This window comes from Aquarana catesbeiana, linkage group LG06 (genome assembly GCF_042186555.1).
Source record: "Aquarana catesbeiana isolate 2022-GZ linkage group LG06, ASM4218655v1, whole genome shotgun sequence".
NCBI classification, from domain to species: Eukaryota; Metazoa; Chordata; class Amphibia; order Anura; family Ranidae; genus Aquarana; species Aquarana catesbeiana.
In genome coordinates, this window is record NC_133329.1 from 49,734,771 (window position 1) to 49,871,717 (window position 136,947).

The 136,947-nt window shown below is 42.5% G+C and overlaps 2 protein-coding genes across 2 annotated transcripts; both read left to right on the plus strand.

The window, feature by feature from the left end:
• Nucleotides 1-3,890: 3,890 nt before the first annotated feature.
• LOC141147558 (up-regulator of cell proliferation-like) lies at nt 3,891-8,632 on the plus strand. The gene has a single exon (XM_073634781.1). The coding sequence runs from the start codon at nt 3,906-3,908 to the stop codon at nt 8,583-8,585; it is 4,680 nt and encodes a 1,559-aa protein (XP_073490882.1). The 5' UTR covers nt 3,891-3,905; the 3' UTR covers nt 8,586-8,632.
• A 43,125-nt stretch (nt 8,633-51,757) lies between these two features.
• LOC141148387 (interferon-induced very large GTPase 1-like) lies at nt 51,758-111,967 on the plus strand. Its single transcript, XM_073635833.1, has 3 exons — nt 51,758-51,896; nt 69,669-71,802; nt 103,778-111,967. Exons 2-3 carry the CDS (start codon nt 69,819-69,821, stop codon nt 108,502-108,504), a joined length of 6,711 nt encoding a protein of 2,236 aa, XP_073491934.1. The 5' UTR covers nt 51,758-51,896; nt 69,669-69,818; the 3' UTR covers nt 108,505-111,967.
• Nucleotides 111,968-136,947: the final 24,980 nt, after the last annotated feature.

The following is a 136,947-nucleotide window of genomic DNA, read 5'->3' on the forward strand; positions in this document are numbered from 1 at the left end:
CCTGGCCAGCTCCCTAACAACCAACTATTCTTCACACAGAATTTGAATTGGTCAATCAATTTTTGACCAATTCAAATTCCAATGGTTCTGAAAATTTGGAATTTGTTAGAAAATAAAGAAACCTAATGATTTTTTTAGTTTTGTACAAGTTGCACTCATCCAAATTCGCATCAAAACCGCATCTATTTGATGCAGGTGCGACTTTCATGTGACTTATGAGGGATTACATTGAGGTCTATGGACCTCACGTCACATGAAAGTTGGACCAAAGCAGTGCAGGAACTACTTTGAAGTCGCTGGGACTTGAAGACGCACAGATATAAATGGTACTCCTAGGGAAACATGGGATGCAACGTATCATGTGACTTTGGGGTACAAAGTCGCATGACAAGTCGCACAAGTGTGAATGGGGCCTAGTGCTATGTTTAGGGGCATAAGTCAGGGTGACCAGACATCCCCGGTTTTTGGGGACAGTCCCCCGATTGAGGACACTGTCCCCGGACCAAGTCTATCCCAGGTTTTGTCCCCGGATTGGATTTGAACAGAGGCCTAGGCAATTTCAAAGACAGTCAGTGCAGAGTTAAAAATAAAAAAATTCTGAGATACACAGCCCCGCCCCACCGCACCTACTAGCTTAATGTAGGGGGGGTGTATTTTTTCCATTATCTGTGCCCCTTTCTGATGATCATATGCTGGTCGGAGCGGAGGGACTATTTCTTCAGTTTTGGGCGCATGCCCATTCCGCTCCTGCTCCGCATGTTCTTCTGCCTTGGCTCAAGTCCCGGCCAGACGCCTGCTTGTTTATCTCCTTGCATTCCCTGGTGGAGTGATCTTCCTCGGCTCCAGGGCCCAGAGAGTGAGACTTGAGAGGCTGTTAGGCAGGCGGCGGCGGTGACGGGCAGAGAGAGGGAACTGAGCTCAGCTGACAGTGTTCCAGCAGCAGGAACAGAGAGGAAGAGGATCCGATGGTGGGGCTGCCAGTGCCTTCAAGGCTTCAACACAGGTGTACTTTGGGGGTTTCTGTGAATAGACCACATTGCACTGTGTCTGTCTCTCCGGCTGCTGGGTGCTGATTTTGTTAACTTATTGGTCATAATATGTTATGTGACACACTATGACAGAGTCAGCTAGAGCCATGATAGAGTGCCTGCTGCCTGTGTGTTATCATAATGCTGATGATGTTAACCAGTTGATAATCGCCTGATAGCAGATTTATTGCTACAGGGCGGTGGCGCTGCGCAGGATCACGTGTATACGTGATCCTGAATTTCTGGGTATAGGAGCCAATCAGCGGCTCCAGCGGACTCGATGTCCACCGGTACTCGCTGATCATTATGTACATAGGCAGAACGGCGGTCTGCCTATGTAAACAAGGCAGATCGCCGTTCTGTCAGTATAGAAGACATTGATCCTGTGTTCCTGCAAAGCAGGTACAGGGATCTTGGCCTTCCCTTAGTAAAAGCACCTCCCCCACAGAAAGAAAACACTTGTTAGGCACACATTTAACCCTTTGATTGCCCTGATTGCCCTAGATGCTATCCCCTTCCCAGCCAGTGTCATTAGTACAGTGACAGTGCATATTTTTAGCACTGATCACTGTAATGCCCCGTACACACGGTCGGACTTTGTTCGGACATTCCGACAACAAAATCCTAGGATTTTTTCTGACGGATGCTGGCTCAAACTTGTCTTGCATACACACGGTCACACAAAGTTGTCGGAAAATCCGATCATTCTGAACGCGGTGGCGTAAATCACGTAGGTCGGGACTATAAACGGGGCAGTGGCCAATAGCTTTCATATCTTTATTTATTCTGAGAATGCGTGGCATTTTGTCCGTTGGATTTGTGTACACACGATCGGAATTTCCGACAACGGATTTTGTTGTCAGAAAATTTTATCTCCTGCTCTCCAACTTTGTGTGTCGGAAAATCAGATGGAAAATGTCCGATGGAGTACACACACGGTCGGAATTTCCGACAACACGCTCCGATCGAACATTTTCCATCTGAAAATCCGACCGTGTGTACGGGGCATATTAGTGTCACTGGTTCCCACAAAGTGTCACTTAGTGTCCGATTTGTCCGCTGCAATATCGCAGTCCAGCTATGAGTCGCTGATTGCCGCCATTACTAGTAAAAAAAAAAATGTTCCCAAATTTCATTTTAAAAATCTGGTCACCTTAGCATAAGTAGAAATCACAGTACCCTTTATGTACAGTAAATATTAATGGCCATTCATTAGCAGGTGGTCTATATTGAATCCCTATTATAATTTGTTAAATGCACTCATATAGGTCCCTAATTATAGCCTGAATCATATGTGACTTTGAATTTGAACACAAGGTTGCAGACCGCCCATCATACATTTACTGCAGCAGGGCAGGGCTCTGTGCCAGATCATGTACCTTATCACACACAACAGGAGCAAAGTGGTGGGTACCACTGACTTGATGTCCGCCGCCACCTGCCTATTGTTTGTTACACAGTCAGAATGGTCAGAATATCTGCCTATGTAAACAAGGCAAATTGCTGTTCTGTTAGCGGGGAAGGTTTGGCTCCTGTGTCTCTGCAAAGTAGGAACAAAGATCCATACCCTCCCCTAGTAAAATCACCTCCCCACAGTATTCAAGCACTAGCTAAGGACACAGTCAACCATTTGATATCCCCTGATGTTTAACCCCTCCTTAGCAAGTGTCATTAGTACAGTGACAGTGCATATTTTTAACACTGATCACTGTATTAGTGTCACTGGTCCCCAAAAGTGTCAAAATTGCCAGTTAGTGTCCCTGCTGTCCGCCAAAATATTGCAGTCCTGCTATAAGTCGCTGATTGCTGCCATTACTAGCAAAAAACAATAACTGAAAAAATAAAAATATCCCATAGTTTGTAGACGCTATAACTTTTGCAAACAAATCAATAAACGTTTATTGGAATTTTTTTTACCAAAAATATGTAGCAGAAAACATATTGGCCTAAACTGATATAGAAATTAGATTTATTTTTTTTTTAATTATTGGATATGTTCTATAGTAGAAAGGAAAAAATATTGTTTTGTTTTTTTTCAAAATTGTCGCTCTTTTTTTGTTTATAGCGCAAAAAATAAAAACAGCCGAGGTGATCAAATACCATCAAAAGAAAGCTCTATTTGTGGGGGAAAAAGGACATAAAGTTTATTTGGGTACAGCAGTGCACGACCGTGCAATTGTCAGTTAACCGCTTCCCGACCGGCTCTTGTATATATACGGTGGCAGAATGGCTCTGCTGCGCAAATCGCCATATATATACTGCGGCTGCTTTAAGAGCCGCCATTACTAGTAAAAAAGAAAAAAAAAGCCTAAAATCTTTCCCCTATTTTGTAGACGCTATAACTTTTGCGCAAACCCCTCAATATACGCTTATTGCGATTTTTTTTAACAAAAATATGTAGAAGAATACATATCGGCCTAAACTGAGGAAAAATTTTTTTTTTTTAAATTGGGGATATTTATTATAGAAAAAAGTAAAAAATATTGTGTTTTCTTCAAAATTCTCGCTCTTCTTTTGTTTATAGCACAAAAAATTAAAAAACCGCAGAGGTGATCAAATACCACCAAAAGAAAGCTTTATTTGTGTACAGCGTCGCACGACTGCGCAATTGTCAGTTAAAGCGACACAGTGCCATATCACAAAAAATGGCCTGGTCAGGAAGGGGGTAAATTCTTCCGGGGCTGAAGTGGTTAAAGTAATGAACTGCCGTATTGCAAAAAATGGCCTTGTCATGAAGGGGGGTAAATCTTCCGGAGGACAAGTGGTTAAACTTTGCATGTGGACTGAATGGTAATGTAGAAACATATAAAATTAAAAATGTATTTTCTTACAGAGCTTCATACCAGAAAAACTACCTTACTTCATCTAGCAGAAAAAATGAACATGGGACCATATCTGACTACAAAATTGACTCTGAGGGATATCCTGACTATTGGCTCGGAGAACATGAATGACAAACCACCAAAAAATGTAGAGGATCTTCCCTGGAATTACTTAAGGAAACTCATGGCCCTAAACAGGAGTGCAAGAGACATTCTCCTTGAGAAAGATCAGTCTACTGATGTTGATTTATACAATAGTGATGATGATGATGACAACCTATTGAATGCTTCTTTGGTTCCAGGTGATAATTTATCTGCCTCCATTCACCCCCTGGATGTCCTGTGTGTCCTCCTGCATTGCTCAGACAGTTTTCTCCAACAAGAGATTGTAACCAAATTGTCCATGTGTCAGTTTGCTGTCCCTCTGCTGCTCCCTGCTGGTGATGGGTCACACTGCACCCTCATGTTGGGGGCAATGAGGGACATAGTGAAGAAGTGGAGACCTCAGTCATTAGCGGACACTAAAGGGTTTAGAGAAGAAAATGTGGTGAATACTTCCATGCCAATCTTCTCTTATGTCAGATTGGGAGAAAACAAATTATCCAAATCTAAAACCCTGAACCAAGTTCTTAATCCATCTCAGCAACATAATAACTTTTTCATACATGAAGGTATGGATGGAGGAAACATTGAGAGGGAAATATCTGATGGACTGGTAGAAGTTTCCTGGTATTTTCCCTGTGGTAAGTCTGATGTTTTCCCAGAACCCATCACAGTCACCAACCTACGAGGAGATCTGGAGGCCAACTGGGACCAGTTCACATTCCTGACAAGAATTTCATCAGCTGTGTTTATATTCATTGAGGATATTTCTGAGAGGAAATTTAGACTTTTATCATCCTTCCCTACCACTGACACCCAGTATTACTTCATTGTTACTCCCGGTCCTGGCAAAACTGTGAGTACACAGACACTGAAGACCCTTCAAGACTTAATGTCAGTGCTGAAGTTTAAAAAATCAAATGTGATAATACATGCAGGCACCGCAAATGAGGCAGCATTTGTTAAAAAACTACAAAGTATTATTATTCATTTCTTAAACAGTAATAAAAAAGAAAATAATATGAGAGATCTTGAGAAAGAAATTCATGGATTGGACATCCAAGTGGATGAGAATATTCCCGAATTTCAGAAAGCTGGGGACCATGCTAGGAAAATTACAGAAGAAATAACAAACATGTCTGAGTACAAAAAGAACACTATGAAGTTACAGGGAGATCTCTGGAGACAGTTATCTAAAGTGGAAAAGGAACTTTGCAGAATGACAAAGCAAGGTGGTAAAGATACACAACAATATCAAGATGAACTGATAAAGAAACGCATTTCACTGCATGAGGAACAATATAACCATGATCTGCCCAATGGTTTAAAGCTCTTTATTGATGCAATCACTCTTTTATCTGAGACTGAGAAACAATATTTTCTGAAATGGATGAAATTTGAACTTGATTCAATTGCTAGAAATCATCTTTCTAATCTTCAAGCTGAATACAAAGAAAAATGTAACAATATATCAAGTAATAAAGAAGAACTCAAACAGATAGACCAGAAAATCTCTGACAGTTCTTTAGGAATTGAGCATTTCCTACGTGAGATGGGACAGTTTTATGAAGCAGAATGTTCCATGGTTCAAGAAAATAAAATAAAAAAAATACAAAGACAATTTACTAGATTGCCAGGAATTGCTGCTGATCTTTTGTTGGATGGTTTCCCATTGGAACTGATAGATGGAGATGCCTCCAACATTCCCCTACGGTGGGTAACTGATGTTCTAAATGATCTGGACACCAAAACCGGTACAAAATGCAGAATGAGAGTGATCACTGTGCTGGGAGTGCAGAGTACAGGAAAATCCACTCTTCTCAACACCATGTTTGGTCTGCAGTTCCCGGTGGCCAGTGGACGATGCACACGAGGAGCCTTTATGACTCTTCTTAATGTGAAAAAGAACTTCCAGGAGGAGCTGGGCTGTGACTTCATTCTGGTGATTGACACTGAGGGTCTGAAAGCTCCAGAGTTGGCTTCCTTGGAGGACAGTTATGAACATGACAATGAACTGGCCACATTAGTGGTTGGGTTGAGTGATATCACCATCATCAATATGGCCATGGAAAATACAACAGAAATGAAGGATATTTTACAGATTGTGGTCCATGCTTTTCTTAGAATGAAAGAAATAGGAAAGAAACCCAACTGCCAGTTTGTACACCAAAATGTGAGTGATGTGTCCGCTCATGACAAGAACATGAGAGACAGAAAGAAACTTCTGGAACAGCTGAATGAAATGACAAAAGTAGCTGCAGAGATGGAAAAGAAAAGTGAAATCAAAACTTTCAGTGATGTGATGGATTACAATCTGGAGAAAGACAACTGGTACATTCCTGGACTCTGGCTCGGGGTCCCTCCAATGGCTCCAGTAAATTCTGGGTACAGTGAACATGTGTCTGAACTGAAAGAGTATTTATTAGAATTAGTAACAAGAAAGGAATCTCTGCACAGGCCTTTAACTATTCCAGAATTTAAAACATGGATAGAAAGTTTATGGAAAGCTGTAAAACATGAGAAATTCATCTTTAATTTCAGGAACAGTTTGGTGGCAGAAGCTTATAATAACCTGTCTATAGAATACTCACAGTGGGAATGGGAGTTCCGAAAAGCTGTCCATAATTGGCTGATCCGTACAGAGACAAACATTAAGAATCAGACTGCAGAGAGTCTAAGTGATGAACTTTGCTCCAAATTTAATAATGAGCTCAACAATTTGTTGATTGATAGAGAAAGTGAAATGTTGAAATTGCTGGAAAATTATTTTGACAATAAAAATGAAAATGTTCATCTAATAGAACGATACAAACAAGATTTTATTCTGAGCACAAAATTCCTGAAGGAGGAATTGAAAATGAATTCTGTTTTGAAGTTGGGTGAGGCTGTTTCAATTCAAAAAGGAAAATTCAAGATTCAGAATATGCTAAATAATTCCCAGAAATTGATTGAAGACAAAATCACAGATCTCTTTAATAGATGCCAAGAGAAGAAAAAAAAGCTGAACGATGAAGAGTTAAAGAGAGAATTTGAGGAGATGTGGGAGAGGACACTGACTGATCTACAGATAGAGGAATTAAAAACACACATTGTCAGTAGATCTATGTTTAATAAGCTAATGAATGACATGAGCAATAAAGGATCAGCTGTAAATCAACACTTACTGGGTGTGAAGGACTTTGCAAATATCACACAGACTGATTTCAAGATGGATGAGAAATATATTGGGAAGGGTTGGTTTACAAAACTGACAGATAAATTTAGGTCCGGAAATGAGCATTATGAAAAAATAAATGGTTTTGCTCGTTCTCTTATAGATAACTGTAACAAATATATCAGAGAGAAGGTGGGAACTGGAGAGGACTATTGTGACAACTACTGCCTAGAATTACTTCATATGATTACAACAGAGATTTCTAAACAGTCCGGAAATCTTCATTTGTCCACATGGTTTGAAGTGGATATCAAGCTTCACATTCTTGGAAAAGCCTCCAGAGATTTTCAGAAGATGCATGAGAAATTCATTAGAGAGAACGATCCAAAAGTGCGTTTGGAGAAACTAAAGCCTGGATATTTAGAAACATTTATCAGCATATTTCAAGAGAAAGATATTCGTCAGACTAAAGCCAAAGCATTCTGTGAGCGATGTCTAAAACCAGCAATGATGGATCATGTTTTCCACCATCTTGGGCAGAAAATAATAGATGGCATAGTAAGTTCAGACAAGAAATTCAGCAGTAGAACATTCTTTCAAGAGTTTTTACTGAAAGAGCTGCTGGAGATGTCTTTCCAGGAATATGTAAAGTATATACTGTCATATGAGGAATATACAAAAGCCCAGATACTAAATTACACTGAAACATATACAATGCCTCAAATCCTAAAACCATTACAAGAAAACCTGCTCTCTTCACTGAAAGAAAACATAAGAAAAGCTCTTACTGAAGACAACTCTGTTAAAAGATCTACAGTCTCAGATTTTCTGAAAAGAGTATGTGAGATACTAAAGGAAGAATTAGTGATCCCACAGAATGAGATGCAAGCGGTCACTTTCCAGAACACGGCTGATGTTGGACAATTTTCATCTGACATTCAGCTCTTCCTCCGAGATACAGAAACAGAAGTCTTATCAGAGCTGCAATCTATGGATATAAAGTCTGTACTCTCCAGGGTGACGGTGAAGCCTCAGGATGAATTGTTCAGGAAGGTTGTTGGCTGTGGGAAGCAATGTCCATTCTGTGGTGTCCCCTGTGAGGCCGGAGGTGATGAACACAAGGAGCACTTTTCTACCATCCACAGACCGCAAGGACTGAGGAGATACAGATGGAGTGATACTCAAATCTTAGCCACTGATATATGTAGTACATCTGTTGTATCTGATGTTACATTTCAAAATATAGACACAGCTATGAAAATTCACCCATACAAAGAGTATCGAACCATTTATCCAGATTGGGCCATCCAGCCAGATCCCAGCATTGAGTCATCAGATTACTGGAAATATATTTTTATGATGTTTAATGAGAAGTTTGCTGAAGAATACAAAGCAAAACCAGCAGAAATACCAGATGGGTGGAAATCCATCACAAAAGAAAAAGTTCTGCAAAGCTTAAAGAAAATGTTCAATAGCTAAAAAGAGAATTTACTATCATTAGAAATAACCTTTTTATTGATTTTCTCTAATTGGAAAAACATTTGAAATATGTTTCTCACAACCATGGTCACAGTAATCTGGGTGTGAACAGAATGTCTGAGAATCCTCATTCCTCATATAATATAATGGACTTTTTGTTTCTCTCAGAAGGTTCCAGAACTCTCAGGTTTATATTATCCATTGACAATGGCATTCTGGAAATGGTATTGTTGTTTTACATATTTGATATAGCTCTAGTAATTAATATCTGATCATATGTTTTTTTGTATTATAAATTAAAATATAATATGACAAAACTTCCCTTTAGCACTCATGTTGGTAAATTTCATAATTTGACCATCTCAGCCATGAATGGAATGAACAGAATGGAAGTAAGTAATTTTTTTATAAGAAAATCTGTAAACATTTTAGTAATGTATGGGAATGTATTGGAGAGGATTTCTTTTCCTGACAACATTGGTGTTTCACATACAGAGGGGAATTTATCAAAACCGGAGCAGACAGACTCTGGAGAAGCTGTGCATGCCAACCAATCAGCTTCTATCTTTCATTGTCAAAGCTTAACTGAACAAACTAAAGAGAGAAGCTGATTGTTTGTAATGCAAAGCTTCTCAAAAATTCTGTCTGCTCCAGTTTTGGTAAACCCCCCCATAGTGTTTAGGTATATACAGTATGTGTGTGTTACTGTATGATTACATTCAAAGACCTAAACAGCCCATCCATTATAACATACAGAAATTATTTAGCTTACTCTATGGGCTGTGTTTATAAAAAAATGTGCATAGCAATTTTCCCAGGAAAGTACATGTACATTCGTACTGTGTGTATGGGACACATTAACAAACGTCATTAGACTATTTCCTGTGCTGATGGATGTCTTTCATTGATCTTAAAGAAGTTGTAAACTTAAAAAAAAAAAACCTGCAGGACAAAGGCATAATGAGCTAGTATGCATCGCATACTAGCTCATTATGAAATACTTACCTGAGATTGAAGCTGTTGCAGCGGTCCCCACACACTGCTGTGACCGGCGACATGTCTTCCGGATTTTTTTCCAGGTTCACAGGCCGTGATTGGCCATAGCCACGATGACATCACTCCAACGGGAGCCACCGGTCACGGCACGGGCCCTGAAGAAATGCCACAAGCGGCCCGTTTCTTCAGTGCACATGAGCCAATGAGGTCGGCACATGCGGATACAGTGAATATCTCCTAAAAGTTTCGAAGATATTCACGGTATCTACAGGTAAGCCTTATTATAGGCTTACCTGTAGGTAAAAGTGGTGTAACAGGGTTTACAACCACTTTAACTACTTGCCCTCCTGAAGCTTTTACCCCCTTCATGACCAGGCCATTGTTTGCTATACAGCACTGCGCTACTTTAACTGACAACTGACCATTGCGTGGTCATGCAATGCTGTACCCAAATAAAATTTATATAATTTATTTCTTTTGGTGGTATTTGATCACCACTGAGTTTTTTTTTTAATATATAATCAAAAAAAGACAGAAAATTTTGAGAAAAAAAAAAAAAACAATATTTTTGCTACAAAACATATCCCCTCAAATTTAAAAAAAAAAATGAATTTCTTCATAAATTTAGGCCAAAATGTATTCTGCTACATGTCCTTGGTAAAAAAAAATCCTAATAAGTGTAAATTAATTGGTTTGCGTGAAAGTTATAGCATCTACAAATGATGGTATATATACTGGAATTTTTGTTTGTTTATTTTTTTATAAAAGACTTTCTGTAATGGTGGCGATCAGCGACTTATAGCAGGACTGTGATAGTGGGGTGAGCAATCTGACACTAACTAACACTGACATCATCAGTGACATTAATATGGTGATCAGTGCTGATACTATACACTGTCACTGTACTAATGACACTGGGTAGGAAGGAGTTAACATATGGGATAATCAAAGGGTTAACTGTGTGCCTAGGAAATGTTAATATGTGCACTGTGTGCTCAATTTACTATGGGATTGTATTGTTTATTTCCCTGCTTAGCAGGGAATGAAAAAACAACAAGATTGCCTGTCACTATACAGAGCTCTGTCTGTGAATAACTGAGATGATCAGCGGGTCCTCGCAGTCAATCATTGGCCGGGACCTGCTGACTGGCTTGTGCTATAATGAATCACAGCACAGTCGGGTAGGCGGGTGCGGTTGCAAGTCCTACCCGGAAGTGCTGGTCACAGACTAGGTACATGATCCAGCACCAAAAAGCTGCTCTACTGCCATATAAGTAATGCGGTTGGCAAACAGTTTAACAAAAAATACTGCATTTGTCCACTAGAAGGCATTAAATGTGATAGGAATTTTGCCATATTTAGCACCATCTAGTGTGCAAATGCAGTATTTTCCTTTTTAAATTAATGAAATACATTCATCCAGTACAAGAAATAGCCTAATAACATTACTTTCACAACACTTCTTACCAATTTTTTCAAATAAAAATGCATTTATGTGTATATTCCATGTATAACCATGTTGCATAATCATGTTAATCTCAGTAATGTTTTTATTTTTCTATTTTTACTTTATATATAATTTGGATAAATGAATCCTTTCTCATTATCTTCCTTTTGCTGTACCTAAGATAACTGATATGTTATATTTTAGAATGATTATATGGGTGTGAGAAGTGCTGTTCATGGGGTAAAGCAACGGTCTCCAAAGTACAGCCCGCGGGCCATATCCGGACCACTAGGTTGTTTTTACCGGCCCACAGCTAGAGTCATCAGACGTGCACACAAATGAGTGGGGAGGGCTCCGATGGGCACACAAATGAGTGGGGAGGACTTCGATGGGCACACAAATGAGTGGGGAGGGCTACGATGGGCACAAAAATGTGCGGAGGGCTCTGATGGGAACACAAATGTGCAGGGGGCTCCGATAGGCACACAAATGTGCGGGGGCTCTCATGGGCACACAAATATGCGGGGGTGCTCCAATAGGCACACAAATGTGCAGGGGGCTCCAATGGGCACACAAATATGTGGGGGGCTCCGATGGGCACACAAATATGCGGGGGGCTCTTATGGGCACACAAATGTGTGGGGGGGGGTTTTGATGGGCGCACAAATGTGTGAGGAGGGCTCCGATGGGCACACAAATGTGCAGAGGGGCTCTAAAGGAAAAGCCTATTTGCAGGGATCCTCTGATGGGGACACAAATGTGTGGGGGGCTACAATGGTGACACCAATTTTCAGGCAAACACTGATAAGTGATGGGGACATCAATGTGCAGGGAGGCAGAGGGGGACACAGATGACTAATGCACAATGGAATTGTAACCAGCTGCACGAGGCTGCAGCATTTAGCTGCAAGAGGAGGATACAGGTGCCCCATCTAGCCCCGCTTCCAGCAGCCTGGCAAATTTTATTCTATTTCGCTGCTGCAGATTTATTTATAAATATTTTTTTTTTGGCCCGCGGGTATGTGTAAAATATACGATGTGGCCCTCAAAGGTTTGGAGACTCCTGGGTTAAAGGGTTAGGGGTGGGTAAGTGTAAGTAAGTCATTAGATTAGATCATATTATCTGTTTAAAGCTGACCTATCATCAGATATACCGTATATACTCGAATATAAGTCGATTTTTTCAGCACATTTTTTGTGCTGAAAGTGCCCCCCTCGACTTATACTTGAGTCAAGCACTTTTCTGCAGCAAAAAATGTCATTTTCCAAACCGATTTTGAGGCCCCGTATCTCAGGGCCACTTGGTACTAGGAACCCCAAATTTGGTGTGCAAACCCAGTGGATCTAGTACCATAACATATCCAAAGCGGGGGTTCCTAGCACCAAGTGGCCCTGAGATACGGAGCCCCAAATCTGGTTCAGAAAATGTCATTTTCTGCTGCAGAAAAGTGCTTGACATTTTCTGAACCGACTTTGAGGCCCCGTATCTCAGGGCCACCTGGTACTAGGAACCCCAAATTTGGTGTGCAAACCCAGTGGATCTAGTACCATAACATATCCAAAGCGGGGGTTCCTAGCTCCAAGTGGCCCTGAGATACGGAGCCCCAAATCTGGTTCGGAAAATGTCATTTTCTGCTGCAGAAAAGTGCTTGACATTTTCTGAACTGATTTTTGGGGCCCTGTATCTCGGGGCCACTTGGTGCTAGAAACCCCAGCTTTGGAAATATTATGTTGCTCGTTCCACTGGGTTTGCACACCAAATTTGGGGTTCTTAGCACTAAGTGGCCCCGAGATACGGGGCCGCAAATTCAGTCAACTGTGTCCATCTGCAGCAATGTCATTTGGGGACCCTTTGGGTTCAGCTAGGGGGCATCTAGGAACCCTTAACTACCGAGTTTGAAGTTCAGGGGACCTATGGCTGCAAATGGGCACAGTGAGGCTGCAAATGGGCACAGTGAGGCTGCAAATGGGCATTGTTGACCCTCTTTTCCACTTACAGTAGCTGTGCATTTCTCACCCTGGTCTTATACTCGGGTCAAGAAGTTTTTCCCATTTTTTTTGTGATAAATTAGGGCCTCGACTTATACTCGGAACGACTTATACTCGAGTATATACGGTACTTTTTATGTTAACTCCGAGATTGGGAATGTTTAACTCTTCCAGGTATTCATTATACTCCCCCTGACAATACCTTCATCTGTGGGGGTTTTCTTTCTCCAGAAGGACTGAGCTATTTTTGTTCAGCTATTATTCAGGGTCACCATCCACTGCCTGGACTGAGATGCTGTCAAGCAAATCTCGGTGCCTGTGCAATTCCTGGCAGTGTTCATTAATGTCTGACACAGATCAGCCTCTCCCGCAGCCTCTCACCTTCTACAAGGTTACAGTGTTGCAGTCTGATCACTGGGGGAGGGGCGACTGAGGAAATGCTTCCTCCTGCCTGCAACAGAGTGATGACATCATCTCAGCCTAGGCAAAGTTACAAATTGGAGCTCAAGGATCAGTTTTTAATGATAGAAGTTTAAAAAATAACGATGGTGTTGTTTACTGTGACATGTCTGTAATTCCATCATGCAGTCTTGTAAAGTTACTGAAAGGTCTACATTAGGGATCGGGTTTAGGAATTAGATTACAGTCTCTGGTTTTGGTGTGATAATCATTTAATGTAAATTGGTTGTAAACTTCACTGATCAAAAGAACATCTAACAGAGGCGATGAGAACAAAAATAAAAACACTTTCTATATACAACTTGTGGTCTTGTTATCTTTTAACCTTTTGCGAGCCAGCCATTGTACATGAACGGCTGGTCCACTCCACTATTGTTGTACCAGTACATCCTCAGGGAGCTGAGCTCCAAGCAGTCCTGTGAACGTGCTGTGACTAGACAAAGCAGATCACAGGCAAAAGAGTGTTTCTGTACCACGTGATCACTGTAACCAATCACAGTAAAAACAGACTGCAGCTAGCAGCCATTTGACCAGTGATCAGGAATTACTTGAACACCAATCAGATAGAAGCCTCCTGACCACCAGCTAGCACCAGTGCAATTTAGTAACAGTGCCAACAGTATAAAAATCCACCCTCTTCTATCATTCACTCCTCTACAGTATATGTCAGTATAATAACCTGACCTCACCTCACTTATCCTGCACATCTCTAAATTTACCGCTCCATCTTCATTCCACGCTGTATGTGACCTGTACATTAACCCCTTCACCTCCTCCTCCCTCTGTGTATTTATGTATCTAGTGCCCCATTACCAAGCACAATTTTTTGTGTAGATGGGAGACTATCTGCAGGCACAAGTCAAAGTCCCTCTATATGCTGATCAGACATACAGAGAGACAAGAGCGTACATCCTTCCACAAAAGGGCAGATAGGTATCAAACCAATAATGTCTTTGCAGAGTGAACAGATTCCCCCCAGACGAACGTCTGCACATTGCACAGGGGCCCTTCGCTGGCGGACATATCCCCACTCTGCAAACACTTCTCCGCATCTTCAGGAAGCTTTTCACTACCAATAGGTCTCAAACGGTGTCAGTCTGCAAGAGCGGGCCACAGCAGAGCTAAAACTGGGAGACAATACAAACTGAATACATCTTAACCACTTGCCGACCGCCTCACGCCTATATATGTGAGCAGAGCGGCACGGGCAGGCAAAATCACGTACCTGGTACGTGATTGCCTTCCCGCGGGCGGGGGGTCCGATCGGACCCCCCCGGTGCCATCGGCGGTCGGCGTTTGGTTGGGAGCGATGAGAGACGAGGGGGAGACCATCCAATCGTGGCCCCCCCCTCGCGATCGCTCCCAGCCAATGAGAAACATCCCCTGCCTCTGTATAGTACACAGAGGCAGAGGATGTGATGTCATCTCTCCTCAGCTGGCCGAGGAGAGAAGGCATGTAAGTGCACCAACACTCACACACAACACAGTAGAACATGCCAGGCACACTAAACACCCCCGATCTCCCCCCGATCGCCCCCCCCCCGATCCCCCCCAATTACCCCCCCGTCACAAACTGACACCAAGCAGGTTTTTTTTTTTTCCTGATTACTGCATGGTGTCAGTTTGTGACAGTTACTGTGGTAGGACAGTGAGTGTTAGCCCCCTGTAGGTCTAGGGTACCCCCCTAACCCCCCCTAATAAAGTTTTAACCCCTTGATCACCCCCTGTCGCCAGTGTCGCTAGGCGATCGTTTTTCTGATCGTTGTATTAGTGTCGCTGGTGACGCTAGTTAGGGAGGTAAATATTTAGGTTTGCTGTCAGCGTTTTATAGCGACAGGGACCCCCATATACTACCGAATAAATGTTTTAACCCCTTGATTGCCCCCTAGTTAACCCTTTCACCACTGATCACCGTATAACTGTTACGGGTGACGCTGGTTAGTTCGTTTATTTTTTATAGTGTCAGGGCACCCGCCGTTTATTACCGAATAAAGGTTTAGCCCCCTGATTGCCCGGCGGTGATATGCGTCGCCCCAGGCAGCGTCAGATTAGCGCCAGTACCGCTAACACCCACGCACGCACCGTACACCTCCCTTAATGGTATAGTATCTGATCGCATCAATATCTGATCCGATCAGATCTATACTAGCGTCCCCAGCAGTTTAGGGTTCCCAAAAACGCAGTGTTAGTGGGATCAGCCCAGATACCTGCTAGCACCTGCGTTTTGCCCCTCCGCCCGGCCCAGCCCAGCCCACCCAAGTGCAGTATCGATCAATCACCGTCACTTTTTATTGTAGCGTTTTGGTGAACTGGCAAGCACCAGCGGCCTAGTACACCCCGGTCATAGTCAAACCAGCACTGCAGTAACACTTGGTGACGTGGCGAGTCCCATAAGTGCAGTTCAAGCTGGTGAGGTGGCAAGCACAAGTAGTGTCCCGCTGCCACCAAAAAGACAAACACAGGCCCGTCGTGCCCATAATGCCCCTCCTGCTGCATTCGCCAATCCTAATTGGGAACCCACCACTTCTGCAGCGCCCGTACTTCCCCCATTCACATCCCCAACCAAATGCAGTCGGCTGCATGAGAGGCATTTTCTTTATGTCCTCCCGAGTACCCCTACCCAACGAACCCCCCCAAAAAAGATGTTGTGTCTGCAGCAAGCGCGGATATAGGTGTGACACCCGCTATTATTGTCCCTCCTGTCCTGACAATCCTGGTCTTTGCATTGGTGAATGTTTTGAACGCTACCATTCACTAGTTGAGTATTAGCGTAGGGTACAGCATTGCACAGACTAGGCACACTTTCACAGGGTCTCCCAAGATGCCATCGCATTTTGAGAGACCCGAACCTGGAACCGGTTACAGTTATAAAAGTTACAGTTACAAAAAAAAAGTGTAAAAAAAAAAAAAAAAACACAAACAAAAATAAAAAAAAATAGTTGTCGTTTTATTGTCCTCTCTCTCTCTATTCTCTCTCTATTGTTCTGCTCTTTTTTACTGTATTCTATTCTGCAATGTTTTATTGTTATTATGTTTTATCATGTTTGCTTTTCAGGTATGCAATTTTTTATACTTTACCGTTTACTGTGCTTTATTGTTAACCATTTTTTTGTCTTCAGGTGCGCCATTCACGACTTTGAGTGGTTATACCAGAATGATGCCTGCAGGTTTAGGTATCATCTTGGTATCATTCTTTTTAGCCAGCGGTCGGCTTTCATGTAAAAGCAATCCTAGCGGCTAATTAGCCTCTAGACTGCTTTTACAAGCAGTGGGAGGGAATGCACCCCCCCCACCGTCTTCCGTGTTTTTCTCTGGCTCTCCTGTCTCAACAGGGAACCTGAGAATGCAGCCGGTGATTCAGCCAGCTGACCATAGAGCTGATCAGAGACCAGAGTGGCTCCAATCATCTCTATGGCCTAAGAAACCGGAAGCTACGAGCATTTTATGACTTAGATTTCGCCAGATGTAAACAGCGCCATTGGGAAATTGGGGAAGCATTTTATCACACCGATCTTGGTGTGGTCAGATGCTTTGAGGGCAGAGGAGAGATCTAGGGTCTAATAGACCCCAATTTTTTCAAAAAAAGAGTACCTGTTACTACCTATTGCTATCATAGGGGATATTTACATTCCCTGAGATAACAATAAAAATGATTTAAAAAAAAAAAAATGAAAGGAACAGTTTAAAAATAAGATAAAAAAGCAAAAAAATAATAAATAAAAAAAAAAAAAAGAAGCACCCCTGTCCCCCCTGCTCTCGCGCTAAGGCGAACGCAAGCGTCGGTCTGGCGTCAAATGTAAACAGCAATTGCACCATGCATGTGAGGTATCACCGCGAAGGTCAGATCGAGGGCAGTAATTTTTGCAGTAGACCTCCTCTGTAAATCTAAAGTGGTAACCTGTAAAGGCTTTTAAAGGCTTTTAAAAATGTATTAATTTTGTTGCCACTGCACGTTTATGCGCAATTTTAAAGCATGTCATGTTTGGTATCCATGTACTCGGCCTAAGATCATCTTTTTTATTTCATCAAACATTTGGGCAATATAGTGTGTTTTAGTGCATTAAAATTTAAAAAAGTGTGTTTTTTCCACAAAAAATGCGTTTGAAAAATCGCTGCGCAATTACTGTGTGAAAAAAAAAAATGAAACACCCACCATTTTAATCTGTAGGGCATTTGCTTTAAAATAATATATAATGTTTGGGGGTTCAAAGTAATTTTTTTGGAAAAAAAAATAATTTTTTCATGTAATCAAAAAGTGTCAGAAAGGGCTTTGTCTTCAAGTGGTTAGAAGAGTGGGTGATGTGTGACATAAGCTTCTAAATGTTGTGCATAAAATGCCAGGACAGTTCAAACCCCCCCAAATGACCCCATTTTGGAAAGTAGACACCCCAAGCTATTTGCTGAGAGGCATGTCGAGTCCATGGAATATTTTATATTGTGACACAAGTTGCGGGAAAGAGACAAATTTTTTTTTTTTGCACAAAGTTGTCACTAAATGTTATATTGCTCAAACATGCCATGGGGATTTGTGAAATTACACCCCAAAATAAATTCTGTTGCTTCTCCTGAGTACGGGGATACCACATGTGTGGGACTTTTTGGGAGCCTAGCCGCGCACGGGACCCCGAAATCCAAGCACCGCCTTCAGGCTTTCTAAGGCCGTAAATTTTTGATTTCACTCTTCACTGCCTATCACAGTTTCAGAGGCCATGGAATGCCCAGGTGGCACAAACCCCCCCCAAATGACACAATTTTGGAAAGTAGACACCCCAAGATATTTGCTGAGAGGTATAGTGAGTATTTTGCAGACCTCACTTTTTGTCACAAAGTTTTGAAAATTGAAAAAAAAAAAATTTTTTCTGGTCTTTCTTCATTTTCAAAAACAAATGAGAGCTGCAAAATACTCACCATGCCTCTCAGCAAATAGCTTGGGGTGTCTACTTTCCAAAATGGGGTCATTTGGGGGGGGGGTTGTGCCATTTGGGCATTTTATGGCCTCCGAAACTGTGATAGGTAGTGAGGAGTGAAATCAAAAATGTATGCCCTTAGAAATCCTGAAGGTGGTGCTGGGTTTTTGGGGCCCCGTACGCGGCTAGGCTCCCAAAAAGTGCCACACATGTGGTATCCCCGTACTCAGGAGAAGCAGCTGAATGTATTTTGGGGTGCAATTCCACATATGCCCATGGCCTGTGTGAGCAATATATCATTTAGTGACAACTTTTTGTAAATTTTTTTTTTTTTGTCATTATTCAATCACTTGGGACAAAAAAATAAATATTCAATGGGCTCAACATGCCTCTCAGCAATTTCCTTGGGGTGTCTACTTTCCAAAATGGGGTCATTTGGGGGGGGTTTGTACTGCCCTGCCATTTTAGCACCTCAAGAAATGACAGAGGCAGTCATAAACTAAAAGCTGTGTAAATTCCAGAAAATGTACCCTAGTTTGTAGACGCTATAACTTTTGCGCAAACCAATAAATATACGCTTATTGACATTTTTTTTACCAAAGACATGTGGCCGAATACATTTTGGCCTAAATGTATGACTAAAATTTAGTTTATTGGATTTTTTTTATAACAAAAAGTAGAAAATATCATTTTTTTTCAAAATTTTCAGTCTGTTTCCGTTTATAGCGCAAAAAATAAAAACTGCAGAGGTGATCAAATACCATCAAAAGAAAGCTCTATTTGTGGGAAGAAAAGGACGCAAATTTCGTTTGGGTACAGCATTGCATGACCGCGCAATTAGCAGTTAAAGCGACGCAGTGCCGAATTGTAAAAAGTGCTCTGGTCAGGAAGGGGGTAAATCCTTCCGGGGCTGAAGTGGTTAATAAAATTTCCACAACAGAATGGAGATGGATTAGAATACCTGTTAGTTTTGTTTTTTTCTGTCTGTGTCCCCGTTAGGGAGACTCACCCTCTCTATTTGTCTGGTTTACTATTAAACACAAAGCATATGAGTACGGGTGTTAATGGAAACAGTATGCCCAACCTACTCGTACCAGTGTGGTTCTGTTACTAAAGTCTGAAAGCATACAAAGAAAAAGGCGTATAATAAATTCACCAAGTCTATCAAGGTGGTGCTGCCGTGTATCAGCCCCTTGGAGGCTTGAGCAGGGGGGGGGGGTCCAGATGAAGCTATGCAATTGTATAGTGAAGCGCGTTGCTGTCATCAAATGCCCGAGACGCCATCCCCTGCAGTGTTGGCGAGCAATGGGGAGATCCCTTCGACCACAGAGTTTATGCAGCGCCAAACCACGTGTATGCTGGCAAGACTGGCCCCCTGAGGCAGTGACTTCAACCCAGAGAGAACGTGGTGACCGGCCCGGGGGACAGCTCTTACATATAGCAACCCGGATAGCAGCAATCGTTGGGACCTGTTGATGGAGATTGGCTGTCATGCTCTGCACAAGTGGTTTAGGTGTACCCTACCTGGGTGTTAATGTATACAAAGACCTATGTTTTTAGATGGTACATTTTTGATAATCAATAAATGATTCATACTTTTTTGCATAACAGATGTCCACACTCTTTGTCACTATCCTAGCCTACTTGGTTCCCCACCTTGGGGGATCTTTCTTTCTTTCTTTCTTTCTTTCTTTCTTTCTTTCTTTCTTTCTTTCTTTCTTTCTTTCTTTCTTTCTTTCTTTCTTTCTTTCTTTCTTTCTTTCTTTCTTTCTTTCTTTCTTTCTTTCTTTCTTTCTTTCTCCAGAAAAGTATTGGAGGGGAAATCTTCCAATGGAGACACTAGTTTAGGTGACTGGAGGGGCTTAAAGTGATTCCCTCAATTTTCATGGATTTCCTCTCACTTCCTATTTTGGCTATGGGACAGGAAGTGAAAGTAAATCTCCACAATGGGATGCAGATGGTAACAAAAAAACAGACAGGGGTTATAACCCTCCCTTGCGCTAACCAAAATGAAAAAGAAATGTTGCCTATAGTTCTGCTTTAGGGCAAATAGACCGTGCACGTTGCTCCAGAGCTTAGTAAATGAGGTCAACCTTCACTTTATAAAGAATATCCAATCACATGCAAGGACAATTTTTTTTTAAAAATGCATTTTTGCTTGCACATTATTGGATGATGGAAGTAAGCAGAGCTCCCCCTCATTTACTAAACCCTATACTAAAAGTATTATTCCTTTTTTTTCACCTATTTAGGTAATTGAAGTTTGGTTGAGCATATGCTTGACTAATCCAATCAACATTGGCAGTTCAGTTTTGGAGTGGAGCGAATTCTAACTGCAGTATACATTTGTTTCGCTTTTAAAACAAGGGAGATACATATATTGTCATATCTCACAAAACTGACTTCAAAGTCTTATGCCCTGTACACACGGTCGGACTTTCCGACGGAATATGTGCGATCGGAGCTTGTTGTCAGAAATTCCGACCGTGTGTAGGCTCCATCAGGCTTTTTCCATCGGAATTTCCGACACACAAAGTTTGAGAGCAGGCTATAAAATTTTCCGACAACAAAATCCGTTTGCGTAAATTCCGATCGTGTGTGGACAATTCCGACGGACAAAGTGCCACGCATGCAGAATAAATTAAGAAATGAAAGCTATTGGCTACTGCCCTGTTTATAGTCCCGACGTACGTGTTTTACGTCACCGCGTTCAGAATGATCGGATTTTATGACAACTTTGTGTGACTGTGTGTATGCAAGACAAGTTTGAGCCAACATCCGTTGGAAAAAATCCATGGATTTTGTTGTCGGAATGTCCGATCGTGTGTACGGGGCAAAGAATTGGATTGGTTATAGTATGTAATGAACCATTGATTCATTCTAAATTTAAAGTACCAAATTATCATTCAAGTATTGAAATATGGTATTTTGTAATAAGAGCTTGCATAGAAATGTGATTATCATTTGTATTCCCATATATATTTGATATTTGAAAGTATATCCATTTTTTTTGTATTATCACGAAATATACCTGATATTATTTTACATTGTATTGTTAGTTAATAAAATATATATTTTAAGCATATCATTATTGTCACTTGTCTTCAAAAAAGCACAGATAAACAAACTTGAATTACTTGGTTGTAACTGTGGAAAAATGTAAAATCTCCCAAAACAAAGATTTGCATAATTTCATAAATACAATACTGTTTTAATATTTCAGTATACACATTCTGACATATTATGAAGGCACTGCTGAGTTCTGTCAAAGTTTGAAACAAGTGATATATTTGTGCAAAATTATATATAGTTTATTGTCTTTTTTTTTTTTGAAAAAAAAAAAACAAAACAAAAATTATTAAAAATTAATATTAATTAATATATATATATATATATATATATATATATATATATATATATATATATATATATATATATTTTTTTTTTTTATTTTTTTTTTATATTGCTATTGTTAGTTGCAATATTGAAAAATGACTGACACTAAAGTTATTTCTAGTGTAGCCGGCCCTGCTTGTGCAGAAAATGAAATTGGTCTGCATCACAGAAAAACCGGAGAATTTGTAAAATATCAGGTGATATCTTCTATCAGAGAAGTATGGGAAATGAAGACAGAACTTGGTCCCTATAAGTCTGCTATTGCTGCCAGAAGGACCATGTATACTTTGAAATGTAGGCCGAATCAAAGTCCCAGAGAGTTTTTAAAAGTTCTCAAGAAGGCCTATAGCTTGGCTGAGAAAAACCCAGATTTTGAGAACCATGAATTTTTCTGTTTTATGAGGCTTTGCCGAATAAAATAACAGTTGTTATGTTGTTACCATCCCTAAAATGGTTTGGATCAGCTAATAGAGAGCACCATTATCTGTTGCTGTTCTACAGAACAGTGGGAAGCCTCAGGATGAATTTAACAGCTTCCCGACCGCCTTACGCAGATATACTGCGGCAGAAGGACACGTACAGGCAGAAACACGTACCTGTACGTTGCCCTTTAAGAGGTGGCTTGTGGGCGCGCGCCCGCCAGGGGGCTCCATAAGTGTGATCGGGGGTCCCGCGGACTTAATGTCCGCGAGAATACCTGCGATCGTCTCACAGAGAGGAAGAAGGGGGAAATGCTGATGTGGGTCCTGCATATTGCATGGACCCTTCATTCTTCTACATATTTTTGGTAAAAAAATCGCAATAAGCGTTTATTAATTGGTTTGCACAAAAGTTATAGCATTTACTAAATAGGGGATAGTTTTATGGAATTTTTATTAATATTTTTTTTTATTAGTAAAGGCAGCGATCAGCAATTTTTATCGTGACTGCGACATTATGGCGGACACATCAGACACTTTTGGTGCGATTTTGGGACCATTCACATTTATACAGCGATCAGTGCAATTAAAAATAATTACTGTGTAAATGTGACTGGCAGTGAAGGGGTTAACCACTAGGTGGCGCTGTAGGGGTTAAGTGTGTCCTAGGGAGTGATTCTAACTGTGGGGGGGGGGGGCTGTGTGTGACACAACACTGATCACCGCTCCCGATTACAGGGAGAGGTGATCAGTGTCCTGTCACTAGGCAGAACGGGGAAATGCTGATTTTCCCCGTTCTGCCTAGTGACAGGACACTGATCACCTCTCCCTGTAATCGGGAGCGGTGATCAGTGTTGTGTCACACACAGCCCCCCCCCCCCACAGTTAGAATCACTCCCTAGGACACACTTAACCCCTACAGCGCCACCTAGTGGTTAACCCCTTCACTGCCAGTCACATTTACACAGTAATTATTTTTAATTGCACTGATCGCTGTATAAATGTGAATGGTCCCAAAATCGCACCAAAAGTGTCTGATGTGTCCGCCATAATGTCGCAGTCACGATAAAAATTGCTGATCGCTGCCTTTACTAATAAAAAAAAATATTAATAAAAATTCCATAAAACTATCCCCTATTTAGTAAATGCTATAACTTTTGTGCAAACCAATTAATAAACGCTTATTGCGATTTTTTTACCAAAAATATGTAGAAGAATGAAGGGTCCATGCAATATGCAGGACCCACATGGGAGAGCCAAAGGGGAATGCATGTTTCCCTGTTTCTGTGTTTCAGGATGACCATTGGTTAAAAGCAGCCTCCGCAGGGTAGCAACAAGCAGCTGATTGGTGTAATTTGGCGGGCCCCTAAGCCCGCGAATTTCAGAGGAGATAAAAGAGGGCTGTCCGGCCATTACCAGCAGACCGTGTGGAGCAGGACCGGGACTCACACCGCAGACCGTCGGAAGGATGGAGAACCGTTCGCCCGTAGGAAGAGAGAGCCTGCTTCGTCGCCTGATTGAGAAGGCGGAGGTGAGGAGTGGCTCCTTCACTGCCTGGAGGCTGGCCATTCCGAAGCTCCGCCCGAGCCGTCTGTTAGCACAGCCCCAGAGAAAATGGAGGAGTCTGCAGCAGACATGCGCAGTCCGCACCGACAGCCGAGGAGGGCGAAGAAGAAAGCCAGGGAAGAGGCTTCACCATGCCCTGCTGGCAAGGGGCGAGCCCGCAGTGTTCCCTATATGAAGACCCCCCCACGCCAGGATAGTGCTACTCAGCCAGCTGTTGCGGCCATCAGTGAGCATACCAGGAGTTTGCCTATGAGTGAGACACGCGCTCTTAGTAATGTCTCTGATTTAAATATTTTGGTTGACACTTTATCTAGTATTGTGAGAGAAATTAAAGGGGCACACACAGTTGGTGCTAATGTTAGTACAGCCTTGGGTGCACAGTGCTCTGGTGCTTTCCATGTCACTGATAATAATCCTGTTTTACAAGGGGCACAGCTAACTGGTGCTATTAATCAGACCAATGATGGTATGTCACAGCATAGTTTGCATGATGTCAGCCCTATATGGCGCAATTTGTCAGAGGTGCCCTTTGTTACCAATGTGACGGGCAATGCTAGTGCACCAGCACAGAAACCTTTTCAAATACCCCATTCTCTTAACCCCTCTCCGCGCACCATTTAACCTGTAGTGGCGGAGTCCTCCTTTAAGATTCCTATGCCGTGTGAAATTTCACCGTTAGGTTTCCATTTGCCTGACGCTGTTAAAGGGAAAATTTGGAGGGGGGGATTTGTAGATTTATTGTCACTATTGCCTGCTTCCAAAGATTTCCTACCTAAATTTGAAAGGAAGGCCGAGGACCGCTCTGAGGAAGATAGGAGATGATCTGTCCCCAAAACTTTTCAAAATTAGTTGCAAGCTTTCTGCATTTATGCAGCGGTGCTGGGTGAGCAATCCCCGGATAAATGTTCAGGCATATTTCAACACATGGACATAATTGCGGAAGCTTTTTGTCATTTCGGTGGTACCTCATGGTTCACCTATGATGAAAATTTCAGACAGAAATTGGTGGTTCATCCATCTTTAAAATAGGGTTGTAAGGATGTGGGTTTATGTTTGAATCTCATGCTGCCGCAGAAACCCCCATTTGCTCCTCGAACGGTTGCCCCACAGAATGCCTTTCGCAAAGGGTTCTGTTTTGCATTTAATGAGGGGCAGTGTAAATTCCTGTCAAACTGTAGGTATAAGCATGAGTGCTCCTACTGCAATGGGGCCCATCCAGCGAGTAGGTGCTTTCGGAAGTCATCAGCAACTTCCCTCCCATCCTTATCCAGGGACACTGGTGGCAAAAGCCATGACTCCAGTGAGTTTGTCAAGAATGCAACCGTGGTTAGATCTCTACCCAGATCGCACAATGGCACGGCTCCTAATTGACGGTTTTCAGGATGGTTTCTTGGTTCCCTCATTTTCTGGGCCGGGTTGTGTTTTTGTAAAAAACTTACCGTCAGCTAGGAGGCGTCCTGATATTGTTCAGGAAAAAAATATCTAAAGAGGTTAATGAAGGCCGTGTAGCTGGCCCTTTCCACAGTCCGCCTTTTTCTAATTTCCGTCTTTCTCCTTTGGGCATTGTCCCCAAGAAGGAACATGGTAGTTTCAGACTTATCCATCATTTGTCCTTCCCAGCTGACAATTCACTTAATGACGAGGTTTCAGAAATCTTAGCCCCTGTCTCTTACTTCTCTTTTGATGAAGCTCTAGTGCTGTTGAGGCGTTTTGGGCAGGGGGCGTTGTTAGCGAAGGCAGACATTAAATCTGCTTTCCGTCTGCCACCCGTGCACCCGCAGGGTTTCAATTCCCTGGGTTTCCATTTCCAAGACAAATTTTATTTTGATAGATGTTTGCCCATGGGCTTCTCCTTATCATGTTTTTATTTTGAGGCTTTCGCAAAATTTTTGCATTGGGTTTTGTCGGAATGTTCCCCTACTGGGGGTTTACTACATTACTTGGATGATTTCCTGTTTATTGGCTCAAAGGACTCACAATTATGTTTTGAATCACTGAACTCATTCTTGCATATTTGTGATTCCTTTGGAATTCCCATTGCGCATGAAAAACTTTATTTCCATCACCTACTATTGAATTCTTGGGGATTATTATTGACTCCTCATTGATGGAGTTTAGGCTGCCCAAAGAGAAGTTGATCCATATGAGGTCAATGATCTCATTGTTTTTTATCCAAACGCAAAGTTTTGTTGAAGGAGGCCCAATCCCTATTAGGTCTTTTTGCGTACACAGCTCGGGTCATCCCTATTGCCAGAATTTTTTCTAGGCGCTTTGCTTTAGCTATGAGAGGTTTGAAGAATCCTTACTCTCATGTTTGCATCTCTGCAAACGTCAAAGAAGACTTGAAAATATGGGATTTTAATGGGTCCACGGCCTGGCAACATCCTTTTACGGATAATTTTAAGCTGAACTTCTTTACAGATGCCGCTGGCTCATCCGGCTTTGGTGCCTTCTTGGATGGTCGTTGGTGTGCCTCTGAAAGGCATTCCAGTTTGCGGCATCCGGATATTTCGCATAATATAGTCCTCCTCGAATTGTTTCCTGTGGTAGTTTCTGTGGTAATCTGGAAAGATATGTTCATGAATCGCAGGGTACTGGTTCATACAGATAACAAAGGCATACTTTTTGCTATCAACACACTGTCATCCAAGTCAGAGCTGGTTATTAAACTTTTACGTTTTTTAGTTTTGCACTGCATGCGATTCAATATCTGGTTGAAAGCAAGTCACATTTCAGGGATCGATAATACAATAGCTGACGCTCTATCTCGTTTGCAGTTTCACAGATTCCGGGAATTGGTTCCATCAGCGGATCGGCACGGCACCCCTTGCCCAGATTGCCTCTGGGGCTTGATTTGGGACTAATAACTGCTCATCTCCAGAATTCGGTAGCACAGACGACATGGCGAGACTATAACCTAGCCTGGTCCAAATGGTGTTCTTTTTGCTCTAACATGTTGGTGGATGTATTAGATGTGAATGATTATATCGCATTGGCTTTTGTGTCCTCCCTGATGAAGGCCCAGCTCAGCCCTGCTTCGGTTAGTAAGATTTTGGCCGGGGTTTCCTTTTTTTCTGGCAGGCCTGCTTTGACCTCTTTTTTCTCGGTCAGTCAAATCCTTAAAGGATTTCGGAAGTCCTCTCCTACAAAGGATGCTAGGCGCCCTATTTCAGTCTCTTTACTGATCAAACTAATGTCGGTTTTAGAAGATGTACGTTTTTCTAGTTTTGAACTCCTGCTCTTCAGGGCAGCATTTTCGGTTACCATTTTCGGCGCCCTGCGTGTGGGTGAGTTTACAGCTCAAAACAAATCATCTTCTTCTTTTCTGTTGTTCTCTCATGTGTCAATGGAGCCAGACGGTTTACGTCTTTTTCTTTGCAGGTCTAAAACGTTTGGGTTGGGTAACGGTAAGTGGATATCTCTGGCCTCCTCTCCCAACCTGTTGTTATGCCCCATATCCCACACGGCCAATTATATCGCGGTTAGACCCTCCTTTGACGGTTCCTTCTTTATCCATCAGGACTTGTCTCCTCTGACCAGATACCAATTTTCTGCTGTACTTTCTTCATGCCTTAAGCACCTTAACCTCTCAGGTTTGAAATTCTCATCACACTCCTTTAGAATTGGGGCTGCCACCATGGCTAACCTATTGGGTTTTCCCCCTGAAGGTCAAAAGAGGGTTGGCAGATGGGTTAGTAGTAGGTATAAGCTTTATGTTCGCCCTGAATTGTTAATTGTCTGATTTTTATCTTTCAGATCCTCCTAAATACATTATTTGGATAGTAGGCCACTCCTACGTCTATTGGGCTGAAAGGCTGGCTGCATCCAGGAGCTATTCCAGCAATTTAGGTCTGGACTTTAACGAATTTAAAGTTTTTTCTGGTCTGGTATTAGGGATCTGAGATGGCGTAATCTTAGAGACCATTTACTACATTTATCTTCTATTTGGCCCTCTCCTGTAGTTTTAGTTATTTATTTGGGAGCGAACGATATTGGCAAAATTAGGACGTGGGAATTGCTTTGCGAAATGAAGAACGATTTTTGTGCCATCAAGCTGCTGTTTCCACGCACTATTTTGGCCTTTTCTGAAATGGTCCCTAGGCTCCTTTGGTCCCGCTGGGGGAAATTCTTTTATGTGGATAAAATCAGGAGACGTTTAAATAGGACCATACATAATTTCCTTGCATCATCCGGGGGTTTGTCTTTCCGCCACTTAGAGTTAGAGGGCTTTATTCCAGGTTTATTTAGAGAGGATTTGGTTCACTTATCAGACATTGGTATTGATATTTTCAATATGGGTCTGCAGAGTTTGATTGAGCATGCCATGGTGTTGGGGGGACCTCAGCCAGCAGCTGCTCTCCTGGCCTCGGTCGGTGGGGAATAGTCGTCCAGCATTGTCTGGATGGACACCGTATAAATTTTGAGTTGTGGTTATATAGCCAAGGTGGCTTCATATTTATTTGTATTTTCATTTAAACATTAACAGTTTACCCTTGAACAACACCATGGCCAAAATGTATTTACCAAAATAATAAATGGTTTAAAGAAAGAATTGTTGTTGTCTCTTTGTTTAATGACTCCTTTGTGCTAGCCCATGAAGGGTCCATGCAATATGCAGGACCCACATGGGAGAGCCAAAGGGGAATGCATGTTTCCCTGTGTCTGTGTTTCAGGATGACCATTGGTTAAAAGCAGCCTCCGCAGGGTAGCAACAAGCAGCTGATTGGTGTAATTTGGCGGGCCCCTAAGCCCACGAATTTCAGAGGTGATAAAAGAGGGCTGTGCTAGCCCATGCGTATCAGCCTAAACTGAGGTAAAAAAAAAAATGTATATATTTTTTGGGGATAGTAATTATAGCAAAAAGTAAGAAATAATGTGTTTTTTTTCAAAATTGTCGCAATTTTTTTGTTTATAGGGCAGAAAATAAAAAACGCAGAAAATAAAAACCACAGAGGTGATCAAATACCACCAAAATAAAGCTCTATTTGTGGGAAAAAAAGGACGTCAATTTTTTTTGGGAGCCATGTCGCACGACCGCGCAATTGTCAGTTAAAGCGACGCAGTGCCGAATCGCAAAAAGTGCTCTCGTCTTTGGCCAGCCAAATGGTCCGGGGCTGAAATGGTTAAAAAGCCAGCTTAGATAATTGCTGAGGCTCAGTTTAAAAAGAGGCAGGGACAAATTGAGGCTCCAAAAAGTAATTATGCTGGAATTTTTAAAAACTCCAGTCCTACCAATCAGAGGGAAGTTACATCCAGTTCTAGAACTCTGTCTAAGGCTGGCCATACACTATTCAATTTTCCTGTTCAACTTTCCTTTAGATTTACCAAAACCATATAATAGGAGGTCAAACCTAAATACTTTCAATTTGGATGCAATCAGGCAGGCCCTTGTACTACATAGTTGAAGGTAAATCTAAAGAAAATTGAACAGGAAAATTGTATGGTGTATGGCCAGCTTAAAACTAAAAAGTGAAAAGCTAGCTGAGGTGTTAAATCGTGTAAATGTCTGTGATTTACCAGTCATCAAGAATGAGCAAACTTAGCTCAAATATTTAAATGTCTGTAATTGACCAGTAAAGAAAGAGAACACATGAGAAAAGCAACTCTAATGTTTATATATATTTTTTTCTTTCTTTCTTTTTTAAATGAGCTCTACCCCTCCTTTGCAAAAGGGTCGGAAAGGGGGGAGGAGACTGATTTCATCTCGCAGCCAAAACTTTGTTGTGCAGAATCTGACAGTCTTTAGGAATTTGTGTCTGTGTAAAAAAATCTGGGGGCCATCTCCTCCTTACACACAGCAGGCAAAAGTGAAGCAACTGTTACATGTCATTCCAGGTTTTTATATTTTTGTTCCTTATAGGTATTTTATAAAAGCAGGATGCCATAATAAGTTATTGGACAAATATCCAAGCAACTATTTTGTTTCAGAAATATCCAAGAATTATTTTCTGAAAAATATCAGCTGAAATTATTTTTAAAGCTGACCTTGTCAATATTTTAGGCACTGTCTTGAAGTCATAGGAAAGACCTAGTTGAACTTCAATTTAGGGGAATAAAGTAATTTACATTCCTGCATTTATAGTTAATGTGCCCTACGATCGATTAAGTATTGGTATCAATCTCCTTAAAAGATTAAATCCTATTGTGATTTTTTTTTTAAAGAAGGTTATATGGTCTCAAGTAATAAGGCCATTAAATATGAACTTTCCCAGTTCTCTCACAAGCGGCACAAATGCCCTGTGATAAGGAAAAACTGGAATATAGTTGAGATCCATCTCATTGAATAATTTAATTCTAGATGGCATCTTTTTACAGGCTTCTCCAACAACATCCCTAGAAGGGTTGGACAGGAGGATAATACCAGACGTATGTCCCCTGAAAAAGGTTGGGAGGTTTGCTTGGAAGGTGATGTTCTCAATATTCCCCTCCATCCAGTATATACTGACTCTAATGGGTTCAGTAATTATACTCAATTCCTACCGGGATTGTATGGTAAGGTGTTCTTTTCCCTAAAGTTTAATAATCTTGGAAATGTTAAAAAGGTTCAAATGGATTTATGCCAGGTATATAATTACATTAGTAGAAAGTTACTAGAATAGTTGGCCAATCTTAAAGTATTTAGGTGCTCAAACCCTCAGGATCACTGGATCCACGATCTGCATAATGACTCTAATAGTCATAATAATTGCTAAATGCATATATACATTTCTATGGAGGGAAAAAACAGCTAATCATTTATTCCTGGTAATCTATGACCCAAAATACCATGTGTACATTAGCAACGATATAGTACATCGCTTTGCTATACAAATGGATCTGGTAAATTCCACATTGTGGTCCAGAATAAAAGAAAACCCATGTAGTTTCATAAATGAACATGAATCATATTAGTTACTGCCATATGCAGTAAACATATTAGTATCACATGAGGTTATTATTTCTACAGGTACTAATAATAAAAAAAATGTATTACCCAGCCAGGTATAAAAAGGCCAGAAATGTATAGAATCATTGCTGCATTAAAATGCCTCGCAGACAGGATGTTATATAAAAAGGATTTAGGTAAATCCCACACCCATGGTAAAAAGAAGTTCACATGGAGTTCAAAAATATGTTTGCTAAAAGATTCCTGGGATTGTGGTCTAACAGACATACACATTGCCAGGATTCAGTCTGATCCAGACGCCTCTCATGTTTATATCAAACATTACTGTCTTTCCCTAGCTTGCTATGCTTCGCTAGTGAAAATCATTAAGAAATTCTTAAACCAAATGGTCCATGCGTTTATATGCAGAGGCGGCTCTCTAATTAGGCAAAATAGGCGGTGGCCTCAGGCCTCGCAGTCATAGGGGCCTCGCACAGCTGGCTAGTTTACCTAGTTAGAGAGCCGCCTCATTCAGCAGCAGAGATCTCCGTCCTGAGTCCCCTCACTCTGCTACAGGGAGAGATAACAGACAGGCAGGGCGAGATGTGTGATCGGAGCTCCGGATCACAGACAGGGAGAGCCGCTCAGTGAGCCTGTTCTGACAGATCTCCCCCCTCCCCCTGCTGCCCGCACAGCCAAACAGAAGAGGAGAGAGAGCTTCTGCTCCTCCTCCTCCCGCCCTCTCCTCCTGTGTCTGCCCCGCCCACTCTCCTCGGCAGTGTTCTCTGTTCTGCCTCAGAGAAGGGGATGTGTGGGCGGGAAGATTCATGCTGAAGCCCAGCAAAAGGGGAGTCTGATCCATCCATCCATCCATCCCTCCAGTCCCTCCTGCCTCCCAGTGAGTACACTGATGTAGGGGATGTTCTTCCCTCCCTTATTCCTCCACCCCCCTCTCTTTCTTTCTTTCCATTCTTTTTGTCTCTTTCTTTCTCTTTCCTTCATTCTTTCCCTACCCCCTCTCTTTCCTTTCTTTCTTTCTTTCCATTATTTTGACATTCTTTCTTTTTCTTCCTCCATCCCCCTCTCTTTCTTTCTTTCCATCTTTCTTTCTCCTTTCTTTCCATCTTTCTTTCTTTCTTTCTTTCTTTCTTTCTTTCCATCTTTCTTTCTTTCTTTCTTTCTTTCCATCTTTCTTTCTTTCCATCTTTCTTTCTTTCTTTCTTTCTTTCTTTCCATCTTTCTTTCTCCTTTCTTTCCATTTTTCTTTCTCCTTTCTTTCCATCTTTCTTTCTTTCTTTCTTTCTTTCTTTCTTTCTTTCTTTCTTTCTTTCTTTCTTTCTTTCTTTCTTTCTTTCTTTCCATCTTTCTTTCTCCTTTCTTTCCATCTTTCTTTCTTTCTTTCCATCTTTCTTTCTCCTTTCCTTCTTTCTTTCTTTCTTTCCATCTTTCTTTCTTTCTTTCTTTCCATCTTTCTTTCTTCCTTTCTTTCCATCTTTCTTTCTTCCTTTCTTTCCATCTTTCTTTCTCCTTTCTTTCCATCTTTCTTTCTCCTTTCTTTCCATCTTTCTTTCTCCTTTCTTTCTCCTTTCTTTCTTTCTTTCTTTCTTTCTTTCTTTCTTTCTTTCTTTCTTTCTTTCTTTCTTTCTTTCCATCTTTCTTTCTTTCTTTCCATCTTTCTTTCTTTCTTTCTTTCCATCTTTCTTTCTTTCTTTCTTTCTTTCCATCTTTCTTTCTTTCTTTCTTTCCATCTTTCTTTCTTTCTTTCTTTCTTTCCATCTTTCTTTCTCCTTTCTTTCCATCTTTCTTTCTCCTTTCTTTCCATCTTTCTTTCTCCTTTCTTTCCATCTTTCTTTCTTTCCATCTTTCTTTCTCCTTTCTTTCCATCTTTCTTTCTCCTTTCTTTCTTTCTTTCTTTCTTTCTTTCTTTCTTTCTTTCTTTCTTTCTTTCTTTCCATCTTTCTTTCTTTCTTTCTTTCTTTCCATTATTTTGACATTCTTTCTTTTTCTCTTTCCTTCCTTCTTCCTCCATCCCCCTCTCTTTCTTTCTTTCTTTCTTTCTTTCCATCTTTCTTTCTCCTTTCTTTCCATCTTTCTTTCTTTCTTTCTTTCCATCTTTCTTTCTCCTTTCTTTCCATCTTTCTTTCTCCTTTCTTTCCATCTTTCTTTCTTTCTTTCTTTCTTTCTTTCTTTCTTTCTTTCTTTCTTTCTTTCTTTCTTTCCATCTTTCTTTCTTTCTTTCTTTCCATTATTTTGACATTCTTTCTTTTTCTCTTTCCTTCCTTCTTCCTCCATCCCCCTCTCTTTCTTTCTTTCTTTCTTTCTTTCTTTCTTTCTTTCTTTCTTTCTTTCTTTCTTTCTTTCTTTCTTTCTTTCTTTCTTTCTTTCCATCTTTCTTTCTTTCTTTCTTTCCATCTTTCTTTCTCCTTTCTTTCCATCTTTCTTTCTCCTTTCTTTCCATCTTTCTTTCTCCTTTCTTTCCATCTTTCCATCTTTCTTTCCATCTTTCTTTCCTTCTTTCTTTCTTTCTTTCTTTCTTTCTTTCTTTCTTTCTTTCTTTCTTTCTTTTTCTCTTTCCTTCCTTCTTCCTCCATCCCCCTTTCTTTCTTTCTTTCTTTCTTTCTTTCTTTCTTTCTTTTTCTCTTTCTTTCTTTCTTTCTTTCTTTCTTTCTTTCTTTCTTTCTTTCTTTCTTTCTTTCTTTCTTTCTTTCTTTCTTTCTTTCTTTCTTTCTTTCTTTCTTTCTTTCTCCACCCATCCCCTTTTATTTCTCTCTTTGTGACAGCCTACCAGAATAGGTAGGATCTGTGCAGTGCTGTGCAGCTCTGCTTGAGGAAAATATATCTTTATTATGCCCACTTACCTACCCCCTGTACTGTCCACTCCCCTATACTGTACCCTCTTAATACAGTTCATAATACAGTGGGGCCTCATGTCTAAGTTTTGCCTAAGGCCTCACAAAGTCTAGAGCCGCCTCTGTTTATATGCAGATATTAGGCAGCTAAATAAACAAGTATATATGTACGGCTGGCCCATGCTCTTGGCAGACATGGGGGGCAAAACCTGAACATTGATATCCCTGATGGGATTCTAGACTGTAAAAATATTGGGATTAAGACCTAAATCCAAAGCAGTATCACTGCTTGATATAAAAATACAAAGCGCTAAGTACTTTACTACACTAGATTATGCTCAATGATGGTGGAACATTCAGGAAGTCCTGAAGACCCATACAAGCTGGCATTTAAATGTGGAAAGGAATAGTACAACTGGAACAGAATGCTATTTGGTTATATAAATTTAGGTTTTGAACTCACCTGAGCCCTGTAATTCCCACACCCGAGATGCGCTCTTCCCCTCTGCACATTGTCTCGGCTCTTGATTGGATAGATTGATAGCAGCTCAGCTATTGGCTCCCGCTGCTGTAAATCAAATCCAATGACACGGGGACCGGGGGGGCGCGGCCGAGTCCAGCATTCTGCGTCTATGGATGCAAATGCTAGACTCGGGAGCACGCCCGCAAGGTAACCCCCCGGGAGAGCGCTTCTCCTAGGGGGTTATACGATGCGGGGAGGAGCTACCAGCGCCGCGGGAGACCCCAGAAGTTGAGGATCAGGGCCACTTTGTGCAAAGCGAACTGCACAGTGGAGGTAAGTATGACATGTTTGTTATTTGAAAAAAAAACGAAGCTTTACAATCACTTTAATACCGGGTACTTTTGCTTCCCGCCCAGGCCAATTTTCAGCTTTTAGCGCTGTCACACTTTTGAATGACAATTGTGCGGTCATTTAATCCTGTACCCAGATGAAAATTGTTATTATTTTGTTCACACAAATGGAGCTTTCTTTAAGTGGTATTTAATCACCACTGGGTTTTTTATTTTTTGGTAAATAAACAAAAGACCAAAAATGTTGAAAAAACAAAAGCATTTTTCTTTGTTTCTAAAATAACATTTTGCCAATAAATGTTCTTACTTAATAAATTTAGGCCAAAATGTATTCTGATACATTTCTTTGGTAAAAATAACCCAAATGGGTGTATATTAAATGGTTTGTGTGAATGTCATAGTGTCTATGTGATATATATTATGTGACTATGTGACTATGTGATATATATTTGAAAATGTATCAATCCTGAAGGACTGATGACCTTTTGAGGGCCTAAAATATCAGGACAGTAAAAAAATCCTCCCAAATGACCCCTTTTTGGAAAGTAGACAGTCCAAGGTAAGGAGGCTTTAGAAAGAGGCATGGTGAGTTTTTTGAAGTTGTCATATTTTGTCAAAATGGGAACATTTTTGGGAAAATGAAAAAATTAGAAAAAAATAGTTTTTTGCATACTGTCACCAGTGCAGTACAGCGTCACCATATAACTGGTGTGGGGGTGATCAGGGACACTGACTGGTGACAGTATGTAAAAAATAAATACATAAATAATTTAAAAAAACATTTTTATATTTTGAATAGAGGTTAATCCTTCTGCCCAAAAGTCATTTGCATAAATTTCTACTTGATCATGCTTTATATAGATTGTTTTGGAACATTAGGTGGAAGGTACATTTTATACATAAAGGAAGTCTGAACATTCAGCAGCATGTAAGCCTCTATCTGAGTACATAGAAGTTAGAAGATTATAGGGGTACCATTATCCTAAGTTGGATAAAGGGTAAGAGTTACTAGGGGTGACCCCTGCAAAACCCCCAGTAGGGAGAACAATGGACTATCTTGGTACTCAATTATTAAACAAAAGTATTACAAATATTTACATTTTATTTGTACAAAATTGTTTATAAAGACATAGATGCACAATATATGGTAAAACAACAGACATTAAGTTATACAAACATGTCTAACTGGTGACATAGTATATTCATGGTGTACTGTATATCCTCTATATCCTCTACATCAGTGGTCATCAACCCTGTCCTCAGGGCCCACTAACAGGCCAGGTTTGCAAGATAACTGAAATACATCACAGGTGATATCATTTGCTGCTCAGTAATTGCGGTATTCTAGTCTGCATCTCCCCAACGTAATATATAAAACCTAGCCTGTTAGTGGGCCCTGAGGACAGGGTTAATGACCACTGCTCTACATGTTTTGCGGCTAAAGCCGCTTCTTCAGGAGGTGTTGTACATTGTATCATCTACAACAAAGCAAAAATTCAATTATACCAAAATGTCAATAAATTGTAGTAAGGGGAAAAAGGTCACTAATTGCTTACCCAGGAAAGACCAGAGCCCAGATGACAATCAAGGTAGGGACGCCACAAGGGCTCCCTCACGATGGACATGGGGGGCAAAACTTGAACATTGATATCCCTGATGGTATTCTAGACAGTAAAAAATTGGGATTAAAAACTAAATCCAAAGCAGTATCGCCCACCACATATGCACCTGTTGATACTTTTGTCAGGGAAGTACTAAGAGATGTTACATAGATATATTACAACATGTACTTTGAATCTTCAACTTTCCACTCTTGCGGGAGCTTTTACATAACTTTTATTAATAGTAATTATAATAAAAACATTCATTCTTCCCCTTAAACCCTTGTGTTGATGGTGTGGTTTGTTGTCCCCCTTCACTTTATTATCCAACATCTTATTACTTTCTTTCTTATTATTCCAGCTGTTCACTCTTTATGTTTCCCAAAGGCCATTGCAGGTTCTACTATACAGCTTGCCCAGCTTGTAATCCAAATAATAATTGTGCTCTTTTTTAGGATATTAATTAAGAACAGGATCTTAATTATTGAAACTTGAAGGCTTATTCCTGTATGATGGTTTACCACTTATTTGCACATGATTTGAATAATTTACTTATGTTGTAAATGGAGTAATGTTTTAGGACAGCACTGTGGATTGAATAAGGTACTGCCATGTACTGGCTGAAAACCATATCTCCACTGAATACTGATGTAGTTGTTGCACAACATACATGAACACTGTATTCCAACACATGTGAACCGTGATAAAGTTCTGTTTTACTGTACTTTTTCGTGCAATGTGTAGTGAGTCAGCAGGCTGCCCAAGGGTTAAGTCTGCCCCCTCTTGGGAAGCCATAAACACAAAAAGTTGAAGGCTCAAGGCCTCTATCTCTTCTACATGGGAATACAGAGGAAGGACTGCTGCACCATGCAGTCCTGCTGGAGCACATGGCCCTCGTTTGGGTCACCCTGTTGGGATTCTTCCAAAAAAAAAAAGGACTGTATCAGTAATAGACCTTTGCTGAATGGACTTTTCTGGAAGGGATGACATGGGCAACCTGAATTAGCTAATGTTAGGACTGTGCATGAAGAACTGTGAGAGACTGCGCTTATGTAGCGCACCCCCTTAAGGGCCACAGATGAACAGGGATGCCCCACCCGGCACAGCCAGGCACACCGGATTTTCACAGGCACTTCAGAGACAGAGAACAGTCCGTGACTTTGGTTTTGTTATTTATTGAGGGATAATAACTTGGATAGGGATGGGAGGTTATGGGATGCCCACTTCAGCAAAACTTCACGGACATTCTTCCTATATACAGTCTCTATATACAACTTCAAATTCTTCCTTTAACACACACTTGCTTGTTGAACCTAGCTGCATCACTGTATGAAGATCTGACTTAGATTAAAAACAATGGACTATTATAGGCCGGAAACCAAGGCCCTTGGTTGTGTAGCAAAGATTACAGTTTATCACAGATTATCAGCTTGGATTACTTTTCCTGTGGCTACTGATCCCAGCACCACCTCTTCAGGCACTGCCAACCCACCTGGCTGCAGCTGCCCCTTACACTAGCCCTCCAGGCAAACTTCTCCACCACAGTCCTCCAGACTGACACTCACCAGCCCACCTGGCTGACTCTCAGGAGATCTCCCAGACGTGCTGATCTGCTCCTGCTGTCCTCTCTCCTTGCTCCTGTGCCTGCAGGAAGGGCTTCCTCTGTGTGTTATGGCAGTATTCTTCCAGCACCTGAGCCCTGGCTCAAGGTCACCCCCCAGACTAGGGGGCACCCCTGAGGGCCACCGCCAGCCACCTCAGTACTCCATTTCCATCTTCCACCCGACTCCCCTGCTGGCATCACTCATGCCTATTTATGAGATGGCCTGCCCCCTGCCAGCCCTTTATTGGGGATTGGCCGAGGCCCTCAGAAATATTCCAAACAGCCCCTCCTAACATCCACCCACCATCTCTAGAAGTTTCTACAACCATCTAGACCATGGGGAGGCACCAGAGGAGTTGTAAGGATGTCATCCAACCCTGAACTCCCACTGAACCCTGACCCAGATTCAACAGTTCAAGCTTACCCCCGAGCTGAATAAATGTCCCTACACTACCAAACTATATTACATCTAGCATTCTAGAGGATGCTACACTTTATTAACTAGTACTGTCAAAGAAGCTTCAGTAAAGTTCCGTTAACTGTTAAATGCCTCTTCTGAAGTCCATTCGAAGGGGTGCATTAAGGTACATGGCATATCTAAAGAACTGGGCTTGTAACACACAAGGGGATGAAGAGAAGAAGTTAGAGTGCCACCATGTAAAGATTAACCATATAGAGGAGTTGGCGGGATGGGTAACCAGGATTGGTAAGAATGGTATAGAAGCTAGACAACAGAAGAGTGATACAAAGCATGGGTGATGGTTTCCTTTGGTTAGCGAGGGGATTGGTGATCTGGATCCATCCCTAGCGGTCAGTCCCCCTAAAGCATTTGGGACCAAATCCGCAGCACAGAGAACCCATGGACCTTGCTAAAAGTACTTGGAGAGAGAATGAAGAAGCAGAATCATTAAAGAGTTAACATGTGCACACACAGAGGTCCGCAACCTCAATATTGGCATTGGGAGGGAGGTGGCAATTATGGCTGAGCTGGTGGAGCAGGACACTAGAGCAGGGGTATTGAATTAAATACATGAAGGTCCAGTCAGTAAAATTTTCTTCCAGCCAAGGACGGAATCACATGTTTGACTCTCAATGGAACCTCTGCACAATGGCAAACATGGCACATTTTTTGCGAGTGCCACACCGCATAGTGCCACAGTACCACGCAGCTTGGTACGGCACAATAAAAAAAAAGGATCAGGCACTTATTTTTCTGCGTTTATGCTTATAAGGCAGCCCACTGAAATAAATGTGCCACCTACATGCATTACCCAACAATGTGAACCTAGCCTGAGATCCTTCATATCACAATCCTTTTTATTACATCAGTGTTCTTAGTCCGGCTGCTCATCACCCCCCTTCACATTACATTCCTCAGCCCCCCTTTTCCATTCTTGTTTGTGACCCCCTTTTATATCACCCCCTACTTCAAATTGCAGTTGCCAGTCCCCTTCATATCACCCCCCCTTTACATTCATGTCCTCACACCCTTTATAGTACCCCTCCTTCACATTGCAGTCCCCAGCCCTCCTTCACATACCTGTCCTCACCCCCTTTATAGCACCCTCCTTAACATTCCTGTCCTCACCCCCCTTAACATCCCTGTCCTCACCCTCTTCGCATAACTGTCCTCACGCATTTTATAGCACCCCTTTTCATACTGCAGTCCCCAGCCCCCCTTAACATTCCTGTCCTCACCCCCTTTGTAGAACACCATCACCTTCATATCACTCCCTTCACATCCCTGCCCTGCCTCTTTTATATTACCCTCCTCCATCATATTACAGTTTGTGATCCTTTCCCCCTTTACATCAGCTTCCTCCGTCCTTCATGACAATAACAGTGCCCTCTTCCCTGTCTTACCTTACACAGGGCACAGCAGCTGACATTGGAGGCACAGCATTAGGAGTAGGAGGCACAGCAGCTGACATCAGAAGCGCAGCAAAGGGATAGGCGGAGGACGGGACCTGCCCCGGTTAACTGATTGGTTGTTAGAATGCTAGGCGGATCTAGAAACCAATCAGTTAACTGGGCCAGCCCCTGCTCTCCGTGCATTGCTGTACTGCTCTTCCAATGTCAGCTCTGTAAAGACAACAGAGCCAGTGCGGCGGCTGAGGGAAAAAAAGCAGATCCTAAATGGCGTGACCGCGGTGGGGCCGGACGGAAGATTGGCTCTGTCCGGACTTGGCCTGCCATTTAGTGGTGCCTGATCTAAACAAAGTACCCAGGGTAAAAGTAGTCTCTAAGTGCAGCATAAAAGCAAGAATGTTTATTAACCACTTGACCTCAGGAAGATTTTACCCCCTTCATAACCAGGTCATTTTTTGCTATTAGGCACTGTGCTACTTTAACTAACAAATGCACAGTCATGCAACGGTACTAGATATGAGGAGGGTAACCCAAGGTCAGGTTATGGGTATATGGGTATCTCAGCCAATAGGCAGGGGTTTTCTTGAATCCCTTGGCCTGCTGGAAGAACCTATATATTCAGGTGAGGTCAGGTGATCTGTGTTCTGTGCCACCTGGACTGCTGCCTGGGTGGATGTGTGTCATCTGCCCTGGTCTGCTAGGCTGGAGATTGGGCCTATCCCATGGGGCATGTTACTGCCAGGCTATGTGAGGGCCTATCCAGAAGTAAGAGGGAAGCGCAGGGTTGGGATTGGGGCTTGCAGTCCAACCAGAAGTGATAGTTCTGCTGGCCAGAGAAACTGTCAGTGGTCAGAGGTAGAAGGGAAGCTTTAGTCACAAAGGGACCAATCACCATTACCAGGGACCACAGTGAGTAACTGAAGCAAGTACCGGAATCATATTCTCACTGAAGGGCATGGTGGAGAATTGGAAAACTTCAGGTAGTAGTAGAGCTGAAAGAACTGTTACGTTTGAGTTAGGAAGTGTTAAAGGACTGTTACCATAGGAGACAGCATTCCTGCATGTGCAGATGTGGCTTCTTGCTGGGGCCTTTCCCTCCACGGCTGTCCTCCTATTGAAGTCTCGGAGTCTGCCAATTGAGTTTGCTACTATCTAAGGGTGTCCTGGTCCTAACCCTCTTTCCCCCAAAATATATAAAAAGGACTGTCAACGAAATAAAACCTCTTTTACATCCAAGAATTGCCTGGCGCCCAATGACATTCACCCTCTTTGAACCCACTACGCCTCACAACCCACCACATACAGAAGGATGTCAGCTATCTTTGGCCTTGGAGGTTGCAATTAGACCAAAAGAGGTAAAACTACACATATTAGATACGTGATCCGTTGCAGGAGAGGCACTCTGCCGCCGTACTCCTATGTGAGGTGGTCAGCAAGCGGGTTAAAGCAAAAACTAAATGCACTCAGAAAAGGAGAAACGATCAAGCATTAACCAAAGGTGTGCAGCAAATGAAACCCTGCACTGGGATCACAGCCTGAATCGGGAGGAGAGTCAGCTGCTGTCAAACAAGGTCCCACCTCCTGGATCATCTCCTATGATGGATGGCACACTGGTCCAGTGGCGAGAAATTGGACCAGTGTTGACATCCATCATAGGAGCCATTCCAGGAGGTGGGACTTTGTTTAACAGTGGTCGGTGTCTCATCTCCAAGTGATGTGAGTCACAGCATGAGATCCCCTGACTGTATGCTCTGGCCCCCGCTCTCCTACCGATTCAGGCTCTGATCCTGGAGGTGTGTTATCTTCTGCCCAGCTTTGTTAACCCCTGGTGCAGGCACTTCCTGGCCGACCTTTAAGGGGTTTAGGAGAGGGGTTTAGGATCATGTGACCACCATGACTGGCTGTCACGGTGGTCACATGATTGAAAAGCTTTTCGTTACCAACCGGGAGCGCGCCCTCGGCACAGCTGTATTTGCAGCAATTCACGCAAATATGCGGCTGCTCGGCACCAAGGCCCACTTTGTGAGTGTATTTAGATCTTGTTTTGCATATAAATTCTTTGTTTTTTCACTTGCAGGTTCCTTTTTGTCCTGGCTTCTTTGTTTTTCACAGTTTGATGGCCCAATGTGCATTCCTGTGCAATTATCATGCAATCCGGGTGCAGTGCAGTACAGTGTGATTTATGGCCCATTCATTTAAAATTGGATGGAAATTTACTGCACGGTGCCAAAAGTAGTGCATGCACTACTGGAAACACATTGCAACTGGGTCACATGGCACTTCTATACCATGCAATCTGGTGAAAGCAAACACACTGCATTTGCAACCTGCATTTGGGGGTGTCATTAACATTGCACCCACACCGGCTGCAAATTGCAAGGGTTGTGCATTTGCAATGCAGTGCAAGAAACGTGCAGGAAAAGCGGGTTTCCCCACACCGTGTTCTGGGTCCTAAGAGAGTTCCCTGCTCCACCATCCAGGCTGCATAGGACTGCTTCACATTTTCAGCCCTAGTTCACACATATGCGGTGCGGGAAAGGAAGGAATCCCTGTTCGTTTCCCCACCGCATTACAATCTCATTGTGTTTTGCGATTTGCTGTGAGCGTCAATTCAAAGTTAACAACACCCCAAAAGCAGGTCGTGAATGCAGTACGATCCAATTCCAGTGCGGCTCAATAAAGGTGCATTTTTTTTGCGCTATGCGGTGCAATTTGAGAATGGGTTCACATTTCACCACACAGAATCACATGTGAATTGCGCAGGAATGCGGTGGGGTTCCTGTGCGATTTATAAGCGAGCTATAGTGTACACCCAGGATTACTCACTGTGGTTCTCTGCTGGGGATAGAAAAGAAAGAGGGCGCACCAACCTAGTGCATTACCACTGGTAAACTTTAATGCAGCATAAAAACAGTAAAAATTATACTCACAAACGAGCTAGTATAAATAGCTTTCAAAAGGGCACAAAAGCGCTGTTTCTGTGGATCGACACCCCAGGACCTGTTGCCGAGAGGATAGGACCAGCGCATATGGCTGATGGCTTATGTGTTTCGGGGGAGCACCCCTTTCTTCAGAGCCTAAGCGGGCAATGGTTGGTCTCTCGAATTACTCTCTCTATAAATGTATGTATGTGCCTGTGTCTACCCCACCCAATTAGTGGTGACGCCCCCTCTCACAGATATTAGGCACCACCCACCCATTCGGGTTAACCCTCTCTATCCCATCCCTCTGAGTGTGATTCCCCATTTGTAGCCAAAATATAGAGGGCAAACATCACTCTATGTAATCTGCTAAAAAGATAGTGGTAGTAGTAATACTAGTACAAAAAGAAATTGATTAATTGAAAAAATGAATAGATATAAATAAAAATATATATATATAAAAATATAGAGACACTGGACCAGTAGATCAATTTCACTCTTACCATATGCTCTGTGCAACAGGGCAGGGGAAGGGGGATTGGGTGTGCCAAAACAAAGACACCTCACCTCCTTCATGCAGCTCTACTTGTGTCCCCATGCCTCCGATCTACTGGGGTGGATGATGCCGGGCTCCTCCGGCTCCCAGGAGCCATAATAGTGCCGCATGCCATGTGTGGAACACACGCCATTCAAAAGGCCAGGAAGTGCGGACATACCTGCGTTCCACCCGCAACTTCCGGCCGATCGTGACGTCATTTCCCCCTCCTCCACAGGCGTCAGAGGTCACTGTGCGCCAGGAACACGGTCCGGAAGCGCGGGTGTGTTTGTGTTTCACCCACTGCTTCCGACCGTCAACCTGTGGTGAATAATGCGCGCGCATCTCAATACGGCCGCGCGCTCTCTACCAATCGCTCCACTCCCAACATTATCATTGGCAGAGGCTCGATCTGGCTAAGCAGGACAGGCAGCATTCTGGCGGGGGCTACTAGCAGTGCTCAACCCACTTTTCTCTAAAGAAACATTGATGAGAAATGGAGGGGAAAAGGAATGTATAATTTAAAAACTTAATTAATTATTTAATTTAAAAAAAAAAAAATTAATAAAAATAAAATTGAAAATATTATAATGTAAATCTCGATTCCTAAATAAGGAAGTGGAAAAAAGGGGTTAATGGAAAATGGAATCCAAACCTATATGTTGATCATAATGTAAAATTGTTAAATTGTTAGAAGGAGTCCGCAGAAGTATCCCTCCAAGGTACAGTAGATCATACCATATCCATAAAATCCATAGATTGAAATATAACATATAATATACTTAATGTTAAAAGAACAACGCATGGGAGTCCATAACAATTAGTCGTCATGATATCAGCAGGACAGGCAGCATTCTGGCGGGGGCTACTAGCAGTGCTCAACCCACTTTTCTCTAAAGAAACATTGATGAAAAATGGAGGGGAGAATGTATAATTTAAAAACTTAATTAATTATTTAATTAAAAAAAAAAAATTAAAAATTAATAAAAATAAAATTGAAAATATTATAATGTAATATTAGTCAGTGAGGGGAAGTGGGTAATACATTGGAGTGCAAATAAAGTGTATGCCATACAGGGGTGGGGGGGAGTGGTGGCAGGACAGTGTTGGGGGGGTGGGGAGAGAAAACTGCACCCCCGCCTGAGTAGACACAAATACTTGCACCAGCCCTGCCTGTCACACAGAAAATCTGTATTAGTGTTGAAAATTTAACAACCACATTAAATATCGTGCATATCACAAATCAATTATATCTCAGAACCAGAGTCAGCTCTAGACTTTGTGAGGCCTTAGACAAAACCTAGTCATGAGGCCCCACCCACGCCCATAATGGGAAAAATATAGGTGATAAAAAATAACTGTATAAATGCATATATTAACAGCCTTAATTCCTATCAACTATGAATTCACAGTTTCTATACATTTCTCTGACCAATTCTTTAATTAAATATCGTTAAACATAGGATATATATATTACATGCACACACATATAGATCAAATTGTGCAGCTGCCTACTCATTATCCTCGCTGTCTCCTAAATGTGAAATAAATTTGACTACAAAGTATAAAACAAAAAAAAAGTTATTTTACAACATAATCTTGCACATAACCTGTTTAATGTAACAACAAGCATGCAACAAGTGATTTTTTTTTACAAAAATGTAAAACATAAAAACAGATAAATATGTCACTTTGCATATTTGCTCAGTAGTGCATGGAACATAAGAGGTATAAAGTGCAATATTTTTCAAGTAACATAAAATAAGTTTATTGCATTCTTCAGAAAAACTTCAATAAAAAAAATTAAATTGGAACTTTAGTCAGAAAATTAAGTCCTGCTAGATCCCTTGAGGCCCCTTTTGCAGGTATAGCTATGATTTTTTTTTTTTACAAATAAGTGTCTAGACTGTTTAAAATTTTAAAATTTTTAAAATTTGCACATGTTTAGTTGCTCTCCATTTTTAGACACTGCCGAGTTTGTAGAGGCCAATCTGCTGACAGCCTTAAAGTGAAATTAAACTCTTCTATCCATTACAGCCAAGGAAGCTGCTTCTGATTGATCTGCAACTACCATTGTGCTGCTCCAACAAATGCCTGTCAATTCTGAACAGGTGTCTGTTTAGGGTGCCTGCAGAAAAACAGCCTGGTGTAAGGGTGTCCTATTAGCGACTTATGCCAGGGTCCTTTCTGATGCACTTACTGAAAGCCAACCAAAACCAAAAAAAACAAACCCTTTGTTTCAAAATACAATAATATTTATACAATACCACAATAGATGTGCTAACTATAGTTGAGGCTCATACACAAACCTCCTGGGAGGTTTTAACAGTAGTAAACTTTTTTAATGTTTCAGTATCAGAACAGCACATAAGTTTAATTCAGCAAAAGTTGGAGTTTCAAAACATTCTCCTACATTTTGCAGTAAATTCATCTATCACAGATGAATAATTTCATTTTGAATCCAGATCACGTTCAATGGACAAAACTGCTAAGGCAGATAATCTCTCTTGGCTCATAGTTGATCTTAAGTATGTTTTTATTCATTTTAGTTTTGAAAAGCTCCTCTCAGCTGATGCAACAGTAACTGGAATTGTTAAGATGACTCTTAATGCAACATAGATGTTTGGATAAATGTCAGTTAAATTGTTATCAATGAGGTATTTCAAGGAACCGGACATATCCAATTTTGGAGGTACAGTACACATACACATTCATAGCTCTTCATACAATTCCAGACCTCTTATGTCAGAATCAGAAGAATTGGGTAAAGTAAGTAGGGCTTCAAGTTCTTTGCAGTTTTGTAATAGGTCTTTTTAAGATTTCATGTATAAAGAGGAGATATCAGATAAATATCCAAAATTACTGACATGCAGGGGCAGACTGACCATTCGGGCTCTCGGGCACTGCCCGAGGGCCCCATGCCACTAAGGGGCCCCATCAGGGTTGCCAGTCTCAATAAAACCAGGGACAGTATGTAAAAATCTGTGTTTTTTAAAAAAAAATCCCAAGATTATAGCTGCCCCACCTCTCCAGTTTCTTTTCAGTGTGTGTGTGTGTGTGGGTGTGTGTATTCTGTGTGTGTATATTGTATGTGTGTGTGTGTATACTGTGTGTGTATATTGTGTGTCTGTGTGTGTATACTGTATGTGTGTGTATACTGTGGGGCCCCATAATCTATTGCCCGGGGGCCCCATAATCTCCTATTGCCCGGGGGCCCCATAATCTTCTCCTATTGCCCGGGGGCCCCATAAGTTGTCAGTCCACCCCTGCTAACATGGCTTTTTAAACCTTCAAAGCGAAGCTCAGCACTAGCATGAATCTTGTCGGCAATAACATTGAAATATTCTGCTCTAAACCTGTCTGCAGGGTTTACAATTCCTTCATCTGGACACTCATAATCAAACATTCTTTTGGTCCTGCGTATCCTGAACTGTCGAAATTCCCTTGGAATGTCCATTTCTTCAGCAATTTCCCTGGCAGGAACACTGGCAGAATTAAAGCCGTTTTGTCGATATTCCTTCAGCCAGCACAGGAATGCCTCCAAGAAAAAACTTTGGTGGTTTTTCCGACGGAATTCCGCTCAAGCTTGCCTTGCATACACACGGGTCACACAAAAGTTCTCTGAACTTTCGACCGTGAAGAACGCGGTGAGATACAACACTACGATGAGCCGAGAAAATTAAGTTCAATGCTTTTGTGCATGCGTCGAATTGTTTCCGAGCATGCGCGATTCTTTGCGCATCCGAATTGCATACAGACGAACGCATTTCCGGATAGAAACTTTTTCCGACCGAAAAATAGTGAACCTGCTTTCAATCTTTTGCTGGCTGGAATTCTGCCAGCAAAAGTCCGATGGAGCATACACACGGTCGGAATTTCTGACCAAAAGCCCACATCCGACTTTTGCTGGCAGAATTTCTGATCGTGTGTATGGGGCATTACTGGTCCTTTCTGAATATAACAGATTCTATCTTTATCTTCCACTGGGAAAGTCCATTCTCCAGGATCATAACTTAGAGGCTGATATGTAGACTCTGGTTGCTCAGAACCTGAAACAATAGGCTTTTCTCGAATTACTTCTTCTGTGCTACACAAAATGGTACGATTCAGATTCAGCAGAAGTGCTTGGCTGTGAATGATCTTCTCTTTCAGTCAAAACTGATTCCATCGTCTCATGTTCACACTCAGGCACCTCTTCGCTTGTACTTATCTTACTATTAAAAAGCGTATGCATAGAGCCACGCAATTCTTGTTTGCATTCCTCAAAAGCAATATTCTTTTTTCTTTTTTGGTGACCAGATTCAAATTTTCACCCTCTGTCACGTTCTCTTCCACGTTTATGCATATTTGTTTTAAAATCATGGAAAACTAATGTAAATTCTGCTAATCTAGTAATTATACACAGTGTATTAACACACACAATTTTAGAACAAAATAAACAAAATGATAAAAAGACCAATGCAGGAACAGAATTGAATTGATCGAAGTGGTTTCTTCTTCTGGTCTCTCAATTGGTCAGACTGTTTTCATGCTAAATCATTTCCCTGCTGTTGTTACGCCTTTTATAAGCAAACAAATACACTGATTAACAAGTGTACTTGTATAATGAGTTTTTCAGTGTATATCTGACAAAAAGCTAAGTGGCATTCCAATCCAGTTAGGAGGTAGTCCAATCTGTGGGACAGTCAAACCCAGCTGAGGAACAGTCCAATCCAGCTATGGGAGTGTGACAGTTCAATCCAGTTATAGGACTGTGACAATCCAATCCACCAAAGAGACAGTCCCAGATAAGGGATAGTCCAAGATAAAGGACAGTCCCACATAAAGGACAGTCCGACCCAGCTGAGGGACGGTCCAACCCAGCTGAGGGACAGACCAACCCAGCTGAGGGATAGTCCCAGATAAGAGACAGCCCAGCTAAGGAACAGTCCAATCCAGCTGAGGGACAGGCCGATCCAGCTGAGGGACAGTCCGATCCAGCTGAGGGACAGGCTGAACCAGCTGAGGAACAGGCCAACCCAGCTGAGGGACAGGCCAAATTAGCTGAGGGACAGCGCAACCCAGCTGAGGGACAGCGCAACCCAGCAAAGGGACAGCCCAAGCCACCTGAGGGACAGTCCAATTCAGCTAAGAAACACAGTCACAGACCTCACATCCATGAAACAAGAGATGATCAGATACTGCCTGGCCATGATACAGGAGATGGTCAGAGACTGTGTGCAGACAATGATACAGGCAATGGTCAGAGAATGTGCGACCATGAAACAGGAGATGGTCAGAGACTGTGTGCGGACAATGATACAGGCAATGGTCAGAGACTGTGTGGGACCATGAAACAGGAGATGGTCAGAGACTGTGTGCGGACAATGATACAGGAGATGGTCAGAGACTGTGTGCGGACAATGATACAAGAGACGGTCAGAGACTGTGTGCGGACAACGATACAGGCAATGGTCAGAGACTGTGCGACCATGAAACAGGAGATGGTCAGAGACTGTGTGCAGACAATGATACAGGAGATGGTCAGAGACTGTGTGCGGACAATGATACAGGAGATGGTCAGAGACTGTGTGCAGACAATGATACAGGCGATGGTCAGAGACTGTGCAGACAATAATACAGGAGACGGTCAGAGCCTGTGTGTGGACAATGATACAGGAGATGGTCAGATACTGTGTGTGGACAATGATACAGGCGATGGTCAGAGACTGTGCAGACAATAATACAGGAGACGGTCAGAGACTGTACTCGGACAATGATACAGGAGTTGGTCAGAGACTGTGTGTGGACAATGATACAGGAGATGGTCAGAGACTGTGTGTGGACAATGATACAGGTGAGGGTCAGAGACTGTGCGGACAATGATACAGGAGATGGTTTTATTATGGTAATGACAAGCAAACTCTTACCTGGCTAACACGGTAACAAACGTTGGAACCACAGACAGGGTGCTGACAGACAATCACGCCACAAAGATGCAGGAGATGGTCAGACACTGTGCAAACAATGATACAGAAGACGGTCAGAGACTGTGCAGACAATAATACAGGAGACGGTCAGAGACTGTACTCGGACAATGATACAGGCGATGGTCAGAGATTGTGCGGACAATGATACAGGCGATGGTCAGAGACTGTGCGGACAATGATACAGGAGATGATCAGAGACTGTGTGGACAATGATACAGGCGATGGTCAGAGACTGTGCGGACAATGATACAGGCGATGGTCAGAGACTGTGCGGACAATGATACAGGAGATGGTTTTATTATGATAATGACAAGCAAACTCTTACCTGGCTAACACAACAAAAACGTTGGAGCCACAGACAGGGTGCTGGCAGACAATCACCCCGCCAAGATACAGGAGATGGTCAGAGACTGTGTGCGGACAATCATAAAGGAAATGGTCAGAGACTGCATAGACATGATACAGGATGCTGATAGAGGAAACATCAGAATAAGCATAATTGATAACTTATCAGTGTAATGCTTCTTCATTATCAGCAGGTTTAGGGAGAGGGTAAATAACACTGCTGTATTAGTTACCTGTAATAGAGAAGGTGGTGCACCATTCTGGCTGTACAGTCTGACAGAGGAATATGAATCACAAAAATGGGTGCACAGAATTATAAATCTTTTGGTAGATGAAAAATGTTACAAATGTGTGTGAATAGCTGTTTCCCTGGCGTTCATTTTGAAAGCAGAACTGCAGCAAGATAAATAAAAAAAGCCCATTAAAAATAAAATAAGCCCTTCAGTTTGAATGACAGCCAGCCTCATTCAACGGCCTTCCTCAAAGCCCACACTGGAATGTACATGCCCTCAGCCTGTCATTCGACGAGTAAAGAGAATCGGCACAATGATGATCCCATCCAGTGGCGGCTGGTGCTCAAAATTTTTTGAGGGGCGCAAAAAAACTGAAAAATTCTGAGAAAAAAAACATCAATTGCAGCCTAAATGTACAGTACCATCAAATGCAGCCACTGTGCCCATCAAATGCAGCCACTGTGCCCATCAAACGCAGCCACTGTGCCCAGCAAACGCCGCAACTGTGCCCCATCAAATGCAGCCTCACTGTGCCCATCAAATACTGCCACTGTGCCCAGCGGACGCAGACACTGTGCCCAGCGGACGCAGCCACTGTGCCCAGCAAACACCACTACTGCGCCCAAACGCCGCCACTGTGACCAATCAAATGCAGCCTCACTGTGCCCATCAAATACTGCCACTGTGCCCATCAAATGCAGCCACTGTGCCCAGCAAATGCCGCCACTGCACCCATCAAATGCCACCACTGTGCCCCATCAAACGCCCCCACTGTGCCCCATCAAATGCCACCACTGTGCCCCATCAAATGCTGCGACTGTGCCCATCAAATGTTGCCAGGGGGCAAATTACGTGCAACCGGTCTGGAGAGTCAACAGCCACTTATGGTGGCGCCAGTCCCCCCGGCCAAGCACGCCCATAATATTTACAAGTGCGGCGCTACATACAGCAAGCCCCTGCAAAGTGCCGCCCTAGGCCTGGGCCTTGTCGGCCTAGGCCAAGACACAGCACTGAGACAGGGTAGAGACCATGAGACAGACAGGGTACAGACCATGAAATCATAGACAGACAGGGTACAGACCATGAGATAGACAGGGTACAGACCATGAGAACGTAGACAGACAGGGTACTGGGTACAGACCATTAGACAGACAGGGTACTGGGTACAGACCATGAGACCGTAGACAGACAGGGTACTGGGTACAGACCATGAGGCAGGCAGGGTATTGGGTACAGACCGTAGACAGACAGGGTACTGGGTACAGACCATGAGACCGTAGACAGACAGGGTACTGGGTACAGACCGTAGACAGACAGGGTACTGGGTACAGACCATGAGACAGACAGGATACTGGGTACAGATCACGAGACAGACAGGGTACTGGGTACAGACCATGAGACAGACAGGGTACTGGGTACAGACCATGAGACAGACAGGGTACTGGGTACAGACCATGAGACAGACAGGGTACTGGGTACAGACCATGAGACAGACAGGGTACTGGGTACAGACCATGAGACAGACAGGATACTGGGTACAGACCATGAGACAGACAGGGTACTGGGTACAGACCATGAGACAGACAGGGTACTGGGTACAGACCATGAGACAGACAAGGATACTGGGTACAGACCATGAGACAGACAGGGTACTGGGTACAGACAGGGTAAAGACCATGAGACCGAAGAAAAGGGTACCGTACAGACAGCATGTAGTAAGATGTTTATACCTGCTCCTCGGTCCCCTACTAAAGGCAGCAGGAGAAGCCGGCGACAAGTGATGTTCTCTTTGAGCTCCCTGCAGTGCAATCTGGGAGTTGTAGTCTCTGCAGGGCACAGGCACCAGAAGGCCAAGTCTGTGTGTCTGTGCTGTGAACTACAACTCCCGCCATGCACTGGGGCCAGCAACTTTGGGGGAAAGGCTAGGAGAACAGAGCCACGTGGTGGAGCCTGCTATTGGATGCAGCCTACTCGGACGCCGAGATGATGTCATCTACCTCGTCCGCAGAAGCTCATCAGCTCAGACAGGCGGCGCAGCGGCGTCAGTCTGTGTGCAGCGCCCGCCCACCCGCTCACCCCACTGGCTTGCTTGGGCACACTGACCAGGGGAAACTTCCTTCCTTCCATTCCCGAGTCCCACTGTCCAAGGCAAATTAGGCGGCCGCCCGCTAGGCCCTTGTGGGGGTGAGGCCTAAGGCGACCGCCTAGTTTGCCTAATTAAAGAGTCACCTCTGCTCAGAACACAGATGAAATACACTTAACTGAGCAAATGAACTGTTTGTCTGGACTTTAGGTTTAGACTAAATGACTTTCAATATGTTATTATACATACAACACATGTTTTCTCTGAAGAGACCACTGCGAGAAAACAAAGGGGTTAAATAAAAGAAGTGAAAGTGAAAGTAGGTGAAGAATTTGCGATTGTTCATATAACGGGAAGAGCGAGGAAGGAATTCATTTCCTTCCTGAAGAGCTGAATGCTGCAGACTGGGAGTATAGCGGGATTGGATCTCAGTTCTCCTATAACAGGTAAGATAATCCAGAGATTTCATCCACTACCTGGGAAAACAAGGGGGATTTACTAATATATGAAATATTTTATTTTATTTGTTCAAATTATTTCTTATAGTATCTCACAAAAGTGAGTACACCCCTCAAATTTTTGTAAACATTTGCTTCTATCTTTTCATGTGACAACACTGAAGAAATGACACTTTGCTACAATGTAAAGTAGTGAGTGTACATCTTGTATAACAGTGTACATTTACTGTCCCCTCAAAATGACTCAACACACAGCCATTAATGTCTAAACCGCTGGAAACATAAGTGAGTACACCCCTAAGTGAAAATGTCCAAATTAAGCCCAATTAGCCATTTTCCCTCCCCGGTGTCATGTGACTCTTTGGTGTTACAAGGTCTCAGGTGTGAATGGGGAGCAGGTGTGTTAAATTTTGTGTTATCGCTCTCACTCTCTTATACTGGTCACTGGAAGTTCAACATGGTACCTCATGGCAAAGAACTCGGAGGATCTGAAGTCGAGTGAGGGTATAATGGACCCCACTCGGCTCTAAGCCCTTGGAGGACTGGAGCGATGTTAAATGTCACTTCCGCCCTCTGGCCTTAAAGGGCCCTTTTATTTATTTATTTTTTTTTTTTTTAAGGATAAAAAAAAAAGACATTTCTTTTTTAATTGCATTTTTGTGTAGATGTGAGATCTGAGGTCCCCAGATCTCGAATTAAAGAGGACCTGTCCTGCTTATTTCTATTGCAAGGGATGTTTACATTCCTTTTAATAGGAATAAAGGTGATTACATTTTTTTAAGTAACAGTGTAAAAATACAAAAAATAATTGAATAAATAATAATAAAAATAATAATAATTTAAAGCACCCCGTCCCTCCAAGCTTGCGCGCATAAGCAAACGCATAAGTCACGCCCATATATGTAAACGGTGTTCAAATCACACATGTGAGGTATGTGCGATTGTTATAGCAATAATTCTAGCGCAAAACCTCCTTTGTACCTCTAAACTGGTAAGCTGCAGAAATTTTTAAATGTCACCTATGGAGATTTTTAAGTGCCATTCCACGAACAGGCGCAATTTTGAAGCATGACATGTTGGGTATCAATTTACTCAGCGTAACATTATCTTTCACAATATAGAAAAAAATTGGGCTAACATTACTGGTTTCTTATTTTTTAATTCAACAAGTGTATTCTTTTTCCCAAAAAAATGCATTTGTAAGACCGCTGGGCAAATACGGCAAATACGGTGTGACATAAAGTATTGCAACAATCTCCATTTAATTCTCTAGGGTGTCTGAAAAAATATATATAATGTTTGGGGGTTCTAAATAATTTTCTAGAAAAAAAAATGATTTTAATTTGTAAGCACCAAGTGTCAAAAATAGGCTCGGTCCTTAAGTGGTTAACAGGATGGATAAAAATTGGATGGGCTCGCAACTTCCTTTATCCTGGATAGGGAAGATTAATGCAATCAAAATGACTATTCTACCCAAATTGCTTTATCTATTCAGAGTCCTCCCTATTCCAATTCCTTCCTATTTTTTGAGAATAGTACAAAAAAGAGCAACTTCGTTTATATGGGGCTCTTCTAAACCACGTATACCTATACACATACTACATCTTCCCAAAAATAAAGGAGGCCTGGGATACCCTAATTTTACTAACTACTACAGAGCAGCACATTTGGCGAGTCTGTCCAAATACCATGCAAAACAGGAAATCCCATTATGGGTATTTATAGAGGCTTCAGAAAATGACCCTCTATTAATATCAAACTTGTTATGGCTTGATCCTAAAGACCGCTTTAAAATTCATAATCCCATAACTAAACACTTCTTATCTCTCTGGGATAAACTAAAAACCAAATATCAGTTACAATCTCCACACAATCCTCTCCTTTCTTTTATCAGAAATCCGGCCTTTTATCCGGCATGGATCTACCCAAATTCTTTTAAAGCTTGGACAACATCAGGCATTCAGACACTAAATAACTTCATAGCATCTAAATCATTCCTTTCATTCCCATCGCTTAGAGAAAAATATGATCTACCAAACTCTGAGATATTTAGATATCTCCAAATCAAACATTTCTATACACCATTCCTAAAGGGGGATACACCATTATCCCAATTATCCATTTTTGAATCAATCTGTACAAAAGATCCATTTGCTAAAGGTACAATTTCATCACTTTATAATCAATTATATGGAGTAGTAAATCTTAATAGACCCTCTTACGTTCAGAGGCGGGAGGAGGACCTGGGACGAACTTTAGAAGACACGGACTGGTCTAACATATGGCTCACATCTAAGTCATCTTCACCCAACATCTTAGCACTGGAGACAAATTATAAAGTCCTAACTCGCTGGTACCTTGTACCTGCTAGAGTGGCAAAATATTCACCTAATACCTCAGCTCTTTGTTTTCGAGGATGTCCAGAAATAGGCACACATTTACACATATGGTGGACGTGCCCAGTAATCCAAACCTTCTGGAAGGAAGTCTTCGTGATTGCATCTAAAATATTTAAAAAAATAATACAACCAGATCCATATATAACATTACTTAATCTAAAACCGGAATGGTTAACACTCTCTCAATTCAAACTTATGATCCAACTAATAACGGCTGCAAAACAAACAGTGGCCAAGGCATGGAAATCTCCTACATTGGTACTAGCAGAAACAATTCACAGAATGAATAATACAATGTCCCATGCTAAGATGGTAGCCAGCGATCAAAATCAAATTCCAAAATTTGAAAAACTTTGGCATCCTTGGATAAAACAACAGTTCCTGACAAATTTCAATGACTCTGTCCTGTTGCCATGGTAACAGATTAAATGACTTACAGAGACACCCATTCTAAGGCTTCAAAGAGAACTAAAAAGAATAATAAACTGACGAGCGGGACAACCTTGTGGACCATACCTCTGCCTTTCTACTCTTTTTCTTCTTTCTCTTTCCTTTTCTCCACCTTACGATTAACGCTCATTATCAGAATTTATTTGACCTATATACACTCTACCTGTAAACAATATGTATAGTAGGTATAAATCATTTAAATACCTACAAAAGTAACTAAGGAAATGATATATATCTTTAATTTAGGTTTACGTGAACCCAATGTTTAATATTTGAAATTTCATGATATTTACCTATATAAACCCTACTGTAAAACAATGAGCTTTCTTTATAGATCCTTGTAAACTTACTTTATGTATCTTTATAATATTGTATACTCAATAAACTTCTTTTGACAAGGAAAAATTGGATGGGCAAAAAAATGTTATCCTGGCTCTGGATTTTTTTTATCAACTATAAGTATTATATTGTTTCTATAGAAAGTGGGTAGGTGCAGTGGCCATCAGTAATGAAGTGGGTTAGTAAAGTGGTCATTACTGGAGAAGTTGGAAAGTACAGTGGTCACCAATGGTGGTTGGCAGAGTGGCCATCAGTGGATAAGTGGGCAGGTGCAGTGGTCATCAGTGGAGAAGTGGGCAGGTGCAGTGGTCATCAGTGGAGAAGTGGGTGGGTGCAGTGGCCATCAGTGGAGAAGTGGGTGGGTGCAGTGGCCATCAGTGGCGAAGTGAAAGGGTGCAGTGGCCATCAGTGGCAAAGTGGGTTAGTACAGTTATCATCAATGGAGAGGTTGGTAGGTACAGTGGCCATCAGTGGAGATGTAGGTGGGTGCAGTGGCCATCAGTGGAGAAGTGGGTAGGGGGTACACTGGCCATCAGTGGAGAAATGGATGGATGCAGTGGCTATCAGTGGAAATGAGGATGGGTTTATTAGCCATCAGCAGAGAAATGGCCATGTGCAGTGACGATCAGTGGGGAAACAGGCTGGTGCAGTGACCATCAGTGAGGAAGTGGGCTAGTGCAGTGGCCAATAGTGGAGTTGTGGGAGGGTGCATTGAACATCAGTAGACTGATGGGGAAGGAAGTGAGATGATCTGAGGATTAAAGAGGAGCTGATCAGGGGTAATAAATGAGGTAGAACTCTATACAACTAAACCCATCTCTAGTGTGTGACGTGTCAGTAAGGGGGGGGGGGGGGGGGGCAGGCCCAAGCAGTGTATATACGCATCTGGAACAATAATGCTTCATTAGAATATTGCATCACCAGCCTTTGTGATTCAGCCTTACATGGGGAGCAAGGACAAGCTCCATTCTGCTGCACCTGCTCTCCTTAGACACTGACATGCTATGTAAACCTGTGAAAAGTGATTCTTTTTGTTTCCCTATAATATCAGGAGGTCACTTGGAAAGGGATGGAAACCAGTGCATGCCATGTTCCCCTTTCCCCTCTTTCCTAGTTTCCCCACACACCTTACCCTCCAGCCAGAGCACCTCCCTGACACTCATCTCCCATACCACTGTCACATACCTTCCCATCCACTGACTTCACCCCATTCATAGATCCTGATCATGGCAGGGGTGGAGAGGAGAGCTGACCAGCAGAGGGTGAAGGGGACAGCTGAAAGATATCTGACCATAAAACACTAGAAGAGTGAGAGAAAGCAGAACAGGAGAACACCTGGAGAAGGCAGAGCATAAGCTAACTAAACAATGGGAAGAGACATCATAATGTAGATGATTATGAACAATGGGGAGAAAATGGAGGCAGAGTCTGATCCAAATAAAAGCAGGGAGAATAGTAAAATAAATGGCAGAAAATAGTTAACCAGCAGTCCTTGACATTATGTGGGAGTTTAGTGAGAGTGAGTACAGCTGACATTTCTAATAGGTAGAGAGAGTTGGATAGTGTACTATACTGTGCTACTATAGCTTTGTGATATCCAGTACTATATCCTGTACTATACACAGTATCAGTGCCATAAACAGTACTATATCTGCTGATATATACAGTATTATATACTGTGCTATAAACAGTACCAGTGTTATATACAGTACTATATCCTGTACTATACACAGATGAGTACTATATCCTGTACTACAGTATATACAGATGAGTGCTATATACAGTACTATATCCTGTACCATATACAGTATCAGTGCTATATATGGCACTATATCCTGGGCTATATACAGTATCAGAGATATACAGTAATATATCCTGGGCTATATACAGTATCAGAGATATACAGTAATATATCCTGTGCTATATACAGTATCAGTGTTATATACAGTTTTGTAATCTGTATTGTATATTTGATTCTAATACTTTACAATGAATTGAAGTTTGTGTGGTTAGGGAGACCGGAGTTTAAGTCCACCTACATTCATTCTGATTTCCTAGGACCCAACAGTCCTTCTTAGAACTATTTTTGTGTGTCAGTAACAGGTTCTGTTGCTATGTTGCTGCTGTCCCCCATGTACCATGTATTGTTTATTTGGACCCCCAAGCCATTTTTTTTTTTTTAATTTTGGTGCGGGGTTCCCCTTAATATCCATACCAGACCTGAAGGTCTGATATATTGCACATAGTTAGGTGTTAGTTTGTTTCCTGTTTGTTAGGTTTATTAGTCTGGTATTCTAAAAAAATGAATAAAAACCAAGCGCTGATGTGGATAGATATGTGTGATATAAATAAATTGTGCTAAAAAATATATATAAACCAATATAGTTAGTGCTATAATAAAATCAGTAAATTAAAGCTGCTATCAATATAGGGTGATCAGATAACCAAACAAATAGTACTAAGTATAAAATTGATGCACTTTAAATAAATAGTGCACAATATGCTGCTGCGACTAAGCTTAAATCCAGGAATAAAAAATGCATACATGTGAATAAAATAGATAAATAATTGTGGTGCTAATACATGTGTTAAAATTGCCAAAATAAATCTTCAAATTGGTGATGTGACAGTAAATATAAAAAAATAATAATGACACTCTAAATACAATGTCCAGATAGAGATAAATAGTGGGGGAAAGTAAAAATAATTAAACAGTTCCTTCCCTTAATCCAGATTGATTGACTCACTGGGTTAGATCGTTTGTATCAGGATATTTAGTTTTTCTTGCATCCCACTTTAGCCATAATACTGCTGATGATTCGGCTCTCAGGATAAAGGTTTTATGCAAAGCAAGCAAAGAAATCATTGTGCAGTAAACTTACTAGATGCACAAGCAAAACAGGTACAAGAGATACACTCACAAACTCCCAGTCTATTAGAAGCATGAAAAAGGAACCTTGAAAAAGTCACGTGTCAGTGATGCAACACGTGGGAGGAGCTTAGGACGTTCAGTGCTGCAATACACTTGAAGGTTAACAGCAGTTGTTTCTCTATGGGAAATCCCGTCCACAGCGGCTGACTGCAATCTGCATATTTGAATGCTTCTAATAGACTGGGAGTTTGTGAGTGTATCTCTTGTTTTTACCAATGAACTTTTATGTGTATTGTCGGACCGACAATTCATTAATAGCCGCGAGTCGTTTTAAAAGACTTGCTGTCAGACTGTTCTAAACACAGGAAACATGTGCCCCTTTACAGGCATACTATAGACACCCCCAGGTATGAAATTTTAAGGAATATTACACTTTTATTATTTCACTTTAAAATCACTGCTCCCAAAAAAACAGCCGTTTTTTAAAACTTCTTTTTGCATTGATACATGTCCCCTGGGGCAGGACCCAGGCCCCCAACCACTTTTTATGACAATATCATGCATATAAGACTTTAAAATTAGCACTTTTGATCTCTCCCATAGACTTTTAAAAGGTGTTTCGCGGCTTTCGAATTTGCCGCTAACACCCCAAATTTTTTTTTTTCAAATAGAATTTTTATTGAATTTTTGACAAGGAAAAGAGAAAACAAAAACAAATAAGAAAAAAGAAAAAGCGTATCATAATCGATATAATACATCCTTGGTCTTTCTATTAACATTCTGACAAATACCGTCATCATATATCCTTTCCATGAAAGTGTTCCCTTCTATCTGCATGGAAACTGGCCTATGACATCATTTATCCTCTTTAGATTCGTGAATCCGTCTTTGTAGTCCATAGGTGTATCAACCACCATACAGTATTACAATATAACCGGAATGACATCTTCCCAATATTTGCTTATTCTTACATATTTCCATCATAGTTGGTGTGAATGGAAAGTTGTCTGTTACTGAAATAATAGACCACTTATTGCACAGAAAAAAGAAAAAAATATATATATATAAGAAGTAAGGGCAGAGTGAAAGGGGTGAGAAAGGGAGGGGGGGGGGTTATAGATAGACGCGAGCGCGATGGATCCGGCCAAGGTTCTATCCCGTAGCCGCTACCTAGTCAAGGGGTTCTCAAGAATTTAGTAAGGTTTGTCCTTCATCTGAGAAAATATATATGTTCCAGGATAACCAGTTTCTTGAATGTTTGTCTTGTTTGTGTTGGGCAGTCAGTATTAGGTCTTCCATCTTTTTGATTTCTTCAACTCTACGTAGCCACATTCCCACCGTAGGGGGTGTACTCTGTTTCCACAATGCTGGAATACAGGACTTCGCTGCATTGAGCAGATGTCTGACCACTGATTTTTTATATGATTTAATTGGGGCTGAGGTGGCATGTAACAGAAAAACGGCTGGATCTCTCTGCGTTATGTGATTCGTTAATTTTTTAACAATTGTCTCTACTGCTACCCAAAACTGCTGTACTAGTGAATAGGGCCAAAAAATGTGTAGGAGCGTCCCCTCCTCAGAGCCGCACCTCCAGCATCTATCAGAAGTGCCGGGGAAAAATTTGTGTAATAATTGAGGTGTGTAATACCATCTAGTCAGAATTTTGTAATTTGTCTCCTGAATTTTTGTACAGATGGATGATTTCAGTGTAAATTGAAGTATGTTTTGTGTTTGTGCTTCTGTAAAATTACATTTTAGATCCTGTTCCCATTTTCGTAAAAATAACAAGTCTGGTTGTTCAGTCGGTGTGTTGAGTAGCGAGTATGTCTTGGAGAGCACCTGAGGCAGAGTGCCCTCCCCTCTACAGTATTCTTCTAGCGTCGTCATATCGCGCTTATATCGCATCGGTTCTGGTATTGAGTAAAGGAAATGGTGTAGCCGAATCGCTTTCCAAAATGACAATTGAAAACCCCCGTTATCATTCGTCAGAGATTGAATTGAGGTCCAGTGGTCGTCTTCCACATAATGTGATGCACAGTCTTTACCTGCCTCCCAGAGCGTCTCATAGTTTGAATAGTCTAGCCCTGGTTCGAAAGCTGGATTCCCCAGAATAGGGAATAAGGGGGATTGTTTGGAGGTCATTGAAGTGTTTTTAAGTATATTTAACCCTACTGACAGCGTGGCACCAATGGTCGGGTGTGAAGTCATGTCCCTAGGTAATTTATCGTAGCACCAGATAGCCCCCTTGAAGGGTATATTAACCTGATGGTTCTCTACTTGGATCCATAGTTTGGTTTTGTCGTGTCTGTTCCAGTCAATGATCCTCCCTAGGTGCACAGCTTGATAATAGTGTTTTGCGTCCGGGAGGGCGAGACCTCCATAGTGTTTCGGTAGAGTCAAATAGCATATTTTTAGTCTAGGCTTAGAGTGTGACCACACAAATTTTATAAATAGGGAATGTATTTGTTTAAAATAGTTACCGGGGATTCTTATAGGTAAGGCTTGAAATAGGTATAGAAATTTTGGAAGAATGCACATCTTGATTAGATTGCATCTCCCAAACCATGAGTGTAGACCTTTGCCCCACTCTGCGAGTAACTCTTTAACTGTGCTCAGGATTGGAGGGAAGTTCAGTTCAAATGTGCGTTTCAGATCCCTGGGTATGTTAGTGCCCAGGTACTTGAAGTGACTGTCTGACCACTTGAAATTAAATTTGGACTTCAGAGAGGAAAGTTGTTCCATCGGCATATTGATTCCCATTGCTGCTGATTTGTCAAAATTAATCTTTAGGTTGGACATGTTCCCGTATATCTGAAATTCTTTAATTAAATTTGGGAGGGAGATAATCGGGTTGGTTAAGGAAAATAGAAGATCATCCGCGTATGCGGAAATCTTGTATTGTCTGTGCCCTATGGAAATCCCAGAGATATCTGGGTTCCTGCGTATCGTGTTTAGAAAGGGTTCGAGTACCAGGGCAAAAAGAAGGGGTGACAGTGGGCATCCTTGTCTGGTACCATTAGAGATATTAAAAGGAGCAGATAGGACTCCATTAGCCTTGACCCTAGCTGTAGGTAAGGAGTAAACGTTAGAGATCCATTGCAACATGTGGTTACCTAATCCAATATGCTTGAGGACTGCTCTCATAAATTCCCAGCTCACCCGATCAAATGCTTTCTCAGCATCTGTGCTGAGAAAGGTACAAGGCGCTTTAGATATATTAGCTCTATAGATCAAGTTAAGGACTTTTGTGGTGTTGTCCCTAGCTTCACGTGTAGGGACAAAACCCACCTGGTCTAAGTGTATCAGGTTAGTCATGTGTTGGGATAATCTATTTGCCAAGATTTTGGTGAGGAGTTTAAGATCTATATTTAGAAGAGATATGGGCCTGTAGCTACCACAGGCCGCGGGATCTTTCCCTTCCTTGGGTATAAGGGATATGTGCGCGCTTAATGTGTCTCTCTGCAAGTGGCCCCCTTCCGTAAGCTTGTTAAATAGTTTCAACATACGTGGGCCTAGAATCGGCAGCAGAGTCTGGTAGTACTGCAGAGTCAAACCGTCCGGACCTGGAGCTTTACCTGGTTTCATGTTTTTAATTGCGCCTTGTAGTTCTACCATTGTGATGGGTTCTTTTAGGGCAGCTGCATCTTCTGCTGATAGTTTGGGGGTATTAGCTAGAGTAAGATATTCCCTTATTGCGGCGTCAGTGACTCCTGACTTCGGGAGGTTATACAAGGAGGAATAAAAATGTTTAAATTCATCTGCTATTTGCGTGGGTGTCGCCCTTTTTTGCCCTGATGGGGATATGATTTGTGGTATATATGCGCGTAACCTCTGTTGTCTAACTGCCCTTGCGAGAATTTTCCCACATTTATTCCCCGATTCATAGGTGAGTTTTCTACACGCTTGTAAAGCTGCTTTCGCTTGGTAATGTAGTATATCTACCGTCTGTCTACGTAATGTAAGGAGTTCTGTTTCTATGGATGTGGTTGGGTTTTGTTTATGTGTTTTTTCTAAATCGTGGGTTTTCTGTAATAGAATTAATAACTGTTTCTCCCGTTCCCTTTTGATATGTGCACCATGTTTGATCAGGATTCCTCTGATCACAGCCTTATGGGCTTCCCAGAGTATCCCAGGGTCACAATTGTCTATATCATTCGTCTGAAAATAAAATTTAAGTTCTTTTGTGACATCAGCTAACACTGTGGGGTCCTGAAGTAAACTTTCGTTTAGTCGCCAAAATCTTGATTTTGTCGTCGCTGTTCGTGAGAGGGAATATTTCAGGGTAATAGGAGCATGGTCAGACCAGGTGATTGTGCCTATGTCAACTTTGTCTATTGCCTCCAGTTGGTTATGAGGCAAAAGAAAAAGGTTGATGCGGGAATATGATTTGTGTGGTGATGAGAAGAATGTATAATCCCTCTCTCCGGCGTGTAAAAGTCTCCATACGTCAATCAGTCTGGTCTTGTGTAGTGTCTTGGTGATTCGTCTGTGTACACCCCTTCGAAGAGAGGACGTTCCATTTGATGTGTCTACCGATGGGCACAGAGGAACATTAAAATCGCCGCCTAGTATCAGTTGTCCCTCTGCAAAAGGTAGCAGTTCGTTCAATGTTTTGGATATGAAAATATCCTGTCTGTCATTTGGGGCGTACACAGTCGCTAGAGTCACCAGTGCATCACCAATCAGTCCTTTGAGAAACACATATCTCCCCTCTGTGTCAATTCTGGTGTCTCTACAGGTCCAGGGCACATTCCCCGAGATCAGTATAGACACTCCCTTTGATTTGACTGAAGGATTGGTAGCGTGGTATGTAGTTGGGAAATATCGGTTTTTCAAACACATCGGTGCACCCGTCTTAAAGTGAGTCTCCTGGACAAACGCCACATCTGCTTTAGAACTTTTAAGATCGTTCAGGAGCATGCAACGCTTTTCCGGCACATTCAGCCCTTTGGTGTTTAGGGTATAAATAGTAATTTGATCCATCGCGCTCACGCCAGTAAAAAAGACATTTCTTTACAAAAAAAAAAAAAAGGACGAGGGGGGGGAGGGGCTAGTAATGAAATAGGGAGTAGAAGACTTGAAGGAGCAGGGGGGGGAAAGGAAAAGGTAAAAAGAATAAGAGCAAAGAGAGCTCTAGAAACAAAACAAAAACAATGAAAAGGGGTGGACAATCAAACCAAAAGATCGTCCTACACGTACTAGTTGTCGTTAGGCAACTAGGTGCAATTCCTTGCAATGAAACACACTCCAGGTATCACCGGGAAGGCTGTTTCGGCCTAATGGGGATGAGGTTAGACTACGATCGAGGGAGCTAATCCCGGCCCGCCCTCTCCCCTACCCTTACATATAAGATAGGCATGTAAGCATTGTAGACATCACAAACATTATTAAATGAACAGATAAGGTAAAACGCCAACCATATTCTTATTATTGGTAACTTCTTATCTATCTGCATCCCTTGTATTGTCTGCCCCCAATCTTATCCTTCATTGCTATTGCCATATAACTGAGCAAATTCCAACTGGCCCTTCTTACAACAATCTACGTAATGTTTCCCTCCTCCCTCCATGCCAACCCCTCTTACTCAAAACATAAGTGTTCTGTTTTCCCCCTCCCCCCTCCCCAGTTGACCCTCCTCCCACAATACTGATATGCAATCGTGGCTCACAGTGAACCCTAAGTTTTCAAATTCCTGAGAAATAGTTCCCTGCGGCAATACACAGACATATTTAAAGTGTGCGTAACTTTAGTGCAAGATAGTTCCAGCAGAAAAAACACACTGGTGAGGAACCAGGATAGAACATTTCCGGCACAGGGAACAGTGACGTAATGATACATAGTATTCCCAATACTGATTGTCCATTGCATAGCGTGGAGACAGGGTCGGGAGAAATTAACTCCTGCCGTCCGCATGGCACAGGTAGAGTCACCGTCAAAACCCCTTCATCAATAGAAAGTTCCTTATTCCAGGGACTACCATTAGGGTTGCAATGTTAACCTGACTCAATTCCAGGACTCCTTCTCCAACTTCCCTGGTCACAACAGTAACCATATCCTGTCCCAAGCAGCCAGATTAGTGGGGGGGGGGATGGCTCATATCTGCAACTCTGAGAGGAGGACAGTCGGTTCTTTTGGTATGTTGTTAGGGGAGTTCAGACTACACAGCATTTAGAATGGGGCCTTAAGTGGTGAACAGTAAAATATGAAAAACAAGAAATCCAAACAAACGTGGATAAAAAGGCAAAAGTCAAAGCATCTGGGGCATACATATTTTCACCACAGCAGACGACTCTAGGTTTCTCTGTCTTCTGCTGGAGACGTGATCCTTGATCTGCGTTGAGTGCGTTGTGGTCTTGGTGAGCCTGGCCTTCTCAGATTTGGACCCCCCGGGCGGTTAGCAAATCTTGGGATCAGTTGAAGCCAGTCTGGAACCGTTACTGGATCGGTTTCTAGAAAATCAAACAGTGTAGGAAGTTCCTAAAAAACTACGAAAGACCCCCTATCGGGGCTTTAAGGCAGCCAATAAAATACAGTAGAAGTGGTCAAAAAAGGATTAATTTTATTGGTACAAAAAATATATAATAAAAATGAGTAAATTGATTCTGACTGTTCAAGTTAGGACATGAACTGTGTGCATCATAAAAGTTACAACGGACAGTACCCGTATCTAGGAACAGTACAAATTGCAATGTGTTATGAGACAACCAAAGTGTCCTTAAGGGTATAATCCCCTAAAGTAAGGCAAAAGACAGTGCCTAGGGATAAAAGCAATGTACAATACAATATATGGGACAACAGGAATTGTAGATATGAATCCTGACGCATTTCGACCCTCGCTGGGTCTTCTTCAGAGGATGGGTTGTCTGCTGTGGAAATGCAAACATATATCGAACAATGGCATAAGACTCAACAATAGCAAACCCCTCTGTATACAATATAACATATCTGCGTAAATTCCATAATTACCTATCGACAAGGTTCCTGGCAATACAAGATATTTAAGGTAACATAGTTCCTCCTATGTCCTCTGTCTCCCCTGTGCCGGGCCAACTCCCCAGGGGAAGGGTGGCAGACCAGATGTGCCTTACGAGGGATCACGCCTATATGCCCCCCACGTATGTGCAGGGGAGGGGAGGGGCCACGAATGGCCAGGAGCTGCACCTGGAGAAATTCACGTTGGCACTAAAGACAAAAATAGAAAGTGAGGAGTCAGTAGACTCCTCAAATGTTTGAAAGTTTCCCTATCGCAGGGCATTATAGTGGGTCCATGGGTATGCAGGGAGACATATACAGAAAGTGGAAAGAAGATAGAAGGAAATAAAAGGAATGAAGGGGAAGGGAAGGGGGGGGGGAGGAAAAAGGTGGGGAGGGAGGACGGTAGGGGTAAGGGTTCCGCATAGGATCGTAAGGTGAAAAATTGTGATCTCTTCTTGAAAGTCACCGATATGGGGTATCCCCAGCGATACGTGACGCCCGCGCGTTGGGCCAAATCAAGCACTGGCTTCAACATCGCTCTGCGCTGTAGGGTGGCTCTGGAAAGATCAGGCATGATCTGGATAGATGCACCGTCAAATTCCACATCTCTCATCTCCCATGCTTTCCGCAAGATGATCTCTTTATGGGTGTACTGGTGTACTCTGCAGATCACATCTCTTGGGCGGTTCGGGTCCGTTGATTTCGGCCCCAGCGCCCTGTGAATCCGGTCAAAGGACATCGTCGCAGGAAAGTCCGCTCTTGCTATGTCTCTAAAAATGGCTATAGCAGTAGCTGTGAGATCCTCTGTACCCGTGGCTTCGGGTAGGCCCCTTACACGCAGGTTGTTCCTCCTGCTGCGATCTTCAATTTCTTCTAGGTGAAGTTGCTGGGTCAATAGTGACTTTGTTTGATTTGCTTGGATATCCTCCACTTGCTTTAGGCGCTGTGTAAGCTCCGTTACTGTGGCTTCTCCTGCACCCATGCGATCTGACAGCGCTATGATGTCGGTGCGTACTGCTGCTATGTCTCTGCGGTGTGAGGCTTCCAGCCTGCTGGCTAGAGATTCAAAGTCTGCTCTGGTAGGTATTGCTCTCAACAGTGCTCTCAGTTCCTCATCTGCGTGCAGGGTCAGGGGTGTATTATGTGAGACCTGTGTGTCTTGGATGACATCCCTGAGCAGCAGAGGGGTAGAGATGTCTCCATCTGATGTAAAGGGTGTCATGGACGGTGTTAGTGAGCAGTGCTGTGAGGTACTCATAAGCTCTGTTGTCCGGAGCAGCAGAGGAGTATTAATGTTTCTGTCAGATGCACCGGGGGCCATGGGCTGTGTCAGTGAGCAGTGCTGTGGGGTACTCACATGCTCTTTCGCCTGCATGGCGGCCGCCATCTTTGTAGCGGGGGATGGGTCACTGGGGTCCGAAAGATATTGTCTGATGGCTCCGTTCCGCTGTGTTTTTGGCGGTGTTCTTTTATGTTGTCGGTTGCTCTTTCCTCTGTGTCTTCCAGCAGAGTACATGCCGCTGATTAAATGCTGGTATGGCTGGTTTAAGGGCAGGAAAGGCCGGGACGGACCGGGAGCCGCTCAGAAGCGCGTCTTCACACGGCCATGTCCAGACCACGCCCCCGTATATGTCCCTTTAACAGATTTTCTGCTCACCTGCAGTTATAGGATGCAGAAGGTATCCACTTCAGGCCTCCCCAGATAGATCAGGGTATGCAGCTCAGCCAGGGATCTCCTGAATCTGGAGGACAGGGGGGGGGAGGTAATCCAGGAGTTGCTTTCCTAAACAGGGATATATCCGCACTCAGCACCGGGCCTCCTCCTCTAGGCTAGTAATATCAGATTCACGATCAGTCAGTCCTGTGGCTCCAGAGCTTCAGGAGAGGCCGCGGTTGCGGCCTAGTCGCGCGTGGAGGGAAGGGGAGACCAGGCCCAGATCGCGGCCCATAAACAGTCCGGGGTCTCCTCACCTGCCCCCATCCACAGTCCACAGCAGTCAGGAAGGCCGGACAATAGGACCGATCGCGCCAGGAGACTCGTGATGCGCCACGCGGCCCGCTAGGAAAGGCCGCAGCCTCGGCCTAGTCGTCCACGGCAGGCCGGGAGCTCGCGGCGGCGCCGATCTCGGCCCGGGAAGGGAAATCCTCTTCTCCCCTCACTCACCAGGGAGTGCCAGGTTCCCCCCCCCGAGCAGCTGGGGTGAAATCTGCAAGTTTTGGGAGCGATGGATCCGGATTCTAAAATCTGCTGAGCGGAGCTCTCTGGAAAAGCCGCCGCTCACAGCGTCATCTTGGCCACGCCCCCCGAACACCCCAAATTGTTCGCTGTTCGGCGAACTGGCAAACAGCCGATGTTCGAGTCGAACATGAGTTCGACTTGAACTCGAGGCTCATCCCTAGTCTTCAGTGCCAAGAGATGTCTGCTGCCAGAACCATCAGTAGTGACTGTATCACACGGTGGCCAATTATCTCTGCAATAAGTGAATGCAGAGACTCTCTGAATGGATCACTCCCTCAACTCCCTCAACTACTGGGTCACAAGGATGGACCATTGACCACAACTTGAACAGTATACAAATGAGCTGCTGGTCTGCCCTGTACTCAGTGTGCATTTTAATTCAGTGCAAAAGGGGGCTTTCTGACAAACAAGAGTACTTGTCAGGACCTGGCTCACCTGATGGTGGCACTATGCTTGCCAGAGCAGGAGGTTGCAGTTTCAGCGGGTTTCTCCCAGCAGCCTACAGTCTCCAAAAATCAGTCTCCACCTGATGCTGGTTGCTGGGAGGGTATGTAGGTCTTCCTGTGCTTGTTGTCAGTAATCCTGGTCTTGCTCCTGCCTGTACCTTGTACTCCTGCTGCCTTGCACCTGCTCTCCTTTGTTCCTGACCCCAGTTTTGGTTCCCTTCTACTCCCTGTAATTCCAGTTTTCTCTGCTTTTCTATATTCCCTATATTATATATATTGCACATAGTTAGGTGTTAGTTTGTTTCCTGTTTGTTAGGTTTATTAGTCTGGTATTCTGCCATTGGAGTTTTTGTTCAAGTTACTTTTATGTTTGCTGTTGTTTGGATGGTTTTTGTTTTACTGTAAAAAAATCTCACTTAAGCATATATAGTTTGGTCTCGGTTTCTAAGTGTAGCTATGCAGATCTGCCCATCTCAGCTGCTGATGCTTGAAAGTCATGGAAATTCCCATGATGTCAGTGACGAAATATGGTCCATATTTAGTCAAGGCGCACCCATGATACCTGCCCCTTCATTTACCAGGAGTTGTAATTTGCTCTAAGCAGTCATACATCCTGAGACAGTTTTTGTGGTTATTTACTTGAACAGTTTATGTGTGATTATTTCCTATTTATATTTTGTTTTGTGAATAAGTATGGACACTAGGTACCCCTTTCTCAATCATATGAGGGAAGGCTGGTATCTGGAGGCCCTCCTTTATTTAAAAGGGTCTTTCAGATTTTGATAAGCTTACAGATCCCCACAACTACCAGGCCAGGGTATTGGGAAGAGACCCTTGTCCTCACCAACAAGGAAACAAGGTCATTTTCCAGAGGGGTCCCCCCTGACAAAGTACTCTTCCCATGTTGAAAGCATGTGGCCTGGTATGGTTCAGGGGAGGAAAGAGCTTGCCCCCTTTCCTGGCCTGCTGGGCTGTATGATCAGACAAAGGTTTGGTTTGAATTGGGGGCATCAAGTTTTCCCTTTTTTTGCATGGGTTTTCTCCTTTAAATCCAAATTTTAGGGGTTACGCCATGCTGTTTTTTTCTGCCTGGAGTCCCTCTTGATAGTCACACCAGACCTTAATTAATCAAAATAATCTGGTATGTATTTTTAGGGGGGCTGCGTGCTTTTTTGTGGGATCCCCTACTAACATCTATACCAGATCCTCATCTAGGAGAAGAGTAAGTGACTCCAAACGTAATAAAGCCAGAGACAGCCAAGTACATAGTATATCCTGTAGGTATAATGAGAAATGTCAGCCAACACATTTCACTTAGTACAGGTTTTTAAAGCAAGCCTGACAGTTGCCTAGAAGAACTGACAGGCTCAAGGATTACAAAGTAGGCAAGAAATGATACCTGCACACATCTTCAAATATATTCTTCTTCTGCCCCGGAGTCCTGAATCCTAATTTTAACACTTTCTGCTCTAGTATATTGCCCCCACCACTTCGCTTCTTCACTAATGCTCAAAATCACGAAGGTGACCCAATATATGGGCCAATAGGGGGACATGCAGTAAGTTGGAATGGTGAGTTCAGCACTTGTGACTAACAGAAATATTTTAAAATGTACCACTTATAGCAAGGATCACAGACTGCAGAGGAACACATCTAAAGGTATATGCAGGCACCATGCTTTTATTGTAGTGCTGGAGTCTGCCAATAACCTATACTCACAAGTATAATTAGTAGTATGCTAAAGGTGATCTTAAGTGTAGAAGTGTAAATTAACCTTACAATACAGTGATAGGGAGAGTAAGTTGTGACACCATGAATAGGTCATAGGTCAGACTGAATTTTGACTATAATAGTAGCTACTGAAATAATACCCTTAAATCAGTTCCATTCAACATTATTTTATGGATTTTTTATCTATAGTATGTTTTGCATAGATAGAATGTATGTCTATGTATAGTATATGTGTACATACTTAACAGACTGTCTGAATTACAAAACATGATACTGATGGCTGACACCCTATATGGTATTCCTTTTCAGATGGCATAACCAATGGATTGCCGCAATGAGAAACCAAAACATCAGAAATGAATACTAACAATAGAGTTAGAATTTGGTGAAGAAAACGTGCCCAAAATTGAGGTTAATACACGTTTTACATTTTATAAACAGAAAAAGCTTGAACAGAATATGAACAGCCTGTGTGACCTAAAATCTTCCAGCCTTGTACTGACTCAGGGTGATAATGAAATGAAAGAGAATGTTGACAACTTGTGTGAACTTGAGGCCCATAATGAAAGTAAAGATAGGCCTGATAGTGTAAATCAGAGGACATCTTCCATCCTTATATCCCCTCAAGATGATAAAGAGAATAAGGACAGCTTATGTAACCTGGATTTTTCCAGCCTTGTGACACCTCAAGATTGTAAAGCATTAGAAGAGAATGCTAACAGGTTGTGTGAACCTGAGGCCCATAAAGAAACTAATAATCGTCTTGATGATGTGTGTGAGCCAACATCCTCCAGCCTCCCATACCCCCAAGGTAATATAGAAAATGTGGGCAGCTTTTGTAAGTTGGAGTCTACCAGCTATGTAGACCTTAAGAACCATAAAGAAGCTAAACATGGTCTTTATAGCAAGTGTGAACCAACATATCCCAGCCTCATATCCCCTCAGGGTAATAAAGGGAATGTGGAAGGCTTGTGTAACCTAGAGTCTTCCAGCCTTGTGCCAGCTCAGCACTGCAAAGAGTTGGAAGAGAACGCTGACAGCTTGTGTGAACTTGAGGCCCATAAAGAAACTGACAATAATCCTGATGATATGTGTGAGCCAACATCCTCCAACCTCATATCCCCTCAAGATAATAAAGAGAATGTGAACAGCGTGTGTGAACTTGAGCCCCATAAAGTAACTGAATATAATCTTGATGATGTGAGTGAGATTAAATATCCCAGCTCCATATGCCCTCAAGATAATAAAGAAAATGTGGAGAATTTTTGTGAGCCGGAGTCTACCAGCCATGAAGATGCTAAGATACATAAAGGAACTAAAGACAGTCTTCATAGCGAATGTAATTCCTCATATCCAAGCCTTTTATCCCCTCAGGGTAATAAAGAGAATGTGGATGGATTTTGTAATGTGGGATTTCCCAACCTTGTGGCCCCTAAAGAGCCTAAAGAAACTGAAGGTAATCTTGGTTATTCGTGTGAGCCAAAATCCTCCAGCCTCAAGTCCCTTCAAGATAATGAAGAGAATGTGGACAGCTTGTGTAACCTTGAGTCCTTCAGTCTTGTGCCACCTCAGCATTGTAAAGTGTTGGAAGAGAATCCTGACGGCTTGTGGGAACTTAAGGCTCATAATGCAAAGGAAGGTAATCTTGATGATGTGTGTGAGCCAACATCCACCACCCTCAAGCCCCTTCAAGATAATAAAGAGAATGTGGACAGCTTGTGTAACCTGGAGTCTTCAAACCATGTGACAACTCAGGATTGTAAAGAGTTGGAAGAGAATGCAGATAGCTTGTGTGAATTTAAGGCCCATAAAGAAAGTGAAGATAATCTTGATGATATGTGTGAGCCAACAACCTCCAGCCTCATATCTCCTGAAGATAATAAAGAGAATGTGGAAAACTTTTGTGAGCTGGAGTCTACCAGCCATGTAGACCTAAAGAAGCATAAAGAAACAGAAGAAAATCTTCATAGCAAGTGTGAACCAACACATCCCAGCCTCTTATCCCCTCAAGATAATAAAGAAAATGCAGACAGCTTGTGTAACCTGGAGTCTTCCAGTCTTGTGCCACATCAGGATTGTAATATGCTGGAAGAGATTACCAACAGCTTGTGTGAACTTGAGGCCCACAAAGAAACTGAAGATAATCTTGGTGCTGTGAATGAGATAAAATCATTCAACCTGGTAATGGAAAATAAAGATAAAGATCCTGCAACTCCTCAGGATTGTAATAAGTCAGGAGAGAATGCAGAAGGTTCATGTAAAATAGAATCTCACAACCCTGTCACTTCTGAGGTGCCTGTAGATCTGTGTAAGGCTATAGAATCTGAAGAGAGAACAGAGGAGCAAAAATATTTATTTCCACAAACAGTAGAGCCAGACTGTAAGAAGATTCCTGATGAAAAGATAAAGCCTTTAGCCTGTGATACATCCGAGGATGTAGATGGTGAGTTACCTTTCTGTTCAGACTGTACTTAAAATTCCCACAATTTTTATTTCCTCTAATTTATGTAGAGTTAAAATGTAGATGTTGGGGAATTATTCCCTTAATTATTAACAAGCATTTCACTGACTTCTGGCTGTGTGATGTTTCCGGCAAACACTGGGATACTTCAACCACTAAAAGTTTTGGTTCATAGCAAAGGGAAGAAAGCCTTCACATTTGTATACTGTCAACAGTTTAATTATTTATCTTGCTGTAAGTATAAAGGTGGGTAAAGACACTTAGATATCCTGGAGTGCTATCTCCCATACTTATACAGCCAACAATTGTTTATGTAAATTATAGCACTCGTGAATGAGATTGTTGACTTAACCCCTTGCCACCTCAGGGTAAAACAAATGTTAAAGAATTTGTTACCCTAAAAAAAATATTGATCCTGCTCCTTTAAAGCATGTTATACAGCACAGTGCTTGTGCTGTGAAATTTGGCCCCTTCTATCAACTAAAAAACCTGGCTGATCCTGCCAGTTTCTTCCTTCCCCCTGCAAACTGACCACGCTTATCATGGCTGCTGAGCTCTGACACCGTGGTCAGTTTACATACCTTCTTCAGCTGCAGCTATCTGCAGCTCTCCTGTGTCTCCCTCTGTCCTCCTTCCCCCTCCCCTCCCTGCCTGTCTACTCCTGTGTCAGTGCCCACCCACTCCCCTTCTGCTGCAAAAGATACTTAAAATGTTTGTTTTACCACTCTCTCTGTTTAACAATGCTTTGCGCCCATGTGTCTGTGTTTTATAAAAAGAAGCCGTTCTTTACCTGTGTCTACGTATTATATATGGTGATCCACCTGTGTGCAGGAGTTGCTTTTTTCTCTTTTTTTTTTTTTTTTTTACCTTATTTCAGAGCCTTACCTTATTTCTCGGCGTTCATGTGACCCGCCGCCTCTCTGCTACTCTCCTCCCCACCTCCTGACTGATGTCAGCTGGGGTTTTTTGGCCCCGCCCGCTGCAGCTGTCAGACAGGCAGAGCAGAGAGGCGGTGGGTCAAGTGAGCGGCACTTTGAGAGGTAAAGGTAAAGAAAAAATGGTATAAAGTGCATAAAGTGGCTTAACAACCACTTTAATGCCTAAGAACAATTTTGCAACTTTAACATGTGTTAGTAATGCTGTACATATTATGTACATATTATCACAACTGCTTTGTGCATCCAGGTGGATTTTACCTTGGTTTTTTTTCAGGACAAATTGGGCTTTCATTTGGTGGTAAATGGCTATGGCTTTTTTTTACTATCAAAGGAAAACTGGCCCAAAATATAAAAAATATATATTTTTTTTAAATGTAGCTTTATATTTCTTGTTACTACCATAACCTTCCACCAAAGAACAACCCAAAATAAATAATCTTGCTCGCAACTTTTACAACAACTACCGTATATACTCGAGTATAAACCGAGTTTTTCAGCACATTTTTTTTGTGCTGCAAGTGCCCCCCTCGGCTTATACTCGAGTCAAGCACTTTTCTGCAGCAAAAAATGTCATTTTCCGACCCGAAGTTGGGACCACGTATCTCGGGGCCACTTGATGCTAGGAACCAAATTTGATGTGCAAACCCAGTGGAAATAGTACCACAAAATATCCAAAGCTGGGGTTCCTAGCACCAAGTGGCCTCGAGATATGGGGCCCCAAATTCGGTTCGGAAAATGTCATTCTCTGCTGCAGAAAAGTGCTTGACATTTTCTGAACCGATTTTTGTGGCCCTGTATCTCAGGGCCACTTGGTTCTAGGAACCTCAGATTTGTGGTGCTAGTTCCACTGGGTTTGCACACCAAATTTGGGGTGCCTAGTACTAAGTGGCTCCGAGATACGGGGCCCCAAAGTTGGTCAACTGTGTCCATCTGCAGCAATGTCATTTCGGGACCCTTTGGGTCCAGAGACCCCACATTTTGGCTGCAGCTAGGGGGCATCTAGGAACCCTTAACTACTGAGTTTGAAGTTCAGGGGACCTATGGCTGCAAGTGGGCACAGTGAGGCATGCAAATGGGCACAGTGAGGCTGCAAATGAGCATTGTTGACCCTCTTTTCCACTTACAGTAGCTGTGCATTTCTCACCCTAGGCTTATACTCGAGTCAATAAGTTTTCCCAGTTTTTTGTGGTAAAATTAGGTGCCTCCGCTTATATTTGGGTCGACTAATACTGGAGTATATACGGTAACTATTAAAAAATCAATTTAATGATAGTCCTTCAGAAGATCCCTGAATTTCTGTGAAGATGGCTCCAGTTGAGAATACAAAACAAGGTTAATTAATAGTCTCCTATTTCTCCAGTGGGAAAATACTACATTAAAGTGTAAATATACAATCAACAGGTCCTTTCCCATGTGATTCCCTTTTAAATTATTGTATTTAGTTTTGGGATCCAGATATGTATATGTAACCTGTAACAGGCATGTTAAAGCAATATAGCCACCCGGCCTGATTTAGCAGTTGCTGAAGACAAATAACCTGTGGGATATGCTAAATAGCAAAAGATGATTAGATTTAGGAGAGGAAAAAATGAGTCTCCTATAAACATTCAATATCAGAAGAGGGTCTTTTCTATACTTTTAAAGCCAAACAGTGTTTCTAAGGGAGTTTATTCCCTTTATACTTAAAGGAAATGTAGTCACAGAGATAGGGCTGAACATATTAAGAACAAAGGGACACAGAGGGATAGTAAGTGGAACAGGGGAGGGAGGGAAGAGAAATGTGGAGCAATTCATGAAAGAAAAAAATGGAAAAAAGAAAAGGAAAAGTGGGAAAAGGAGAGAGAGACAGCAAACAAGGGACAGAAGGATTAATCTTGCATGAGGGAACTAAATGACTAGAGGCCCCAGAAATGATTCCCTGTTATTTACACTTCATAGATGGAGGCATACTTAGAATGAAGGATGAAGGTAGCCACCAAACTCTAATACCCTGTACACACGACGGAAAATGTGCGATCGGAGCTTGTTGTTGGAAATTTCGACCGTGTGTGGGATCCATCGGACTTTTTCCATCAGATTTTCCAACACACAAAGTTTGAGAGCCGGCTATAAAATTCTCTGACAACAAAATCCGATCGCGTCAATTCTGACCGTGTGTGGACAATTTCAAACCACAAAGTGCCACGCATGCTCAGACTAAATTCCGAGACGGAACTGCTCTGGTCTGGTAAAATTAGCGTTCGGAATGGATATAGCACTTTCGTCAGGCTGCAATGTTTTAAATTGTTTATTCCAGCGCACTCTCTTCTTCTTTATAATGCTAGAAGAATGAAGTTGTTTTGCTGCTCATATTCACACAGACTTCTCACAAACTTCTTTCTTTATTATTTCTCGTGATTTCATCAATATAATATTTTTATTTGTCACATCTCCCGAAAAAATAATATTTTTGGGATGTTTTTAGATTACATTTTTTTGGGGGGATTTTTTAAAATCCTGATCTTGTGTTTTATTCTTAATTTGTATTTTATTTTTTGCTCCAGAATAGTTTGGTGTTTTATTTGTGTGTCAAGTTACCACAACACCATTATTATCTTGTATTATTTGATCTCAAGGAGGTTGCTTGGTGTCTCTTGTTAATTTCACATTGTATTTTTGAAATATACCTGCCTCCTCACAAACAAACTGTCTTTTTTGAATGAAAACACACATAGGTAAGTATAATAAATCAAACCAAAAATTTATTAAGGGGTCCTAACCAAACAAAGAGGGAGGCAACGCTGGAGAAACAGCAGAAATTGGAGAAGCCTTTAGCCCCCAGGGCACACATCAATTATTTCCAGGCAAAATTGGTGGGCTGCGGAGTCCTTATCTAAGGGAGTTCAATCTGGTCCAGAAGTCCAAGAGAATCATGAACAGCAGCAGATGACATATCTGTCCCCAGGCTGTGGTCATACAAGAGCCTGCATCTTTTGTCAGACCAGACTGAACCCAGGTCATCACTCTCTGGTCTTCCTTCCACGCTTCCTTCCAGGCTGTGTCTGTGGTGGTGGAATTGTGGCAGGAGGAGGAGGAGGATGATGCAACTCACTCAGGTGGGTATTGGGTGTGATTTCTCCCCTCAACGCCTTATTTAATGTTTGATAAATGAGTTCCTCACACATGAGGCGTTGGCCTTCCTGCATGTCCTGCAGTTTGATGGCAGCCATGGAGGCAAAGGCCTCTTCACGAGTGGGGGTGGCTCTCTGGGACGCAGAAGCCTCCTGAATCAGCCTGAGCACTGAATCCTGCACGTTACTTCCCTTCCTGGGTCTTTTGTTTGGAAGGCAGAGGGGAGGGACCTGCGATTCTGTCAGGCTCCTACTGGGCCTGGCCTTCTCCTGGCTGCCACTTAGCCCCGTCTCCTCCTGGCTGCCACTAACCCCCGCCTCCTCCTGTGTGCCACATTCCACAGCCTCCTCCTGTGTGCCACATTTCAAAGCCTCCTCCTGGCTGAGGTCTTCCTGTGTATTAAAAAGGGACATAGTTTTAGTTTTTTCTTCATCAATCACACACAATTTTCATCTCATGACTGTTGCAAATTGAACGTTAACAAATATAACAGACTATCATTCTGAGCCCAGCATTTTTCATTCTTGTCCCAATTATTTTTGCCCACTACTGTCTATTGATATGTAAAACACTTTATTAAATCAGCAATTAGTGATCAATAATAACATCTAGTAAACATCATTTATTTCTTGACCAGAAATCTGTAGAACAATGCTATATCTGGCTCCAGCTGGGCTCCTCCACTTCTTCCTGGCTGGAAGTTCCAGGTTGGGCATCGGAAGCCTCAGCTGGGGTGGAAGATAGGGTGGAAGGAAGAGTGGAAGGAAGGGTTGAGAGGGATTCCCTGACTTCAGTCTGGTCTGACAGAAAACAAAGTCCCTCATAGTACCACAGTCTGGGGACATAAACGTCATCGGCTGCAGCTCCAGATCTCTGGGAATCCTGGACCTTCTTGTGCTCCCTAAGATAAGTGCTCTTCAGGCCACCAATTTTGGCTTTTAAATAGGGGATGGTTGCTGTGGGGACCACTGGCTTCACCAACTCCAGCAGTTTCTCCAGCGCTGCCTGCCTCTTTTGTTTATGATTATATTGTGGATGTTTCACCGGCCACAGACAGGGCAGCTCCCTGTACTTGTCTATGAACAGAGGGAGAAAGTTGTGGTCATTGAAGCCATCCATTTTATCTGCAATACACAAGACAAACCATAATGTCAGGCTAAAATCTCCTAATCTTGCCCCAATATAGGCCTCAATCTATAAGCAGTATAGGCCCAAGTTTAAATGTTACCTTCGTTATCACGATTGGCGCTTCCGATACTCCTTCCTCCACTCACAGATCGTACGTACTATGCACGCGTGTTACGCTTTATATACACTGCGCATGCGTGAAACTCCGCCTGCACCTGACGTTCTTTCTAGTCTATTCCCCGCCCCTTCTCTTTCAGCGCAGTGAGGAAGAGCATATGGCAGAGACAGAGCAGGTGCGTGATAATTACAACAACGAGGAGGAGGAAAGCCCGGAGCCAGAAACGTCACAATCCCGGAGGAGACGATTTAAGGCCTCAAATATGTCCTTTGTGGAGATGGTGGAGATGGTCGACATACTGAAGAGGGCCGACTATGACGGGAAGTATGGACCTTACCCCAACCCCAATGACAGAAAGGCCAAGATCATGGCGAAAGTTGTGAAGAGTCTGCACAGAAATTTGGGGTAAGGATCAACTCAGGAAGCGGTGGTCAGATCTCAAATTAAGGGAGCACGATCAGTATAGAAGGATCAGGAGAGTGCTGCAAAAAAGCAAGTAGTTGTCCTGTGTTCCTATTCTTTATTTTTATTTCGTTCGTGCTGCTCCATGTGCTTTTCTTTACTGTTGTACAGTTTAAAATGGCAACTTTCATGTTCATGGACACATTATTCGTTCGTAGGAAACATTGTTTGTTCGGCCTATAAAACACCATGTTTTATCCAGATGCAGTTTAATACATTTTTTCTGGCCTACTTCTCCTAAAATAATTTTGGTGTCCAGATGGGTTTGTAACTAGAATGAAATGCAAACTAGATTCTGTGTAAGGAGCGGACTCTTAGCAGCAGTTTACACATCTGGACGCTGGAGCACTAGTGTGGGACACCAGAATACCCTTTTTATTAGGGGGTCTACACAGGTGCTCCAGTGTATACTATAGGGGTGTCTTTGAAGCTTGTACAAAACAGGTAAGTATTCAAGATTGACAAAGGAAAACAATATTTCTTCATCTTGGAACTCTGCCAAAACAGACAATTGTACACCACTTCCAAGCAATGTTTCATATTCAAATTTCTGCCATCAAATATCTGTGTGCTAAGTATACCTATTTATTTTTACATAGGGGAGAAAAGACTCGGAGGACACCACTCATCAGAGGAGACCAGGGACCCCCCACCTCAGGAAGAAGGGGAAATCTCCCAAAGCCAAGCAGAGGAGGAGGAGGGAGACGTGTTGGAAATAGTCACCACAACAGGTGAGTGTCTGCGACCACAGGCTCAGGTAAGAGATGGATGGCGGCATATTTATAATACATGGTGTGTTTTTGTTTCTATGTTTTTAGGGGATCGTGATGTTGTGGAAGAAGGTCATTTCACCAGTGAAAGTGCCCAGATCCTGATCGGGGAGATCATGGGGTGTAATAGGGACTTGGAAAACATAAAGCAAAACATCAATAATGTTCAAAACAAAATGAAGAACATCATTGATGTTTTAGGGAGAATTTAAAACCCCTTGAAATCCCGAATTTTTTCAGTTTTTTTGTCCGGAAAATTGTTTGAACTTTTTTTGACATATTCTCGAAAAGCCAAATTTTGAACATGCACACAGTGTGTCAACATGTGCTATCTGCCATCACGGGAGATCAATGTATGCGTTTTGGGGGTGCAACCCCTGCCTCAATAATAAAGTAGCTGAGAGGAAGGGGTTGCACCCACAAAACACATCCCTTGATCCCCCATGATGGCAGCTAGCACATGTTGACATTCGGCAATTTGTGTGCTACTTCAAAATTTGGCTTTTCCAGGGGTGACATCACCCCATCTGAACACAATATCAAACACAGTTTGTAAATGCTCATGTCTGATATTGCCTTCAATTTCTATAAAAGTTGAACTTTGTAAGTTCCAGATTTGTGCATTTCTTGTTGGTTTTAAACATGCTTGTTTTACCTTAAAAGGAAATTTCTACTTTTATTAATGTGACCTAAAAATTTGTTATACAACAAACATGTTGGTTTGTTTTAAAAACCTTTTATAAATGCACATGTGATTTTGCTTGTATTAAAAAAATTGATAATCAATAATGTGTGGCTTCTTCTTTCAATGCTCATAAACATTTTTTGTGGTAAAATTGGAGTTTTCAGTGACAATGGGGGTTATTTGCTAAGGGCAAATCCACTTTGCACTACAAGTGCAGTTTCAGTGCAGGCTCAAGTGCACTTGTAGTGCAAAGTGTCTTTGCCTTTAGTAAATAACACCCAATAGTGCTTTATAATTTTACAGAATCACGCCATTTTCATGACTCCCCAAATTTCAGTCATGGTCAGCTAAAAGAAACACAAGCAGTAAATGTAAGCAAATATTTGTTCAGTTAAAAAAAAAATTATTTAAAAAATGTCTCAGACATTGTCAGGCATATTGATGGCCTCCCTACCCGCAAAGTATTCCATGTATCTTATATGGACCTCGCGGGCACTCAGGGGGGGCAAGCCAGGACGGCCGGCTTCAAGCGCCATCAGGGTTGGTTCATTGAGATTAATTCCGGCTTCAGGCCCAACTGAGCCAGCATAGTTCACAGAATTTCTCTGTAAAAACTTGTGGGGAACACAGCAAGCCAGGATGATGTGATTGAGTTTATACTCCGCCATGTGTATCGGTGTAAGAAATAGGCGGAACCGGCTGGCCATTATTCCAAACGTGTTCTCCACCACTCTTCTGGCTCTGGGCAGCCGGTAATTAAAAACCCTCTGGTCTGGGGTGAGGGTCCTCATAGGGAATGGCCGCATAAGATGGTCCCCCAGCGCAAACGCTTCATCTGCAACGAAGACGAATGGGAGTCCTTCCGCATTGTCTTCTGGAGGTGGCAAGTCCAAGCTGCCATTCTGGAGATGCCTGTAGAACTCTGTCTGGGCGATGACTCCACCATCTGACATCCGGCCATTCTTCCCCATGTCCACATACAGGAACTCGTAAGTAGCCAACACCACCGCCAACATCACAATACTATTGAACCCTTTGTAGTTGTAATAGTATGACCCCTAGTTGGGTGGTGGGATGATGTGGACGTGTTTCCCATCAATTGCCCCTCCGCATTTAGGAAAGTCCCACCGCTGGGCAAAGTGGGAGGCCACAGTCTGCCATTCCTTTGGGTTGGAAGGAAACTGTGGAGTCAAACAAGAAAAAAAAATCAATCATTTTGCACATAAACATGGGAAGCAGATTAGACACAAACATTCTTGGCCAACATCAGTATTACATTTTTTTTAGGGAGTATTTAAAGACAAAGGTATAAGGTCCACCTATCAGATTCCTCCCCCCCTCTCATGGGCCATTTAAATACATTTATGGGGGGGTGGTGGAGATGTTTTGGCCAGGTAACCCTCACCACTTCATTGAGAGATGAATGCCTAAATAATGTGTATTACTTTGGCCAGCCCCTCCTTACTTACACTATTGGTGGCCCACTGGACAGGTACGAAGTGTCATAATACAAAGAGATAAATACACACTGTACACATTTTAGCACATTTTTACATTCTGCTATTACCTATCAAGATAATAATAGGATACAAAAACTTTAAACAGTACCATTTGAAAGTATTCAGGCAGACCCTTGCACTACATGCTTTGGTGAATTCATCCATAAATCTGACCACAAAAGAGGTGGATATAGTGTGTATGGGTTTGGCAAAGTCAGCAGATAGAGAATTGGTATCAGCTGACTTAGCAGTTGGGGGGAGGGAGGGTTCCAAATGATTTTGGGACCCAAAAAAAAAGCCTCTGGCACTCTGCCAGATTTTCAAGCACACATCACAATTTTCAACATTTTAGGGGGTATTTTAGGGTAAAACACTACTATGGAGCTGACAAAATACATTGTTAAGTGACTACACAAGGTGAATATAGGCCCAGGAGAGCATGCTGGGGAGGTTAGTGAAGGCAAATATGTATGAAGGACAAAAAAAAAATTACATAAAAATCCAGCATGCAGGAGGACAAAGGGGACATTCACAGCATATTACAATCATGGTAATTAGGGAATGAGGAAAGAAATACAATATATTATCAAACATTAAATACAATAAAATGTGATGTTAAAGGATAAAAATCTTACCTTCATATACTCCTTCTGCAGGACCTGGATGATGGCAGAACAGGTCTCTGGGATAATGATCCCCAGAGCCTGGGGGGAGATGCCTGTCGAGAACTTAAGGTCCTGCAGGCTTCTCCCCATCGCCAAGTACCGCAGGGTGGCGACTAGCCTCTGCTCCGGAGTGATGGCTTGCCTCATGCAGGTATCCTGCCTGCTGATATAGGGGGTCAGCAAAGTCAACAAACGGTGAAATACGGAGTCCGTCATCCGGAGAAAGTTCCTGAAATCATCAGGATTATTCTTACGGATCTCACAGAGCAAAGGCATGTGACAGAATTGGTCACGCTGGAGCAACCAATTCTTGGTCCATGAACTCCTCCTGTTCATGGACTGGGCTTGTGTCAAAGTAAAGACCCCAACACCAAGCCCCCGCACAGCATGAACTCTACGATGAGTACGTATACACAACATGGCTAGAAAATGGTCGGCTGGTCAGAACGAAGTAACAGAACGCACTGAAGAACAGCAAGGCCTGTAAAGAGCGACCTGAAAATCAGTAACGAACGAACAAGAACACAATGAAAAATCAATGGTAACTCGCTGCACGCACTGAAGACCAGATACAAACCCACAAGCACAAACTGAACAGCAGAAATACGATCTGAAAACCACGAGTCTGAAAAAGTGCGAATCGTCTCTCACCAAACTTTTACTAACACGCAAAAGGAGCCCAAAGGGTGCCACGCTTGGTACTGAACTGCCCTTTTATAGTCTTGTCGTACGTGGTGTACGTGACCGCATTCTTGGCGTTCGGAAATTTCAACAACTTTGTGCGACCGTTTGTAGACAAATCAAGTTTGAGCCAACATCCGTCAGAAAAAATCCATGGATTTTGTTGTCGGAATGTCCGATCAATGTCCGACCTTGTGTACAGGGCATTAGACACAATAAAATGGATGGGTACCACTATGCAAAGGTAATAGTAGATGACAACAAGATCAAGGTGAAGAGGTCTCTTGCAGTATGGAGCCACAGCTTTTCCTCCTGTCAAACTGCACAGCACTGCTGCAAATCATCAACCTGGTTTTCAATGTAAGTGATCCGAGCAATCCTGTAATGTCAGTGCAGGGTTTAGCTAATGCTGCAGTCATCAAATCTTTAAAAGAAGCTTAGAGCATGGACTGTAGGTTAGACAACTCTCCAGGACCAGTTTGGAAACTAAGACCACCCAATCATCATCGATTGGTGCCAAGAGCAGAGGAGACACTGTGACTCTAGTGGAGGTAGTGCAGGCTGAATCTCTAGGCCACTGTAATGCCTCGTACACACGATCACACATTCCGACAACAAAATCCATGGATTTTTTCCGACGGATGTTGGCTCAAACTTGTTTTGCCTACACACGGTCACACACGGTGACGTACGACGAGTCGAGAAAATTGAAGTTCAATAGCCAGTTCGGCTCTTCTGCTTGATTCCTAGCATGTGTGGAACTTTGTGCGTTGGAATTATGTACACATGATCGGAATTTCCGACAACGGATTTTGTTGTCGGAAAATTTGAGATCCAGATCTCAAATTTTGTGTGACGGAAATTCTGACGGAAAATGTCCCATGGAGCCTACACACGGTTGGAATTTCCAACAACAAGCTCCCATCGAACATTTCCCGTCGGAAAATCCAATCGTGTGTACGTGGCATGTGAATGTCTCCATTTTTCTGCTTCACCAAAGTCAGCTTGAATAAACTTCAGCGAGTAGTAAGTAAACTAACCCCACTATAAGAAACTGACTGGTAGCTGAAAAAGGAGAAAAACTGGTACCTTGGGGCTGAGCTGAGTTCATGCATGCCCCCCCTTTTCTCTCTTTCTTCTCCAGTATGTGCTCAGGTATGTGTTCATTAACTCTCCCAACGTCCCATGCTAATAGCAATTCCTCTCTCCCCTCCACCCCCTTCTGTGATCAGCTTCCTCTCCCCCTCCTCTATTCCTCCCGGGACACAAGTAGATGTAGTTGTTCCTCCTTTACTCTTCTCTCCCACCCACAGTCAGCTGCCATGTTACCTTCTCCTTCTGTCTGTGACTCTATCAGAGAGATTTCCCCTCTCTTCCTATTCATGCAATGGCTGTACAAGTAATGGGGTTTGCAGTTGTCACTGGGAAAGGAAGGTATACAGAGCAATAAAAACATTGTCACAGGTTATTCAATTTCTCCACAATACTAAAAAATTGTGTTTTTCTTTTAGTCTGTTCCTATGTTGGATACATTTCCAATTCCTTTTTGGCAGTGAGTGAAAATCTCGTCATTAGACATACAAAAGCCAATAAGAACCTGATAGAGGTTCTAACCTTTCCTCAATCCATTCAAAACCACATTAAGAGATCTGGTTGGTGTTGCACTTTAGGGCTAGTTTACACCAGTGTTACTCTCTGAAGAGCAATTCACTCTGAAGATCCTCCTCGCAGACTATTTTAACTCCTTATACCCTGCACTAGCATGCCACAACTGTGTGCAATTCATGTAGTTGTGGGGTGTCCCCCCAATCAGTTGAATGGATTGCATTCAGTGGGTGGTATTGCCCAGTGAATGCAAAAGTGCTGTGCTGCAATGCGAAGCATCACGACCGTGCCATATGAACTTCTTCCTTCACTGCCTTTGCAGCAAATGGGGGAGCAGTTGGGGTGGTAAATATGCATATCAGCCACCCATTTTTGCTGCCTCCAAACAAGGCCTTAAGGCTCTGCACACCCTTCCTTAATTGTAAAGTTAAATCTTTTTGCATTTCCCTTTCCTATTTCCTCACTAATTCCATTGGTGAAACAAAACCTTTCTGTATTCACTCTTATTTTAGTCCCAGTGACAGTAGCTGGGTCTCTGTGCTTCTCATTGCAATTCAGGAAGATCATGGCTGGTAAGAGGGGCAGACAGGGTCCTGTACACAGTTTCCTGAAAACATCACAGCACCCTATCACCATACTCCTCTCAAGACCCTTCAGAACTGATGCAAGCAGTGGGCTGGCATTTGGGAAGAGGTATGCAAATATCAAACTGCCTTAAAGTGGTTGTAAAGGTTAAAGGTTTTTAACCTTCATGTATTCTATGCATGAAGGTAAAAAACCTTCAATATTCAGCTCCCCCCCACCCCGGATCCTGACCCAGCGATGTGTGCAAGGCTCTCCCGGGTATCACCCTTCTGATTGGCTGAGATGCAATGTCAATCACAGCCAGTGAGACGGGATCGGGGGGCGAGGCTGAGCCAGGCTCTCTGTATCTTATGGACGCAGAGAGCCGTCTCAGCAAGCCACTTGCCCCCACAGCAAGTGGCTTGCTATAATGGGCACTCGGCAAGGGGAAATGGGCCCAGAACGCTGGCAGGGGACCCAAGAAGAGGAGGATCAGAGCTGCTCTGTACGGAACCACTACACAGAGCAGGTAAGTATAACATGATTGTTATTTTTTTTTAATAAAAATGTTCCGTTTACAATCACTTTGATATCAGGATGACAGTCTGGAGGAGTGGACATTCCTATGTAGGTTGTATTTGCATGCAGACCTCCCCAAATAACATCCACATGTGATGCTGAACCTCCATGATTAAAAAAAATAATATCCAAAGAATGAAAGGGGTGGGACAGTCATTCAGGTTTAATGCTTATTGTGAGAAGCTCACAGTGTGCAGTGAAATCAGAATAAGCAATTTCAGTAATGCTATGTTTAGGGGCATAAGTAGAAATCACAATACCCTTTATGTAGATATTAATGTCCCATCATTAGCAGGTGGTCTATACTGTAACAAATAAATATACAAAAAAAGCAGCGCAGGTTACAATATAAATGGAAAACCCAGTGCAAATCATCACATTAGTCCTTTGAGCAATATTGCAGCTCCTGGTGAGAGATGTATAGTCATATGTAGGGCAGCCTTGCAAAAGGAGGTGAAGCCACTCCAATATATGAAAAAGAAAAAACAGCAAAAAGGCGCCTCTTAGTTAGATTGTAGTATTTAATGACAATAAGGGCATTAAAAACACTCACATTTCATGACATGTTAGTCCGGTGCAAGGGATAGCAGTGACAGCCATAGATGATCTCTGCAGCAGTAGGTGGAAGGAAGCCTTGTTCTTCTGTATTGTCTGCCGTTAGTAGAGCGTATACTTCCGGGATCCGACCGGGATCTAGAACGAGGCTTGCACCTCAGCCAAGTGATGGTATTAAGGGCTGGAACGCAGAGTCAGTGGTATGCGCTGTAGTGCCGTTAAGCAACGAGTTTCCGAGCATGCGCCGTGGGGCGCGCTCCTTTATCAAGCTAGGGGAGAAGGATAATGTGCGGCCTATTTAAGTGCTTCCTCAGCACTGCCACCTAATGATAGAGACTTATATTGCAAGGATACAACTAAGTCGTCCATAATGAAAAGTGAAGGGATAGGGAAAAGATTGGAGATTTAAAATATAAACATTTACATTTGGTTGAACTACATTAGGTCAATATAGCTCTCATTTCTGACCCAAGTATGTACATGCATGTATGTCAAAACGCCCTATACACACATGTATACGCTCAAAAGAAATCACACACAAATGCACATGTGAGGAGTATACATATACATGAATGCATATGTATATATGTGGGAAAATATCAAATATAAGTAATAAATAAATTTTATAAGGTTATAAAATTATATATATGGTACACACACTAAGCTTTAAGGGAAAATGATTAAATAAAAATTATAAAGGGTATAAAATGTTATAAAAGGTATGATGGATCTAAACATCCATACATGTATATATATGTATAGACGCATACATACATGCATTCACATAATGAAAATAAATTTAAATAAAATTAGAATAAAACCCCTCAAGGTGATAAATCACTAAAAATACATCAATAAAATTCATTACTGTTTTGAGTAGCAGGGATATTCTCTGATATTGTGGTTACTGATAGGGATAAAAAAGCGAAGATCAATATTTATTATAAAACTTTACAGAATGGTAGATATTTCTAACTCTTTATTGATTCCACCCGGATTTAAAGTGTCCAAGGAATAAATCCAGAAGGTTTCTCGTTCGCATAACCTATAGAATCTCTCTGCTGCTGGAAGATTCCTAGGTATTTGTTCTATAACCCATACTTCGAGACCTTCTGTTGATTTGACGTGATATTCACAAAAATGGCGTGGTACGCTGTGTTTGTCTCTACCGCCTTCTATTTTTCTCCTGTGTTCGCCAAATCTTTGTCTTAGGGGGCGTATAGTGCGCCCCACATACATAAGATTGCAAGGACAACTGAGGCCATACACCACGAAGTCAGAACCACAATTGTAAAAATCGCTCAGTGTGTATGTTTTGCCTTTTGTGGAAAAATCTTTTTTTCCATGTTTTACAAAGCTACATGTTTTACACATTACATTTTTGCACTGGAACATGCCCTTAAGTGGAATCATATGGGCCTGTGCTGGTGCAATTTGTTTTACTGACTTTAATTTGCTCGGTGCGATTTTATTTTTAATGTTGGGAGCTTTTCTGTATGTAATTCTAGGGTAATCTGGCAAAACTGGTTTTAAGTATGGATCCTCAAGAAGGATTGGCCAGTATTTCTTGAAGATGGCTTCCATTTTTAGAAAAATTGGTATGGAACCTGGTAATGAAGCGTCCAGATTGATTAACACTCTCATCATTTTTGTGGTGGGCGGAAGGTATATGCTGTAGATAGTATTTTTGGGCCTGATCTACTAATGATTCGGGGTAGCCTTTATCTTTAAGTTTATTTTTAAGTAAATGACTTTGTTCTAAATAGTCAGATATTTTGGTGCAATTTCTCCGTAGTCGGCAAAATTGTCCCTTGGGGATGTTGTCTTTCCATTTTTTGTAATGACAACTCTTATAATGTAACAGAGAGTTTCCTGCTGTAGGTTTGAAAAAATTCCTAGCATGTATTTTATTATGCTCATGGTAAAGGTCGAGATCTAGAAATGCAAGTTTCTCCTTATCCATCACTTGGGTAAAACTCAGGCCATGGGGGTTACTATTACAATGGGAAACAAACTCACTGGCGACATCATCTGCACCATCCCAGATTATTATGATGTCGTCAATGAATCGCCCATAAAAAATTAGATGTTTGTGATATGGATTGTTGTGCCAAATGTATCTGTGTTCCCATAGTCCCATTGCCAAATTTGCGTAGGAAGGCGCGAAATTGGCTCCCATGGCTGTTCCTTGGACCTGTAGGTAGTACTGATCATCAAATACAAAATAATTGTGTGTCAGGCAATACCTGGCACAATACATGTGTGTATAGGGCGTTTTGACATACATGCATGTACATACTTGGGTCAGAAATGACAGCTTTATTGACCTAATGTAGTTCAACCAAATGTAAATGTTTATATTTTAAATCTCCAATCTTTTCCCTATCCCTTCACTTTTCATTATGGACGACTTAGTTGTATCCTTGCAATATAAATCTCTATCATTAGGTGGCAGTGCTGAGGAAGCACTTAAATAGGTCGCACATTATCCTTCTCCCCTAGCTTGATAAAGGAGCGCGCCCCACGGCGCATGCTCGGAAACGCGTTGCTTAACGGCACTACAGCGCATACCACTGACTCTGCGTTCCAGCCCTTAATACCATCACTTGGCTGAGGTGCAAGCCTCGTTCTAGATCCCGGTCAGATCCCGGAAGTATACACTCTACTAACGGCAGACAATACAGAAGAACAAGGCTTCCTTCCACCTACTGCTGCAGAGATCATCTATGGCTGTCACTGCTATCCCTTGCACAGGACTAACATGTCATGAAATGTGAGTGTTTTTAATGCCCTTATTTTCCTGTATACACATATATTCGTGATTGTAAGTGATATTAATATTAGAATAATAATTACCATTGGAGTTAACAACCAGTGAAAGGTATTGGTTACTGTAGAGGACATTCCACTAAATATATCCCACCAATGTGGTGCAGTATCCTGTTGTATCTGTGAGGAAAGATGCACTAGTCTACCTTTGTCAATAATTGCGGATACAAGGTTATTTTGTAGGGTATGTTCTAGTGTTTCTATGTGTTGTCTTAACAACTCTGATTGTTCCAAAACTTGTTTTAGTGGGTCTAAAGAAATTATAAAGGGTGTAGTGTCAGTGAGATTATGTACCTCATAGACTGAAGAGAATACCTTATCGGCGTCTGGTTCAAAAAGATAGGTGTCGTTACCCCATTGTAATATTTTAATCTTTTTTGTACATCCCGCAAACGGCGACGATTTATTTAATGTTGACATGGTGCGGTTGTCATTAGTAATGATACAAATATGCTGGGGTCCTATTTCTATGAATCTATTGTTCACATTTATCGGTGTTCTTTGTATTTTGCATATGCTAGTTTGGTATTTTAACAAGCAAGGTTCATATACTGGGGAACTTCTGCCACACACTATCCCCTTATTAGTTCCTTCACATAGAGTTAAATCATGGGTTCTGTTTCCTTCATCTACATATTTCCCATATATTTCTGGATACCAAAACTCGTCTTTAATTACTAGTGGCATGACCACTATTTTACACATTTCCATTACATCTGCTACCCGGTATGCTTCGAACCTTCCTACACACCATTTCTCCTCACATTCTATCTTATCCCCTTTTACTTGGAACCATACACCATCGTCAGTTAAACCCTTAAAATATTTCATCCAGGTATGATAATTTCCCAACTGTAGTTCAGTCCTGGCCCTATTTATTTGTATATGATAGGATAAGAGGTTAAAAGAGCACTGTGTGAAATTTACAAACTGTTGATTTTGATTCCACAGCTGGAGCTCTGCTCCTATCGTGTGATTTATTAACCCTCCCAAAAATTGTAATAAGGGTATTTCTTGCAATTGGGTTTCAAAAGTGGTGGGTAACCATTTGCTTGTGATAGTCAAGCTGTCAGCTATGTGTCCCCCTGCGTGCTTCCATCTGTTGTTCATTTCTTCTATTTCGACCGAGTTTAAAATTCCCATCCCTGTACCTGTCAGTCCCAATAGTGTGTCGTACCATTCTCGTTTATACCTACACTCCGGTATCGGGGGAAAGGTGATATTGAATTTTATTTTTGTTTTCTGTTGTGATGTTGATACATTTATGCAAGTGTTTGGTACGGGTGTTAATATGGAAGATTCAATTGTTGGCGTTACTTCTTCCTCCATTTGTATGTGAAACCCATAGGTCTGTGCCATCCAGTAACACCCATCAACTCTCTCTTCCCTCCACCAAGAGGCACAGAGGAAAGTACTGGATTGATTAACGGTAATATCTGTCAGATTAAACATCCCTTCGGTTATATTCCCTCCTTCTGCCATGACTGTTAATATTTGGTACATTTGTCCCACTACCCATTCCCGGGCTTGTTTCCATGTCTTTGAAAGGGATTTTTTATGACACCTATGGTTCTTACTATTGTTAAAGGGGAAACCCATATTATCGTTCCACTGGAAAGTTACAGTTACTTCTGAGAGGGGGTCTGCCTGTATCCATGCTATACCTACATCTACATGAAACGGTCGCCTATGACCTTCAACAGTATAATTACCCACAGTGTAATCCTTATTTATCTCATATCCTGATACATTTGCCACTTTAGGGTCATCTATGCTCCATTCGAAAGTCATTGTTTTCTCTTTTCCTTCCAGCTTTACTGAGGTGGCTGTGGTCAAGAGTACTTGGTAAGGACCTTCAAACCTGGGTTCCAATGTCTTTCTGGTGTGTTTCTTTACATATACATAATCCCCTGGTAGCAGCGTATGTGTACCTGTTATTGAATTAGGGTCTGGAAGAGAAGAATACACACTTTTGTGGATCTTAGTTAGACGTTGTTGTAATTGTATCACATATGCAGTCAAACTATCACATTGCAATTGCATACTCTGTGGAAAGTATAAACCTAATCTAGGTGCATTCCCAAAAAGTATTTCGTATGGGGATAATCCTGTTTTTCCTGTTGGAGTATACCTTATAGAGAATAAAGCCAGAGGCAGGCATTCTGGCCAAGGCTTGTTTAACTCTTGCATGGCTTTTTGTATTTTTAGCTTTATTGTCCCATTTACTCTCTCCACTGATCCTGAACTCTGTGGGTGGTAAGGGGTGTGAAAACTTTGTTGAACCCCTAACATGGTCATCACATTCTGCATGATTTCTCCTGTAAAGTGTGTCCCCCTATCTGATTCTATGGTTTCAGGAAGACCAAACCTAGGTATTAACTCAGTGATCAGTTTCTTAGCTGTGGCTTTAGCTGTAGCCGATTTTACTGGATAACTTTCGGGCCAACCTGAGAATAAATCGATACACACGAGGACAAATTCAAAAGGGCCGCTCTTAGGCATTTGTATGTAATCAATTTGCAGTCTCTGGAAGGGGTATTGGGCCCAGACCTGGTGTTTTCGTGGGGTTTTTACTCTCTGTCCTGGGTTATTCAGGAGACAGATTTGGCAGGCTGCACAGTAGTTTCTTGCAGTGCTACTGAATCCAGGGGCGAGCCATCCTTGGTTCAAAATCCTATACATGGAATTGGAACTGACATGTGTGGGTAGGTGAACTGCCGCTGCCATTGCTGGGTACAGAGAGGCAGGTAGGCATATTTTGCCCCCTTCCCTCCATACATTGTCAAGGTCTGGTGCTGCTCCCATTCTGACCCACTTATCTTTCTCGCTCTCCCCTGCTTGCTCCTGTAATTTACTCAGCTGCTGCCATGTTGGTTCTGGGATACACACCTCTACCGCTGCTAAGGTCTCAGGGCTTCCTTCCCCTAGAGCTGCCTGTTTTGCAGTCAAATCTGCAAATGCATTTCCTTTTGCCTCAATTGTTTTTGCGCTCGTGTGTGCCGCTATCTTCATGATGGCCACTCGTTTAACCTTTTGAAGATTGTTCAGGACTCTCTTAATCCCTTCTCCATGTTTTACAGGTGTACCTGCTGCTGTCAGATAACCTCTAGCCTTCCATATGTGGCCATAATCATGCGCTACGCCATAAGCGTAAGCGGAGCCAGTGTAAATATTCCCTTCTCGTTCTTTTAAGTATTCTAGGGCTTGTTCTAAAGCTTTTAATTCTGCTTCTTGTGCTGACATGTGGGCTGGTAAGGGCTGTGCGTCAATCACCTGTGTATCAGTCACTACGGCATAACCTGTGTGATATCTACCCTTGTCATCAGCAAACCTACTGCCATCTATGTACAAAGTGTGCTCAGCATTTAAAATTGGTGTATCTGTAACACGTGGAAATCCCATTGTCTCCTGTTCCATGAGCTGAAAACAATCGTGTTCATCTACTTGTTTAAACAAAAGAGTGTCAGGTACCTCATTTCCTTTCTCACTAGTACTATTAGCACTATTATTCCCCCTTGCCAAATCTGGTGACTGAAGAGGCAAAAAGGTAGCCAAATTTAAGGTTGTACAGCGCTGAAAAGTAACATTTGGAGGTAAGAGTAAAGTACACTGTAACCTTAATTGCCTAGCCATTGAAATGTGTTTGGGCTGTACCTGAGACAAGATTGCATGTATGTCATGTGTGGTATGCACTACAACTGGATTGTCTAGAACAATCTCTGATGACTTATCTATGATAATTGACACTGCAGCTACCGCCCGTACACAGGACGGTGAACCTCTAGATACTGGATCTAATGCTGCTGAAAAGTAAGCGACTGGTCTTTGTTTTACATGTGCCTGTGTCAGAACACCTGTGGCGTGTCCAGTGATCTCAGCAACGTACAGATTAAATATCTTAGTATAATCTAAAGTGATAAATGACACTTAACCACTTCAGCCCCGGAAGGTTTTACCCCCTTCCTGACCAGAGCACTTTTTACAATTCGGCACTGCGTCGCTTTAACTGCTAATTGCGCGGTCATGCAATGCTGTACCCAAACGAAATTTGCGTCCTTTTCTTCCCACAAATAGAGCTTTCTTTTGATGGTATTTGATCACCTCTGCCGTTTTTATTTTTTGCGCTATACACAGAAAAAGACCGAAAATTTTGAAAAAAAATGATATTTTCTACTTTTTGTTCTAAAAAAAATCCAATAAACTCAATTTTAGTCATACATTTAGGCCAAAATGTATTCGGCCACATGTCTTTGGTAAAAAAAATGTCAATAAGTGTATATTTATTGGTTTGCGCAAAAGTTATAGCGTCTACAAACTAGGGTACATTTTCTGGAATTTACACAGCCTTTAATTTATGACTGCCTATGTCGTTTCTTGAGGTGCTAAAATGGCAGGGCAGTACAAAACCCCCACAAATGACCCCATTTTGGAAAGAAGACACCCCAAGGAATTTGCTGAGAGGCATGTTGAGCCCATTGAATATTCATTTTTTTTGTCCCAAGTGATTGAATAATGACAAAAAAAAAAAAAAATTACAAAAAGTTATGATATATATATACTAAATGATATATTGCTCACACAGGCCATGGGCATATGTGGAATTGCACCCCAAAATACATTTAGCTGCTTCTCCTGAGTATGGGGATACCACATGTGTGGGACTTTTTGGGAGCCTAGCCGCGTACGGGGCCCCGAAAACCAATCACTGCCTTCAGGATTTCTAAGGGCGTACATTTTTGATTTTACTCCTCACTACCTATCACAGTTTTGAAGGCCATAAAATGCCCAGATGACATAAAACACCCCCAAATGACCCCATTTTGGAAAGTAGACACCCCAAGCTATTTGCTTTGAGGCATGTTGAGTCCATGGAATGTTTTATATTTTGACACAAGTTGCGGGAAAGTGACAAATTTTTTTTTTTTTTTTTTTTTTTTGCACAAAGTTGTCACTAAATGATATATTGCTCACACAGGCCATGGGCATATGTGGAATTGCACCCCAAAATACATTTAGCTGCTTCTCCTGAGTATGGGGATACCACATGTGTGGGACTTTTTGGGAGCCTAGCCGCGTACAGGACCCCGAAAACCAATCACCGCCTTCAGGATTTCTAAGGGCGTACATTTTTGATTTTACTCCTCACTGCCTATCACAGTTTCGGAGGCCATGGAATGCCCAGGTGGCACAAACCCCCCCCAAATGACCCCATTTTGGAAAGTAGACACCCCAAGCTATTTTCTGAGAGGCATGGTGAGTATTTTGCAGCTCTCATTTGTTTTTGAAAATAAAGAAAGACGAGAAAAAAAAAATTTTTTTTTCTTTTTTCAATTTTCAAAACTTTGTGACAAAAAGTGAGGTCTGCAAAATACTCACTATACCTCTCATCAAATAGCTTGGGGTGTCTACTTTCCAAAATGGGGTCATTTGGGTTTTTTTTTTGCCACCTGGGCATTCCATGGCCTCCGAAACTGTGATAGGCGGTGAAGAGTGAAATCAAAAATTTACGGCCTTAGAAAGCCTGAAGGCGGTGCTTGGTTTTCGGGGTCCCGTACGCGGCTAGGCTCCCAAAAAGTCTCACACATGTGGTATCCCCGTACTCAGGAGAAGCAACAGAATGTATTTTGGGGTGTAATTTCACATATTCCCATGGCATGTTTGAGCAATATATCATTTAGTGACAACTTTGCGCAAAAAAATTTAAAAAAAATAAAAAATTGTCTCTTTCCCGCAACTTGTGTCACAATATAAATTATTCCATGGACTCAACATGACTCTCAGCAAATAGCTTGGGGTGTCTACTTTCCAAAATGGGGTCATTTGGGGGGGTTTTGAACTGTCCTGGGATTTTATGCACAACATCTAGAAGCTTATGTCACACATCACCCACTCTTCTAACCACTTGAAGACAAAGCCCTTTCTGACACTTATTATTTACATAAAAAAATAATTTTTTTTTGCAAGAAAATTACTTTGAACCCCCAAACATTATATATATTTTTTAAAGCAAATGCCCTACAGATTAAAATGGTGGGTGTTTCATTTTTTTTTTTCACACAGTATTTGCGCAGCGATTTTTCAAATGCATTTTTTGGGGAAAAAACACACTTTTTTACATTTTAATGCACTAAAACACACTATATTGCCCAAATGTTTGATGAAATAAAAAAGATGATCTTAGGCCGAGTACATGGATACCAAACATGACATGCTTTAAAATTGCGCACAAACGTGCAGTGGCGACAAACTAAATACATTTTTAAAAGCCTTTAAAAGCCTTTACATGTTACCACTTTAGATTTACAGAGGAGGTCTACTGCTAAACTTACTGCCCTCGATCTGACCTTCGCGGCGATACCTCACATGCATGGTGCAATTGCTGTTTACATTTGACGCCAGACCGACGCTTGCGTTCGCCTTAGCGCGAGAGCAGGGGGGACAGGGGTGCTTTTTTTTTTTTTTTTTTTTTTTTTTTCTTTATTATTATTATTTTTTTATCTTATTTTTAAACTGTTCCTTTCATTTTTTTTTTTTTTTTTAAACATTTTTATTGTTATCTCAGGGAATGTAAATATCCCCTATCATAGCAATAGGTAGTGACAGGTACTCTTTTTTGCAAAAATTGGGGTCTATTAGACCCTAGATTTCTCCTCTGCCCTCAAAGCATCTGACCACACCAAGATCGGTGTGATAAAATGCTTTCCCAATTTCCCAATGGCGCTGTTTACATCCGGCGAAATCTAAGTCATAAAATGCTCGTAGCTTCCGGTTTCTTAGGCCATAGAGATGTTTGGAGCCACTCTGGTCTCTGATCAGCTCTATGGTCAGCTGGCTGAATCACCGGCTGCATTCTCAGGTTCCCTGTTGAGACAGGAGAGCCAGAGAAAAACACGGAAGACGTTGGGGGGGCATTCCCTCCCACTGCTTGTAAAAGCAGTCTAGAGGCTAATTAGCCGCTAGGATTGCTTTTACATGAAAGCTGACCGCTGGCTGAAAAGAATGATACCAAGATGATACCTAAACCTGCAGGCATCATTCTGGTATAACCACTCAAAGTCGTGAATGGCGTACCTGAAGACAAAAAAATGGTTAACAATAAAGCACAGTAAACGGTAAGGTATAAAAAATTGCATACCTGAAAAGCAAACATGATAAAACATAATAACAATAAAACATTGCAGAATAGAATACAGTAAAAAAGAGCAGAACAATAGAGAGAGAGAATAGAAAGAGAGAAAGAACAATAAAACGACAACTATTTTTTTTTTATTTTATATTTTTGTATGTTTTTTTTTTTTTTTTTTACACTTTTTTTTGTAACTAACTTTTATAACTGTAACCGGTTCCAGGTTCGGGTCTCTCAAAATGCGATGGCATCTTGGGAGACCCTGTGAAAGTGTGCCTAGTCTGTGCAATGCTGTACCCTACGCTAATAGTCAACTAGTGCATGGTAGCGTTCAAAACATTCACCAATGCAAAGACCAGGATTGTCAGGACAGGAGGGACAATAATAGCGGGTGTCACGTCTATATCCGCGCTTGCTGCAGACATGACATCTTTTTTGGGGGGGTTCGTTGGGTAGGGGTACTCGGGAGGACATAAAAATGCCTCTCATGCAGCTGACTGCATTTGGTTGGGGATGTGAATGGGGGAAGTACGGGCGCTGCAGAAGTGGTGGGTTCCCAATTAGGATTGGCGAATGCAGCAGGAAGGGCACTATGGGCACGACGGGCCTGTGTTTGTCTTTTTGGTGGCAGCGGGACACTACTTGTGCTTGCCACCTCACCAGCTTGAACTGCACTTATGGGACTCGCCACGTCACCAAGTGTTACTGCAGTGCTGGTTTGACTACGACCGGGGTGTACTAGGCCGCTGGTGCTTGCCAGTTCACCAAAACGCTACCAAAAAAACTGTTAGCGATCGCAGGGATCAGGCCTGACTCTGCGAATGCTGCAGTTATGCGTTTAGTGTTTTGTAAGTGACAGTGATCGATCGATACTGCACTTGGGTGGGCTGGGCTGGGCTGGGCCGGGCGGAGGGGCAAAACGCAGGTGCTAGCAGGTATCTGGGCTGATCCCGCTAACACTGCGTGTTTGGGAACCCTAAACTGCTGGGGACGCTAGTATAGATCTGATCGGATCAGATATTGATCCGTTCAGATACTATACCACTAAGGGAGGTGTACGGTGCGTGCGTGGGTGTTAGCGGTACTGGCGCTAATCTGACGCTGCCTGGGGCTGGTGCTTGCCAGTTCACCAAAACGCTACCAAAAAAACTGTTAGCGATCGCAGGGATCAGGCCTGACTCTGCGAACGCTGCAGTTATGCGTTTAGTGTTTTGTAAGTGACAGTGATCGATCGATACTGCACTTGGGTGGGCTGGGCCGGGCGGAGGGGCAAAACGCAGGTGCTAGCGGGTATCTGGGCTGATCCCGCTAACACTGCGTTTTCGGGAACCCTAAACTGCTGGGGACGCTAGTATAGATCTGATTGGATCGGATATTGATCCATATAGATACTATACCACTAAGGGAGGCGTATGCTGCGTGCGTGGGTGTTAGCGGTACTGGCGCTAATCTGACGCTGCCTGGGGCGACGCATATCACCGCCGGGCGATCGGGGGGCTAAACCTTTATTCGGTAATAAACGGCGGGTGCCCTGACACTATAAAAAATAAACAAACTAACCAGCGTCACCCGTAACGGTTATACGGTGATCAGTGGTGAAAGGGTTAACTAGGGGGCAATCAAGGGGTTAAAACATTTATTAGATAGTATATGGGGGTCCCCAACGCTATAAAACGCTGACGGCGAACCTAAATATTTACGTCCCTAACTAGCGTCACCAGCGACACTAATACAGCGATCAGAAAAATGATCGCTTAGCAACACTGGTGACGGGGGTGATCAAGGGGTTAAAACTTTATTAGGGGGGTTAGGGGGGTATCCTAGACCTAAAGGGGGCCTAACACTCACTACCCTAACACACTAACTGTCACAAACTGACACTATGCAGTAATCAGAAAAAAAAAAAAAAAAAAAAAAAAAAACCTGCTTGGTGTCAGTTTGTGACAGGGGGGGGGGTGATCGGGGGGGGATCGGGGGGCGATCGGGGGGGGGGGATCGGGGTGTAATGTGTGCCTGGCATGTTCTACTGTGTGTGTTTGTGTTGTGCACTCACAGTTCAATCTTCTCTCCTCGGCCCGGAACGGAAAATACCGAGCCGAGGAGAGATGACATCATTTCCTCTGCCTCTGTGTACAATACAGAGGCAGGGAAATGATCCCATTGGCTGGGAGCGATCGCGAGGGGGGGGCCACGAATGGATGGCCTCCCCCTCACCACCGATCGCCGGGGGACATTTTCCGACCGCCGCAGGCACCGGGGGGGGGTCCGATCGGACCCCCCACCCGCGGGCAGGCAGGGACGTACGGGTACGCCCTTTTGCCTGCCCGTGCCGCTCTGTCGACGTACATCGTCGTGCGGCGGTCGGCAAGTGGTTAAGCTATTTCTGTAAGCATATACGGTACAATTTTCAAACAATCGTATAATGGCTGCATCAAAGCGCTAGCGTGTGGTATCCATTGTCTACAATATGACACGATACCTAAAAACATATGCAATTGTTTGAAATTCCGTGGGGGTAACATTCCTTTTATCACTTGAACCCTCTCCTCAGTGAGATGTCTTGTACCCTGTGATATACAATGTCCCAAAAAGATAACTTTTTCCTGACACACTTGTAACTTTTTCTTATTAACCTTGCAACCTTTTTCTGCCAAAAATCGCAACAAATTAAGGGTGGTGTGCAGGCTTTCAGTCTTTCACTTATCTGTGGAATTAATCCTTCCATAAACTGTCTATTGAAGGCTCAGATCGTGACTGGCAGCTCTCATCTGCCATCATACTTTCTATAGATAAGTAAAAGTCTGATACAGCCTGTCCTGGCATTTGTTTCATGGGTGATATTGACCCCCCCTCTTGTTGTTTTGCCTGACAGAAAGCTTCTAATCTAGCAATAAAAGGGGCCCTTGAGTCTATGTGTCTGACGTCTCCTGTCTCTAAATTGCCATCCCCCTCAGCTCGTCCTGCAGGTCTGTGTGGACCTATTTCTGCCATAAACTGGTTAAACAGGGCCAGAGTCATTTTGTGTCTGCATAGATCCTCCCCATCCTGCCAGGTCGCTTCATGTGTATTCATTAACTGTGTCACAAATCTACAAAAAGCAGCTGGCTTTGCTACCGGGTCTGGGGCGCTCTGTATTAATGCCATAAGGGTGTCTGCCAACCATGGTGCCCAAGTCCTTATTTGCATTCTACGAGTGACAGTAGGTGGGGCATTTGGATGGGCTGCTTGTCCAAATTCTGGATTGTTTACCTGAACAATGCGTGTATCAGTGCGTACGGGAGCTACAGTTTCTGGATGAGGTTTTTGTGCCCCACAATGCACACATTCTACTGCCCATTCTGGGTTTTGTGCTCCACAATCCTGACAAACCCATCCTCTCCCCTCAAGTACCGGATATATCTTGTGTGGTTTGCGTTCTACGTCAGTGTATGGGGGTGGGATGGCTGAGCTGGGAGCCTCGACATTTTTTGTTCTTCTATCTTTCATATCCCAACCATCACAATCTGGATTATACTTCCACCCCTCTTCTTTCGCTCTATTTGAGACCTTAATTAAGCATTGAACCTGACGCATCCATTGCTTCTCTAACATCTCTCCTTGTCTGTCCCTTTTTATTTCACTCCATACATCCGGGTCTAAACCCGCTGCTCCTTTCACCTTAAATTTACGAAGGACATCCTTTAAGTCCTGTGCTTCGGTTTTCCCATAAATGTTCTTAATTATCTGTGGCACCGTATAGTGTGCCACAATTCCCTGACGGGGTTTTGTGTTCCTCTGGCCCATTCTAACAGTCCTGCCTAGGTAGCGTGTGGGACACTTAGTGTACAATATAATGCGGCTACAACATATACAAGAATGAATAATTACTTTATATGCTAGCCCAATAACAAACCAGCTAAGTTACACTAGTTCCTCGTTGCCTTCCTCCTAGGGTGCTAGAATTCTAAAAACCTCTCCGGAATGAGATTTCTGAAATCGAATTACTTTATATGCTAGCCCAATAATAAATAATTACTTTATATGCTAGCCCAATAACAAACCAGAATGCGGCTACAACATATACAAAAATGCGGCTACAACATATACAAGCATTCCTTTAAGTGGCCAGGTATCCGACTAGATCTCCGGACTTTTGGAGACCTTATTCCCTCCCCGTATCTGGGAATCCCTCTCATACACTCTTATCCCTGCTTTATGGAGCAGACAGGGCTTATACTCTCAACCCATCTATGGTTTATGAGTTAGATGTGAGGTTAAGCATAAGCGTCAGACCCCCAAGCTCACAAGCCCTCAAGTTCCAAATCATGTGAGGTAAGGCGCATTCCGTTGCTTAGTTCGGCAATCCCCTTCTAACTCATACCATCCTTGACAAGGCTCATTCACTTTCTCAACAAGACAGACAAGACAGACAAGACAGACAAAACAAACAAATAATTCCAGCAATATAAACTAAAATATGCAGTAATTCTAGACTCACCACTACAGAGGCTGGTGTTTTAAAACCAGGAGAACCGTAACTGACAGAACGGATAGGCACAAATCAGGGGAGCACAGAATATAAGAAAAATAAAGCTTTTTCTTACCTGCGCAGGTTTTTTGATCTGTGGTTCCCGGAGTGCCTGTCCTTTTGTTCCGTCAGCGTAGCTCAGCCACCTCTTGTAGTATCATCGGTGAGTCCCTGTTCGGGCGCCAAATGTTAGATTCAACTTTTAAATAAATTGCTTTAAGTTTATATTGCTTTGTCAAATTATTGCTTCTCATAAAATCCCTGACCTTATCAGAAACAAGAAAGTGATCTCATCTATAGTAAATTAGGCAAATTTAGGCGGGATATTCAAGACTAGGGATGAGCCGAACACCCCCCTGTTCAGTTCGCACCAGAACATGCGAACAGGAAAAAAGTTTGTTCGAACAGGCGAACACTGTTAAAGTCTATGGGACACGAACATGAATAATCAAAAGTGCTAATTTTAAAGGCTAATATGCAAGTTATTGTCATAAAAAGTGTTTGGGGACCTGGGTCCTGCCCCAGGGGACATGGATCAATGCAAAAAAAAGTTTTAAAAACTGACATTTTTTCAGGAGCAGTGATTTTAATAATGCTTAAAGTCAAACAATAAAAGTGTAATATCTCTTTAAATTTCGTACCTGGGGGGTGTCTATAGTATGCCTGTAAAGGGGCGCATGTTTCCTGTGTTTAGAACAGTCTGACAGCAAAATGACATTTTGAAGGAAAAAACCCATTTAAAACTACCCGCGGCTATTGCATTGCCGACAATACACATAGAAGTTCATTGATAAAAACGGCATGGGAATTCCCCAAAGGGGAACCCCGAACCAAAATTTAAAAAAAAATGATGTGGGAGTCCCCCTTCGGGTCTGGTATGGATTTTAAGGGGAACCCCGCGCCAAAAAAAAAAAAAAAAACGGCGTGGGGTCCCCCCAAAAATCCATACCAGACCCTTATCCGAGCACGCAACCTGGCAGGCCGCAGGAAAAGAGGGGGGGATGAGAGTGCGCCCCCCCCTCCTGAACCGTACCAGGCCACATGCCCTCAACATTGGGAGGGTGCTTTGGGGTAGCCCTCCAAAACACCTTGTCCCCATGTTGACGAGGACAAGGGCCTCATCCCCACAACCCTGGCCGGTGGTTGTGGGGGTCTGCGGGCGGGGGGCTTATCGGAATCTGGAAGCCCCCTTTAACAAGGGGACCCCCAGATCCGCCCCCCCTGTGTGAAATGGTAAGGGGGTACTTACCCCTACCATTTCACTAAAAAACTGTCAAAAATGTTAAAAATGACAAGAGACAGTTTTTGACAATTCCTTTATTTAAATGCTTCTTCTTTCTTCTATCTTCCTTCATCTTCTGGTTCTTCTGGTTCTTCTGGCTCTTCTGGTTCTTCCTCCGGCGTTCTCGTCCAGCATCTCCTCCGCGGCGTCTTCTATCTTCTTCTCCTCAGGCCGCTCCGCACCCATGGCATGGGGGGGAGGCTCCCGCTCTTCTCTTCTTATTTTCTTCTCTTCTTCATTTTCTTCTCCGGGCCGCTCCGCACCCATGCTGGCATGGAGGGAGGCTCCCGCTGTGTGACGGCGCTCCTCGTCTGACAGTTCTTAAATAACGGGGGGCGGGGCCACCCGTTGACCCCACCCCCCTCTGACGCACGGTGACTTGACGGGACTTCCCTGTGACGCCACGGGGAATGCCACAGGGAAGTCCCGTCATGTCCCGTGCGTCAGAGGGGGGCGGGGTCACCGGGTGGCCCCATCCCCCGTTATTTAGGAATTGTCAGACGAGGAGCGTCGTCACACAGCGGGAGCCTCCCTCCTTAAGGGCATGTTCCAGTGCAAAAAAGTAATGTGTAAAACGTGTAGCTTTGTAGAACATGGAAAAAAAGATTTTTCCACAAAAGGCAAAACATACACACTGAGCGATTTTTACAATTGTGGTTCTGACTTTGTGGTGTATGGCCTCAGTTGTCCTTGCAATCTTATGTATGTGGGGCGCACTATACGCCCCCTAAGACAAAGATTTGGCGAACACAGGAGAAAAATAGAAGGCGGTAGAGACAAACACAGCGTACCACGCCATTTTTGGTAATATCACGCCAAATCAACAGAAGGTCTCGAAGTATGGGTTATAGAACAAATACCTAGGAATCTTCCAGCAGCAGAGAAATTCTATAGGTTATGCGAACGAGAAACCTTCTGGATTTATTCCTTGGACACTTTAAATCCGGATGGAATCAATGAAGAGTTAGAAATATCTACCATTCTGTAAAGTTTTATAATAAATATTGGTCTTCGCTTTTTTATCCCTATCAGTAACCACAATATCAGAGAATATCCCTGCTACTCAAAACAGTAATGAATTTTATTGATGTATTTTTAGTGATTTATCACCTTGAGGGGTTTTATTCTAATTTTATTTAAATTTATTTTCATTATGTGAATGCATGTATGTATGCGTCTATACATATATATACATGTATGGATGTTTAGATCCATCATATTCCCTTAAAGCTTAGTGTGTGTACCATATATATAATTTTATAACCTTATAAAATGTATTTATTACTTATATTTGATATTTTCCCACATATATACATATGCATTCATGTATATGTATACTCCTCACATGTGCATTTGTGTGTGATTTCTTTTGAGCGTATACATGTGTGTATAGGGCGTTTTGACATACATGCATGTACATACTTGGGTCAGAAATGAGAGCTATATTGACCTAATGTAGTTCAACCAAATGTAAATGTTTATATTTTAAATCTCCAATCTTTTCCCTATCCCTTCACTTTTCATTATGGACGACTTAGTTGTATCCTTGCAATATAAGTCTCTATCATTAGGTGGCAGTGCTGAGGAAGCACTTAAATAGGCCGCACATTATCCTTCTCCCCTAGCTTGATAAAGGAGCGCGCCCCACGGCGCATGCTCGGAAACGCGTTGCTTAACGGCACTACAGCGCATACCACTGACTCTGCGTTCCAGCCCTTAATACCATCACTTGGCTGAGGTGCAAGCCTCGTTCTAGATCCCGGTCAGATCCCGGAAGTATACGCTCTACTAACGGCAGACAATACAGAAGAACAAGGCTTCCTTCCACCTACTGCTGCAGGGATCATCTACGGCTGTCACTGCTATCCCTTGCACCGGACTAACATGTCATGAAATGTGAGTGTTTTTAATGCCCTTATTGTCATTAAATACTACAATCTAACTAAGAGGCGCCTTTTTGCTGTTTTTTCTTGGTCTATACTGTAACCCTATTATAATTCCTTTAACACAGGGGATCAAAGGAGGGCAGCTTATAATTCACTCATATAGATCCCCAGTTATAGCCGCCATCATATCTGACTTGTGTAATTTGAACACAAAGTATAGCCATTCAGTCTGAATATGTCACTCCATGGACCTCAGGTGGAGGCAGGGCTACTTTGAGGTTCAAATTTCTCCTTGAAAGACAATGTTATGTCAATCCTGTGATATGTTCCATAGTGGGGGAGTTTTTTGTGCTTATCTAGAAGTAAATGGACTTGGCCAGTTAGATAAATATGGAGAAAAGTAAACAGCTCTCAATCCCAAAACCAGCAATCAGAGGTCTCTCTTATTCAGACATCTTCAGACATACTTGAAATGCTCAGTGCCCTTGCATGGACTTCTATGGTTGCATAGCTCCCAACTGTCCCTGATTTGGAGCAATGTCCCTCTGTCCCCCCCCCTCATTTGTCCCTCATTTTGGTCTGATCCATATAGTTGTATATAAAATGAACTTTTTATCTTTCAAAATGTGTTTCCCAGTGCTAAAACTTTCATCCAATTTCTAAACTGATGCATTTGTACATTTCAAAAGTCAGTATAAAGTAATAGTAGTGGTAAACAGAGCCCTTGTAGAGTTAATTAACTTTTTTTTTTTGGTAAATTCTCCTTTAGGAGGGTGTCCTGGGGGCGTGTCCTATGCCTACATACGTTTGTTAGTAGGTGTCCCTCATTCCCGTCTCCAAATGTTGGGAGGTATGTGGTTGTAGAAGCGTTCTTGACTATACTGTATTTTCCAGCTGATTAAAACTTTGCATGTAGACTGACTGGTATTGTAGAAACTTGTAAAGTTAAGAATGTCTTTTCTTACAGAGCTCCATAGAAGAAGAACTACCTTAATTCATCTAGCAGAGAAAATGAACATGGAGCCTTACCTGACTATAAAATTGACTCTGATGGATATCCTGAGTATTGGCTCTGAGAATGTACACGACAAACCACCAAAAAATGTAGAGGATCTTCCCTGGAATTACTTAAGGAAACTCATGGCCTTAAACAGGTCTGCAAGAGACATTGAGAAAGATCAGCCTGCTGATGACAATTTAGACAATAGTGGGGATGATGATGTTGACAGCCTATTTAATACTTCTTTACCATCTGCCTCCATTCACCCTCTGGATGTCCTGTGTGTCCTCCTGCATTGCTCAGACAGTTTTCTCCAACAAGAGATTGTAACCAAATTGTCCATGTGTCAGTTTGCTGTCCCTCTGCTGCTCCCTGCTGGGGATGGGTCACACTGCACCCTCATGCTTTGGGCAATGAGAGGCATAGTGAAGAAGTGGAGACCTCAGTCATTAGCGGACAGTAAAGGGTTCAGAGAAGAAAATGTGGTGAATACTTCCATGCCAATCTTCTCTTATGCCAGATTGGGAACAAACAAATTATCAAAATCTAAAACCTTGAACCAAGTTCTTAATCCAGCTCAGCTACATAATAACTTCTTCATACATGACAATATGGATGGAGGAAACATTGAGAGGAAAATATCTGATGGACTGGTGGAAATGTCCTGGTATTTTCCCTGTGGTAAGTCTGATGTTTTCCCAGAACCCATCGCAGTCACCAACCTACGAGGAGACCTGGAGACCAACTGGGACCAGTTCACATTCCTGACAAGAATTTCATCAGCTGTGTTTATATTCATTGAGGATATCTCTGAGAGGGAATTCAGATTGTTATCATCCTGTACTACCACTGACACCCAGTATTACTTCATTGTTACTCCCGGTCCTGGCAAAACTGTAAGTACACAGACAAAGATGGCCCTTCTTGAATTAATGCCAGTGCTAAAGTTGAAAAAAACAAATCTGATAATACATGCAGGCACTGCAAATGAGGCAGAATTTGTAACAAAAATAGAAAGTACTATAACTAAGTTCCTAAACAGTAAGCCAAAAGTAAATAAAATGAGAGACTTTGAGAAAGAATCTCATGGATTGGACATCAAAGTGGATGAGAGAATTCCTGCATGTCAGAAGGCCAGGGAACATGCCAGGAAAATTACAGAAGAAATAACAAATGTGTCTGAGTACAAAAAGAACACTATGAAGTTACAGGGAGATCTCTGGAGACAGTTATCTAAACTAGAAAAGGAACTTTGCAGAATGACAAAGCAAGATGGTAAAGACACACAACAATATCAAGATGAACTGATAAAGAAACGCATTTCATTACATGAGGAACAATATAACCATGATCTGCCCCATGGTTTAATGTTCTTTATTAATGCAATCACTCAGTTATCTGAGACTGAGAAACAATATTTTCTGAAATGGATGAAATTTGAACTTGATTCAATTGCTAGAAATCATCTTTCTAAACTACAAGCTGAATACAAAAAAAATTGTAACAATATCTTAGATAATAAGGAAAAGCTCAGACAGATAGACCAGGAAATCTCTGACAGTTCTTTAGGAATTGAACATTTCCTACGTGAGATGGGACAGTTTTATGAAGCGGAATGTTCCATGGTTCAAGAAAATAAAATAAAAAAAATACAAAGACAATTTACTAGATTGCCAGGAATTGCTGCTGATCTTTTGTTGGATGGTTTCCCATTGGAGCTGATAGATGGAGATGCCTCCAACATTCCCTTACGGTGGATAGCTGATGTCCTTAGTGAGCTGGACAGCAGAAGAGGGGGGGAATGCAGAATGAGAGTGATCACTGTGCTGGGAGTGCAGAGTACAGGGAAATCCACTCTTCTCAACACCATGTTTGGTCTGCAGTTCCCGGTGGCCAGTGGACGATGCACACGAGGAGCCTTCATGACTCTTCTTAATGTGAAAGAGAACTTCCAGGAGGAGCTGGGCTGTGACTTCATCCTGATCATTGACACTGAGGGTCTGAAAGCTGCAGAGTTGGCTTCCTTGGAGGGCAGTTATGAACATGACAATGAACTGGCCACATTAGTGGTTGGGTTGAGCGATATCACCATCATCAATATGACCATGGAAAATACAACAGAAATGAAGGATATTTTACAGATTGTGGTCCATGCTTTTCTTAGAATGAAAGAAATAGGAAAGAAACCCAAATGCCAGTTTGTACACCAAAATGTGAGTGATGTGTCCGCTCATGACAAGAACATGAGAGACAGGAAAAAACTTCTGGAACAACTGAATGAAATGACAAAAGTAGCTGCAGAGATGGAAAAGAAAAGTGAAATCAAAACTTTCAGTGATGTGATGGACTACAATCTGGAGAAAGACAACTGGTACATTCCTGGGCTCTGGCTTGGGGTCCCTCCAATGGCTCCAGTAAATTCTGGGTACAGTGAACATGTGTCTGAATTGAAAAAGTATTTATTAGAATTAATGACAAACAAAGGATCCCTGCACAGGCCTTTAATCATTCCTGAATTTATAACATGGATAGAAAGTTTATGGAAAGCTGTAAAACATGAAAAATTCATCTTCAGTTTCAGGAACAGTTTGGTGGCTGAAGCTTATAATAAACTGTCTATACAATACTCACAGTGGGAATGGGAGTTCCGAAAAGCTGTCCATGATTGGCTGATCCGTACCGAGACAAAGATTAGGAATCAGACTGAAGAGAGTCTAAGTGATGACCTTTGCTCTGAATTTAAGAATGAGCTCAACAATTTGTTGTTTAATAGAGAAAGTCAAATGTTGGAATCCCTTAAAAACTACTTTAACAATAAAAACGAAAATGTTCATCTAATAGAACGATACAAACAAGATTTTATTCTGAGCACAAAATTCCTGAAGGAAGAACTGAAAAGGAATTCCCTTGTGAAGTTGGGTGAGGCTGTTTCAATTCAAAAAGGAAAATTCAAGATTCAGAACATACAAAAAAATTCCCAGAAATTGATGGAAGGCAAAATCACAGATCTCCTCAAGAGGTGCCGAGAGAAGAAAAAAAAGCTGAACGATGAAGAGTTAAAGAGAGAATTTGAGGAGATGTGGGAGAGGACACTGACTGATCTACAGATAGAGGAATTAAAAACACGCATTGTCAGTAGATCTATGTTTTATCAGCTAATGAATGACATAAGCTATAAAGGATCAGCTGTAAATGAACACTTACTGGGTGTGAAGGACTTGGCAGATATCACACAGACTGATTTCAAGATGGATGAGAAATATATTGAGAGTGGATGTTTCAAGGAATTGACAAATACAGTTTTAGATACATTAAGTATTAGGAAGAAAAAAGATAATTTTGACCAAATAAATGATATTGCTTGTTCTCTTATAGATAAATGTAAAACATATATCAGAGAGAAGGTGGAAACTGGAGAGGACTATTGTGACAACTACTGCCTAGAATTACTTCATATGATTACAACAGAGATTTATAAACAGTCCAGTAATCTTCATTTGTCCTCAGAGTTTGAATTGGATATCAAGATTCACATTCTTGGAAAAGCTTCCAGAGATTTTCAGGAGATGCATGATAAATTCATCAGAGAGAACGATCCAAAACTGTGTTTGGAGAAACTAAAGCCTGGATATTTAGAAACATTTATCAGCATATTTCAAGAGAAAGATATTTGTCAGACTAAAGCCAAAAAATTCTGTGAGCGATGTCTAAAACCAGCAATGATGGATCATGTTTTCCACCATCTTGGGCAGAAAATAGTGGATGAGATAGTAAGTTTAGACAAGAAATTCAGCAGTAGAACATTCTTTCAAGAGTTTTTACTTAGAGAGCTGCTGGAAGAAATGTCCTTCCAGAAATATGTGGACTATATGCTTTACTATGAGAAATATACAAAAGCCTGGATACTAAATCACACTGAAACATGTGCAACACCCCAAATCCTAAAACCATTACAAGAAACTCTGCTCTCTTTACTGGTCAAAAGCACAATAGCAGCTCTTAATGACGAAAACTCTCTTAAAAGTTTGTCAGTCTCAGATTTTCTGAAAAGTGTATGTGAGATACTAAAGGAAGAATTAGTGATCCCACAGAATGAGATGCAAGCGGTCACTTTCCAGAACACGGCTGATGTTGGACAATTTTCATCTGACATTCAGCTCTTCCTCCGAGATACAGAAACAGAAGTCTTATCAGAGCTGCAATCTATGGATATAAAGTCTGTAATCTCCAGGGTGACGGTGAAGCCTCAGGATGTATTGTTCAGGAAGGTTGTTGGCTGTGGGAAGCAATGTCCATTCTGTAAAGTCCCCTGTGAGGCCGGAGGTGAAAAGCACGAGGAGCACTTTGCTACCATCCACAGACCTAAAGGACTGGGGGGATACAGACGGACTGATACTCAAATCTTAAGCTCTGAAATATGTAGTTCAGCTGTTGTATCTAATGGTACATTTCAATGTTCAGATACAGAATGGAAACCACACCCATACAAAGAGTATCGTAAATATTATCCAGACTGGTCCATCCAACCAGATCCCAGCATCGAGTCCTCAGATTACTGGAAATATATTTTTGTTACGTTTAATGACAAGTTTGCGGAAAAATACGATGCAAAACCAGCAGAAATACCAGATGGCTGGAAATCCATCACAAGAGAAAAAGCTCTGCAAAACTTAAAGAAAATATTCAATAGCTAAACAGAGAAAACAAATCAACAAACAACATGTAATTCTTCATCCAACTTATTATCTGCAAATCATTCACTAATATTAAAAATAATCTTTCCATTTATTTTCTCTAATTGGAAAAAAACATTTTAAATATTTCCCCCACAACCATGGTCACAGTAATCAGGGTGTGAACAGAATTTATGCTAATCCTCATTCCCCCGATGATATAATGGGCTCATTACTTCTCTCAGAAGATTCCAGAACATCCCAATACATATTACAGATGATTGTTGTGTCCATTGACTATGACTTTCCTAGCACTGCACTGGGAATGTTAGAGTTGCTTCACTTATCTGATATCTCTCTAGAAATGAACATCTGATTATATGTTTTATTGTACTACAGATTACATTATAATATGACAGAACTTCTATTTAGCTCTCATGTTGATGGATTTCATCATTTGTACTAAAATAGATCATCTCAGAATCTATAGAGCAGAGCTAGGGAAGGTTTTTACATGAAAGTTTTCTAAAGTACTTGTAATGTATGGGGATTCCCTGGATAGGATCGCTTTCCCCAACATTGGAGTTTTACATATAGAGGGGAATTCATCAACACTGGAGCAGACAGAAACTGGAGCAGCTGTGCATGGCAACCAATCAACTTCTAGCTTTAATTTTTAAAGCTTAACTGAACAAGCTGAAGATAGAAGCTGATTGGCTGTCATGTACAGCTGCTCCAGAATCTGTCTGCTCCCGTTCTGATAAATCCCTCCATAGTGTTTCTGTATATACAGTATGTGTGTGTTACTGTATGGTTACATTCATAGACCTATTGTAAGCTGTTCTTCCAATACAACCTCAGAAATGATTTAGCTCACACTGAGGGGAGTATTTATAAAAAATAATATGCATAGTAATTCACCTAGTGACAGTGCATGTGTATTTATTCTGTGTGAATAGAGGTAATAAACAAATGTCATTGGGCTATTTCCTGTGGCGGACACATTTGTTTATTAATTCAAAACACCAAAAACAAATGTTTTTCATTTATCTTGCAATTACTGGATTTGGCCACTAGAAGGTGCTAAATATTATTGGATTTTCTTATCATAATTAGTGCCATCTAGTGGCCATATGCAGTATTTTCTGTTTTAAATCAATTAAAACATTTATCCGGCACAGGAAATAGGCTAGTGGCATTTATTTTATTTTCCCCATTAACACAGAATGAATGGACATGCAATTTTCACTGGGCAAATTTCTATGTGTATTTTGTAACCCTGAGTTTTCTGTTTTTTTTTTTTTTTTTAATTGTTTTTGAGTGTATATTCCATGTATAACCACATTGTCATGTTAATCTCAGTTATATATTCTTCCTATTCTTACTTCATGTATAATTTGGATAAATGAATCTTTTCTCATCATCTTTCTTTTGCTGTACCTAAGATAACAGAATTGTTATATTTTGGAATGATTCAGGGGTAAAGGGTTAGGGGTGGGTAGGTGTAAGTAAATGGCTAGATTAGATTATATTGTCTGTTTAAAGCTGGCCTAGCATAACTTTTTTTTACGTTCAGTACATTATTGGTAATATTTAACCCTTCCAGGTATTTATCACCTCTCTCAGAGATCACAGAACTCCCCCTGACAATATCTTCATCTGCTTGTCTCTTCAGACAGCGCCATTTTTGTTCAGGCATCATCCAGGGTCACCATCTGAGATGTCGGCTTAGGGATAACAAAATCAAGTAAATCATTGTGCCTCTGCAGTTCTTTTCAGTGTTCACTAATGCCTGACACAAATAAGCCTCTGTCGCAGCCTCTCACCTTATGACTTGCTACAATTTTATCCTAGCAGCAAAACAAATACTCTTTGCACACAAATGTGTTGACCAGGCGATCCAAAGTTCAGAGTGGATAAAATCTCAGGCCTTGCTGCCCTCCAGGATAGGGGTATCCTAGCAGTCAGAAAAGAAAGTAGAAAAGAGAGACGGAGCACCAGCCTTGTGCATTATCCTTTAATGTATTTATTAACCACTTCAGCCCCGGACCATTTGGCTGCCAAATGACAGGGTCACTTTTTGCGCTTTAACTGACAATTGCGCGGTCGTGCGACGTGGCTCCCAAACAACATTGACGTCCTTTTTTCCCCCACAAATAGAGCTTTCTTTTGGTGGTATTTGATCATCTCTGCGATTTTTATTTTTTGCGCTATAAACAAAAGAAGAGCGACAATTTTGAAAAAAAGCACAATATCTTTTACTTTTTGCTATAGTAAATATCCCAATTTTTAAAAAAAAAACAACAATTTTTTTCCTCAGTTTAGGCCGATACGTATTCTTCTACATATTTTTGGTAAAAAAATTCGCAATAAGTGTTTATTGATTGGTTTGCGCAAACGTTATAGTGTCTACAAAATAGGGGATAGTTTTATGGCATTTTTTTTATTCATTTTTTTTACTAGTAATGGCGGCGATCTGCGATTTTTATTTTGAATGCAACATTATGGTGGACACATCGGACACTTCTGACACATTTTTGCCACCATTGTCATTTATACAACGATCAGTGCTGTAAAAATGCACTGATTACTGTAAAAATGACACCGGCAATGAAGGGGTTAACCACTAGCGGGCACTGAAGGGGTTAAGTGTGTCCTAGGGAGTGATTCTAACTGTGAGGGGGCGTGGCTACGAGTGACACGTCAGTGATCTCTGTTCGCGATCACAGGGGGCAGAGATCACTGTCCTGTCCCTAGAAGGAACAGGGAAATGGCGTGTTTACATCGGCATCTCCTCGTTCTTCCTCTCCTGACCGCAATCGCGGGCCGCCCGGGAGGGCGCACCAGTGAGACACGCGGTAGGCACGCAGCCGCTGGGTGGCAAATTTAAAGCGACGTACTGGTACGGCCATTTGCCTGCCTGTGCCATTCTGCCAACGTATATCGGCGCGCGGCGGTTGGGAGGCGGTTAAAAGAAAAATTATTAAAAATTACTCACAAACATAGAAAGAAAACCACAATGTAACAGTCTTTGGTTTATGACGATCCGTCTACTGGTAGCAATCTCCATCAAAGGATAATGCACAAGGCTGGTGCGCCCTCTTTTTTTTTTATCATGTTGCGGTCCTATCACTGGGGGGAGGGGAGACTGAGGAAATGCTTCCTCCTGCCTGCAGCAGACTGATGACATCATCTAAGCCTAGGCAAAGTTTCAAATGGATTTCAAGGATGAAGATGGGTTTTTAATGATAAAATGTGGAGCTTTAAAAATAATGATGATGTTTACTGTGACATGTCAGTGAATCAATCATTCAGCCTTGTAAAGTTACTGAAAGGTCTACATTAAGGATTGGGTTTAGGGATTAGATTACAGTCTCAGGGTTTTAGTGTGATAACCAATATTTGCCAATTGACTGTAAATGTCACTGGTGCTAAGAACACCTAACAGAGATAATGAGATGAAAATAAACACTTTCTATACACAGCTTGTGGTCTTGTTTTATCTTTGAACCTCTTGTAGCCCAGTCATTGTACATGTATGACCAGTCCCCTCCCCTATCATGTCATAATGCCCTCTGGGAGCTCCTGTGCATGGGCAGTCCTGTGATTGGACACAGTGGATCACAGGCAAAAGTTACAGAGCCAATGAGAGTGGATCTATACCATGTGATCACTATGAACAAACAACAAGGTGATTTCGCGCAGAACACTATTGACAGAAACATGTCAAAATATAAAATATAAGAAATAAATGACATGTGAAAAAATGTAGTTATAATGTTTGATTGCTACATGGGAAAGTCTAAGCTGAGAATCAAAGTGATTCCGTGGGGATAGTGATAAAACAAAACCAATTTGGATTTACGTTAGCCGATGCAACCGGAAGCCATTACCCTGTGACCCGGTTGTTTTTGTTGCGGACCGGAAGTTTCGTATTAGGTGACGGCGCCACGCCACCTTGTACTGTGCTATGCTCCTTGCAGAGCCTTGTACAGTGCTTTTTACTTAATAAATTTGGATTTTATTACTACACGATTGGAGGCCCCCCTCTTTCTTCTTTCCCTATCTATATGGATATCCGGATCTTGATGCAAGCCTGACGTGGCCCCACAACCGACATCCATCTACCTGAGGCAATCTATGGTCCTTACTGTCATCTATCAACATCGACTACTAAGGCATTTATCTATGCCTTTTGAGGTAAGGGCACTGTGAGCATAAATGTATGACTCAGAGGGTTGGCCGTGTCATTGCCAGCATCCCTTGTAATTTTTAGAACTAGATGTGTACCTCAAAATGGGATTTTAAGGGCAATGCAGAAATTGGCAGTGTTGAATTATAGTTAAAAAGAAGTTTATTGATACAAAAACGAATAGGATATATATGAACATACACATTGATCTATAGTTAAGAATAATTATAAAAACATCAGATATATGGAAACATATGATGCATCCTACTGCTAGTTACAAGTACCACCCCCGATAGGTGTGATGGCGTCCTGATAGCAGATTTCCAACGCGTTTCAACTTATTGTAAGGATAAAGTCTTCCTCAGGGAGGGACTGCATCACATTCTAAAATTTTAAGTAACAGCATGATTATTGGTATATACTTAAATATTTGTTTGTTACCTATATCTACAGAAATCGCATTACAACAGAAAAGTATTATATGCGACTTACATTTGCGACTACAGAAATCGCATTACAACAGAAAAGTATTATATGCGACTTACATTTGCATTTAACTGTGAAAAATCGCTTTCCCAGTGCTGGCAGGGGTCCTAACACGTGATTGTCAATGCTGCTCAAATATCCTCTACGGGATGGCCTGGTGTATTGTGAAGAAACCAGTATTTGGCAGTCGTGATAATTAAACAACTGAAAAACATGAAGGTATAAGGGAAATGCTAAGAAATTGAACATCAAAAAGGTCAAAGAATGGAAATAATGGTGATTCGTAGGGGAAATAAGGTTCCCGAGGGCCATCATAGAGTAAAAGAGATCAAATACCTTAAATTGATTGTGTCAGGTGTATTGTTCCAAGTGGCAGGGAGCTCCGGTCCTGGAGTACCTCTCTGTAACAAAGCCAGTTGTGGAATGCTGCCTGTGGCCATCCCTGGCGTCCTAATATATGGGGTGTGGGCGTGGCTAAGTGATGGGCGTAGCCCTATTCTAGGTAGAGTCTCACATTCATTGGTGGTGCAGTGGAGGGGGTGCGACTTCAATTGGCTGCTGTCACTGTTTAGAGGAAGCACCTTTGTACAATGTATTGAGGGGAAGCGTCCACAAGCTTCCCTGTTGTCTAGGTAGCAGACGCTTGGACCTCCTCCTTCCTTTTCTCCTCCCCGTGACGTGAAGCCTATTGCTTACACGTAGCCCATGTAGTATGGGCACGGGGTGAGGCGGGGAGAGAGGTGCGTCTGGTTGCCGGGGCAATGTGCATATGACGTTGGGGTCACATGGCCCCGACGTCAGTTCCTAAAAGAGGGAGGGGCGCCGTGTGACTCCACAGCGCTATTGAGCAGTCTTATCCATGTTAAACCGGGCATCGGGGCATAGTAGCCCCGCTGTCTGACAAAAAAAAAAAGTATCAGACTATGCACAGCGGTGTATGGGGTACTGTTCTATGCTGATGTCATAGATGTCACCAAGATATACAGTGACAAGTAGGGATGAGCCGAACACCCCCCTGTTCGGTTCGCACCAGAACATGCGAACAGGAAAAAAATTCGTTCGAACACGCGAACGCCGTTAAAGTCTATGGGACACGAACATGAATAATCAAAAGTGCTAATTTTAAAGGCTAATATGCAAGTTATTGTCATAAAAAGTGTTTGGGGACCCGGGTCCTCCCCCAGGGGACATGAATCAATGCAAAAAAAAGTTTTAAAAACGGCCGTTTTTTCAGGAGCAGTGATTTTAATAATGCTTAAAGTCAAACAATAAAAGTGTAATATCCCTTTAAATTTCATACCTGGGGGGTGTCTATAGTATGCCTGTAAAGGGGCGCATGTTTCCCGTGTTTAGAACAGTCTGACAGCAAAGTGACATTTTGAAGGAAAAAACACATTTAAAACTACCGCGGCTATTGCATTGCCGACAATACACATAGAAGTTCATTGATAAAAACGGCATGGGAATTCCCCACAGGGGAACCCCGAACCAAAATTAAAAAAAAAAAATGATGTGGGAGTCCCCCTAAATTCCATACAAGGCCCTTCAGGTCTGGTATGGATATTAAGGGGAACCCTAGCCAAAATTAAAAAAAAAAATTGACGTGGGGTTCCCCCTAAATTCCATACCAGACCCTTCAGGTCTGGTATGGATTTTAAGGGGAACCCCGCGCCAAAAAAAAAAAAAAAAAAAACGGCGTGGGGTCCCCCTAACAATCCATACCAGACCCTTATCCGAGCACGCAACCTGGCAGGCCGCAGGAAAAGAGGGGGGGACGAGAGTGCGGCCCCCCCCCCCTCCTGAACCGTACCAGGCCACATGCCCTCAACATTGGGAGGGTGCTTTGGGGTAGCCCCCCAAAACACCTTGTCCCCATGTTGATGAGGACAAGGGCCTCATCCTCACAACCCTGGCCGGTGGTTGTGAGGGTCTGCGGGCGGGGGGCTTATCGGAATCTGGAAGCCCCCTTTAACAAGGGGACCCCCAGATCCCGGCCCCCCCCCCTGTGTGAAATGGTAAGGGGGTACTTACCCCTACCATTTCACTAAAAAACTGTCAAAAATGTTAAAAATGACAAGAGACAGTTTTTGACAATTCCTTTATTTAAATGCTTCTTCTTTCTTCCTTCATCTTCTTCTTCTTCTGGTTCTTCTGGCTCTTCTGGTTCTTCCTCCGGCGTTCTCGTCCAGCATCTTCTCCGCGGCGTCTTCTATCTTCTTCTCCTCGGGCAGCTCCGCACCCATGGCATGGGGGGAGGCTCCCGCTCTTCTCTTCATCTTCTTCTTCTTCTTTTTCTTCTTCTTCTTCTTCCTTCTTCTCTTCTTCTCTTCTTCCTGTCTTCTCCGGGCCGCTCCGCAATCCATGCTGTGGCATGGAGGGAGGCTCCCGCTGTGTGACGGCGTCTCTTCGTCTGACGGTTCTTAAATAACGGGGGGCGGGGCCACCCGGTGACCCCGCCCCCCTCTGACGCACACATGACGGGACTTCCCTGTGGCATTCCCCGTGACGTCACAGGGAAGTCCCTCAAGTCACCGTGCGTCAGAGGGGGGCGGGGTCACCGGATGGCCCCGCCCCCCGTTATTTAAGAACCGTCAGACGAAGAGACGCCGTCACACAGCGGGAGCCTCCCTCCATGCCAGCATGGCTGCGGAGCGGCCCGGAGAAGACAGGAAGAAGAGAAGAAGGAAGAAGAAGAAGAAGAAGAAGAAGATGAAGAAGAAGATGAAGAAGAGAAGAAGATGAAGAGAAGAGCGGGAGCCTCCCCCCTCATGCCATGGGTGCGGAGCGGCCCGAGGAGAAGAAGATAGAAGACGCCGCGGAGAAGATGCTGGACGAGAACGCCGGAGGAAGAACCAGAAGAGCCAGAAGAACCAGAAGAAGAAGAAGATGAAGGAAGAAAGAAGAAGCATTTAAATAAAGGAATTGTCAAAAACTGTCTCTTGTCATTTTTAACATTTTTGACAGTTTTTTAGTGAAATGGTAGGGGTAAGTACCCCCTTACCATTTCACACAGGGGGGGGGCCGGGATCTGGGGGTCCCCTTGTTAAAGGGGGCTTCCAGATTCCGATAAGCCCCCCGCCCGCAGACCCTCACAACCACCGGCCAGGGTTGTGAGGATGAGGCCCTTGTCCTCATCAACATGGGGACAAGGTGTTTTGGGGGGCTACCCCAAAGCACCCTCCCAATGTTGAGGGCATGTGGCCTGGTACGGTTCAGGAGGGGGGGGGGGCCGCACTCTCGTCCCCCCCTCTTTTCCTGCGGCCTGCCAGGTTGCGTGCTCGGATAAGGGTCTGGTATGGATTTTTAGGGGGACCCCACGCCGTTTTTTTTTTTTTTTTTTGGCGCGGGGTTCCCCTTAAAATCCATACCAGACCTGAAGGGTCTGGTATGGAATTTAGGGGGAACCCCACGTCAATTTTTTTTTTAAATTTTGGCTGGGGTTCCCCTTAATATCCATACCAGACCTGAAGGGCCTTGTATGGAATTTAGGGGGACCCCCACATCATTTTTTTTTTTTTATTTTGGTTCGGGGTTCCCCTGTGGGGAATTCCCATGCCGTTTTTATCAATGAACTTCTATGTGTATTGTCGGCAATGCAATAGCCGCGGGTAGTTTTAAATGAGTTTTTTCCTTCCAAATGTCATTTTGCTGTCAGACTGTTCTAAACACGGGAAACATGCGCCCCTTTACAGGCATACTATAGACACCCCCCAGGTACGAAATTTAAAGGGATATTACACTTTTATTGTTTGACTTTAAGCATTAATAAAATCACTGCTCCTGAAAAAACGTCCGTTTTTAAAACTTTTTTTTGCATTGATCCATGTCCCCTGGGGCAGGACCCAGGTCCCCAAACACTTTTTATGACAATAACTTGCATATAAGCCTTTAAAATTAGCACTTTTGATTTCTCCCATAGACTTTTAAAGGGTGTTCCGCGGCATTCGAATTTGCCGCGAACACCCCAAATTGTTCGCTGTTCGGCGAACTTGCGAACAGCCAATGTTCGAGTAGAACATGAGTTCGACTCGAACTCGAAGCTCATCCCTAGTGACAAGTATGACAAAAAGTAGCAGGTCTGAACTCCCTCATTAGAGATGGAAAAAGGAAGGAAGAAAAATTGTATAAAAGAATTGCAAAGAATTGATTGAAATGGGGATAGTACTGATGAAATATGAAATATATATAATAAGAGAATGTGAAGGGAGATTTTTATTCTTAAATATGCCCAAACCTCTTTATGATGATTGTACTGTCATTAAGCGAATGGCAGAACATCAAAATTAGGGCTTATAACCACCGACACAGTAGGAAATCCCGGGGCATCAAAATAAGATCTGACGCCTTCGGGGTATTCGGGCCATGATGTTGCGTCATGGCCCCCCCCTGTGCCGGGTAGGGATAGTGGGCAGAATGGCAACGGTATCATTGGCCCTTTGTTTCAGCACTGAGCACATCTGTGAGCACTGTGAGCACATCTTTATACAGATGCCATCCACTTCTGTCCATATCACCCACTTCACCTATTGAGAAGATCCATGAACAACATTCATCATTTTTGTGGACTTATTGATTCATTAATTGATTTATCCCATCACGCTTCTTTTCATAAATTTTTAATTTATTTTCACGTTTGTATTTTATATCCACTATTTTTTATACGTCATCATTTTTTATTATTGATATGGTTTTTTATTATCACTATCCCCACGGGATCACTTTGATTCTCAGCTTAGACTTTCCCATGTAGCAATCAAGCATTATAACTACATTTTTTCACGTCATTTATTTCTTATATTTTATATTGTGACGGGTTGCTGTCAATAGTGTTCTGCGCGAAATCAAATGTTTGTTCTATGGTTGAGTTGTGTACACCATGTGATCACTATGACCAATCACCGCATCACAGAAAGTAAAACCGGGCCGCAGTGTGCAGTCATGTTTCATTTATTGGCGAGTGATCAGGAAGCCATTATACATCGATCGGAAGGAAAGCCGCTGACCGCCAGCCAGCACCAGTACTTTCCAGTAACAGTGCCAACAGTATAAAAATTCACCTTCACTGTCATTTACCCCACTACAGTATATGCCAGCTCCATAGTGTCTCTAATGGGACCTGTATATCAAAGTAGAACTAAAGACAAAAGTTTTTTTCCATTTTGAATAGAGTAAGGGATTGTTATAACCTCTGCCAGGTTTATTTTTGCCATCTGTGTTTTATTGGGGAGATTTCCCTTCACTTCCTGTCCTATAGCCAAACAGGAAGTGAGAGAAAAGCCCTCTAAAATGAGTTAATCCAGGCTGTCACCAGGGTTGCCTGAATTAATGTTCCCATTAGAAGATTTCCCCACCCTTCCTGTTGTGGGGACAACCCAACATTTAGGATTTTATTTTACTTTCACTTTCAGTGAAAATGGTAAATAGGATTAATATGGAGGGTGAATCTCCACAATGGGGACACAGGAAGCAATAACAACCTGATAGGTGTTCTAATCCCTCTCCATTCTATCCGAAAATAAGAAAAGTTTATAGTTTCTGTACATTAACCCCTTCATCTCCTTTCCACATTACATGTGACCTGTACATTAACCCCTTCATCCCCCCCAAACCCCCTGTGTGCATGACCTGTATTTTTATGTATTTAGTAGGGATGAGCCGAACACCCCCCTGTTCGGTTCGCACCAGAACATGCGAACAGGAAAAAAGTTCGTTCGAACACGCAAACACCGTTAAAGTCTATGGGACACGAACATGAATAATCAAAAGTGCTAATTTTAAAGGCTTATTTGCAAATTATTGTCTTAAAAAGTGTTTGGGGACCTGGGTCCTGCCCCAGGGGACATGGATCAATGCAAAAAAAAGTTTTAAAAATTTTTTCAGGAGCAGTGATTTTAATAATGCTTAAAGTGAAACAATAAAAGTGTAATATCCCTTTAAATTTCGTAGCTGGGGGGTGTCTATAGTATGCCTGTAAAGGGGCGCATGTTTCCCATGTTTAGAACAGTCTGACAGCAAAATGACATTTCAAAGGAAAAAACCCATTTAAAACTACTAGCGGCTATTGCATTGCCGTCCGACAATACACATAAAAGTTAATTGATAAAAACGGCATGGGAAATCCCCACAGAGGAACCCCGAACCAAAATTTAAAAAAAAAATGACGTGGGGGTCCCACTAAATTCCATACCAGGCCCTTCAGGTCTGGTATGGATATTAAGGGGAACCCCGGCCAAAATTTTTAAAAAAATGACGTGGGGGTCCCCCTAAATTCCATACCAGACCTGAAGGGTCTGGTATGGATTTTAAGGGGAACCCCGCGCCAAAAAAACAAAAAACGGCGTGGGGTCCCCCCAAACATCCATACCAGACCCTTATCCGAGCACGCAACCTGGCAGGCCGCAGGAAAAGAGGGGGGGACGAGAGTGCGCCCCCCCTACTGAACCGTACCAGGCCACATGCCCTCAACATTGGGAGGGTGCTTTGGGGTAGCCCCCCAAAACACCTTGTCCCCATGTTGATGAGGACAAGGGCCTCATCCCCACAACCCTGGCCGGTGGTTGAGGGGGTCTGCGGGCGGGGGGCTTATCGAAATCTGGAAGCCCCCTTTAACAAGGGGACCCCCAGATCCCGCCCCCCCTGTGTGAAATGGTAAGGGGGTACTTACCCCTACCGTTTCACTAAAAAACTGTCAAAAATTTTAAAAATGACAAGAGACAGTTTTTGACAATTCCTTTATTTAAATGCTTCTTCTTCCTTCATCTTCTTCTTCTCCTCTGCGGCGTCTTCTATCTTCTTCTCCTCGGGCCGCTCCTCACCCATGGCATGGGGGGAGGCTCCCGCTTTTCTCTTCTTCTCTTCTTCATTTTCTTCTCCGGGCCGCTCCGCATCCATGCTGGCATGGAGGGAGGCTTCCGCTGTGTGACGGCATCTCCTCATCTGACGGTTCTTAAATAACCGGGGGCGTGACCCCGCCCCCCTCTGATGCACAGTGACTTGACGGGACTTCCCTGTGACGTCACGGGGAATGTCACAGGGAAGTCCCGTCATGTCCCGTGTGTCAGAGGGGGCGGGGTCACCAGGTGGCCCCACCCCCCGTTATTTAAGAACCGTCAGGCGAGGAGACGCCGTCACACAGCGGGAGCCTCCCTCCATGCCAGCATGGATGTGGAGCCGCCCGGAGAAGAAAATGAAGAAGAGAAGAAAAGAAGAAGAGAAGAGGATGAAGAGAAGAGCGGGAGCCTCCCCCCATGCCAAGAGCGGCCCGAGGAGAAGAAGATAGAAGACGCCGCAGAGGAGATGCTGGACGAGAACGCCGGAGGAAGAACCAGAAGAACCAGAAGAAGAAAGAAGAAGCATTTAAATAAAGGAATTGTCAAAAACTGTCTCTTGTAATTTTTAACATTTTTGACAGTTTTTTAGTGAAATGGTAGGGGTAAGTACCCCTTTACCATTTCACACAGGGGGGGGGCGGGATCTGGGGGTCCCCTTGTTAAAGGGGGCTTCCAGATTCCGATAAGCCCCCCGCCCGCAGACCCCCACAACCACCGGCCAGGGTTGTGGGGATGAGGCCCTTGTCTTCATCAACATGGGGACAAGGTGTTTTGGGGGGCTACCCCAATGTTGAGGGCATGTGGCCTGGTACGGTTCAGGAGGGGGGGCCGCACTCTCGTCCCCCCCTCTTTTCCTGCAGCCTGCCAGGTTGCGTGCTCGGATAAGGGTCTGGTATGGATTTTTGGGGGGACCCCCACGTCATTTTTTTTTAAATTTTGGCCGGGGTTCCACTTAATATCCATACCAGACCTGAAGGGTCCCCCACGTCATTTTTTTTTTTTTTTGGTTTGGGGTTCCCCTGTGGGGAATTCCCATGCCGTTTTTATCAATGAACTTCTATGTGTATTGTCGGACGGCAATGCAATAGCCGCGAGTAGTTTTAAATGGGTTTTTTCCTTCGAAATGTCATTTTGCTGTCAGACTGTTCTAAACACAGGAAACATGCGCCCCTTTACAGGCATACTATAGACACCCCCCAGCTACAAAATTTAAAGGGATATTACACTTTTATTGTTTGACTTTAAGCATTATTAAAATCACTGCTCCTGAAAAAACGGCCGTTTTTAAAACTTTTTTTTGCATTGATCCATGTCCCCTGGGGCAGGACCCAGGTCCCCAAACACTTTTTTTGATTTCTGACATAGACTTTTAAAGGGTGTTCCACGGCATTCGAATTTGCCGCGAACACCCCAAATTGTTCGCTGTTCGGCGAACTTGCGAACAGCCAATGTTCAAGTCGAACATGAGTTCGACTTGAACTCGAAGCTCATCCCTAGTATCTAGTCCACCATTACCAAGCTCCAAATGTTTTTTTTGGTATACCAACCTAAATACCAGTATGTTTTTTTTTTTTTTACAAACAATACAAAAAAATAAGATCAACTTAGGGTGTATACTTTCCAAAAAGGGGTGTTCGTATGGTCCTGACTTTTTTATTTTATATGTTTTAAAACATAAAGTAGGGGAAACTCCTTGTTTTAAATATTTTTCCCTATATATAGTAAATAATAAAACCCAGTGGTTATTAAATACTACCAAAAGAAATTTCTATCTGTCTGAAACAAATGATATGAAATTAATGTGGACAGAGTGTCATATGACGGAGTAATCGTCAGTCAAAATATCACAATGCTGGAAATTGAAAAATGACTTGGTAAGGAAATGGTTGAAACTTATTGGTACTGAAGTGGTTAAATAATGACATTAAAAGCAACAAATAATATTACAAAGGAGTTTCCCCATCAAGATCTGCACATACATCACAGCCAAAGTTGAATTCCTGTGGTGTAGTTTGGATTGAAACCCAACTTTATGGGAGGTGATCATGACAATCTCTCTTGTCAGGACAAAATCTAAACCACATTCTGGGCCCTTTAACAAAACATGCACATTTCCTCATCTTCTATCCCTATAAAGACCCTGAAAGTACAGAAAATACCTGCTGATCCTGGCAGAAATCCACTGAGCTCCTTATTTCCTGTTGTGAGCTGAGAAAACATCACCATTACTGCATCCAAAGTCTAATATACAGCTGGTCGGAGGAACTTCTAAACTAGTGGGAGTCTCTGGTGAGAGTATCTGTAATGTACAATCACACAAATTGTGGAGGCAGGGGAGTCATTTTTGTTACAGCGGAAGTACTTAAAATATGGACTGGGAAAGGTAAGGGGTTACTGTTGTTAATTGACCCAGTTTTAATGGTTTCATCAATGGTTGTAACAGTTAAAGTGGTAATAAGGGCTGTACACACAAACAGAAAAAGTTTTATCGGATGAACCTGAATTAAACACAGACCAAATTGGCTGTAATGTATGATGCCCTGTAAGATTGTATTGACTATGTCACCTACTTTGTTATGACAATTCATATGCTCAATAAAAACTTTAAAGCCCCATACACACTATCAGATTGTCTGCTGATTTTTGTCTTCAGATTTACCAAAACCATGTAGTGCAAAGGCCTGCCTGATTGCATACAAATTGAAACTCCTAAGGCTTGACCTCATATTATATAAGTATATATGAACTGCTGCGCTTAGGACAGAAGATAAGGTGTGCAGCCCCCCTAAAGAAGTTTCCCTAAGGAGACTCCACAGGGTGTTTGGAATATATAATGGGGTATGGCGCTACCTTTAGGATAAATGGGATGGTATAATGGGAGGAAGGTTTTATTGTATAGTCCCTTGCTCTCCTGACAGAGGCTAGACTAGAAGCACTTACAACCTATGCCCCTAGTGGTAATCCAAATTACCACCAGCCCTAATATGTGCCAAAAAGTTCTAATGTGCAAAAGTGCAATTTTCAGTGAATAAATTAAGCAGTTCCAAAGATCATAAATCATACATGTGACCATACAAAAAAGGGGGGTTATGTACTGAACCCCTATTTAGTGATAAATCTTCACCAACAGGCCACCACTAATATTAATGACTTATTAGCAAAGACATACGGTGCCTTGAGGCACATACATAAATTAACTATTAATAACAGTGATCAAAATCCTTAGTATACTAAATCATTGATATTCGGCAAATCCTTATATCACATAAACCTCCAGTGTGCACCTGTACTCAATTAATGCAAATGTGTCCAAAGCCATTAATAATTAATAATCATAGTCCGTATAGTAATAAAAGTCTTCAAAGCAAATGTTCAAAATTATTTCCAGAAAAACTGTGACTGGGGTGCTCTCAGATGATGTTGGTGACTTTTTTGTGCTCCCCCTCAAGGGTTCCCACTCACCGGATCCCGCAACCCCAAACGGGGCAAACAGCATAGATTATCACGGCCACAGGCTCATCTCCACCACGGTCATATGAGGTATCCAAGTTGATCTCCGTTCACCGTGTTGTGTTTACAGTATGTTCCCAATAGGTCCCATTACATACTATTTTCCTTGCTCTGTTGTGTTCAGTGACTGGGATTCCAGTAGGTAGGACATTAGAGGAACTGAGGAACCTTTGAGGATACTCTCCGACAATTCTTACCCTCTTCAGGAGATTTACAGCCTATATGGGGGGGTCTTCTGAACCGGGAGAGGATAAACCCGACAGAATGGATGGATGGATGGATGGATGGATGGAGAAGAAAAAAATAAAAATAAATGAAAATAAACTTTAAAAGGCGTCCTGAGCGAGGACGAAAAAAGGTTCTTTTTTTCGTCCTCGCTCAGGACGCCTTTTAAAGTTTATTTTCATTTATTTTTATTTTTTTTCTTAATTTATTTACTGAAAATTGCACTTTTGCACATTAGAACTTTTTGGCACATATTAGGGCTGGTGGTAATTTGGATTACCACTAGGGGCATAGGTTGTAAGTGCTTCTAGTCTAGCCTCTGTCAGGAGAGCAAGGGACTATACAATAAAACCTCCCTCCCATTGACCTCATATTATATGGTTTTGGTAAATCTGAAGGAAAAAATCAGCAGAAAATCCGATAGTGTGTATGGGGCTTTATTGGTAAAAAAAAAAAATATGGACTGGAACCAAAATGGGTGCCCAGATGGGTCACCAGATCACTCTTCGGTAAGCATAGCTTTGCTTGTCCAAGGGCAACATCTGTATTTATCTTTGTTTCAAATTGTATTTTACTGCGATCTGAGATGTAGCTTATAAACAATGTGATTATTGTATCCCAGAGATTGTTCAATCCTATGGGATGAAAGCAAAATAAATATTTCCACCAATGACTCCACCACTAACTAGGAAACAATTAAACAAACTTGACAAATAGCACAGACTTGTATGGAGGATTCGATCATGAACCTAGTCCCATCTCACTCCTTTATGGGTGAAGTCTGGAGTTTGGGGGGTGGTGCAATAAGTACCAGCTGGTTAACTAATGATCAACATAGGAGAAGGTATATGTCACCAGCACACCATGGATCCATGTAAAAGTCCAAAGATTTATTAAATCAATCACATCAAGTGTATGTACAATATTTTGGAGCTGCATAGGACCCCTTAGTCAAGCCTCTGAAAAGTGCCAAGTTCAGTAAGCAAGCATTTAAGGAAATATCCACCAATTAAAGAATAACAAACATCAAAAAGAGCCCCCTTGACCTCTGACATCATGTCAAAATCATAAAATCCATGTAAACAATAACAGTAAAACATATACATATGCAGAGCCACTGATAGGGGGGTACAGACAGTCCCCCCATACTGGGCCCGGACTCCATCTGGCAAACCTGGCAAAAATGTAACAGGCAGTGGAAGAACCTGGGCTGTCGGTGAGGTTGGCAGAAGGTAGGATGGAGCAGAGTGATGCCAGGGAGGGTGACCGGGAAAGAGGATTGGTAGGAGCAGATGAGGAAAAGCAAAGGGGGACTTCACTCTTCACTTCACTCCATACATGGATTACACTCTGGGAAGGAACACTGGTAACTGCTGGACATGATTGGTGTGTTTACTTGTATCAGCAACAGGAATGAGGCAAACTGAGATGTAAAATAATCTCCCTTTATTAAAAAAGCTAAAAGCTACCTACAAGCTTCTATAAGTCTGGTCACCTTATTGAATCTTCTGTGTCAGCCAGCCCAGATTCAGGGGAAAGGAGGGGCCGCCAACAAAGGATGGTCCATAGTAAGACTATGAGTGACATCACCACTTAGGCAACACTCTCAGGCATTGTTGGAGTACGTTCTCCTATCCCCTTTAGCTGGTGCTGGCTGACATAAGGGAGATTATGTGACTGGACCGGAGTGGCCTGAGAATAGGTAAGTATACACACCTTTCTTCAACAGGGATCCTGGAATTCTACTTTAAGGGAACTTATAGGGTGACATGAACCACCCCATGATGGACCTCTAATACACCTGATCACAATGCCCTTATTACACATGATCAGCATGCCACTAATACATGTGATAACAGTACACCTAATAAATAAAATGATAAAATATTCTAAAAAAATTGCAGAAAAGAATATTACAAAAGAAAAGAGATAATAATACAAGTAAAACAAAAAGGGATTAAGAATGAAAGCACTCTACCAAGTCCCGAGTTCCTAGGGTTCCAGCAAAGTTCAGTCATTGGAGCATAAGATGAATCTGAGTCTTTGGCTCTCAAGAAATAAGTCTCTTGGCAGATTCTTCTGGTAATGGTGAGCTCTGACTGTTGATACATCACCTCTTTTCTATGTAAAGGAGAGATCTGGGGAATTGGCGCTGCCCTATTAACAGTAAGTATTACTTGAAGGTCAGAAAAATAAATAAATAAATAAATAAATAAATAAATAGAAATAGTGACAAAAAATGTGTATGAAAGGAAAGGACTAGATGTGTGTCCCTTAGGTGAATGTACCCCTATGTATGTGCCAAAAAATAAATAAAACTAGTGAAACAATTATTTTATATAGTATATGATCCTTTAGAGTGAACGTGCAATTCCCCTGTGTTGTGTAAATAAATGATACAGTAAGTGAGTTGGGTTTACACTTGCCCCACCTCCATTGTGAAACTTTGCATTTACAACAAACCAAACAAAACAAAAAATTTTTTGTTGAAATTAGTGAGTAGCCTACTTTTGAAATTATTGGGGTCCGTGAAAAAGCACACTGTTTGGGGGCTAACAGTATCCGTATGAGGTTACCACATATCCCCAATATATATGGTGACTAAAGTGCACTGTGTATAAGGTGAAACCAAAGTGCAAAAAAACCTCTATAATACAGTATATTAGACTTCCTCAAAATTCATATATAAAAATAGGAATCCAAACAGTTAACACTGAAATTAAAAACAGCGAATATGAATACAACATCTGTAAAACAGTCCCTGTAATGGACCCAGGCAAAAATAAAATGTCTTATTTGTAGAGACAGGGATAATTAAGAACATCAAGATCGGTTGACATGCATTTAAAAATGCCCAAGGGGTGATAAGAGGTGACTTCCGTGCATGTAGAAGCTCGTGACTCCAAGTGCTCCCCCCCGTGCTCCCCCACTCACCAGAATCCGTCACCCCCTAGGGGGTATTAGGCAGAGGAGTGGGTGTCTTTGGGTAGCTGCCTCTGATGGATGTCCCTCTTAAGCTTCACTGCACAGTGAGTTTCTTCCGTTAGACCAGAGACCGTCTAACGACAACGTCTGATGACGAAACGCGTAAGGCGGAGTTACGCTCACACGTCATACCCGGAAGAGCCGGCTGGAACGCAAGGTGGGACGCATGCTCGGATTCGATTCCCGATCCCATCCTTAGCTTACAGCCGTGATTGTAACGCTTTTATTGAACTTTTTAACTTTCAAATAAACTGGACGTACTTCACTATGCAAGCCCCCTGTCTATTTCTTTGCGTGAGGAGGATCTAGCAGGAGAACTGGGGAGAGGGATGGGGCGGAGTGTCGTTACGTAGGAGCGCTCCGTAGGAAGCCTGGCGCCACCGCCCCCCCCCCGCATATCCGCTCAAACAGTGAGGAGGAAGCTGGGAAGCCACAAAGACGCCGGCGCAGAGAGATGATGCCGGTACGGAGCGGAGTGGGAGAAGAGAGAGACAGCTGCTAACCACTACCGCTGCCGCCGCCACTGCTGGGATAAGCTCTCAACACCGCAACCAACGCGGATATCTGGAGCGGGAGCTCTGAAGCAACGGAGGGGGGAGAGAACCCTGGGAGTTGGAGCTGCTAAACAAGCAATAAGGTAACGCCGCAGCTGGAGGGGGGTAGCCTGCAGGGAGACACACGGGAATAGGAGCAGAGTGAAGCGAGAGCCGAGGAGAGGCCCCGTGTAAGCTGATATCCCCTTGTGTGTCTCCCCGGCCCCCCCCTGTGAAGTTTCTAGAGAAGCAGCTGGAAAACAGGGTAAGAAATCAAACGTTACTCTTCATTTACTCTGCATTACTCTGCGTTACTCTGCATTTTTATTCTCCGGATAAGAAATCAAACGTTACTCTGCATTTACTCTGCATACTCTGCGTTAACCTGCATTTATATTCTCCGGAAATTAACCCCTCTTGTCACTGTTTGAACTACCTGGACCTAGGACTTACAGTAAGGGTTGAGGGAAATATCCCCAGAACAGCAGCAAGTAGTAGAGAGGTGTTTGGGATGTATTTATTTACATACAGGTATCCGGGACAGATGAACTGATTACCTACTACCTGATTTGCATACTACCTGTTTTTCCTACCTGTCTAATGTGAACACCTGTGCGTCCTTACACTCATCCATTTTTGTGACATTTTAAACCTTAAAAAGAACTGAGTTGGCTCCATACTTAGAGGAGTAGTCTGAGTGAAAGAAATAAGGATCTTAACTTTAAGTGACATTCTTTATAACAGCGCTAACTGTGTTAACCCTCTAGGACGCATATAGTAGAGGGCAGATGATCTAAAATAGAAGGCCTGACTGCCTTAGCCCCTCTTTCCTATTTCTAAATGCGGGGACCACCTTCTTGACCCCCTTTTTGTGGACCCAGCATAGGAGCAAAGGTGTGAGCGGGTGTGGGTGTTTGGCCCACTTATATTTGAGGGCCAGGAGAGGGAACCGAGGTACTTGGCTCCGGGTCTCGCAAAGGAGTAACTTAGGTACAGCTAACTACATCCGGGCTCGCACTAATTTTTTGGGGCAGGGCGGAGTATTCTGAGGCCCGGGGAGATGAGGGGGAAGGCAAATAAGGGCAGCAAAGGAACTATAACCGCTCCCAGCCCAGGTGGGATTCAGCGATATATGTCAACCGAGGCCAGCATGTTGGAAGAACCCCAGGGGAGCCCCAGATTGGGAGCACCCTCACGCCCAGGGATAAACAAACAGAAAGGGGCAACAGAAGAGAATAGAAGTAAAAGCGCAAGAGCAAGGATCAGTGGAAGCCAACAGATTCACGGCTTCGAGATACAGGAAGGCCCTCATGGGAGATATGAAGAGGAGGATATCACCGGGGGGAACAAATCATCACCCCAACTCATTCAGGAAGAGGCCCCACAGATCAGAGAAATGCTCACTGAATTACTAATGAAACTGGAGACCTCCCTCAAAAAAGAGATCGCGTCCGTAAGGGTAGATATTGGGCATGTGTTGAAAAGGGTGGAAGAGACAGAAGACAGACTGGAAGAACATGAGCGGAGGCTGGAAAGTATGAACACGCAAATAAGGGATCTGCAAAGAGGGAATAGAAGCCTCCTCTATAAATTAGAAGATCAGGAGAATCGCAGCCGACGCAAAAATCTGCGATTCAAAGGCCTCCCAGAGAAAGCCGGGAAGGAAGAGCTGGTGCCGGTATTACAAAAATTGCTAAACCCATTGCTAGATAAAGAAGTGACGGCCCCCTTGAAAATTGACAGAGCCCATAGGGTCGCACGATACCCCAGAAATACATCGGAGAACCCAAGAGATGTGATAGTGAAGTTTCACTATGAGGAGGAAAAAGTCAAAATCCTGGGAAAGCTGCGACATCAACCAGGCTTAAGCTTTGAAGGGGCAGAGATACAGGTCTATCCAGACCTTTCTGCAGAGACCCTCACAAGAAGGAGGCTACTAAAACCACTGACAAGCATGCTGAAAACGACAGAAATACCATACCAATGGGGGTTCCCGGCTTGCTTAATCGGAAAAAAGAATGGAGGAACGGCAGTGCTCAGATTCCCAGAAGACCTCGAGGACTTTTGCTACAAGCTAGATATTGCCCCTCCAAATATCCCGGGCTGGGGTATGGGGGAGACTGTAACCCCAGCGCAAGATAAAGCATGGCGGAGGGAGGGTAGGGGCATGATGGTCAACGCAAGTTAGTATCCAAGAGGCATAGCTAAGGGGAAAAGGGCAATGCCGAGATGAGCGGTGCGGGGGGGAGGGGGGAGGGTGCTGGGGTGACACGGGGAACCCTCGCGACATGAGCCCTATGGGGAAGATGGATGCGGGAGGGCATCCGATTGAGGATGACCACCTGACCCATGTTTTGAACAGAGGAATCTGCCCCGCCAGAATAGGCGACCTGTTCCAGAGGGAGGGTGGGGGGAGGTGGGAGTGGAGGGTGGGGGTGGGGGGAGGTGGGAGTGGAGGGTGGGGGCGGGGGGAGGGGGGTGGGTGGTTGTCTGGGTGGGTTTTTTTTTTCTTTTTTTTTCTTGGGTTCTCTCTCCCTCTCTCTCTCCCCTGCTATGCCGCAGGGGATTGGCCGGACGCTCCTTCCAGTAATATAAAATGGGAGTAATAAACCTTGTTACCTACAATGTAAGGGGAATGAATACGGAAAAAAAAAGGTATAAAATCAATCAAGAACTGCACCTTTTAGGTGCAAATGTGGTATTCCTACAAGAGACCTATGTAACACACTCAAGTAGGGGACTTGCATCTTATTGGTTCCCAGAATGGCGCTATGGGGATGCTAGCTCAGTACACTCAGGGGGAGTGGCCATTGGGTTCGATAGAACAGTAAGGTTTGAAGAAGAGGAGCGACTGGCCGATCCTAGGGGCAGATTTTTGTTTGTGAAAGGGAAGATGTTTGAGTCATGGATCACATTGGCAAATATCTATGCTCCCAATAGAAACCCGGAGAGCTTCCTAAAGAGAGTCTTGGTGAAATTAGAATCTTTTAAAAAAGGGAGGCTAATAGTCGCAGGAGATTTGAACATGTGTATGGACCCTGAGGTGGATACATCAAGGAGTGAGTTAAGATCGGGCACACAGGGAGGGACACTTAAGAAAATGTTAAATCGCATGCAATTGATAGATGCATGGAGGATAAGCCACTTAAAAGATCGAGACTACACATTCTTTTCCCAGGTACACAAATCATTCTCGAGACTCGACTATATTTTAATAGAACATCAGCTGGTCCCTTTCTTGAAGGTAGCAGAAATAAAGGCTATTACCCTATCCGATCATGCACCGGTGAAAATCCAAGTGGAGATCGCCGGTGCAGATCGGTCTAGGATAAACTGGAAACTTAACGACTCCCTGATGCAGTACCCAGATGTAGTTGAGAAAATAGAACAGGAATTAAAAAGTTACTTTAAGATCAACGATACAGAAGAGATATCTAGACCCACTCTCTGGGAAGCATATAAAACCTACATAAGAGGGATTTGGATTGTTATGGGAACAAGGAAAAAAAAAGAGAGAGGGGAAAACCTGACACGATTATATAGAGAGATTCAGGAAACGGAACAGAGTACAAGACCTAGGGGGCTACCCGAAAAGCGTGAATTAATTAAGAAAAGAAGAGACCTGAATGAGTTGCTGGAGAAGGAAAGGAAGTGTGCTTTCGACACGATAAACAGAGACGTTTATAGAGAAGGGAACAAACCAGGAAAGTGGATGGCTAGAAGGGTCAGGGAAAAAAAGAATAGGACTTTTATACCTAAAATAAGAGACGAAGAGGGGAACCTAGAATTCTCTACGCCAAAAATTGCTAAGATATTCCACTCTTACTACAGCGCCCTCTACGATGTAGGCCAGAGAGAGGGGGAGGGACAAGAGGAAGGAAAGAATAAGGGAGTACCTTCGGGGACTAGACCTCCCCAGGGCAGAGAAGGATATGGTTGAACGTCTGGATGCTCCCATATCCCAAGAGGAGGTAGAAAAGGCAATAAAAAACACTGCCCTGGGGAAGAGCCCGGGCCCCGACGGATTCTCCGTAGCTTATTATAAAAAAATTTCTGAAATACTCGCACCCAAACTATGTGAATATTTGAATGCACTCGGGGAGAATGAAGAGTCCCGAGAAGAATCTCTATTAGCGCACATAACCCTAATCCTGAAAGAAGGAAAGGACCCATCCTCCCCTGGAAGCTACAGACCAATTTCACTATTAAATGTAGATACAAAAATCTTTTCTAGAATACTCGCAGACAGGATGAAAATGGGCTTAAAACAATGGATACACAATGACCAGGTAGGATTTGTCCCGGGCAGGGAGGGGAGAGACAATTCCTTAAAAACACTTCTCCTCATGCAGGAAGTAATCAGGAGCAATACCCCAGCAGTCCTGCTATCTATCGATGCCGAAAAGGCATTCGATAGAGTGGATTGGGGATTTATGACGGAAACCTTGAAGCACCTAGGACTAGGAGAGAGGATGATGAAATGGATACTCTCATTATATAGACATCCCAAGGCAAGGATTAGAGTAAACGGAACCCTGTCTTGTCCCCTTGAATTGTTTAATGGGACAAGACAGGGTTGCCCCCTCTCCCCAATTCTGTTTGTTTTATCCCCAGAGCCACTCCTAGCGGCTTTTCGTGGGAATGGGGATATTCAGGAAATCAAGGTTGGATCGAAGGAATACAAGATAGCAGCATTTGCTGATGACCTGTTATGCTTTATTACTTGCCCTAGAACAACAATCCCCATGGTGTTAAAGGAATTTGAGCGGTATGGAGGCCTGACAAACTTCAAAATAAACATGAATAAGTCAGAGCTCCTAAATATAACAATCCCAAAGCGAGAGCAGAGAGCACTGCAAATTGGGCTCCCATTTACATGGTGCGAGAGGGAACTGGCATATCTAGGTATAAAAATACCACCTTCACCAAGGGATCTATTTGTCGCTAACTATATACCACTACTTAACAAAGCTAAAGACCTATTAGGCAGGATGAGATACAAAGCCCTGTCATGGATCGGCAGGATAAACTCGATCAAAATGTTTGTGTTACCCATGTTATTATATACCTTCCAAATGGTCCCAATAGAAATCCCCCCTAATTTTTTTGTCAAACTACAATCCTTAATAGTGAGATTTATATGGGCACGTAGACACCCTAGGATAGCATATGACACTTTAACGAGGGATAAAGAAATGGGAGGGCTAGGTGCACCGGATTTAAAAAAATACTACCAGTCGGTGGTGATGGCTAGGATAATTGACTGGTTACACAATAAACAGGAGAAAAGTTGGGTGAATATTGAAGTAACACTGAGTGGGGCGGATATAGAAAAATTAATATGGAATCCACCACAACATAGAGATTTGGGTGATAGAACCAATTTTTTGACTAGAAACACTTTTAGAATATGGGATAGGGTAGGTAAGAGTAGCCACTGGGAATTTAATTCACCCTTATTATCACTATTAAACACGGATTATTTTTTACCGGGGAAGGAGGAACATTTATATTTCACGAGATGGGCAAAAAAAGATACAATACAACTTAAAGATGTAATGAGAGGAAATAAACTATACACCTACACTGAAATCACACAGGCCTGGGGGAACAAACCACTAGACAAATGGAGGTACGCCCAGATACAGCACTTTACACGCTCACTGCCACAACCACTGAGAGGAAAAGACCAGCTAAGGCCCATAGAAAAATTATTAAGCTCCCCAATGTGCGTGAAAGGAAGTATTTCAAAACTATACAACATCATAAGAGGGGAAGCGAGTAAAGGATATCCCACCTTCCTGGAGAAGTGGGAAAAGGAAATGGGGGGGCTAGAAGGTGTAGATCACAGAAACAAGATCCTAAAGATGGTGTACTTAACGGCAAAAGACTCTCGGACATATGAAATGGCCTATAAAATGATAGCAAGATGGCATAGGACGCCCCAAAAGATACACAAATACGATAAGGAGACCCCTCAAACCCGCTGGAAGGGATGTGGAAAAGTTGGTACTCTTGCCCACTTATGGTGGGAATGCCCTAAAATCCAGAAATACTGGGGAGAAGTCTTAGATGAAATACAGCAGATAACGGGGGAGCAGGTTAATAATAACCCCTGGGCGTGCATGTTTCACGACACGGAAAGAGAGATCCCCCAATACACTAAGTCAGTAATCCCATTCCTCTTAAACGCAGCCAAAGCACTGATCCCGTGTCATTGGAAGGATCTAGAAATCCCAAGGATGAAGGATTGGATAACAAGAGTAGAATGGGTTAGAGGAATGGAAGAAGCAAGACACTCGACGGAAGGGCGACGAGATAAATATATTAAGATGTGGGCAAGATGGCATGAGTATAGGGATACAGAAAGATACGTGACAATTATGGATGCTTGAGGGGGAGAGAGAGAGGGAAGAGGAGAGGGAGGACAGATATAAATTTTGTGCTCCCCCCCTTTTTTCTTTTTTTTTTTTTTTTTTTTTGGGGAGGGGGGATGAGGGGAGAAAAATATAGATAAGTAAATATTGGCATTTTCAGTGGATGTAAGGGAAAGAGAAAATGTACCTTAAAAGTTTTGTATAAAAATTAGTATATCGCTTTATAAGCCACAATGATGCGAAAAAGAGAGGGGGCGCAGCGTAAATGACGCAGCTGACTTAAAAACTCTCTAAAAGATTGCTGATGTGGAAGAAAAAAAAAAAAAAAGGAGGATCTAGCAGTACGGAGGTGGAGATAGTAGCGGAGGTACCCGGGCCTGGATCAGTATAAGGGGACCCTTATTACCGGTCTAACGGAAGAAACTCACGGTGCAGTGAAGCCTAAGAGGGACATCCATCAGAGGCAGCTACCCAAAGACACCCACTCCTCTGCCTAATACCCACTAGGGGGTGACGGATTCTGGTGAGTGGGGGAGCACGGGGGGAGCACTTGGAGTCACCAGCTTCTACATGCACGGAAGTCACCTCTTATCACCCCTTGGGCATTTTTTAAATGCATGTCAACTGATCTTGATGTTCCTAATTATCCCTGTCTCTACAAAAAAGACATTTTATTTTTGCCTGGGTCCATTACAGGGACTGTTTTACAGATGTTGTATTCATATTCGCTGCTTTTAATTTCAGTGTTAACTGTTTGGATTCCTATTTTTATATATGAATTTTGAGGAAGTCTAATATACTGTATTATAGAGGTTTTTTTGCACTTTGGTTTCACCTTATACACAGTGCACTTTAGTCACCATATATATTGGGGATATGTGGTAACCTCATACGGATACTGTTAGCCCCCAAACAGTGTGCTTTTTCACGGACCCCAATAATTTCAAAAGGAGGCTACTCACTAATTTCAACAAAAAAATTTTTGTTTTGTTTGGTTTGTTGTAAATGCAAAGTTTCACAATGGAGGTGGGGCAAGTGTAAACCCAACCCACTTACTGTATCATTTATTTACACAACACAGAGGAATTGCACGTTCACTCTAAAGGATCATATACTATATAAAATAATTGTTTCACTAGTTTTATTTATTTTTTGGCACATACATAGGGGTACATTCACCTAAGGGACACACATCTAGTCCTTTCCTTTCATACACATTTTTTGTCACTATTTCTATTTATTTACTTATTTATTTATTTTTCTGACCTTCAAGTAATACTTACTGTTAATAGGGCAGCGCCAATTCCCCAGATCTCTCCTTTACATACTTTCAATTAACTCCTATTAGGAATTAATTAAGGGAAGGCTGCAGCCCTTCTAATTACTTTCCTAAGCGCGGACTTCCAACTAAGTATCACCTCTTTTTCGGTTCTGGAGGAGGGTGTTGACATAAATAACCTGACCAATCAAGGGGTCTAAGGAGTGGCTGAGGGGATGTCAAAAATGCTTAGGATCACGCAGCTGCCACTCCCTCAGATAGTTTTCTAAACGTTTTAACATTTTCACATGCCCACAGGGTACAGTCTAGTAACCAGAATATTATTGTAAAATATGAAATTATCTTTAAAATGAATGTAAATAGTATACTATATGTATCAGATGCATATATCACCTAGGGGATGGAATGCGGCTAATCTGGGTCTTGCACTTCATAGTATAGACATGTTTAGACCTCGTACTGTTAGAAATTGCTCCCATTATGTCAGTATTTACAAATCGAGCTAAAAGCATGGCAAAAACACAGACGTGCGTTTGGGTTTCATTCATTCTTAATGGCACCCAAATGCAGTGCAATTTTGCCATGATTGTTACATAAAAACTGTAGCAAAACACATTTGAAAAAATAAGCCTAGCTCAGGGCCAAAGCTTGGTGCTGGATTGTTTGCCACGACAAGCGGAAACACATGGAAATCACTAATAAAAAATCAAGAGTGGGAATGTGCGTTCCCACTATGGGAAATGTGAATGGGGCCTTAGTCTTAAAATTGTTCCTTCCTCACACTATTATATATACAGTATCTCACAAAAGTAAGTACACCCCTCACATTTTTGTAATTATTTTATTATATGTTTTAATGTGACAACACTGAAGAAATTACACTTTGCTACAATGTAAAGTAGTGAGTGTACAGCTTGTATAACAGTGTAAATTTGCTGTCCCCTCAAAATAACTCAACACACAGCCATTAATGTTTAAACTGCTGGCAACAAAAGTGAGTACACCTCTAAGGCTTAGTTTCCACTAGTGCGACTTGTCATTCGACTTGGGACTGCAAAGTCGCATGACAAGTCGTACCCCATGATTTCCAATGAGTACCGCTCATATCTGTGTGACTTCAAGTCGCAACGACTTTAAAGTAGTCCCTGCACTACTTTGGTCCCACTTTGATGCGACTTGAGGTACATAGACCTCAAGAATACACAGGCATTGCTTCAAATCACATCAAAATTGCGGCAAAAATCGCAGTAAAATCGCGGCTAAAATTGCGGTAAAATCGTGCCACTTTGGGGTTGCAATAGTGGAAACCTAGCCTAAGTGAAAATGTCCAAATTGGGCCCAAAGTGTCAATATTTTGTGTGGCTTCCATTATTTTCCAGCACTGCCTCAACCAGAGCTTCACAGGTTGCCACTGGAGTCCTCTTCCACTCCGCCATGAAGACATCACAGAGCTGGTGGATGTTAGAGACCTTGCGCTCCTCCACCTTCCATTTGAGGATGCCCCACAGATGCTCAATAGGGTTTAGGTCTGGAGACATGCTTGACCAGTCCATCACCTTTGTCCTCAGCTTCTTTAGCAAGGCAGTGGTCGTCTTGGAGGTGTATTTGGGGTCGTTATCATGTTGGAATACTGCCATGCAGCCCAGTCCCCATAGGGAGGAGATCATGCTCTGCTTCAGTATGTCACAGTACATGTTGGCATTCATGGTTCCCTCAATGGTAACTCCTCAATGTCAGCAGCATTCATGCAGCCCCAGACCATAACACTCCCACCACCATGCTTGACTGTAGGGAAGACACACTTGTCTTTGTACTCCTCACCTGGTTGTCGCCACACATGCTTGACACGATCTGAACCAAATACGTTTATCTTGGTCTCATCAGACCACAGGACATGGTTCCAAATATCCATGTCCTCAGTCTGCTTGTCTTCAGCAAAATGTTTGGGGGATTTCTTGTGCATCATCTTTAGTAGAGGCTTCCTTTTGGGATGACAGCCATGCAGACCAACTTGATGCAGTGTGCGTATGGTGTATGGTCTGAGCAC

Bases quoted from the DNA above. Each gene is read 5' to 3' on its own strand.
- LOC141147558 (XM_073634781.1), top strand. From the start codon at position 3,906: ATGAACATGGGACCATATCTGACTACAAAATTGACTCTGAGGGATATC.
- LOC141148387 (XM_073635833.1), top strand. From the start codon at position 69,819: ATGAACAGCCTGTGTGACCTAAAATCTTCCAGCCTTGTACTGACTCAG. The intron at 71,803-103,777 runs GTGAGTTACCTT...CTTTTCTTACAG, and splicing joins TACATCCGAGGATGTAGATG to AGCTCCATAGAAGAAGAACT.